Here is a 134,109-nt window from a genome sequence, read left to right as displayed (position 1 = left end):
TGATTGAACCCTATTGCTCTCCTATTACTAGGCTGTCAATGACAGGCTCAGGGTTTGTCTCCACTTCCTCTCTATGATGTGGAGCAGGGACCAAGGAGGTACAGAAGGTCTTTTTGTCCATCTTTTGTCCCTGTCTCTCATCCAAAGAGTAATGGCACTTCCCTGTCTCTGGGATCCCTGTACATTTTGCTTTCTGTTGCCTCTCAGTCCTCTGGCAGGTACATCATTGTCGTGAATGGAATAGGAAGGAGACCCAGAGTAGGACTGGGTTAGGCCTCATCCCACAGGAAGGTTGATAAAAGCAAGAAACCTGGGTTTCCAAGCTGGATATAGGCTATAGCTTCCTGGTGAAGCTTCCCAGCTGACCATGCTTATAATGTCTAATCTCCCCTTTGCTCTCTTCCTATTATTAATATTAATAACTAGCTAATTATAATGGAAGCTACAGCTTCATGCTCTCTGGGAAACCACTGGTCCATTCCCTGCAGATCACTGGGGGAAGGGATCGAACAAAGGGAGAGATGGGCACATGCCCAATGAAGTCAGGGTGACAAAGGGAAGGTGCTTGCCTGTCAGTCTAGCCTGGAAAAAAGATAACTGATGAGGAGGGTAGAGCCACTGCAAGCATGCAAAATCATGAAAAGATAAAATCCCCCAAGAGTTCCCGCTCCCTTGCTCCCTTTCCTCTCTTGCTCCATGATGTGCACTCACCCACCATGTGGCCTTAAAGCAGCTGCATGGCCCATGGCCATGCAGACCCCACATGCAATGGACTGCAGCTGGGAACACAAGCTAAGCTAGTCAGATGCTGGACTGGACTTTAATATGGAGCAGAAATTCTGGGCTGTGGCCTTAATTCTAGTCCTGCTGAGGACCAGATTGGACTTCTTTCATGGCACGATGGATGGAGATGGAACCTTGGAGGGGAACTCCCTTAATTTTACATCATCAATAAAGCTTTCCATGAAACCTCATCCTTCTGTGGGAGCTTCAGAAAATTCTTTTCCTTGCAGCACCCCAAGAACTCCACTTCCACCAATAACAATCTCAGGGGCTACAGAGAAAACTGCTGCTCACTTGCTCCCAAAGCCACAGGCCCAACTCCAAGGCTTTTCCAACAACCTGCCCAGTTTGGGAAGACAAGGAGTTAGCGTTGTCTGCTCTAGAAAGAGGAGCTTGAGCCCAGTTCAGAGAGGCCAGTCCCAGGGACAAGGTCCCATGATGGGAACCAATGTGCCCTCTGCCTTACCCCTCCTCCTCCTCAGTGGCTTGTGATTGCTGCGACACACCACATTTTACCACACTGTCACTATTCTAAAATTTCCCTTTGGGGTAGGTGAACTTAGGAGACTGAAAACTCAGTTCCAGAGGAATAAGTTTCCAGGTGGTATAATCTGCATTTTAGACAACAGATTCAAGTAGAGCAGAGTTCCTCAGCCTCAGTACTATTGACATTTTGCGCCACAAAATACGTTGTTGTAAGGAGCTATCTGTACATTCCAGGATGTTTAGTATATCCCTGGCCCTTAGATAGCAGTAGCACCCTCTCCCTCCCTGCTTTCTTCTCCAGACACTGTGAAATATCCCCTGGGGAGAAGGAGCCATCCCTGGTTGAGAATCTCTCTCTCTCTCTCTCAAGAATAGTTTATTGATATTTTTTTAGAGAGAGGAAGGACGAAAAGAGAAACTTTGATGTGAGAATGTAACTTGGATCCACTGCCTCCTGCATGCCCCCTACTGGGGATCAAGCCTGCAACTCAAGCATGTGCTCTGACAGGGAATAGAACCAGCAACCTTTTGGTGTATGGGAGGACACCCAACCAACTGAGCCACACCAGCCAGGGCAGTTGGGAATCTGTTAAGCAGAGAATGGGTTCAGCAACTTCAGGTTTTTCTGGCAAAGATGAGACGCAGGTTCCAGGAACAGAGAACTGTTGGTTTCCACATTGTAAGAGTGCCCTCTGGTGGCCAGAGTCAATACCAGCGATCGGAAGAGCTCAAGAAGCTCTGGACTAGCCTTGGTGGGTAGAGCCCATGGGAGGGCGCTGTTTGAGGTGAAGAGGTGATGAGCACCTTGGAGTCTTCTGAGAGGAGGAAGCAAGTTGCAGAATAAAAGCATTTTATAATAATCCTCCCATTTCAAACTCCTTTTGCAAATCATGGACTAGTCAACCAAGGCTCCGCAGGTCTAATGTGACAACAGATTGCAGGTTGTCAGTTCCTCTGGTACAATTGGCGCCACTATCAACCCTAGACCACACCTTCTGGTCATCTGTGGCCATCGACCTCCTCTGAGAACACTGAGTGGCTACTCAGTCTTTTAGGAGCAGTGAAAACTGTGGACCCTGAGAAAGAAAATACCTACTGAGAAGGGCTCTCAGTGGCTTAACTGGGCTCATATTTTAAAAACAGAGCCTAGCAGCCATTTCTACACAGGTAAACCTCTCCTGCAAGCCACACTTCAGGAAGCCTGGGCTAAACTGCCTGCCTCCTGCCCTGAACTGCCTGCCTGCACTGTGTTCCTGCCAGCTGAACCAGCCTTTATAAAGAAGTTCCTGGAATCCTATTTCAACCAATAGGACTGAGGCTTTTCCCACCCAATTGGAGCTGTGCAGCTATATCTCCATCGGCATTGTCACCTTCACCGACCAATCAGGACGGTGCCTTTGGCTAATCAAACTGCAGGGATTTGGAGTCCTTATTTGCATGAGTGTGGACCAATCAGGGACCAGGGGCAGGACTTCTGTCTATATAAGTCAACTCCCCTCTGGCTCTGGGACCACACTTACGGTTTCCACCAGGGACCAAAGACTGAAGACTGTATCCTCTGGCTGGAGCAGAAGCAGAAACACTAAAGATGAAACAGCGAAGATGTGTGACCAGAGCAGAGCTATCCAGCCAGAGATGGGCCTGGCCCCAGGGCCACCTTGCCTCAACATGCCTCGTAGCCATGCTGTTCCACAAGCTATACTGCTTCATAACTGAGCTGTAACACTATTAAATTGTTCCACATCTATCTTGTTTTCACAGCCATACTGTATCACAATTAAGCTGTTTGCACTGAATAGTTTCCTTCTCCACTGCACCCCAAATTGGGGATTCCTGTTGGTGTTGAATTGACACTAGCAACCATCAGTAACAGAACCAAGACAAGACTCAGCTTAGGCAGCTCACCGACTACCCCTGCTCCTGGGCCCTCAGCTCTATCACACCAAAGACAAAGACAGAAGCACTCACTCAAGTAGAGTTTTAAGGAGTCAGACTTCCAGGCTTCATGAATCTTAGACTGTTAGGAGCCAGAAGGGATCTTTGAGATCATCAAGTTCAACCCCCTAATTTTACAGGCCCAGAGAGAGGAATGGACTTGTTCAAAATCGTGCATGTAGAAGAGCCAATTTAGAATGTAAATTCCTAATTATCAGTTAACGTTCTTTCTGTTTCACATGATCACTTGGGTTGAGAGTTTAAAATTTGGCCCTTAAAATTCCTTAGAAATAGAAGTATATATTGAGAGAAATTTTAAGTCACTCCTGTGTGATTTTAATATGATCATAGTAGCAAACATTTCCCTTTTCGTGTGCATTTTGGCACTTGATTACTTATTGTCTGGTGCTTTTTTCTAATTGTTGGTATGCATTAATATTGTGTCCCCAGGAAGCCATATTGTCAGGTTAGTGCAGCACACCCTTGTTAAATGGAAGGTGGTGTCACCAGGGCACTTGGAGATTTAAAAGCAAAAACAAAAGCAAAGTATTTGCTGCCCTGAGTTGCTGGAGGCAATGAGGATAATCCCTACCCTCTCCCCGCTTTTTTCCCAGTGAGGACCAAGAAGGGAGAAAAAATTCAAGTGCTATATATGATTTACACACACACACACACACACCTCAACAAACATTTCTTAAATGCCTACTATGTGCTATGCCAAACACCGTGCTGCCAGGTAGTGAGATGCACGGATGCTTTCATCCGTGAAGTGTCACAGGGAGCATGACAGAAGTCAGTGCATTGCAAAAGAAGTAAGTGAGTTTGCATTCGAAATAGGAGCAGGGTGAGCAGCGCAGGGGGCTGAGTACAGAAGGTTGAGAGGCAAATTTTCTTATAAGTGTTTAACAACTAATTTAAATATAAATCTTGTTTATTTTTGTAGTCAATCAACCTACTTTAAACACCTACAAGTAAATCTTAAGAAGTCATTTCTAGCCCTGGCCGATGTGGCTCAGTTGGTTGCGCTTCGGCCTGTGAACCAAAAGATCGCCGGTTTGATTCCCGGTCAGGGCACATGCCCGGGTTGTGGGCTCGAGCAATGACTCTCTCATCATTGATGTTTCCATCTCTCTCTCTCCCTCTCCTTTCCTCCCTCTAAAGTCAATAAAGATATATTTAAAAAAAAAAAAAAGTATGGCATTTTAATGGCTTTAGATAGATGTTGCCCAGCTGTCCTCTGTTTAGTCTAGGGATGGCTTCCTGGATGGTTTCAGTTTCGTCTTCTCTCCCTGTCCTAACCACCACTGAATGCTGACTGCTCTCACGTCTACACAACCAGCCATGACCTCTGACTCAAGCTTCAGGCCCGTTGGTCTAATTGCCCACTGAGCATCTTTGCCTGGATGTACCACAGGCATCTCAAACCTATCATGTCCCCAATGGAATTGTTTGTCTCCTCATCCAGTGTTGCCATGCAGTCCCATTTACTTTTGGTTTCTTTAGTTAATGACACCACAATCTATCCAATCACACCCAAGGAGAAACTAGGGTAGAAAGCTATGCTTTCTTCTTGCTCACCTCCTACACTCTCAGTCAGTCACCTTATCCTGTTGGGAGCAGAGATGTTGATCATGCTCTGTTGACCATGATTGTTAGCTATACTTATAAGAAATATTAATCATGTTCTGTTAACTGTGATTGTTCTGTTTAGAGAAAGCACATTCTAACCTGGCTAACAGCTACACACCTGGGATGTTGGCTCAAGTGGTGACAGGCAGCCGGGATCCATTGTGTCTGGTTTCACTACTAGTTTTACCTCCTAAACATTTCTCAAATCTACCCTCTTCTGGACAACTTTATACTGACCTAAATTAGGTCCTCACCAGCCTCTTGGAGAGTCTAAGCTTGTCCCTTTTCAATTCATATGCTGTACTGCCAAGATGCTCGGTTTAAAATGCCAATTTGAGCATGTGACTTAAAACTCTTAGTGGCTTCTCTGGGAAAAAAAAAAAAATGTTCTCTGTACCCCCAGTGGTGGTAATTTATTTGGACTATAATGTGATTTAAACAGATACAGATATAAAACTAGATATAAATATATATTTATGGCATGTAAAACTATAAAAGCAATGGCAATTTACCAATTAAATAGAAACAAAACTATAAAACCAATACATTTTAAAAATAAAATGTTAATTTATTGCAACAGATGATGTTTGCTGAAACTAATTGCTGCACAAACTGTAGTCATAGAATGAATCCCTCCAGCGGGGGTGGGGGGGTGGTTGCTGGAGTTTGACAAAGTGTGTGATGACTCACTTCTCCCACCACTTTTCTCTATTAGAATTTCGGCTAACCCTTTGTTCACTCAGCCTGCTGGGAGGACATTTGGCCTCCTCAAGGCACAAACACATCATTTACATATTAAGACCTCCTTTGTTTTCTTCCCAGTAGTTGAGACAATTAAAGCGGCACTACTTGGTGCCAACTCATCGAAAACACTGAGGCAAATGCAGACACTGAAATCACTTGACAATATCAGTGTTAGCATAGGTAACTAAATATTAATCAAGGAAGGGAGCAAAGGAAGCCAGAAATTAAGAAGCCTAATCTACTAGGAAACTACAGCTTCACCGAGCCCCAGGGGATTGCGGCGTTGCCCGACTAAGGGGATCAATACCCCTCCCTCCCCTATGTTGGGAGAAAGAACCAGCGCCAGCCCAGAGCTTGGGAAGTTTGTCAAACGTATCAAAAGTTTTTAAAAAGTTGTTCAAATAAAGTCATAGGTCTTTGTGGAGTTGAAACCAGAAAAGTCAGCATTCATGCTGCCTGTCACTACAAGAACCAATAAGTAGAGTCTCGAACCCGAGATTCTGGGTCTTGCCATTCAAAAGCAAACAACAGTTGAGAGCCTTGACCAACTGGAATGCTAAAGAAGGCATTTTTCAAGTCGATACTGAATACCAGAGGCTGTCCCCGGGGATACGGTTCACCAAAGTATAAGATTTCAGGACAGTGGGGTGAATGTCCTGTACAATGTCATTTATGGTCCTTAAATCTTGTACAAATTGATATTCATTTGGGCAGGGTTTCTTGATGGGAAATATGGGTGTATTGTATGGGGAACCGCAGGGTCAAATAAGCCCATATTCCTGAAACTTCTGAATTCTTTGGCTTACACCTTCTCTTTCTGTAAGGGGCACTATACTGCCTCTTATTGGGAGTCCCCACCCCTGGTCTGAGGTCAACTTTAACAGGGGCGGCTCACTTAGCCCTCCCTAGCTTTCCAGCAGCGCACACAATGGGCTTCACCTCATTCTCAACTTCTTCTGGCCAGGGTCATTTTTCTTCCTCTCATGCTTTCAATGAGGAACCGCCAAGCATGCTCTGGAGGGACCTGCAGGTGGAGCTGTTGTTCTTCTGGAGAGAAAGTGATCTCAGCATGGAGTTTTGACAGCAAGTCCCATCCCAGAAGAGGAATTGGACACTCAGGAATATAAAAATTTATGAGTGAAAACTGTATCTCCCACACTACATTCTAACGGCTTCAAGAAAAATTGGCTTTCCGGGCTTCCAGAAATTCCAGTTACAGATACAGCCTGCCTCAGGGATTCAGTTAGAGGTCTACTGACCATGGAATATGTCACTCCGGTATCAAAGAGCCTACAATTTGTCCCCCCACTGTCAGTTTTACCCAAGGTTCCTAGGGGATGGCTTTAATAGGTTGTTGCAATAATGAAACCTCTGGGCCCTGTCACTCATCGTCAAAGCTATTGCCTTTTCCCAGCAAACTCTCCAGTTCTCAGGCTGACTTCCTCTTCCCTCACTCGGGCACTCATTTTTCCAGCGCCCCTTTACTTGGCAATACGTTCATTGATCAGTGGTAAGTGTTTTAGATGGGGGTGGGGCGCCTCTTGCCCATCGTTGGGATTGCCACAGGGCCTGGTCCAAGAAAACTGTGGCCACTTGGGCCTTTTTCTGTTCTCTGTTATTATAAATTTTGAAGGCAATGTCTACAAACTGGGAAGGATTCATATGATTCCTTCCTCTAACTTCTGAAGTTTCTTTCTGATGTCAGGTGCACTTTGAGAGATAAAGGTCATATTCACCATTCTAATATTTCTAGGGGCTTGTGGATCTAAATCAGTATATTTTCTATAGGCCTGGCAGATTCTTTCGAGAAACTCAGAGAGGTCCTCTGTGGACTTTTGTTGTACCACTTGTCCCATATTCAGACTTTTCTGCTTGGAGACTCCTTCCTTCAGACCCTCAAGGATGCGCCTCTTGTAACACTCTAGGAGAGGAAGGCCATTCTCGTTAGGGTCCCAGTTGGGCTCGGTTAAAGGTATTGCCTTCATGGGGTGGGAGCCCCATCTGGATTTCCTTGGTGCAGTCTCCAAGCCACTTCATTTGCCTTATCCAATACCAGCCTCCACTCATCCCCCGTAAGCAAAATATTCAGTAAGGCTTGTATGTCTGCCCATACATGGCAAAAATTTACATAACTCAGTCATTTTAGTAGGGTCATCCTTATAAGAAGGACTAGAGTTTTCCAAGTTTCACAGATCCAATGTAGAAAATGGAGTATGTGCCCAATCACATCCAGTGGGGCTGGCCCTCTGGCCCTACTCCCACTGGAAGTCTTTACAAAAGGTATTGCCTTGCCCCAGTAGGGGCTTGTCCTCCACTGCATTTGGTTCCCTGGTGGGCTTGGGATGGAGAGGCCAGTTCAGGCTCACCTCCTCTGGCTCCCTCAGCTGAGTAAGGAGGAAGATCCCCCAAGGCTGGGGGGGCCGTGGGAACCCTGACCATGCTTGCAGTAGACATAATATCCAGATCTTGCTGCTCCCTCTCTTCTGGGTTTCTGCTGTCAACCACAGGCAAATTCCCTTTTCTCTGGACCATTAATCTATTTCCTTTTAATCCTGAATCTTTATTACGTAAAGTCATAAAAGCTTGTACATAAGGTATTTCTTTCGTCCCATTTCCCTGATCTTTGACAAAACAACTCTGAGTATAGTATAGTAATTTAAAGACCCATTCAGTGCCAGCACTCCCCTGACTCTAGATTATACATAAACCAAGCAGTATGACAATAAAAGTCATCTTTTTAATCATAGGTTTATAAGTATAGGTCATTCAACCAGCCAAAACTCGCCCCAAACGGCTGTTTCTTGGGACGAAGCTGTCCCCCACATTCTACTAGACAAACCAAACCAAAAGGCACCTCAATTCCTGACGACCAATAGAAGTCCTAAATGGGACTGTATTCCTGAACCAGAAAGCGCAGGGATTCAATAGAAAGTGAAGGCGACGGGGGAGTACCAAGAGTCAGAGAGAGTCCCCAAGTGAAATCACTGGGCAGTTGCTAGGGAGTCTCCAAATATGCACCCCAGGGGCCCCAGTCAGGCAGCCGACAGGACTCCCCGCCAAATACCCAGCCCTACCAGAGAGTCCTGAAGCTGTCCCACCAGAGTCGCAGAATATGAAACCGGGAAAGTTGGCATTTGCGCTGCCTGTCACTATCAGAACCAATACGTACAGACAAAGACTGAATCTTTAGGAGCGCTTTGTTCAGATAGCTGGCAATCTGAGAAGATGGTGGGTTATATACCCTGAAGGCCATCTTACATCTCGTCTCAAGCTGACCTTTTTTATAAGGAGAAGAAAAGTGTAGGTAAAGGATTTGGAATTTCGGAAAAAGTAGGTAAGGGGTTTGGAATTCAGGGAAAAGTTTAATCAGATGAAAGCTGCAGTCCAGCTATTTTCCTAGCATCCCCTCCTCTGCTGACCCATGATTGTTTATCTGAGTCCTGGGCAGTGGACATTCTGCCCCTGGAGCACAGTGGCTCAGATACCATCTTGATCGCTTACAGTCCTTCTGGGGCACAAAAGTCGAATTGTTTGGGGGCTTCTTGGAGTCAGGGTAGGTCTGGTCATACATTTCAGTTCCTGGAACAATAGCTTTCTACATGCATTAATTACCAAGCCTATTAACTATATACCTAAAGCTAAATTTTTTTAACTTCTTGAGTTCCCCATCAGAACAATACTTAATAAAATAATAATTACCTATTTAACCAAATTGACAATAAAAGTTTTCAAAGACAAATACAGAAGGTTACATAGTTGTAAACAAAATTTAGCTCTCAGACAACATGATCATCTATATAAAAACTGATGAAATCTATAAAATACCTACTAAAACTAATAAGTGGGTATAGCAAAACTATAGGATACAGAATCAATATACAAAAATAATTGTATTTCTGTGTCTTAGCAGTAAGCAATTAGAAATTGAAATTTTAGAAATACCATTCAGCAATAAATTGATATACTCAACAATATAGATGAATCTGAGTAAAAGTTATACAAGAAGGAATACATACTTTATTTCATTTATATAAAATTCTAAAATAGGCAAACTAATCTATAGGAACGAAAAGCAGATCAGTGATTGCCCAGGGACTAGGAGGGAAGAGGGGGTCCAGTGGGAAGGAGTGGGAGGGAAGAATTAGAACAGAGTAAAAGTAAGTTTTGAGGTACTAAATAAATTCATTATCTTCATTGTGGTGACTGTTTCGTGTGTGTATAGGTGTCAAAACTTATCAAGTTGTACATATTAAGTATGCATAATTTATTTTATGTCAATATATATATTTTTAATTTTAAAGGACTTTTTTTCAGTTTTTAAAGCAGGCTTGCAGCGGTTTTGTTGTTTTTTGGCATTTCACCTTTTTGGTATAGCACATTTAATCCTGGGAACTTTTTCTTATTCATAAGGAAAAAAATAACGCACATATACACCCACCTTCCCAAAATGTTAGCCTTCAATCTAAAACCAGTTTTCTTTCGCACATTTTTCCTTATTTATCTTGGCACCTTCCCTGTTATTCAATTCGTGTCAGATAGTAAGGGTGCTGATGCGAGAGTTGGTTTCTAAGGTAACCACAGACAGGAAGGCATCTAACTTGGGAGGCTAAAGTGAGTTCTTGTGAGCTGACCCTCAGGCCCTGCAGACCTCTGAGTGGGAGTTCAGGTGGGAAGCCCCTTCCCCGGGAAGTGCCTTGAGATCTTCAAAAGAGATGAGGGGGCAAATTCCTGGGGAATATCTCAAGGGACACTGAGAGGGGAGACAGAGAACTGAGAGCAGTAAGGTCAGATTTGCTGGTGACTACATGGGAAAAATTTAACTCTCTGGAGGGCTGAAGAGTAAACCACTGACATCCACTTCCAGTTCCACTGGCCTCAGTTTCTCCTCAGTAAGCCCTGGCCCTCTTCATCTTTCCGAGAAGGTTCTGCCTATGTTTTGTTCTTTGGTTCTATCTTTTTCCCCTGTGCTTGACACGGTGCGTGTAACAGAGAGGTAGTACCATCGACAGTTAAGCACAGACCCTGGGGCCAGGCAGCCTGAGTTCCCGGCTCTGTGACCCTCGGCCAGTTGTTGTACCTCTCTGGGTCTCTGTTTCCCATCTGAAAATGGTGATAAAAATAACTACCTCAAAAGGTTGCTGAGATGACCTAGTGGTTAATACTTGCTGTTTGTTTAGAACAGTATTTACATAGAAAGCACTCTATGTATACCTCAGAGATATTGCAGGGTCAGTTCCAGATCACTGCACTAAAGTGAGTATCACAATAGAGTGAGTCATATTAATTTTTTGGTTTCCCGGTGCACATAAAAATTATGTTTATACTATACTGTAGTCTAAGTGCACAATAGCATTATATCTTAAAAAGCAATGCACATGCCTTAATTTAAAAACATTTTATGGCTTAAAAATGCTAACCATCACCTGAGCCTTTAGCAAGTCATAATCTTTTTTGCTGTTGGAGGATCTTGCCCTGAATTTATTTTTAAAAAACACAGTATCGAGAAGAATGGTGGCATGAGAGATCCCCTCAACCTCTCCCCCTGAAACATCAACAAGTTAATCCATTATAACTCAACAAAGGATCCCCTGCTCGATACAGAAACATGCCTGAGAGACCTGCACATTGAAGCATCTAAAGGTGGGCAACCAGAAATAAAATAGGAGGCGCGAAGGGAGGAGAGCCCAGATGGCCACAGATGCAGCCCTGCAGCGAGGAGCTGGCGACCAGCTTGGCTGGGAGAGGGGACGAAGCTGGTGGTAGCAGGTGCTTTGGTGGGCTGGGAGGAACAGGGAGTCTCAGTGGGCTCTCCTGGTGGGCAAGCGGTGCAAACAGTGGCTGAGCCAGCAGAGATGTCCAGGCATGGGCACAGCATAGGGGTTCTGCTGCAGCTGTCCACTGTTGGGTGGTGGGGTTTCAGACAAAGAAACAGAGCCACAGAGCCCTGCCATCCCTTGGATTCCCAAAACTTGCCCCCAGTTGCCCTTGGTGTCGAGTCAAGGAGCACATTAGCTGCAAACAGAGAGCTATTATAGTAGAATTGCTGTTTCCCTCTGTGATTGATCCCCAGGTGGGGTATGTTGTGGAGGGACCCCTCGGAGATACACAGGTATGGGGTTTGCCATTATGGTGAAGGCAAGACAAACCCCACGTGGCTATGGTGTCTGATGGAAGCTGAGGAGGGCAGCTCTGGAGGGCAGAGGTAAAAATCTTGTGATTCAGTGTGACCTACTGGAAAATAGTAGAAAGACCTCTTCACAGAAGCTGCTGGAGAAAGGTCAGTGATAAAATAGATGCCTAGACAAAGGAGACCAGCAAATGCCTTGAATAATCACTGTAATGATGAAGCTCAGAAAGAAAATGAAAAAATCTCCAGAAAGCAATCTAGAACACATGGAAATATGTGATATAAATGACAGAGAATTTAAGACTGCAGTACTGAAAATACTCAGTGAGATGTGAGAAAATACAGACAGGCAATTCAATGCACTCAGAAAACAAATTAATGAAAAAAAGGAGTACTTTACCAAATGCATTGAAATGTTTAAAAAGAACCAGTCAGAAATCCTGGAAATGAAGCATGCAATTAAGGAGATTAGGAGTGAACTACTGAGCATAGGAAACAGAGCCAACCAAATGAAGGAAAGGATTAGTGTCACCAAAGATAGGCATCTAGAAATAATGAAAAGGGAAGAAGAGAGAGACCAGAGCATTAAAAAAATGAAAGAGCTCCACAAGGACTATCTGACTCCATCAGAAAAAGCAACAGAAGAATTATGGGCATACTGGAAGAAAAAGAGAGGGAGATGGGATCATAGAGTCTATTCAAATAGTGGATGAGAACTTCCCAAACCTATGGAGAGAACTAGGTCCTCGAATCCAAGAAGCAAACAGAACACCTAGTTACCTCTATCCAAAGAGGCCCCTCTCCAAGGCACATTGTATTAAAACTGTCAAAAATTAATGACAAAGAAAAAGTTCTCAAAGCAACCAGGGAAAAGAAGGAAGTGACCTACAAAGGAAAACTCATGAGAATATCATCCAACTTCTCAGCAGAAACTCTACAAGCAGAAGAGAGTGGAATCAAATATTCAAACTACTGAAAAAGGGAAATTATCAGCCAAGAATAACGTATCCAGCAAAGTTATCATTTAAATACAAAGGAGAAATACTTTTCCAGACATACAGAAGTTGAGGGAGTTTATCACCGGAAAACCTCCATTGCAGGAAATACTCAAGGGAGTTATTCTACCCAAAACAAAGAGCAGAAGGTCACAACACTACAAGTAAGATCACCAAAACCTTACAGCAGAAAAAGGGATAATTTGTGATAACAAAAACATAAAAGGGGGGGAGGTAAAGGTCTGAACTGGTAAAGAAGGGCAGAGATCAGATGCACTCAAAAGAAAACACACTACTATATACATGAAACTTTATTTTTCAAAAACCTAAAAGTAACCACACACAAAAACTGGAAAACATGTATTCGCAGGCATATATTCACACCTATGTTTATCGTAGCATTATTCACGGTGGCCAAAGCATGGAGACAACCAAGGTGTCCTTCGATAGAGGACTGGGTGAAGAAGATGTGATACACAATGGACCCCTAATCAGCCATGAGAAAAGACAAAATATTGCCATTTGGAACAACACGGATGGACCCTGAGAATATTATGCTAAGTGAAATAAGTCAGGCAGAAAAAGCCAAGAGCCATATGACTTCACTCATATGTGGGATATAAAACTGAAACTCGTGGACACACACAGCAGTGTGGTGATTGCCAGAGGGAAGGGGGTGGAGGGATGGGAGGGCAAGGGGGCCTAATATATGGTGACAGAAAATGATTTGACTTTGGGTGGTGGGCACACAGTGCAATATACAGGTCTTGTCTCATAGAAATCCACACCTGAAACCTATATGATCCTATTAATCAATGTCACCCCCATAAATTTAATTTAAATAATAATAATATATTTTAAAAAACACAGTATCTGCGAAATGCAATGAAATGGGGTGCAATAAAACAAAGTATGCCTGTACTTCCTATTAAAATCTTATTGGGAACCCAACAGGTTGAATGAACAGAATACTCTGAGTGACAATAAAATAATGTCTGTAACACAGAAGCATTCTAGAGAAATCTAAATCAGCTAAAAAATAAACCACAAAGTGTTCTCAGCCTCAGGACTAAATACCACTTTAATTAAGCAAGCCTCTCCACATCATCTTTCCAACTATAAAGGTTAAAGAAGGTAAAGGATCTCCAAGAAATGGCATTATTCCTCCAGTGGTGGCTTTATTTTGGTAGGCCTGTCCCCTAACAGCATGCCAGAAAGAGAATGACTGAGTGACTGCAACCTGGAGCCCATCTTTCTAGAAAATACATGTGTTTGGGGCTGGGGATGTCTGCCCGTGAATGAGAGCTGCTTCTCTAGAACTCAGTGTGAACCATTCCAGTACAGCACTGCTGTCCCGCAGCTATTCAATTAAATATTCAGCTTCTAGAATCTGTCTCAGCAAATAAAAGCTGATCATACCTGTTTTTTCTTTTGCTTCTCACACCTAAAAATGAGGCAGTATGAATTCTATCAATTAATTGGGTTTCATGCAAATCACCTAAAATTCTTCTTTGCCTTTGTTTCCTTAAGTGTAAATGAACTGAGCATAACAACTAATGACTATAATGGCTAATGCCCTACCTATCCCACAGGATGCTGGGCAGAGAAAAGGACTCATTTATTAATGAGTTCTGTGGAAAAAAGTTAAAAGGACTATGTCAATTCAAAATATCACTTCTTAACATTTATCCTGATTTTCCTGCCCAGCACTCTATAGTTTACAGAGTCCATGCTTGATCTTATTTAATCCATAGGTAACAAAACTAGGAAGGGATACAGCCCAAAACAAACTCACTCAGTTCTTTGGACTCGTAGGCTAGCGCTCTTTCCATTAACCAGATTCCTATAACGTAGTCTGCGTTGGGCACAGTATAATCTTTTTTCCCCCCTAAATTGAGATTTGCAATTCATTTACATGGCCAGCTAGCTTCAGGGAACTCTATCCTGCTAAAGCCACTTCATCTCCAAAGTCCTCAAAGCACAGTGTATAAAGAAATGCACTCATGAAGGAAGTGTTTAAGAATGCATTCACAATAGTATTTAACTATAGCAAAAACAATTATTTAAGCTTTATTAATGCTAATCTTTAACATACAGACTGACCTAGCACTGTTGCTGCATCACTACTTCAGAAGTCATCTATCTCATGCAATATGTGAGATTTTTCCAGGAACCAGTGGAAATGCCATGCACAGTTCAGACATTCATTTTCTTTATAATGCATGCCATCCATTGGACAAAAATAAGCCTGTTAATTGCTATAAACTTTACAGTTCTTAGTAAAGACAGGGAGAATGACCATGAAAACCTTTGTTCTGCAGAAATTCATTGGTTATCTCCTGGGGAAAGGCCTAAAAAGAGATATTGAGCATAGAGGAGATACACATTTTTATTTTACAATGTTCTATGATTAGCAATGGCTGGCAAGAGTTTACTAACTAGAACTTATTATAAAAAACAAAATAAAACAACAAAAATCCATGTAATCTGTGCCTTAAAGGTGAAGATGGCAACCTAATAATATAGAGTGAGAAAGTCATTGCCTTTCTTTTTTTTAAAGAATAGTTTATTGATTTTGAGAGAGAGAGAGGGAGAAGAGAGAAACATCGTTATGAGAATGTGACTAAGGTAGGCTGCATCCTGCACAGCCCCTCACCAGGGATGAAGCCCAAAACCCAGCCAGGTGCCCTGACCAGCAACCTTTTGGTGTGTGCGACAGGATGACACCCAACTGAGTCACACCAGCCAGGGCAAGTCATTGCTTTTCTAAAGAAATTTTTGCTTACAATTATTTTGAAAATGCATGACTGGAAATGATTCCAACATTGTGATTTTATTATTACCAAAAACAATGTGTTTCACCTATAAAAATTTGTCTGTACATTTGAAAAACTAGGATTCAGAATTTTAAAATGTTTTAAAATTCTAAATAAAGCTTATTAGTGGATTTGGACCCACTTATTAAAAATATAAAATGCAACACCTTCCAATCACTCATGAAGGACTTGATTGGCTTAAGATGTAAATGTACTAGTTGCATTTAAATTAAAAACTTTGCATTATGATGATACTGGGAAATGAGTATCATAATTTAATAAATGCAATCAAGGATGCACTTCTTCCATTTGAATCTACCTCTTTGACAAGTATCTTTTCTTTATGACCATTAACTTTCACAAAATAAAATTTTTAAAATGTACTTCATCTTTTTTCCATTTTTAAATATTTCTACTCTTGGGCATGTTTTATACAGTACATAATAAAATATATGTAAATAGTTTTTAATATGACATATATTAATAAAGCATGGTATGAAAAACATTTGGCAACCAGTGGCAGGTCTATGGCCACAGAAGTGTCCACATTTGGGAGCATCATTTTGCAGGTAGTATGGGAAGGAAATAAACAATAGGTCAGTAGCAATTTGGACTGTGATGTTTCTGGCCTAGGGGTTGGCAGAGATAGGATGAAGGCAGCAAGGCTTTCTTTTAATTACCAGCCTGCGCTTGGTATAATTTAGGGGAGGCTCCTGATCATGCCAAGTCCTCAACTGATGCTTTAATGTTTCTTTTTCCTCTTGCTATTTGCAAACCCACCACTTCTAACACTGCTGGAGTCACTCAGCTCCCTCTCTGCTGCTCATGAATATGTGTTGGTAAATATACACACGCATTTCATCCAAGAACAATCAGGGTGGTGTGGAAGGGGGAAGACTCTCAAACACACCACTGCCCATAGGGCATTTTCCTAATGAAAGTTTCCTTTTTGCATTAATTATATTTAACCATTACTGCTTGGGACCTTCTGATAGTGTCATGTTTCTTGGAAAGATTTAGAAACTGATTTTACAAGACGGGGTTATGAAAATATAACTGTCCTTGAAAGGCCTTTCCCATAGAGTTCAAAACTCTTTACACAGTCCTGTATCAAGATGCCCAAACCAACCAAGCGAAGGTCTCTTTCCCCGGTGTCGGTGGGTGTTAGAGGCGCGGAGGGCCCCCTAAATGGGAGCAAACAGTCCAAAGGGCTCCTGACGCCTAGGAACGAGGCCGCGACGAATTTCTGAAAAATTTGAAAATAAAGGTGGAGACAGGGTGATGCTGGGGGGACGCCGAGGTAAAACCTGGAACGTGGGCAGGGCGCCTGGAACCCAGCGGGGATGGGACAAAGGTCGGGTCTTGAGCGCGGGGCAGTGAGAGGGGGACCAGCAGCCAAGGGAGGGCACCGAACGGCGGCAATGGTGGTGGCGGCCGCGGGCACGGCGCGCGCTGCGGCGCGGACTCGGAGCCGGGGTCGCGGCGGGGCGGGGCCGGGCGGGCCGGGCGGCGCAGCGCCGGATCCCAGTGAGCCCGGGACCAGCTAGGCCGCGCCGAGGGGCCGCGCGGCGACGGTGGGCGCGGAGGGGCGGGCGGCGGCGCGGGGTCGCCGCGGGGCAGAGCGTGCAGGGAGCCCCGCAGACGGGTCGGCCCACCGGCGGGCGAGCGGGCGGCGCGGCTGCGGGACAAGGGGGAGGGAAGGCGGTCGGCTCGCCGTGCCCGGTGCGGCCGCGGCGTGGGGGGAAAGGCCGGCGGCCTCGCCGTGAGGAGGAGGAGCCAGCGGCCCCGCCCCCGCCGGAGCGAGGGAAGGAGAAAGGCTCCGGGGGAAGGGGAAGGAGGAGGGCGGGGAGGGGGCGGCCGGCCGGGCCTGCGCCCGAGTGAGCGGCGAGCCCGAGGGGAAGGAGCCCGGAAGGAGGGAGCGCGGCCGCAGCGCCGGGAGCCCGCCGCCCGCCCCTGCCGGCCTGCCGCCGCCTTCCCGGCCTGCGCCCGAGCCCGGAGCCCCGCGGCCGCCCAGGCCAGAGCGCGACGGTCGGGCGCGGGGCGAGCGGGGCCGGAGCCGGAGGCCGCCGGCGGTCCTGCGCGGTTAGGCGGAGGGAGGAGCGGAGAGGCCGGGGGAGAAGCGGGCGATCGGATTTTCCCGGAGGCTGGTGTGGAGGAAAATCCAAATCCCACCCGGACTCAAATCCACAATAATCAGCCGAAGCCCTCAGGATAAGGGAGCAGTTGTTCAGGCCGGGAGAGTAGGAGCGAAGGGCGAACGGGAGGAAGCGAAATCTGTTTCATGGAGGCTGAGGCAACAGAAAAATTCGGAGCCTGGATGTGGACAAGCAAAACAGCAGAACTAACTCAGGGAATGTCTTTCAGAAGAAGGCCGAACCTAGGCTGGGTCTGAGAATCAGGCTGGGTAGGTGGAGAAACCTGCAAGTTTAAAGGAAAAAGAAAAGGAGAGAAGATTTTGTCTGGTTTGTGGTTATTGCTACCGTTTTAAAGGTAAAAAGCATTGCATTTCAGGTGTTTTTTAATTTTTGTTTTTTTCTGGTGCGAGTGGCTCGCTTAAGAATTTCAGAACCTTTAATGTAACAGCTTTTTTGTTTTTGTTTTTAAAGGAAATTCATAATTTTGGTTCCAGGGTTGTACTGGACTTGGAAGGAGTGCTTTTGTTTACATACTATTGTATGGTTTAATTTTTTCTTTTTGCTGTGCAAATCAGCTGGAAGATTTTTTTTTTTTCCAAGTGCCAATTCTGATTTATTCTTTTTTTTTTTTTTTTTAATCATTCCCTCAAATGTATCTGTTGTTTTAAGCATTGAAGACCTGAGGATTTTTCCACCTTTGAAGCTTGAGGCTCTTTTACCAACAGAAGGACAGCTGGAAAAACTGGATTAAAAGGATGGTTTTTATCTATATTTTGTAGTAAGACTGATATTTTGGGGGCATATTCTTTCTGTGTCTCATTTTTTAGCCCATAGCGCTAACCTTTTAGAGATTTGTGGTTGGGTTTTTGGTTTCTAAGGTCATAGTTTTTCCTCTTTTTCTTTCGTTTTGTTTTTTAAGGGGGGGAGGGGGAAGGACTAAGAAAGCAGACCATGTTAACTGGTAAAGTAGAATGGACCTTCAGTTACTAGGGTCCTGAGAGCTGGAGGAACAAGGATTCAGTCTTCAAGTTGGGAGGCCCTCCTCTCACCTTTCTTAAAAATTGCAAGGATTCAGTCCTGATCAAGACATCAATACTACAGGATTCTGAAACCGTGGAGACACCAAGAAACCATGAGTGTAAGGTTACCCCAGAGTATAGACAGGTAGGTTTGCCAATAATGGGGCTTTTCAACACTTAAGGAAAGACCGGGAGGGAGGGTGGTGCATTTTGATAAAAGGTTGCAAAAGAAGGGTCTGGGTGGACTGTGGGAATGGTGGGGTGGAAGCATGCACTGATCTCTGGGGACTGTCTGGACATGTGTGTTTATCCTCCCTGTGTGTATCCCTACTCAAAACATCTCCTGATTCAGTGTGTTTTTTAATTTTTATACAAGCAATAGACAGTGAAGCCAGGAGTGGGGAGGAGGGGCAAATGCCCCAGCCAACTTTAGCTTTTGCTAGGCTAGAGGCCGAATTTGAGTCCTTAACTTGCCAGCCTGGAGGGTAGGAAATGGAGGAAAGACTGGGTAAGGGTTACCTGTTTGCAAGGGTGGATTGGGACTGGCTTTAGGTGTTGGAGCTGCTGAGTGAAGGGCCCTGGCAGTGGTATGGGCCTCCATCGGACTGGTGGTTGTGGAATGGTGGGGTTTGGTGATGGGGTGGATCCCATTCTAGAATGAGAAAGATGTTCTTGGTTTGAATGATAGGATAGAAACACCCTTTGCATCCCAACAGGGCTGGATTTTTTTTTTTTTTTTAAACATGGCTAATAACGGCTTCCAAATGAATAGGTCACATTAGAATTTTTTCTTCTCCAAGGTTAGGGTTTAACTTGAGACCTGCCAACCGGCTAATGCTCTAGATTTAATCTTGCAAGGCATTTTTAATAAGCTTCACTCTGCAAAATCAGCCTTCTCTCTGCCTAGAGCCGGAAGGAGTTGTTTTGGGCCCATAGGCGTGATGGGCAGATATGCACTGGCCCTTAGAGTGGGAGCACAGGATGCCCCTCCCCCACCCCAGAGTCTCTCCAGCCTCCCCATTGCTGGTCACAACACAGTTTACAACTTTGTAAGGTGTCTGCCTTTGCCCTCTTTCCCCTCCTCCCTTCAACCTTTCTCCTTGGGAATCTTGAGAGTGGTTTTGTGGGTGCTGCACGCACATCCTAACAGGATAGAGGACTGAACTAGCAAGTGGAAGGACTGGGCCTGGAAAATATTGGAGAGCTGGGGAAGACTATTTGCAAGGAAGTAATTGCTTTCTTCATGTCCAGTTAACCTTTGATAATGCACACTAATAATAATTTCTTTTTGGCTATGGAATGTGTTCTTCGGTGCATATAATCTCTCTCCCCCAAACCCCTGTTGCCTTAGAGTCCTGTTTAGATTAGTTCAGCAGTCCTCAGACAGAGGGACCTGACTTGGCAGTGGAAAGGAAAAGGCAGACAGTCACAAAAAACAGAAAGTGTATGTGGCTGGTTCGAACCTTCATCTTGTACCCTTTCTTTAAAAATTATGTTTTTATTGATTTGAGAGAGAGAAAGGGAGAGGGAGAAAGAGAAATGTTGACCTCACATGCCCCCTGACGGGATGGAATCCACAACCTGGGTATGTGCTCTGACCAGGAATCAAACCGGCAACCTTTCAGTGTGCAGGACGGCGCTCAGCCAGCGGAGCCACACTCTATAGTTTGACTCTTGTAAAGGGAGCACAGAGGCATGTCAAGGCAAGGAGTTGAAATGTTTTACATGCTGCCCTTTTCATGCTCTTGGCGTTTGGGATTAGTGCACTTGCATTTTTGAGATTTGGATGGTGGACTATTTCTTTGAATTCAGGGACATGAGAAAATGGAAACTTAGATGTTGGGGGAGTGCAAGAAGGAGGCAATGTGGGTTCCTGGACTGATGAGAGATGCTCTTCTGGGAGTTTGTATATCTTCACTGTCTTCTCAGGATTTGTAAAGCACAGTACGTTTTCCTAAGTGCTCTCATAGGAACATATCTCCTTTGAGGCTCACGATATTTCTGAGGCAGACAAATCAGAAGTTGTTATTCCCATTTTATGGAAGGGATAATTGATGCTCAGCGAGGATACCTGGCATGCCCAGTGCCGTCTTGCCTGACTAGTAGCAGAATCTGGACTCAAACGCAGGTCTTCTGAATCTGAATCCCTGGCTCTGTTCATGGCCCCAGTCTGTCTAAATAGTTCTGTATACTGGTCCTGTGGAATACGGGGGACACTGATTCATTCTCTTGTTGGCAGCAGGGTGAGATGCTCTTCAGCATTTCTTTGCACTTTTTAACAGTTTTGGGACTCGCACCTGTAATTTCTGTGGTTAAAGCCTCATTTTCTCCTGTGGCATAATGCAGCTTTGCAGGGTGAGAGCGCTTCTCACTTCTACTCCTACCCCGATTCCCTTCCCCGTTAAAGGATCAGTTCTGGGGTCTGGGCCCCCTTCAAGTTATCTCCAGTTGCTTTGGGTCTTACCCCTTTCACTGTAGGCTCATTCTGTTGGACTTTTTGACATCTCAGGCTCAAGACCTTGGATTTTAAATAATTCACAATCTGTAGGAAAGCATGTACCTGTCTTTTCTTTCCTTGATCCCTTCCCCTCATTTTTGAACTGTAGGAGACTGAGCCCTCCTTGGGCTTTCATGACCCCCCCCATCACTGGGACTGTTTATTTGATGGTTGATTTTGCTATGCTGGGTACTTCTATTTTCTATCATTTTGTAACACACATGCTGACCCTTTCCCTTCCTCTCTTTTCCCTGGGAAAATAAAATGAATAAATGCTTATTTGTACTGGACAAATAAGTAATTCCCAGTCTTACGTCGTACTGGAGGGATTGAGTGGAAGGAAATGCCCCTGCTTATGGAGTTAAGGATTCTCTTTTAGTTTATCAGTTTGCTGTGTAGAGAGCCTAGTGTAAAGTGATATAAGAGTGATTTAGAAAATGAAAGTATGCAGTTCTTGCTCACAAAGAGCATGCAGTCTAATTGGGAAACTAGGAAAGGTGTAAAACTCCTGAAAACCACTTAAAAGCAACACTAGACTATAAGCTCCATAAAAGACTGTTTGGTTTGCTCAGATATACCCTGTGTGCCTACCTTAGCACCTTGTGTGGGCTAAGTGTTCAATAAATATTCACAGATGAATGTTAGAAAGAATGAACATGTCAGCAAGTATCAATTCTTCCATTTCAGATTTTTCCACTCATGTATTAATTTCAAATGTAATTAAAGTAAGGCCAATTAGAGAAGTCTCTCTAGGTGATGTGTATTTTCTAGGAGGTCAGCAACACGATAGAGGAGGATGTCTGTGGAGAAATACTGTGGCTCAAAGTAAAGAGGGCTTTGGAATATTTATTTGGCAGAGCCTTTAGCCCCCTCTAGGGAAGTGATTCCTGGTTCCAAAGAAACATGAAGTGTTTGTGACTTATCTTTTAATGTTAATCAGCTGTTACTGGAACATGAGTTATTACTAAAATATAAGCTGTTCATGTTCCTTTCAGTTTTTGTCCATGGACAGCTTATTGCCCATTAATATAATTCTCTAGAGTTTCTAAAAATGTGTTTGAGATTGCAAGCAGAGATAATGATACTGAATTATTTTTACAGGAATGGTAATGAATTTTACTAAGTAATCTATATCCATTTGCCTCATTCTCCATGGCAAATGTTTTGAGATGGACAGATGGGTTAAAATTTGCATCCCTAAAACAGTTTTTCTCTGTGCAGAGTTGTTTAGCTCATGTGAGGACCAAAACAGAGAAGTACTAGATCTAAGCCAGGAGTTCTGAATTTGAGCCTGGCATTCCCCTTAACTATGTGACCTTGGGCGAGTCACATGCCTCCTCTAGTTTCCTCATATGTAAAGCAATAGCTCATATATATGAAATGCTTTCCAGTTCACAAACATAGTCTGTCATTTGAGGATTATAACATTTATTGCATCTCTCTCACGAGGCTGTTGAAAGGAGCAAATAAAATAAGATAATATATTTCAAATTGCTTTCTAAATTGTAAAACTGTATATAAATTTTAGATGGTAAACACATGGATTTGATTTAGCTTCACAACTACTTTCTGAAGTAGCCCAAAACATATTAAGAGTAACTGAAAGATCTTTCCATTGTTTTGAAGATTTTAACCAGAGTGAACAGGGTTTTTTGTTGCAGAAGTTCATGAGGTTAGAAAAAAGGAATACTTTTCCACTGGTAAGGGTTGGGTGAGAATACTAGAAGAATATGAGGAGAGGAGGTTATTGAATCTCCTTCCCAGGAATTTCAGTGGAGGCTTCAGCTTCTTAGATCCCTTAGATGGGGATAGAAAGGATTTGTTTTGTGATCTCTGGACATTCCATGTTTGAAGCATATGACTTTTCCTAATTCAATAAATCCAGACCCAGCAACTGTTTCTTATCAGGAATTTGAGATTGAATGTAACCTTTCCCCAGTCTGTAGCCTCTTTTTCTAGAAGAAGCAAATCTCATATAAGGTGTATGGGGAGAGAGGAGGTAGAAGGCAGAAGAGAGAGGGGAATGGTAGGTAGGCCTTTCCTAAGACAGAACCTCAGGCTGAGGGGAAGGGAAGGTTTGTAGTTAAGGCTGAGGGCATGGCTTATCTGAGAAGGGGGTGGGGAGTGGTTCCTGGCATGCTTCCCATCTCAGCTTCAGGTTAGTGAGCCGTGGAACCAAGACTCACCAGACTTTCAGCTTAGTTTCTACCTAGTTTAGAAGGTTGGCCCCCCAGAACAGTGACAGGTATCCAGAGCTACAAATAGTAAGTCCCCTGAAATGCTGAGTCTTCTACAAAATGTGCTCTTGTCCTATCTGGGAGTGAGATAAGAGATGGCAGGGGATTTGCAGATGAAGCATTTGTCAACCTTTGGCAATTAATCACCATATGAGCAGGAGCAGGCCAAGCTTAACTTTAGATACTCAAAAGCCTTTCTGAAAGAGCACCCTTTGATTAACAAATTTATTTTTTTAATGGTCTAAGTACTATCAGACAGTCTCTGTCTTCTCATTTAGAATAGACAAAAACCATGAAAAGTTAAATGGCAGTAAGAGATCATCAAAAATAAAAAAGACTGCCTTGGCTGGTGTGGCTCAGTTGGTTGGAACGTCATCCTGGGCACCGAAAGGTTGCAGGTTCGATTCCCGGGAGACAGCCAGTCATTGTCTCTCTCCTCCCCTTCTCTCTCTCTCTCATCAATGAAAAACATATCCTCAGATGAGGATTACAAAAATAAATAAAATTATTTTTAAATAAATAAATACAAAATAAAAATAAAAAAGACTGTGAAGAGCACATAGCTAATCCCCAAATTAGTATAAAGACAAAGGTGTTTTGGAAACTCATATCCTCCATGGAATAGAGTTGGGAAACTTAGGTAGTGTCCATTGCTGCTTTAAAGGTCTGGGATTCTGATTGATGTATGTCAACTGTACAGTTCCATAAAACATAAGAGGAATTATTTTAATCTATATTAACTGGATCTACTTCACATCTTCATAGTGACATTGCCTTTAAAAATCCATTTCACGGGTTATTTTTAAAAAGTTATTAAAAATTTTTTTAATTTAGAGAAAGAGAGAGAAACATCGATTTGTTCCACTTACGCATTCATTGGTTGATTGGTACACGTGCCCTGACTAGGGATCGAACCCGCAACCTTTGAGTGTTGGGACGATGCTCTAACCAACTGAGCTACTCACCCAGGGCTCGCTATTTTTAAAACTTAATTCCAAGATTTATCATGTGGTTTGAAAACTCTTTTCTTCATGAACTGTGCGTTCTTCCTTTCTCAATCACTGTATTGGGAAAAAGTTCAAGCGTAGACCTGCTAGAGACATCCAGAGTCACTCTTTTGTGACATGGGGGTGAGCAGAACTAAAGAAGCTGCAGATTCTGATCTCAAAAGAAAAAAGTAGCATTACTTGGTTAGAAGTCACGTTAGATTTCCTGTGAAAGGAGATTGGGAGTTCTGAGGGACGAACACCACCAGCGTCTGAGTTATTAGATAAATGAATTAGGCCAGCCGGCCTCTAAGATTTGGTTCTTTCTAGCTCTTATATTCTTTGAGGCTTTGGAAACAAGGCCTGTGTCTTTTCTTTCAGTGAGCCAGGACCTTTTCCCCCTTATCTAGCCTTCCCAAACATCAGTGAAAATGAAAGTTTGAAAAGATCAGGGAACAGAGCTGTCTGATGAAGTGGGAGGAGAAAGTGGAAGTACAGTGATGTGGAGCCGTGAGGAAAGGCTGGGGAGTCTCTAGCCCCTAACAGAATTGGCTAGGACTTGGAAGGTGTTTTGTTCTCAAGGTCTGGAAGAACACCCGGATTTGTAGTCCTGAAACAAATGGACAGATCTGAGGGGGAAATCACAGAAGTCTTAGGGGATCACCTTGCCCTTTCCTCTTGACTCCAAATAGAGTGTCTCTTGAGCTACTTAGGACTGTTGAGGGCCTCTCCCATTTTCAGTGATGTTTTGTGAAAGGTGATTCTATGAGTTCAATAGTTATACACTCTTTTGGATATCAAACTTTGCTACAGTTTGAGTCTATTTTATATCTTCTTATTCTGATTTCAGTATAGGCCTAAAGTCACAAGTATCCCTCTATCTTTATTGACTTCTTCAAGATTTTCCTCCTCATTCTAAAGAACAACAAACTAAGAAATTCATGTCTTAGTGAGAAAGGGGCTTTGGAAAGTCATAGTGAAGTGATTTCAGCCTTGATTTCCAGCACTTTCTCCTCCAGTATTTTAAGCTACTGTAAACTGGTGTGATGGAATCTAGAGTCTTACCAGTCATGGCCTGGCATCAAATCTCGGAGGGAACCGAACCAGTCTAGTAGCCTTCCAACTGATGACCTATGGTCTGTGGCACTTGACAATCAATTGGTTAAACAGCAAATACTTATCAGATAGCTCCATGCTCAGCTCAGTTCTTGGTGTTCTATGAAATAATTTGCAAGAACGTGGAGCTTGCATTCTTGTTGGGAAATGTTATTAACAAAACAATAAAAAGATAAATATTACATAATTGCTGAATCTTGATATATAGCAAAAAGGTATGTTTAGAGAAGAGTAGAAAGTTGGTGTTCATGAGAATAGCCAGGGGAGGGGTAATTATTTAGGTGGAAGAAAGTGAGGAGGGCATTTCAGACAAGGGGAGCAAAAGCAAAGGGTCTGGGGCAGAACCAAACGTGGAGTGGTCTAAAATTGTTGGTCTTTGTAGAGCAGAAAGAAATTATATTGTTAAGGTATGGGAGGGGATAAATCTATTCAGACTGGATGTGGTAGGAAAAAGGGATCCAATGAGGTTTATGTAATATATGGTGATAAAAATCGTGTTTAAAGACAGAATTCAGATATTAATATGTAGATGGGAAGAGAGCTTGGGGCTAAGAGGACCAGCGAGGAATTTTTGTAGCAATCTTAGCAAAATACAATGTGGAGGAAAAAGAAGAGGGGCAGGATTTGGAAGGAAAATCAGCAAGGTATGTTAAGGCTGAATCAAATTTATCCCAAGTTGAGACTGACTGATAAGAGAAGAATAAGACCATCATTAGAAAGTCACTATTCCCCATGATACCCAGCAAATTCACTGAACAGCGTATCAGATGGTACTTAACTTGCCAAGACCCTTAGGTTAGGGCCACGCTTACCAGGTAGTTTTGGCGTTCTTCGCAGCCTTTTAGAGGGAGGGAGAGCAGGGGAATGAGTTCTGGGAGATCCCTTTAGGGATTTGAGTCATGATTTGAGGAGACTGGCGCATATTTGATGGATTCTGATTCATGAATCACTCCCCAATTTCACATAGCAGATCAAATCCCAGGTTGAAGGGGTATCTATGCAGAAACCTTTGTAGTGGCATAATTTTTTATTTATTGATTGATTTTAGAGAGAGAGAGAGAGGAAGGGAGAGAGAAGAACATTGATTTGTTGTTCCACTTGTTCATTCATTCATTCTTGGATGTGCCCTGAGTGGGGATCGAACCTGCAGCCTTGGTGTATCAGGATGATGCTTTAACCAACTGAGCTACCCAGTCAGGGCCCCAAGTGGCATAATTGTAAAGAATATAGGACATTACGTGAGATCTTTATGTGAGCCCCAGATCAGCCACTAAGTGTGCGGTCAGGATGATCTGTGTAAAGCGTTTGGTGAATTCTATAGTGCCAAACATATGGTGAGTGTTGCTAAGGCAATTAGTTTGACAAGGACTCCAAATTGGCCTGAACTCTCCTCAGCTACCAGTAGAAGAGCTGTGTTTGGGTGCTCAGGTCTATGCTGATTCTAAACTAAGGACTGAAAGGTGTGGCTCTGACAACATAGGCAACAAACACTGGACAGTAGTTAAAAATCAGGTGCATAAGATCTCATCCTAAAGTAATCCTTTGCTAGAAACCCGCAGCATCTTTCCTTCTCAACCCAGTCTCCCTGGCTTGGGATTTGTGACTTTTTCCTTCAGTTCAGCCCACATCTCGCTGATTATAAGTTTGATTACTGTACCTGCCACACTGCTTCAGGTAGACTAGCCTGCTTCCTGGGCCCACGTCATTCTTTTCACACCTTTAATGAGTGTTCTCCCCTCCCAACTCTTTTAGTCTTAGTTCCTTCAAGGAAATCTTTTCTGGTTAACACCATCAAACTCTCTATATTTTATTATTCAGCATTCCTTTGACACATACATACAGCAATTCAACTCTTTTATATGCTTGTATAAAATAATTCATGTAAAAGTTCTAATAGAATGTCTAGCATGTGGTAAACTGTTATAAATAAATGTTGGTGCTCCTCCATTCTTTGTATGTTTTTTGTTGGTTATTGTGGCTTATCCTGTTACTCAGGGTTCAAGAGCAATGTCTCTTCACTTTTCTGGATTGCCTTCTAGTGCCCTGTTTAAGTTCTCTTTATACAAGGTATGTTTCTACTGGCTGTTTCCTGACTTGAACTCTAGCTCATTTTTCACATTTCCAGTTCCCTCCATGTCTAGCCAAGGGATGGAAAGCAAGCAACGTTAAACATTGTTGCCAGGAACTGAGATCAAGAATGCCACTTGTTCTTCTGGGTGCTAGGTCTCTGGGCACTTGGTATTCCTTCAAGGGACAGAGCAGCCTTGTTGGGGTTGCTTCTCTTCAGCTTCTCAGAGCTGGGGGGATTTCCCCATTGATGCTTGGTTTCCTGACTGGTTTTCCCTGCAGGAGCCTGAGGGGCAGAGGGCCCACCCTACTATTATCCTGCCTGCCCCAGGCTGGCCCCATTTATTTCCCAGAGCTCAGCCCTCAGAAGCTTCCCTCTAAGAGACTGCTGCTGCAGAGAAAGGCCGCTGTTGTTCTGCGGGGAGGTGCTGGAGAGAGTGTAGTAAATAGCTTTGTGAATGGGACCTTTTATGAGGCTAGAACCACAGACCCTTTTCTCCTTAGAGCCCAGGGGAAAGGGGCAAAGAACTGCTAGGGTTTTCCATGTCTTCACAGGAGCAGGGTCTGAAGTTTAGGGATCTTCACGTTATCTGTCAGATAAGGTCAGTCCATTTAGCAAATCCTCACTGGGGTGTTGCCCCATAGGGCACTGGAGCCCTTGGGAATAAAGAGTAGGTTGCATTCCCTGCCCTCAAGAAGAGTGCGGTTTTGTGGGGGGAGACAAAGTAAGCAGGAGTTGTATGAACACACTCCGAACTCTCTTCTTTGAAGCCAGCTGAAGCATGTGAGAGAGACGTTAAAGGTTTCTTGGAGGAGCGGACCTTTTGGTTGAGGCCTAAAAATGATAGCCAGGCTTGAGAGAGGGAAAGTCCGGGCAGAGGGAACAGCATATCCAGAAGACTGAAGGCAAGAAAGGACATGGTGTGGGGGTAATTTAAAGTAGCCGTGATCAAATGGCAAGATCATAGAACAATTCATTAGATGAAACTGGAGCACAGGTAGGAGCTGGGGCCCTAGGACCATGTAATCCTCCATGTTAGGGTTTGGACTTTATCCTGAGGGCAGTGGAGGATCATTGCAAGACTTTAAGTAGGAGGTGACATGATTAGATATGCTCTTAAGAAAACAAGATCATCCTGGCTGAAGTGTGGATGGTTTGCTTGAGAGAATTAAAGAACAGAGAGAGGGAAAATGCATTAGGAGACCATTGTGGTCATCTGGGCAGGAGGTGAAGATGGCCTCTGCTAGAGAAGTGACATTGTAGACGGTGGAAAGTGAAGGATTAGAGACTGAGTAGTTGGTTACATCATGTGCAGGTAGGGGGTCGTGTGGAGAATGTGGGTCAGGGATGACATCCTTATTCTTGGCTTGGGCTTCTGGGTGCTACTGGTCAATGAAAAAGGGAACTCTGAAGGGAGAGTGTGATGGAGGGGAGGGGACAGGTCAGCATGCCTTTGGACAGGTGCCTGTGGGGGATCCAAGGGAAGATGGATGTTCAGCAGGCAGCTGCGTGCATAGGGCTGGAGGTGGGAGAGGGTTCTGGTATGGAGAATCACACTGGGTTATCACCACCTAGACAGGGTATTGGAAGCATAAGACTGTGCAGGGACAGCGTGGGGAGTGAGAAGGCGGCCTTGGACAGAACCCTGAGGGGCACTACATTTGAAGGTGAGGCAAAGGAAAAGGACCCCACAGAAGAGATGAGGGGGGAACAGGAGGATCCAGGGCAGTGTGGAATCTCAGAACTGAAGGGAGGAGAGTCAGCAGTGTCAGATGCTCCCAAGATGGGAAGAATGGAAAGGATAGAGAAATGCCCGGATTTAGTAACAAGGTGGATTTCATGGCCTCTAGGCAGTAGTAGGTGAAGGGGGGCAGGAGCCAGTTTGAAGTGGGTTGAAAAGAGGAGGTGAGGAAATGGTGATAGACATTCTAGTCAATTCTTTTATGGAGTTTGGTCAGAAGAGGAGAAAAAATGTAGCTCCTGGTCCCTGTCAATAGGACTTTGAGTTTAGTTTTTCAAGGTACAGCTAGGCTGCCTTAAGTCAGAGGTTTTGGTCTTTAGTACACATTAGAATCAGCTGGAGAGCTTGATAAACTAGATTGCTGGGCCCCACCCCCAGTGCAGCACTGGGACCCCTTGCTCCTTGGTGGTGATATCCCTCCCGATTCTTAACCATCATGTGGGTAAGGGACCAGCCTGCTTTGCGTCCCTGCCCCTCCTACAAGTCTTGATGTGGTTTCTTCTTTATATCCTTAGTTATAGGAGTTTTGTTCAGCTAATCTTCAGGTTGTCTCAAGGATGGTTCTGTAATTTAGTTATAATTTTGATGCTGTCCTGGGAGGAGGCGAGCACAGTGTTTACCTACTCCACCATCTTGACTGGAAGTCCCCAGTGGTTTTCAGTATATTCACAGAATTGTGCAACCATCCCCACTATCTAATTGGAGAAAATTTTCTTCACCCCAGAAAGAAACTTTGTACCCATCAGCAGTCATTCCCATTGTTCCCTAGTCCCTGGCTGCCACTAATCTATTTTCTGTCTTTATGGATTTCCCTATTCTGGACACTTCATATAGATGGAATCATACAGTATGTGGTCTTTTGTGACTGGCTTCCTTCACTTAGCATATTTTCAAGGTTCATTCATGTTGTAGAATGTGTCAATACTTTGTCCTTTTTTATGATTGAATACTATTCCGTTGTGTGGATATACCACCTTTTGCTATCCATTTGTCGGGTGCTGGGCATTAGGGTTGTTTTTACTTCTTGGCTGTTATGAATAATGCTGTGTGAACATTTGTGTATGAGTTTTGTGTAGACATGTTTTCAGTTCTCTTGGATGTATACCTAGGAGGGAAATCTGTGGATCATATGGGAGCTCTGTGTTTTAATATTTTGAGGAACTGCCAAACTGCTTTCCAAGGCAGCTATACCATTTTACATTCTCACAAGCAATCTATAAGGGCCCGTTTTTTCCACATCTTTGCCAACACTTGGTATTTTCTTTTTCATATAACCATTATAGATGTGAAGTGGTATCTTGTAATTTTGATTTTCAATCCCTAAATGACTAATGATGTTGAGCATCTTTTCATTTGCTTATTGGCCATTTGCATATCTTCTTTAGAGAAATGTCTTTTCAAATCCTTTGCCCATTTTTTTGTTTGGATTACTTGTCTTTTTATTGTTGAGGAGTGGGTACATACAGTTTTAAGCTAACTTAACCTCAGGAGGCCTCAGTTTTGTGAATTGTAAAGTGGAAAAGTTGGATTTGATCTCAGATCCATTGAACTCTAATATTATTTAATCTGTGGAACCTTGGTCACTTCTTTAAGGTTTTAGTCACCACCATGTTGCAGTACAATCTAGTTGTTAGGAGTATGACTTTTGTGTCAAATAGGCCTGGGTTTTCTGTTACTTAACCCCTCTAAGCCTCAGTTTCTCCCTTTGGAAAATGAGGGAAAAGATTATTTTTCTTACAGGATTCTTGCAAAGATTAAATACAAGTAGTCCATGTAAAGTGCTTAGCATAATACTTGACATAGTTAAGAGTTGAATAGCAATTAGCAATTATTATCTCATTACTACATCATGTACTGTAGTCTCAAGTTGGATGAGCCAGGTCCCCATCCCCTAGATGTGACTTGCCTATCGTGATCATTGAGGCTTTGCACAGATCAGTATTGTTCAGGTTACCTGTTGCTGCATATCTATCTATCTATCTATCTATCTATCTATCTATCTATCTATCTATCTATCTATCTATCTATCTCATCTATCTATCTATCATCTATCTATCTATCATCTATCTATCTATCTATCTATCTATCTATCTATCTATCTATCTATCTATCTATCATCTATCTATCTATCTATCTATCTATCATCTATCTATCATCTATCTATCTATCATCTATCTAATCTGTCATCTATCTCCTCCCTCCCTCTGAAGTCTCCAGATTGTGTTTCTTCATGTGTTTCCTCAGGATAGCTGGACTCCAGACTCCTTCCAAGGTGACTGAAGACTCCCAGAACAAACATCCCAAGACATTTGCAGAAGCTGCATCCTTTTTATGAGTGATCACCTGGTGTTACTTCTGTCGTACTCTTACTAGTTGAGGGAGCCACAAAGGCCTAAACAGAATTGGGGAGGGGAATAGACTCCTCTACCTCTTGATGGGAGGTGGCAGGGCTCTGAAAGAGCATGATGGGATGGCAAATATAGTATTGTTGTGGTTACTTTTGGAAAATTCAATTTGCCACAATTACTTAACTCCTTTCTCATTAATGTTTGTCCTTCCTCTCTTTCAAATATCAGTTTAAAATTTACTTAACTAGTGAAGTCTTCCTGGTGAACTCTCCTTGATTCAGGATTTTTTCTTTTTCCTATATCTCTCACCACATAGATCCCTGTTGATTTTTGTGTGGCATCTGCTTACCTTTTCTTGTGGTTCTTTCATCTATAAATACCCCCATAGTACCTACAACTGGACTCTGTACCCTTTAAGGAATGCCAGCTAGCACCCTAAGATAGTTTACGAAAATTTCCAGTGGGAGTTTTCCCAATAACTTTTATCAGCTAGTGTTCAAATATTGACTGGTTCTCTCTTGGTTAAAGGTTCTTGCAGTTTTTCAGACTGACTAACCCCTAACCCTAGTTCATCTGGCCTGTTAGGGAAACCCAAGTCCTACACCCTTTTTTTTCTCTCACATGGTATTGCATCTGGCCATAAAAGCATGTAGAGATGCCGACAGGGAAGAGTCATAATAACTAGCATTTGTCCAGCACTTGACTGTGTTTTGAGAAGTGCTCTAACAGCCATTCAGATGTACTTATTACAGTTATTATTCTCCTTTCTAGATGAGAAAACCGAGGCTCACAGGAGCGGAGACTTGGAATCACATTAGTAGTGAACCTAGGTCTCTGGCTCTAAGTACTGAGCTCCTCCCCTTGCTTGAGAGAGGCTCTGGTTTGGCCCTGGTTTGGCACTCTTAATCACACAGAACTCCCACAGTACTGATCTCCAAAATCATCTCCCTGGCTCTATTGAAGAAGGTGAACTTGGATGAAATCTCTTTTTTTTACCACTCTTAGCCCTACCTTCTCTGAACAGTCATCTTGGTGACCTGGGGCTCTGAACTTTGTTTTCCTCCCATGGTCTTACCCCCGCTGCTTTGATTATTTACACCAAAGGTTGAGGCTCTTCTGAGCCCTTTGGACTTGGTTACTTTGGAAAAGTGTACTCTCAGTAGAGGAGGGGTGTGTGCGTGTGTGTGTGTGTGTGTGCGTGTGCGTGCATGCACGTGCCTGCTGGTAGAGGGTCTGAGAAATAGTGCTTAATAGAATAGGAAGCACAGAATGAGTAAATGGGTGGGAAGGTAGCTAGAGACGGCAGAGAAAAGAATCTCCACAAATAGTCATTTTAAAGCCCTCTTTTCTTCAGTGGAGAAAAGTACAGGCAGATGCAAAACTGCTGCCCTCTCTACATCTACCCCTGCTGGTGATCTGCCACTGCCTCCAAATTGTCATCAGGGGCTCTTCACTGGGAGTCTGCTTCATTTCATTTTCTATCTCTGCGATCAAATACTTGGTGAGTTTTATAAGGGTGCTGTTGGAATAATCAAGAAACAAACCAGGCATAGGATAAGGGTCCATGTAATATAATAATGCTTGCTGTGCCAAGCATTTCTACAGTGCTTTTATTCTTCAAAGCACTCTCCATCTATTGTACTTTAACTCACCACATACTTGTGAGGAAGAGCCTGGGGGGTGATAAGGGAGGCATCTCTCTTCTCCCTCCCTGGACCTGTGTTCCCCTAGGACACACTGTTTTGACAGCTCTTTCCAGCTTTTGGAATTGCTGCCCTCCCCCCAGCCATCCCCCATTTCTGAATAGAACTTAGCTCCTTGTCTGTCTTCCAATGAATGGGTTGCCTTCCCTCCCTGGTGGTCACTAACAGGGGAGCCTGCTCATCTGTGTGGCTGCCCAGTCTGTCATCATCAATCTCCTGGAGAACCTTTTATATGAAAGCTACAAGATTAGAAAATAAATTGGCTAGGGCAGAAAGATTACCCACTCAGAGGCTAGGAACCCACAGAAAGCATGGAGGAGGGTGCCGAGGAGGGAAACATGAGATAACTAGCTGGCAGCATGAATTCTACTAGATTCTGAGGTTCTTTTTATCTCTCTTCCTGACTTATATACCCCATCTCATTTTGGTGACCATCATCTCTGACAGTATCTACTTCTGCCCTGTATTATATGCCCACCTCTCTTCTAAATGTCTTGGAGAAGATAATGGAGATGAGTGGTCTTTGACTTTAGGGAACCTAAAGGTTGTTGGGAAGGCACCTGCAAAGGACCTAAGAATCACCCTGGCTAGTGTGGCTCAGTTGGTTGAGCGTTGTCCCATACACCAAAAGGTTGCAGGTTTAATTCCCAATTAGTGCACATACCTAGGTTGTGGGTTCAGTCCTGGTTGGGGCATGTATGAGAGATAACAGATCTATGTCTCTCTCTCTCCCTCTCTCTTAAAAAAAAAAAAAATCAATAAACATACCCTTTGGTAAGGGTTAAATAAAAAAATAAGTAAGTATATTATTTAAAAAAAAAAGACCTAAGATTCCTTATGCAGCCTAATGCTTTACTGGAAGGGTGGAGTAAAGGCACTGCAGCCCACGTCCAGACAAGGAATCTCCTTTCTGACTTGGCCTTTCAAGTCTTATATGGCAATAAGTTGACTTCAAGAAATGTTTATTGATCCCAAGTTGATGGGCCCGCACTATGCTACAGATTGTGGAGATTTAATATTCATTAATACCTACTTAACCTGAGATATGTGTTCAGAAATATGAAAGCAATAGTCACTTAAGCTGCCAGAAAAGTGACATATCTGTCACACCTTTTAAAAGATTTTCTCTACTATTAAGAATATATTAGAGGTACAAGAGAAAAGCAGGAAGAACTGTTAAGCTATTGCAGTAATCTAAGCGAGAGTTGATGGGCAGAATTAGAGTTAAAAATCTCTGTTGTTTTTACTGTGACACAGATGCAGACTTCTTACACTTGGGAATAGGATGTGTTTCTCAGGGATTTTGTTCCCTTTCCACACATCTTTAATTCACCTTTTCTGGTCTGAAATGAAAGGGAATTACTACAAATGCACCCTAAAATCAAGGGATAAGTACATTAAAATGTAAAATACATAGGAAGCTGGGTACCTCCCATACCTGCAGACGAGATTTTTGAGGATTAGTGAATTGGCTGATTTAATTGCTACTTTGTCTAACCTTATGACTTCACAATCTATAGCCATTTGTTTCATAATAAGCCCTTGTGTTTGTGCATTACTTTGCAGTTTTATAGTTTGTGTGTTTTCATATATATTCTTTTTTATAGCAGCTTTGAGATATAATTTACATGCCATCAAATTCACCCTCAAGGTGTGCAACCATCACCACACTATCTAATTCCAGACATTTTCATCACCCCAAAAAGAAACTTCGAACCCATTAACAGTCACTTCCAGTTCTCCCCACACTCTCAGGTAACCACTAATCTATTTTCAGTCTCTATGGATTTGCCTATTCTGGACATTTCATATAAATGGAATCATACAATATCTTCCTTTTGTGTCCAGTTCATTTCACTTAGCATGTTTTCAGGTTTCATCTATGTTGTAGCATGTATCAGAATTTTATTCCTTTTTATGGCTGAATGTTATTCCATCGTGTGTATATACCATTTATCTGCCGATGGACACTTGGGTTGTTTCCAAATTTTTGAAATTTATGAAAAATGCTTCTGTTAACATTAATATACAAGTATATGTTTGCAGTTCTCTTGGGTATATACCTAGTAGTGGAATTGCTGGATCATAGGATAGCTTAGTTCCATTTAGAGGAACTGCCAAACTTTTCCAAAGTGGCTGCACCGTTTTACATACCCACCAGCAATTTGTGAGGGTCTTTCTAGTTTCTCTATATCCTCTCCAGCACTTGTTGATATTTGTCTTTTTTATTATAGCTAATAAAAAAGATACACTGTAAAGTGGTATCCCATTGCTTTGATTTTTGTTTCCTTGATGACTATTGGTGTTGAACATCTTTCCATGTGCTGTGGATCATTGTATGTCTTTTTTAGAGAAATGTCATATGTTAAATCAACCTTGCATTCCTGAGATAAATCCCACTTTGCCATGGTATATAATCCTTTTTACATATTAATGGTTTGATTCGCTTGTATTTTGAGGAGAATTTTTATGCATACAGTTTTATTTAATTTTTACAACCCTGTGAGATTAGAGTACTCATAAGGAAACAGGCATAAATTAAGCAGTTTGTGACTAATGAATGTCAAAACTGTAATAGGAATGCAGTACTTTTGAATTTAATCTAATTTTCTTTCCAGTGCTTCACTTTGTCTCTCTTTTTTAGCATAGATAACCGACAATTGATTTCATTTATCTGGGCTATTTTTCTTTTTAATTTTTAAAAATTCTCATCCAAGAGTATGTTTTTGTTTTATTGATTTGAGAGAGAGAGAGAGAGAGAGAGAGAAACATTTATGTGAAAGAGAAAAGGTCATCCGTTGCCTCTACGGACCCTGACTGAGGATTGAACCTGTAACCTTTTGGTGTACGGGGACAATGCTCCAACCAACTAACCAACTGAGCCAAACTGGCCAGGGCTGGGCTATTTTCCTTCTTTGAAACCTCATCATTATTGCTTATACTGAAAACTCCCAGAGGGTGGTCTCTCTAATGCTCTTATCACATGGATACACAATTAGGGCTTAATATTGGGTGCATTTTGGATGATAATTAAATATATATCCTTGATGGTTATTAATTTGATTTTAAATGTGCCCATGTCATTGCCTCTTTCTTTGACTCAGGAGCATTACAGAACAAGGACATGTGTGATTCTTTTTTTTCTTTTTTTTTAGTGCTCAGCGTTTGCTGTGCCCAAATAAATACTTAATAAAGGCTTTAGGATTGGAAAGAGGCATCTCTGTAGTGCCCACCTAAAAGCATCTAAGGAGAGTGAATTCTGCTGGCCAGCTGTTCATCTGGCCTGAAATCTCAGTGTCCTTCTCTTGAACAGCTCTCTTCTACCTGAACTGTATACCCCCATCACACTGTCTCTCCCTCCTTCCTACATAACAACTGGTTCATCTCAGACTGTAATTGCTGAGAATTTACTGACAGAATCTCAGCATTAAGTCTTTTGCTTTTTCCACCTTTTCTGATGTGTGCATAGGCAAACTATAACACATTTTACATTGAAGTACAAGTATTTAGAGGCCCAGAAAAGCTCTTTGGGACAACTCAGAAGAGTGAGTGGGAAGCATATAGGCAGACATTTAACTGTAAATATGTAACATTGGTGGATATGTATGAATGCTTTTGAATTCTCAGTGTCTACCTTTAACTCAGTTGCTTTGTTGATGTCAGCATTGTAATTTATCCTTGCCATCTGAACTCCTTGGCTCCTGCTCTAGTATAAAATAGAAAAAAGATGATTGTTCATTTAATGTTAGTCAAAGCCTAAGAATGTCTTCTGCAAAACAAAACCATGTATTAAATTACAAAAGCAAATGAAAATGCTTTTTGGATTTTCTGTTTTTGCTGATTATTTGTGCTGTCTCTCCATTAATGTGGGTATTTGGGACTTGCCGTGAATTAATTAATTAAATTATCATTTGTATGTACAAACAGAATCTAAGAGAATGTGTAAATATTGGGGCTTTTCCCTTTTTTAAATCCAAAGGCCATTGCCTCATTTTATGATCTGGCAGCACCATGACCTGGATAATAAACAGTGTCTTGGGACAGACTTGTATTACCAGTAAAAAGAGTCTGTGCCTACATCTCTGTAATTGAGAAGGGCAATGTTTAATTTCTAGTGTGGGCCTCAAATACTTTTTTTCCTTAATGCTGTTTTTTTCCCTCTTAATATTATGGAGATATATTTGATGTACAATCAATGTGTACATTTAAAGTATATAACTTGATGCATTTTTGCATATGTGTGCATCTGTGATGCTATCACCATCATCGAGATAAGCAACATACCCATCACCCCCAAAAGTTTTCCTCTGTCTTCTCTTCTCCCCCATCCCCAGGAAACTCTCCTTGGGATTTCCTTTCAGTCACTATAGATTAGTTCACATCTTCTATAATTCTTTATAAATGTAATGTCCTCTTTTGTTGTCTGACTTCTTTCACTCAACACAATTATTTGGGGTTAATCCATGTTGTATGTGTCAATAGTGTGTTCCTCTTATTGCTGAGTAGTATGATATTTGCTGGATAATTTGTGTATCTATTCTCCTGTTGATGGACATTTGAATTACTACAAATAAAGCTGCAAAGAGCATTCATGTACAAGTCTTTGTGTGGACATGTTTTCATTTTTCTTGTGTGAATCCTAGGAGAGGAATAGCTGGGTCATATGGTAGGTGTATGTTTAACATCATAAATTGCCAGATTGTTTTCCCAAGTGGTTTTACAATTTTACATTCCCCCTAGCAGTGTATGAGAGTTCCAGTTGCTCTACATGCTGGTCAGTATTCGGTATGGTCAGTCTTTTTTATTTTAACCATGTTAGTGTGCATGCAGTAATATCTTATTGTGGTTCTAATTTGCATATTCCTGATGACTAATGATGCTGAACATTTTTCATGTGCTTATTTGCCATGTATATGTTTTCTTTGATGAAGTGTTTGTTCAGGTCTTTTGTTCATTTTTTAATTGGGCATAATTGCATAGTATTAACTCAGTTATTAAATTGTAAGGGTTCTTTGTGTATTCTACCTACAGTTTCTTTGTCACATGTGTTTTTGCAGTGAATGTTTCTAGTCTGTTACTTTTTCATTTTCGTAACAATGTCTTTTAGAACTTGTTTTAAATTTGCACGTAGTGTCTTTTGAAGAGCAAAGGTTCTAAATTTTGATGAAATCTAATATGTTGATTTTTCCTTTTATAGTTTGTACTATCTTTGTATTTAATAAATTCTTGCCAAGTTCAAAGTCAGTAAGATTTTCTCCTAGAAGTTTTATTGCTTTAACTTTTACATTTAGATCTATGATTTATTTTTAGTTACTTTTTGGATAGGGTCTGAGATAAAGTTTAAGGTTATTTTTTTTATTTAGGCATATGGATGTCCAGTTGTCCTAGCACCATTTGTTGAAAAGAGTATTCTTTGCGCATTGAATTGCATTGTCACCATTGCTGAATATTGATCACGTATGTGTGGTATGGACTCTACTTTGTTCCATTGATCTGTGAGTAACACACTGGTTTAGTTATTATAATTGTATAGTAAGTCTTGAACTCAGATAATACAAGTTTTTCAACATTGTTCTTTTGTTTTCAAAACTGTTTTTGGTTATTCTAGGGCTTTTTCATAAAAATTTTAAAATCAATTTGTCCATGTCTACAAAAATGGCTTCTGGGCTTGTGATTGAGATTGCATTGAATCCATAGATCAGTTTGGAGAGAATTGGCATCTTAACAATATTCAGTCTTCCAGTTTATGAACATGGTATATTGCTCCATTTATTTCAGTCTTTAATTTCTCTCAGCAATGTTTTGTAGGTTTTAGTGTACCGGTCTTATATATCTTTTGTCAAATTTATCCCTAAATATTTCATTTTTGGATGCTATTTTAAATGGTAGCTTTTAAATATCAATTTTCAGTTACTTTTTGTTTACATATAAATACAATTGATTTTTGTTATATTGGCCTTGTATCCTGCAACCTTGTTAAACTCATTAGTTCTTGTAGCTTTTTTATTAATTCCCTAAGATTCTAGAATCAGTTTGTCTGACAGATAATGACAGTTTTATCTCCTCATTTCTAATCTGTATATTTTTTTAACTTTGGAGAAAATCTGGATTTTTAGAACTTTTTTCTGGGCCTGCTGGACCTGTGTAGCAGGTGTTGGATTCTCCCTCATTAGAAATTCTTGAAAAATAAAAAGGAGATTATTAAGTCTTTTGTATCCATTCCTTTATTCATTAAATGAACATTTAGTGTCTGCTGTATGTCAGACACTATCTAGTGACTAGTGGAAAAGACAGACATATAAATAAGTAATTGCAGCTTAACAAGTAAATATAGTAAGTGCCAGAGTAATTATGCATTGGGAACTTAGAGTCAGGACTGGTCAGAATCCAGGGAGAAAAGAGGCTCTTTGCAGGCCCTGCAGCCCTGGATGGGAGCGATTGACTCAGAGACTATTGATAGGAAAGGTTTCAACAACTCTGTGTGATAAATTCTACATCCTACCCATCCTGATTGTCTGTATTTACTTGATTATTATTGAGAGTATGAAAGAAACAGAACTTTATCGTTCTGTTTTCTTTTTTAAAGTTTTTTATTTTATCTTAGATGGTATGGCTCAGCCTTTGCTTCTAGCCTTAAATCTCACTTACCTAAGGCCAGGGGCAATGCGAGCAGGGCTATTTGACTTTGTGTTATTGTTAATACTCAAATTTATGCTGCTGTACTCATAAGAGCCCAATGAGTTGGGTACTATTGCCCCATTTCTGCAGTGTTTTATTTTAAATGCTTTTTTAAAAAGCATTTTAGCTTGTATCCTCTTATTTTTCCCCTCATGGCAACCTTTGAGATTTTACATTTCTCCTGCCATATACATTTAAAATTTTTTTAAATTAATTTTAGAGAGAGAGAAACATCAATTTGTTGTTCTCCTCATTTATGCATCATTGGTTGACTTTTGTATGTGTCCTGACGGGGAATCAAACATGCAACCTTGGCATATCAGGACAATGCTCTAACCAGCTGAGCAACCTGGCCAAGGTCCTGCCATATACATTCTGAGGGGGAAACATGCTTTTGACTTTGTAGCCCCAGCATATTTCCCAGAATCTGGTGAGTGGGAGGTGCAAAATAGACATTAAGGTATGTTGGTATAATTTCTTCTTAGCCCAGTTGTCATGCTTCAGGTTCCTCCAGATAATATAAGGTCATTCCAATTTTGCAGATAAGGAAATTTCTCCAGGCCACTAGAGAGTAAACAATAGTGGGTACTTCTTTTTATAGAGAATTCAGTATTTTATTGGTTTGTAAAATGGTGTAATTTAGGAAACACTAATCTAGACTAGCACTCTTCATCTTAGAGGTGAGGAATCTTGCTTGCTATCATAGAGGAAGATAGTTTAAAAGCAGTAATATTGGAAATCCAGGCCTGTAAGAGGTGCTCTGGATGCACGACTTCATTCAGTCTTCACGAGTACATGCAGTGTAGGTCTTATGGGTGGGTCATGGCTCCTAATAAATATATTTACTACTCACCCAACTCTAAGAACCTAATCAAAAGTTCTTCCTTTGTTGTTTTTCATCAGTGATTGAAAACTTAGAGATATCCACATTTCTTACTTGTTTCTAAAACCCTGACTCACTCTTCCCATCACTTTATTTTTTAAATATATCTTTATTGATTTCAGAGAGAGGAAGGGAGAGGAAGAGAGAGATAGAAACATCAATAATGAGGGTCATTGATCGGCTACCTCCTGCACACCACCTGCTGAGAATTGAGCCCACAACCCGGACATGTGCCCTGACCAGGAATCCAACTGTGATCTCCCTGGATCCTAGGTTGATGTTCAACCACTGAGCCATGCCCGGTGGGCTCCATCGCCTTATTTTGAAAAGATTCTCTCCTTCCTGAACAGAATTCCCAGAAGGCAGGGATCAGTATAGCAGAGCAACTGGCACGTGGTAGGGATTGAGTATATGTTCTTGACCTAGTGAACAAGTGTATCCAGCTCACCAAGGGAAACACGCCCAACAGGCTGGCACGCTAAGAGTATGGTGGTCAGTTTCTTATTTCAGTGCCTCTTTCTCCTTCAGTGGTAAGAAGAACTGACCTGCCCATAGCTGTGCTGCATGTGTTAAGGCTCTCAGTGATCTTACAACTGTTAACAGACACGCCCTACACATTCTGCATGCCTAGAATGCTGGTTTGGCTTTAGGCCTTCAGGCTGCAAGCAAGAGTAAGATAATCCCTGCCTCAGGTAGCTCACGAATTATTAAATAGATAACCGCAGTGCACAAAGGGTACAGTAATGGGGATTTTCAGTGTGCATTAGGGGCATGTGGTAAAGACAGCTAACCCAGTGAGGAGAAGGGAGATGTATTTCACATACTGTGGAAACTCACCCGCGTAAAGTATACAGTTAGGTGGTTTTTAGTATAGTCACAGAGTTGTGAGACCATAGCCACAGTCTAATTTTAGAGTGTTTCAGTACTCCTTCACAAGAAGCAGCTCCATACTTGTAGCTGTCATTCCCCTTTCCTGTTTCCTACCTCTTCCCCCAGCTCCAGGAGGCCACTAATCTATCTCATGTCTCTATGAATTTGCCTATTCTGAACATTTCACATAAATGGAATAAAAAACATGAGGTCTTTATGTCTGGCTTTTATCACTTAGTGTAATATTTTCAGGGTTTGTCCACGTTGTAGCATAAGTCAGTACTTCCTCCCTTTTATTTATTGCTGACTAATGTGCCATTGGATGGATGATTATCTGTTCGTCAGTTGATGAACATTTGGGTTTCCTGTTTTTTGGCTTTTATGAAAACTGCTGCTGTGAACAATCACTTGAAAGTCTGTTGTAAGGAAATGTTTTCGGTTCCCTTGGGTATATACTAGGAGAGGAATTGTGGGATCATACAGTATTTTTGTGTTTACCATTTTGAAGAACTGCCAGTTTTCCAAAGTGACTGCACTATTTTACATTCTCATCAGCAATGTATGAATGTTTCGATTCCTCCACATTCTCACCAACACTTGTACCATTATTTTGGTTCTAGCCACCCTAGTGGGTGTGAAGTGATATCACATTGTGGTTTTGATTTGCATTTCCCTAATGACTAATGATATTGAACATCTTTTCATGTGTGTATTGGCCATTTGTACATCTTTAGAGAATCATGCCTGCACCTTAATATGTGCCCCAAATGTCTAAATCACTCCTGTGTGCCAATATATACTGTAGTTATTAAATATTGATAAAGGTAAATGTGATCATAAATACAAAGATTTCTGAGCTATTTGGGAAACATTAAGTATAAATCCATTTTGTACTTGATAAGCAGACTCTTGGTAAAGGTAAAGAGGTCATATGAGAGTCATGATTTTAAGGTTTAATACAAACACACTTGGGTTTTTAAAGATATGTAGGAGTGTTCTAAACTGCCCCTAGAATTTAAGTTCATTCTTAATTATCTACAGATGACGTACCAGGCACATACAGGTGAATGTTCACTTCCTGTGGACTTGAGCTTTACTGACTCCCACTCCTGAGGCAATCTTGGGACCCAACAATAGCTGGGAAGAGAAGCCTTTGAAAGCAAGGACTTGCCTTACCTTTTGTTCCCTTCCCCACCTTTTGAAGGAATGAAGCAGGACTTAGGAGAGTGGCTCCCTTTGCATCTCTCCCAGAGGTGAAGCCATGGGCTCCAAACATAGAGTGAGAAGCTCTGAGAATAAAGGGTGAGATAGAAACACTAAATCCATTTTTCCAGCTTCTCCCAGTGTTGTTATTTCCAGAATGGCCGACACCCCTAATTGATTTGCAGACACATTCCAAGGCCTAGGTGTAATGGAAAGCTCACTGGCCTTGGAGAAGCGTTGAATTCTAGTTCTCACCCTGCCACTGAGGGATGCTGAAAAATTCACTTAAAAGGCAGTCTTAGTTTGCTCAGGCTGCCATAATAAATACCATAGACTGGATGGCTTAAACAACAAAAAATTATTTTCTTACAGTCTGGAAGCTGGAAATCCAAGATTAAGGTGCCACCATGGTTGGGTTTTGGTGAGGGCCCTCTTCCTGGCTTGCAAACAGCTGCCTTCTTGCTATCTCCTCATACGGCCTTTCCTCGGTATGTGCACAAGGAGAGAGAGCAAGCCAAGTCTTCTTATGAGGGCACTAATGCCATCTTTAGGACTGGAATAAGAAGTTCCACTTAACATCCCTGTTGCCGGTACACTGTCAGAGTCTGGGAGAGTCTGGCTGACTTAAAATCTGTACCAACTCCTGTGACAGCGCCCCATGTAAATAGTTTTACAACTTCCGTCTCCCCTGATGAATGTTTTTCTCTTTTGCCCTCCTTTTCTGTCTCCTTTCTCCACGTCTTCCCACGTAGCGCTCTATCCGCAGTCTTTATTCCATCATTCTCTTGCAGTTACTCTCCCTTTCCTTTTGGCTGCTCATCTCACATTGCATGTATTCCATCTCTAACTCTTCCCCTTCCCCCTGCATTGCTTTCCTTTTTCTCATCTCCCATGCCCTGTGATCTTTGTGGAGAAGGGGCTAACACAAGGTGAGGTGCTCTCGCCATAGCCTGCAGAGTAAGCCGCATCTTGGCATCTCTCCCGCCTTCCCCTGACTGCACTGCCTGAGCACGCAGAGCCTCTAGGGAGAGATTCTGACACAAGTCATTTGGGATTTCAAGAGCTGCAAACCACGGCCAGTCTGGCCCTGCAGGCACCTGTCTTTACTGGGCATGTGGCACAGGGCTCATGCTACTGTCTGGGTCCTTGGTTCTCTGGCTCAGGCCCTTGGCACATTTACAGTTAGTGTATTATGGGGATGTTATCACATACCAGTCAAATCAAAGGTTCAGCATGATCCAGAGAACAGGGTGCCAGCGGGTGGTGAAACTTTACATCGGTGACTACCATCTTCTCACTGCCTTCCTGACCTCACCCCTGTCCACGTGTTGGGAAGGTCAGAGCCCCCTTACTTCCCCTGGTGCAACCTTCCACTCCAGAGGGGAGAGGAGTCCTCTTCTTGCCTGCAGAACCCCTTTTTTCCCTAAGCTGTGGAAAGAGTGACAGAGAACCTAGATTCTGCCATTTCTGCCCTGTGATTACAGTGCTTTTGCTGGGATGCACACTTGCTCCCCACTTCCCTCCCTCAGCCCCACTCTGTTTTCAAATCAGAACTGGCCTCAGGATTGGGAGGAATCTTGGTCATCCTCTAATTAATCTGACCCTCTGATTCTTAGCCCATGTGGTTGTGGGGCTCCATCTTAAATAGCTCTAGCTTCCCTTTGGCTGTCTGGTCCCTTCAATTTGTGACTTGTTGCCAGTGGCCATTTGTCAGCTGGTTTGCCGAACAAGTGGATTAAATAGTGGTTTGTGTGTAGAATCCTGTATTTTGTAGTGAATGCTGTGTGTGTATACAGTGCCTGTGCAAAAAACAACACTTGTTTTCTCCAGCTGGCCAGCAGAGGAGAGAATTACAAAGATATTTCAAAAGTGGAAGACACATCCTTTCCACTCAGGGAGTTTACAGCTTAGTTTGGGGAACCCAGAGATGTGGAAGCGTGTTGATTTAAGAATCCTTAGAAAAAGAGTATCAAGCATGCATTTAATACCCAGGTCAGGCCTTTGCAGTATGAGCTCCAGCGAAGTGCTCCTCTTTTTGGTCATTCTGAATCTGCCAAATATAACTTGAAATAAATGGTTTGAATGGTTGTTTATGTTTTACACTGATTTTATTGTAAGAAACTACCAATAGTACAGAGTAAATTTATGAAGGCCGAGGTTATGCCTGCCTAGGGGGAAAGGTGGCCAAGAGAGGCTAACTCAAGGAAAGCTGCTTGGGATTAATATGTTTTAAGTCAGATTTTGATGGGTGGAATTGGGTCAGAACCAGGCTACTTTGGGGCTTTTCTCAGTCTGCTCTGTCAGCCACAATTCTGGGGTGTCTGGAATGGCCTCAAGAAATTGCCTTGACAACCTTCAGTTCTGATCTCTGAGCCGTACCTGTTCAAAAGCCCCATTAGGGTGTTAAAGTCTACTCCCTATTAGTGTGTCACCCCTCCTTATCCTCTGTACTGTCCAACATTAACTTCACCTCCAGAGAGTCCCTGGAGATGATTCTAGGGTGTTCGGACCCACTGAAGGCCTTCAACATTATGGGCATGAGGGTTGGGAACAGCCCTGAGACCACTGGGAGCAATAAGGGACGGCATTCTGTTTTGTAATCATGTGCCCAGGACAGTCATTTGAGCTAAACTGAGCAAATCCACCCTTCAAGTAATGGACAGTAACACTGCAATGAAGAAGGAAAGTACTGCGCCAAGTACCCTTGTGCTGGAGTGTGAAGTAATTTCAGGATAGAAAAGCAGCATATTTAGTAAAGAAGGCAAGGCGTGGCATTTCTTCCTGTTAGCCCAGATTAAGAGGAGCTGTGATGGGTAAATTTCCTACAGAACCCCTCCAGGATCTTGGAAATAAAGAGGTAGAATCCTAGATATCTTTGGACTTCTAGGTGTCACCTTTTTCCTCCCATGTCCAGCCAAGGTTGTTCCCTGTCTAGAGAGACTAAGGTTGCTGTTTCTGGTTGTACCAGATCCCTTCATTTTCATTTTTGGGGGTCTCACCTAGGGAACTCCCTCCTAATACCACTTTGTGGGAAGTAAGGAATGTAACAAAGTAAGGATTGTAATGAAGAATGCTTTTCTTTCTGTCAAAATTGTTTTCATCGCTTGCTGCCATTCAGTGTTAGTTATGTCCATGAGAGGACTTCTTTCCTCCCTCACCCCACCCTTCTTTAGTTTCCTGGAAATGGAGTAGGGGCTGGAAGAGAGAAAGGATGGAAATTCCCATTGCATCTCTCTCTTCTGTGCAGTGGTTGAGATGAGGTTTGGGTGAGGGGGTAGGGAGAGGTAGAGAGATGGAGTCAGCCCTGGAGGGAGAGGCCGAGAGACTGCTGAGCCAATGGTATGGGCCTAATTACTCCTCTGCCTTGAGCTTGCCTGTAATTGTGGTTTCTGGGAGCCAGCACATCCTGGAAATCTGCTGGGACAGCGGAGATTTGGGATGGAGTTGAATTTTCCACTTGGAACAGCTTGCCCAGCACCCATCTTTGGTTGGAAGATTGGGTGAGTTCCTAAAGCTCAAAAGGGGCAATTAGGATAGTCAGGACTAGCAGGCCTTCCTTTGGAACTGGATGAGAGGTCGTATACTCTGAAATTCTGGACACTGGGAAAGTTCAGAGAGGCAAGTAGCAGGACCTCGTGAAGAGTTATATGCTAGAAGTTAGGAGATCAGTTCTAACCTTGAGCAAGGGCCATAATGTTCCTACACCTTAGTTTTCCCATCTGTCATTTGATTTAAACATCTGTCTTTTTTTACAGGGATATTCCTAAATAATAGATGGGGAAATGCTAGACTAATATAAGGGAGCAACTTAAGTCCCCTTTTTCCCATGGTGGTGGTAATAAAATAGCTAATATACATAATGATTATTTATTGTGTACCCTGTGCTGAATGCTTTAATGAATGGCATTACTTAATTTTATAACAATCTAGTGGAGTAGTTACCTACCTCTGCTACAGACAAGGAAATCTGAGGTGGAGAGATTACATACCTTGCGTAAGATCACAGAGCCAGTGTCAGCATCAGGATTACCAACCCAGTGATTTGATTCCAAAACCTGTGCATTTGGCCTGCAGACATAAATGGTAATCTGCATTGTGTTTTACACTTGTGCCAAGAAACACCCAGAGCCAGACTGGCTTAGTGAGATTTGGCTGTTGGGCTTGGAGTCAGGGAATCTGAGTTTCAGTCCTGGTCCGAGCCCTCACTAACCCTGCGACCTCATGCAAGTCCTTTATCTTCTCTGAACTGCAGCTTCCTCATCTATAAAATGGGTATGTTTAGAGTTGTTCTGAGGATCAAATGAGATGCTGCCCAGCACAATACCTGTCACCCAGCAGATGCTTAATAACATTGCTCTCACTGTTGTACAGCCCTTTCAATATGAAAGATTTAATTTACTGGGAAGAAGTATGAGAGACAGCAGCACTTGCTGGAAGTGGCCAGGGCCACTGCTCTAAAAACCCTTGTCTTCCCACAAAATGTCCTGGCACTTCCCCTAGTGAAGGCTGCAGCTGGCTTACTCTCTTTATTTGTAGTAGCTAGATTGGCAGCCCCAGAAGTGTCTGGATAGGCGGGGCCAGTGGAGCATTCTTTTGGTTTGTGGCCACTCTACCTCCTCTCGGGGGAATGTGTCTGAGTTTGTTGCTTGGAGTTGTCTTAGGCGGGTTTATGTTTTAACAACCTTGGCTGTCCAGCAGTCTTAGTCCCATCAGTCAACTTGAAGGATGGAGGGAGGGTCGAGTGGTGATGAAACTGTAGTGACAGCTACAGGGGTCCCTGGCTGCTGGGTAAGTTGACTCAGATTTTCTCTGGCTGGACTTCTGTCAGCTTCCTAGCCAACTGTGTCTGTAAAAGTATACTTTGTAGAGCACAGGTTATTGGTGGGGGACCTAGGCCAGGTGGCTGGAGGTGTAGGTGCTGAAAAAACACAAAATAGAATACATAAGTCCCTACTTCAGAACAGGTATTTTATTAGACAGAACAGAGATAGAATACTTGATGTGCTTATAGCCCAAGTCAGATGCTTGAGGGTTAGAAGGATGCAAAGAATATGTTGATTATTCCTAAGTCATCAGTAGAGAGTTAATTGAGGAAAGCTTCCTGAAGGAGGGGAGTTTCCAGGCAATTTTTACAAGGATGGAACAAGGAATTTGTAGGGAGCCTGTTGCAAGCTGGGAAGGAACCTCCCCCATCCACCCGTCTTTCCTCTCTCTGCTTCTGGCGGGACTTCCTGAAATCACTAGCTAAGAATGCAGAGTAGAGACACTCAGCCTGTGACACTCTGGGCCCCCCCTCCCCCCTTACAGTTGGTAGCTTAGATGTTGTGACTAGATTTGCATCTCTCAGCTGGAGAAAGGGTGCTGCCTCCCTGAGGTAGAAAAGGGATTGCAAAGAAGAGCAGCCTTTCTACCAGCTGCTCAGGTTACCCCATGAGATACTTGCTTTATGGTTTAACCTCAGCAGTTTTAAAACTGACTAACTTCCCTCTGCCCCCAAGTACTTTCCTATCAATTTTGGTATGAAGTCAAGGAAGCAACTAATTTAAAGTCCACCTTAAATTAGAAGGGTGAATCTTCGGAGCCAAATGACAAAATTTTTAAAAGCAAAATGAAGGTCCGGCCGGCGTGGCTCAGCGGTTGAGCATCAACCTATGATCCAGGAGATTGAGGTTCGATTCCTGGTCAGGGCACATGCCCAGGTTGCAGGCTCCATCCCCAGTTGGGGGTGTGCAGGAAGCAGCCGATCAATGATGACTGTCTCATCATTGATGTTTCTCTCTCTCCCTCTCTCTAAAATCAATAAAGTTTTGTGTTTTTTTTTAAAGAAGGAAAATGAAGACTTCTTAGATTGGCCATTAATTCTGGGTTAATTTTTTATGGTTCTTTATTTGTGCCAATAATAAAAATTCACTCAAATAACAATTCTATTTATATAAAGTATAAAGCAAAGTATGCCAAGCCAACTCATTCTTTATTTTCTCTTGATGATAAGTGTGTGTTTATGATATTCTGATGTCTACAAAGTTTATATGCATATGTAATCTGATTTCATCTTCAACACATATGTATTGATTATCTACTGTGTACTAGGTTCTGGAGCTGTTGTGTGCTCTAGAGAACAAGAGACAATGAAGCTTATCATTAAACAGGGAAAGCAGACATTAAACAATCAACAAAAAAAGTACCCAAATAATTAGTTGCTATTGAGTTAGGCACTGCAAAGGGAAATTGCAGGGGTGATCCAGCCTGGTGGGATGTTAGAATGTTTAGCACAGGGCCTTCCCTGAAGAAGAGGTGGTTATGCTGTATAGTAAAGAATGCGTATGAGTTGGCTTGGCCAAGGCAGGAGAGAAGGTTCCTGGGGTTGACTGTATATATAGTGAGCAAGGAGGGGAGTGGCAAGAGATTATGTGGCTTGAGAGTAAGCATGAGGATGTCACAGAGGACCTGTTAGGACGTGTTAAGGATTTGGAATTTTACACAAGGACAGTGGAAAACCACTAAAGTGTGATATATGTTCTAGTTTATTTTTAAAAGATCACTCTGTGTGTAGAGAATGAACAGGCTCTGGAGGAGTGGAAGCTGGAGTAGATGTGAGGAGATCAGTTAGTTGTTCTAGGTGAGAGATGATGGTGTCTTACACCAGCCTGTGACGGGGAGGAGCAAAAGTAAGTGGATTCCAGAAATATTAATGGGTATAATCAGCAGGACTTGGCAGTTGATTAGAGGGGGGAATGTCAGGGATAACTCAGATTTCTGGCGTGAGTGACTGCACGGTACTATTTCCTGAGAAGGAAATGTTTGCTCTGGAGCAGAGCTAGGCTTGGGTTGGGGAGGTTGATTTCAGTTGGAACATTTTTGCTTTGAGGTATATTGGTGAAGGTGATTTGGTCCTCCCAGTCCCACTTTGAGGAAAATGGGATGATCCACATTTGTGAGGAAAATGGGATGATCCACATTTGTGAGGAAAATGGGATAATCCATATTTGTGATTAAGAAACTTAGGTTTGGAGAGGTTGGGCGACTTGCCTGAGATGACGTATCCAGGAGAATGCTGGGACTAAGCTTGAGCCTGTACAGCAGGTTCTCGAATAAAGTCATTTAACTCATTGTTTGGTTATAATGTTAAGATCCTATAAGATCTTAGCTCTTACTTAGATCAGTCTGTGGCAAAATTGGTTTAGTTGTACATCGTTTCGCTGCAGTTCCAAGAACCCATCAATAACTTTAAGTGAGGACTTACTGTATTTTATTCCTAAGGCCCTATTTCCCAAACCATACCATGTGGGCTGTGTGCTAAGTATTAAATGTTGAATCGAGCTAGTCAGCCCTCTCAACTCCTGTGCACACACCTGTCTGCCAAGTTGTCTGCCCTGACAAACAGTCCTAAAATCTCTTGTTCTTAAAGAGACCTTCATGGAAGTAAGAAGGAGAGTATTCCTGGCTTTGCCCTCCCTAGATTTAGAACACACCAGGAGTTGTCCTCTCTTTCCATTTTTTGTTCAGTCACTCATTCTTGTCCTGCTCACCTCACCTCTGACACATGTTGAGCATTGGTCACCCCATGGAGTGACCATTTGCATGCGACTTTACTCTGTCAACCTATGGTTGTTGGTGCCAGTTGAGTGCCAACATGAATTCTCAGTTTGGGGAACAGTGAATAAGGAAACTATTCAGTGCAAATAGCTCAGTTGTGATACAGCACAGCTGTGGAACAGCTCAGTAGTGTTACAGATCACAGGGCAGCAGCACAGCTGTGAAATGGCCCTGAGGCAAGGTGGCCCTGCTCTGCTCCAGTCTGCCCCACCTCCAGCCTGGTGTGCAGACAGACCACTGCTCTGCTCTGCTTGGGAAACACAGTCTTTGGTGGAAAGGGAAAGTATGCTCTATGGGACACAGGGGAGCTGACTTGCAGTTTTATTGGTCCAAAAAGCACAGTCCTGATTGGTCAGCGTGGAGTAGTTCTGATTGGTCAGTGAAAATTCTGTGGGGGATATAGCTGCATAGCTCTGATTTGACAGGGAAAGTCTCAGTCCTATTGGTTGAAATACAATTCCAAGAACTCCTTTATAAGGGTTGACTCAACCAGCAGGAAAGCAGTGCAGGCTTTTCCCTGAAGTGTGGCTTGTGTGAGGGACCCCTATTTAGAAATGGCTGCTAGGCTCTGTTTTTTGTTGTTGTTTTTTAAGTTTGAGCCAGTTAGCCACCAGGAGTCCTTCTTTCTCAGGACCCATAATACTTTCAAAGAACTTAACAAACATTGCCTCTTTGATCCTCACATCAGCTCTGAAAGAAAGGGCATGTATATTCCTTCAGCAAACGTTTCCCGAGCAGGCACCCACCACACACCAGTCACTATGCTGGAACTTGGCTGGTGATACAAGGATGACTAAGCCCCTGTCCTTGTTCTCAAGGGGTTTTAGGTCTCATAAGGAAAACCTATGATAGACTCAGAAGTTAAGGGACTTGGTTTTTTGTTTTTGTTTTTAAAAAGTATATCTTTATTGATTTCAAAGAGAGGAAGGGAGGGGGGGGGAGAGATAGAAACATCAATGATGAGAGAGTCATTGATCGGCTGCCTCCTGCACGCCCCCTATTGGGGATCGAGCCCACAACTCAGGCATGTGCCCTGACTGGGAATCTAACCACTATCCCCTGGATCCTAGGTTGATGCTCAACCGCTGAGACATGCCCAGCCAGGCAAGGGACTTGTTTTGAAAGTTCTTTAAAGTTATGGCCCTCAGAATAAGGAATCACTTGGGCTGCTTGTTAAAATAAAAATAGATTCCAAACCTGCTGAATTGGATCCCCAAGGTTGGAGTTTCCAGTGACTCATAACACTGCTCTTCAGCTAGTAGATGATCTAGTTGAGATTTGAGCCTTTTCTGGCCATATTGCCAGAGACTTTTTCCCTCCATTTGTCATCCCCTAGTTTTACAGATGAGAGAACTGACGCAAGTGGGAGTCAACTGCCCACAGTGAATTAGAGACAGAACTGGGATTAGCACCTGAATTTCCTGGATTCCTACATCTAACCTATTTCTACAACAACATCTAGAGTGTTAAATTAACTTTGCACTCTGGTTCTGATTGAAACTGCTTTCCATGTCCTTTTATTTCTAAATTTATTCAACTGTATAAGCTCTCAGGGAGCATTTGTGTCACATTCTGTCAGCAGGGATTGTCTGCAAACAGGTCTCTGCCTTTACTGTAGGGATACACAGACCTGAGAGGCTGTGTTTGTCAGCCTCAGACCACAGGGAAAATTCTACCCGGAGGCAGAATCCTTGGAGAGTTAGGGTGCCAGGAGGCTGCTTAAAGCTCCTCCTTGGTAGATAAGGGAAACCAGACCAGTAAGGCCTGGTCAGGGTTCACTGAGTGTGGATTTTATCTAGAACTAAGGTCCTGGCAGGGTAGCTCCTTCCTGGCTTTGGGGAGGGACTCAGGAATATTACTTCACTCCAGATTCAAGAGACCTAGGCGAACCTATGTATAGTGTGCTTTTTATCTCTATCTGTCATATGTGTCTGTATATATACATATACCATATGTATTCTGTATATCTCATGTGTATGTCATATATGTGTGTGCACATGTGAGGTGTACATATTATACATGTGTGTATATATTGTGTGCATGTATGTGTATGTATGTATATAAAAAAGAATGTAGGAGAGAAGTTCTAATGAAAACCAGTTAGATCTACATATGGCCACAGGTCATATAACATTTTGTCTAGGGGCACAGACCTTGAAGTCAGACCAACTTTATGCACATCTTAACTCCATTTATTTAACCTCCATCTTCACTTGTCTGAAAATGGATGTACTACCTACGTCACCAGGCTGTTGTGATGATTAAATGAGATAACGTCTGTTGAATGTTCAGCTCAGGGCCTGGTAGGTAGTAAGAACTTAATCGTTATCATCACAGAACAGGGATATTCTAGGCCTTTTCCTCATTTACGTATTTGTGGTGGGATGAGGGTAAGGACCAAAGGACCAGGAACTTCCCACTGAGGGGCTTGATACCACCCAGCTTCATCCAATTGTCACCATGGGAAACTGTGAGCCCAAAGGTGCCAGAGCTTATGCCTTTTCAAGAGAAAACAGAAGCCTGTATTTTTAAATGTGAAATTGCCTGCTTTTCACATTTTAACAACTAATTATTTTTAAATACACACAACGCAAACCTACCACACCATAGACCAACAGAAGGGATATATAGGCTGGTTCCCAGTTTTCAGCTCTGCAGTCTGAAAGGTCACCAGACACTTCCTTGCTGTGTCACACCTTCTGGGCTAGGGTGCAGAGTGCGTTTTTTGACACATGTTAACAGAGTCTGCCTGTTCTGTGCCTGGTGCTGCTGGAGAGCATATGGGAAGTACTCGTAACCTTTGCCCTCTAGCAGAGAGGCAGGACTAACACACCAGATGACAAGGATCAGGTAGGAGGTAGGAGGTAGGAGCTACTTGAGCGTGGTCCACATCATAAAGAACAAGGAAATGGAAGCTTTCCATGAACCAATAGGGAGCTACTTGGAGAATATATTAAATGAAGAAAAGCAAAGTATAAAAGGTACAGGATACTACCTGTTATGTAAGAAGAAAGAAACTAAGAATATTTATATGTATTTGCTTAGTTTTGCAGAAACAAACAGAAAGGAAACCAAAAACAACTGAAAATGGTTACTTGGGGAAGAGTGGGATGAAGGGATAGGGACACTTCTGATTATGCTTTTAAATTTTCAGTTTTAGTGAGATATAGTTTACGTACAGCACTGTATAAGTTTAAAGTACACAGCATGACATGTATATTGTGAAATGATTACCGCATTAAGTTTAGTTATCATATATAGATTCTAGAACATTTATTAAATGATGAACTAAGCTGAATCTTTACCTTGGGTGAAGAGGAGGGGGTTGTGGTCAGAAAATGATGGATAGACTAATTTGAAGAAAGCCAGAAGTTGTAGCTTCTGGAAGCTTACCTTCTTGTCTAGCTTATAGATACAGTAATGAGGAGTAGCATAGGAAGAACATCTAGAAGAAGGAACAGTGTGGGCAAAGACAAAAGCCAGAAGCCATAGCAAGTGAAAGGAGAACAACTAAGAGCAGGGACCAAGAATAGGATGGAGCCCTCACTATGTCAGACCCCCGGGGCCTGATCAGAACCACTCTGCCTTCATGGCTCCTGCAACCCCATCTGTATAGTCCAACAGACAAGCAAACAAGCAGTTCCTTTGGGTGTTCGTTCTGCCAGAAGATCAGGTTCTGGGAGCTGTGGCAGGCATCGGAGGCTGACCAGCATCAGGCAGCCAGTTCGATGCCGATGCCGTGGCTTAATGGCCTAGCTTGAAGACAGGATGACCTTTCTCTGGAATACAATAGGGAAGCTCTAAAAGGTTTTAAGCAGCAGAATGACTGGGCATTTTAGTAGCCTCACTCTCCTCCATTGTGGCCAATTTCCATACCTGGGGCCATGATAGCTTGATTGTGGTTTCTTCCAAGCCAACCATTTCCAGTGTCTTGTCTAGTTTATGTCTTGTTTTGTTTTATCTTTCTCTTCTTTCCTGTGTTGTGCTCTCCTGGGCCCCACGCTCTCCTCTTGATGTGCTTCTCTCTCTGATCCAAAGATCAGCCAGTAAAAAGCAGTCTCACCTGTCCAGGTAAGAGGGGTGCCAGGGTGAGGGAGGGGAGACCCTCCTCTTTTAAATTTAAAAGTTATTTATTTGAATTGTATTGTGTTTATTATTTGGATAGATAAAACCTTCACATGGTTCAGAATTTAAAAGTTGCAAATGAAAATATAATGAAAAATTTCCAGCTCCATCCCTGTGCCCTGGGCACTGTTTTCCTTCCTCAGAAGCTACTGATGCTGTTTCTTTTATACCCTTTCAGAGATATTTTAGATACTTTATGCATGTGTAAGCAAATATTTTAACATATAAACAAATAATTGCCTTTTTATCTCTTTTAGCCACTTTTTTTCTGTCCACAGTTCTGCATCTTACTTTTTTCACTCAGCAACACGTCTTAGAGACCGTTCCTCGTGGTTTATAAAGAGCTCCTCCTTTTGTAGGCTGAATACTGTGTCAGTCCATTAATATACTGCAATTTATTTAACCAGCAATCACCCATCGTGAACATTTAGATTCTTTCCAATGTTTTGTCACTGCAAGCAGTGTTTCATGAATAGCCTTATACATGGTCATTTACTGTAGATGTGAATAGGAGACTCTTTGGAAGGGCATCAACTATTGACTAGGAACCGGCAATTTGGACACTTCTCTAAAAAGGGGAGGCATAGCAATGATTTGTGCTGCTGTCCCTGCTGGGGTGTCCTATTAAAGGAGATCGAGCAAAAAAATGTTCTGGTTTAGTGATCTCATAGATACCTTCAGGTTTTAGGATCTTAATAGTTTCTAAGCAAGGTGCCTCAGGTTGGTGGTAGGAATGGGCCTGAATGTGGGGTTAGAATGCTACCACCAACTAGACCAGATTCCCGTTCTCCCATGGTACCCACAAGATAATGGAATTTTCCAAGGTTTGAGTCATTGCTATATCCTGCTTTCTAGAAAAGTGTACAAGTTGCCAGTTACCCAACATGTTAGTACCAAATGCCCAGATACCCTCCTAGAGACGCTGCTGGGGGAGGGATGAAGAAATGAAGCTGAAGTGGGGAAGGGCATTTCTTGCCACCACCGCGGCTCTCTGCTGTGCTCATGCAGGCTTCTGTATGTTTTTTACTCACCCCATTCTTGCCCTCCAGTCTCCCTTTCCTTTACCTAAAACTAATTGGCTGTTTATTTTTTCCTGTCTTTTTCTCGCATTCATTTTCTCTGGTGCTCTGTTCTGTTCCATCAGCCCCATTGCAGCCTGGTAAGACCCAACAAGCATGTGTCTTTGGGCACAGCCTGTTCTTGCTATTGTCTCTTTGTCTTCTGACTCCAGGAAGGGCTATTTCCCTTCACACTTTGGTGGGTATTAAAGAGATCATGTTAATCCTGCCAGCCTAGGAGTCCAGACAGGTGGTATTACTAGTGGTGTAGACATGGCTAATCTTCCACCAGGTTGAGTAGGTCCGAGGGTAGAGGGTTGGTCTCTCAGTGTCCAAAACATGGGGCCACTTTTGACAGGGCTTTTTTCCACTACAACATGGGTCCCTCCCTGCCCTCCTCACTGATACGGTTTTATTACTCCTTCAGGTTAAGTAGCCTGTCTTTGGGAGATTCAGCACCTGAGCGCAAGTCCCCTTCCCACCACGGCCAACCCTCTGACACCTCTGAGACAACAGGTAACCTTCTTCTTGGGGCCTTAACACAATGATACAGGCATACACTCATACAGACTAATCCTGTACCCTAGATATAAAGCTGCTTAGCCTTTATATGAGCTCATAATGCGTACTAGGCATTGTTACATGTTGTATATAAATTTCCTCATTTAGTCCCTATATCAACTATAGAAAGTAGATTTTATTACCCCTGCTTTGTAGATGAGGAAGCTGGGGCTCAGAGAAATTAAGAAACTTGCCCAAGTGCACAAGCATGTAGGGAACAGAGTCAGAACCTGAAACCAATGGGTTTTAAATCTGGAACTCATGCTTTGTCAATTACAAGAAGCAGTCACACGTACCTGCACACACATGATGCCTGATACGCATCCACAGGGGCAGAGATAGCCTTTCTTGTTGTCTGTGTTTGCGTATGGAGGTACATGTGAAAAAACGGTTTTCTCTTGTCATTTATCCTTTCCTGGATTTGGCAAGGGACCAGCCCTGGGTCACCTTGTATAAGTTGTCCAGCTCTGCGAAGAGTCAACAAGCACTAGTGTCCCGTCTGCTGCATTCACTGTATGTAATTAGACAGAAAACTTGAAGTCTCACTGGGCTTCAGTCCCGGGACTGCTTCTCTGTAACGTTAGTCTTCAGCCTGCGTTGGCCCTGCCCCTTCTTCTGCCAGTTTCACCCAGACAGACAGGGAGAGACGGACATGTACAAGAGAAACAAGCATCTCAGAGAGGGTGCTTTCTTGTATGGAATACAGGATTAATCACTGAGGGAGGCAAGTCATTGCCATAGCATTTGGAAAAGGTAAGTCTGGGAATCTGGTTATCTGGAAAGGTTTTTCTAGAGGAAGAAACATGGGGCTTTCCTGGGTTGGTCTCGGCTTGTGTGCACTAACCTTCTCTCTCCCTCTCACCACTCACCAGGTCTTGTTCAACGCTGTGTCATCATCCAGAGGGACCAGCATGGCTTCGGCTTCACAGTCAGTGGGGATCGCATTGTTCTGGTACAGTCTGTGCGGCCTGGTAAGTGTTGCATCCCTTCTGCAGTGGACAGTTCCCACAAAGCCACCTTCTATGTGACAGTGCTGCATAACGTGGAGAACTTACATGTCATTTCTGTCTGAGGGCCTGAGAAGTCCTGGAGGGTACAGTTGAATTACTCTAGAACTGGTTCCCCAGAGGCATCTGGGAAAGTCTCCACAATTCTAAGCCACTAGGGCAGAATTTCTAGGGATGACACTTTATGCTCACTTCCCCTGTCCAGAAGTATAAAAACAACAGAATTGCCTTCAGGTCAGGTAGATGCCTGGTTGCCCTCCAAGAGAGCTCTTCACCCTGGGTCAGAGGATGCCAAGGAGGAGTCAAAGACCTGCTCTCTTCCTACCCACCTTCACATAGCCTCACTTGGCGCACAGGTCATCACCCTTCTGCAGCTGTTTAAACTGAGACAGGTCCAAATGTATTTGCAAATACAATTAACATTAAATAATAAACTACCAAAAGATAAATGATGCATGTTGGACAGTATGGGGAGGAAATGGTGTTTGGAAATTTGTGTTTGGGTAGTTGTGGTATAATCATTTTTCTTCTGATCAGTTCAGGAAGCCTTCTTATAAGAAATAGGATTTCAGGAGTAGTTTGAGAGATGGGAGTGAAAAACACATTGGCAGGGTAGGAATTTGGTGGGAAAGGAGTAAAGAGTGGGAGGACATCGTAAGCAAGTCAGTCAAGTGACCAATTAGGTATGAAAGAGTTTCAAATATTTCAAAGCATAGTTATATGTCAGGTGAGAGAATCATTGTTGATAGTAATCCAGGCTGAAGAAGATAGGAAATGAGCGTGGGGAAGAATGTAAAGCAAGTGTCCCAAAGAGGGGTGGACAGTAGTGTAGCAAATGGGGTTGGGCCTGGTGACACAGAGTATCGTGGGCTTGGTTTATAGAAGATACAAGGAAAGGGGTAGGAGCAGGCTAGTGTTTCACACTAAGTACAGTGCAAAATGGGAAGGAAAATATACTTTAAGTAATTTTGGAAAGATTTGGGATTTGTTTATGGAAAAGACAAAAAGAGAATGTTAAATTTATGACCAAAATGAGGTAAATGGATCATGCAGGAATATAAACAATTACAACTACTTAACTTTTATCAGTGGGGAGTTTGTTTTTCATATCCTAGGGTAGAGCTCTGAAAAAATACTTTTATTCTTTGCTTCCCTTGTTCTCTCAAGGTTCCTGGACTAGGTGAGACAGCTAATGGGACTGCCAGTGACTTGTACTTTGCCTTTATGGTCTCTTTGATATAGGAAGTTTGGGGATCCCCTCCAGTGAAGTATGAGTTCAGCACTCCTTCAGTTTTTCCTCCCCTTAGGCCAGAGCAGAGTCAGACCCAAAAAGGAAAGAACAAAAGAATGGGTTGTGGCAAAATACGAGTTTTGAGAAATACGCGCATGTGTGTGTATTTTGGGAAGGAGAGAGGAAGAGACTTAATTTGGATTGGCATTGAAATCACAGAATAACACAGCAGTTATTTTCTTTTCAGATATTAGGTTCCTCTGGTTCACTCTTTCTCAAAGCGTAGTCTTTGTTCTGCCTGTATCAGAATCGCCTAGATGCTACAATGGTTGAAAGCCATAGTCCTGGGCCCTGCTTCAGAAGTACTCTATCGCTTTCTAGCAAGGGGGCCAAGGAATGTGCTCTGTAATTAATTCCCCCAGTGATTCTTGTGCTTACTGAAGTCTGAGAACTTCTGCTCTAATTCCTTAACTCTGAAGAGTTCTTTTTTTAAAATCACTAAGTTATTAGAAGGCATGTGTATTTCATACGTTCTGGCAAAATGGCTCTTTCTTCTGCACCTTTAGTTTCTAGATGACAGCGTAAGAGAGAGTTTTCAGCTCTTTGCAAGTGGGAATAAGTAGCACTTTACATGAGGGCAGTCTCAAGTCCCAATGTTGAAAAGCCAAATTAGAATGTAGTCATCACTGTAATTTCTCTTTTTAAGACTACAAACATCTAGATGTGCCTTGTGGGAGTTTTATTTTGATCAGATGAATGCAACTTACAGATGTAATGATCATTTTGAGAGTGACTGACAAAAAAATCCTGATTTTTATGCTTCTCATTAACTTGTCTCAGTGTTTCTTGTGCTTCCTGGATATAAATTAAACCAGGACTCTAAATCATTTAAAACTACATAGTGGTCACAACCACTGCAGCCTTCAGTCGAATAATAACCTGAAAAAGTGGAGAGTACATTCTGAACTCTACTCATTCAGTCACAATCAGAAGCTCTTAATCTGGTCTGTTAGAAAGGAAGAAACTGTTGCCTTGGTTGAGCGTAGTCCCATGCACCAAAAGGTCACTGATTTAATTCCTGGTCAGAGCACATACCTGGGTTGCTGGTTCGTTCCCCCGGTCAGAGCACGTATAGAAGGCAACCAATGGATCTTTCTCACATTGATGTTTCTCTCTCTCTCTCCATTCCTCTCTCTAAGTGTGTCCTCAGGTGAGGATTTTTTAAAAATGAGATAGGACCTGCCATAGTCTACTTTAGATTAAAAGTAGTTTTGTCACTGGAGCAGAGTAGACATTTGAGGTACTTAACACAGAAAGATGGGAAGAAATTTTGGAGGGAGGTGGTCTGACAGGGACTTTGGTATGCATTTAGTGACCTCTGGGGAAGCTTGTTGGGCTCTGCTGACCAGGCCTTCTTCTTATAGGAGGTGCAGCCATGAAAGCCGGTGTGAAAGAGGGCGACCGGATCATCAAGGTGAGTGGCCTTCCCTTTGCATGCTTCATTTCCATTCCAGCTGTTAGCCACTGAGTTGAGGTGGTACCATGAGAGTGGGCACAGCAGTATATTGTGAGAGGGTGGGGACTAAGATATTCTAGATCTTTCTTGACCCTAATGTAACCAGGTTTCTGGAACAGGTTTTATTATTCCCATTTCACAGATGACAAAAGCAAGATTAAGAGGGTGATGCTGAGACTAGTACAGTACTCAGTGCCTTCTGATTCTTGGGTTGATACTCTCTCCTCCATACAGTGCTGACTTTAGGTCCTTGCCAGTTTTAAACTACTGTCATCTCCCCTGTTGATTCAGCACTTCTGGAATACAGAGTCCTAGAGCCATTAAGGAAATCCTAGATGAGGAAATCCTTTCTTCTAGGAGGAGAAAACACACTGGGTCAGTTGACATTTGAACAAGGCTAATGGTTGAAAAAGTATATACCAAAAATGAATGAATGAATGAACGAATGAATGAAGCTGCAGCTCTTATCCCTGCAAATTTACAGACTAGCTGGGTAGGCAAAACACATGGCAGATGTGAACAGGAAGAAATTCATAATGTGAATTTGAGTAAATAAGTGACCAGAGGTGGTTAAAGAACACTGGAAAATAGCCTCCTAAAGGAGTGGCATTTTGAACTTGTACATAGATCCCCTAGGTTTCCATGACCATTACTCAATGCCATATGTTCCCCCAACAGGTGAACGGCACCATGGTGACCAATAGCTCACACCTGGAGGTGGTGAAGCTTATCAAATGTGAGTTGGAAAGAGCTGAGCGCTAAAGAATGGAGGGGAGATGAACTAGGAGGGAACAGCGGAAAGAGCAGGCTTGTTGACCCCAGAGGCTTCCTTTGTAGATGCGGGCAGCAGCTGAAGTCACATCTTTAATCTCAGTGGGGACCAGTCCACTGAGACTGCCACAATTTTCTATTACCATTTCAGGTGGAGACACTGTTAGTCTCTCATCAACATCTCTATTTTTACACCCATCTTTGCACTCACATCTAGACCATATTTTACTAAGACTAGGTCTCACTCAGATACCATTTTCTCCCCTCTCCCATTCATGGGTATTCTTCCTCATTTGTTTCCTATTTTGGGAGGAAAAGCAAAAATATTCTGTTTGCAGCTGGGAAGACTCAACAATTAAGTCTGCCCAGGTAATCAAACAGAAACAGCAGATGATGAAGAAACAGTTAAAGGCTGTGGGAAGTTTGGGAAGAGTGGAAGGCTAGAATTTGAGTGTCTTCCATGTGCCAAGCAGGCAGTATATTTGGGGCTTTATACTGGCTACTTAATTTAGTGAGACAAAAGAGGAAGCCAGGGACTGATCAGAGACCCTTGGGAGTGTTCCCAGATATTTATGGGTGGAATTTTGGTTGAGGTCTCTACATGAAGAAAGGGAAAGAAGGGGTACTTGTGTTGGTGCAGGGTAGATAAGCAGGCATTAGGGAATGGGGTGGGGGAACATGACAAGTGAGGAGACTTTATCTACAGAATTATAAATTTAATGAGAGGAAAAAGGGAAAGAACCCCCTCCTTTTAGTTTGAATGTCTGCTGTCCAGGACAGTACCATTAGCAAGCCTTCTTTTGTCTGTCCCTCTAGCTGGTGCCTATGTTGCACTGACCCTCCTGGGCTCTTCACCCTCCGTTGGTGTCTCTGGGCTCCAGCAAGACCCAGACCCAGCAGGAGCTCCCCAGGTCACCCCTGTGATCCCACCACCACCACCTCCTCCACCTCTGCCACCACCACAGCGCATCACAGGACCCAAACCTCTGCAGGTAATGGTCCTCCTGCTCCTCTTCTCGCTCTGTTGTCCCTTTGAATAACTCCCATTGGGGGGAAAGCAGGTTAAATTGAATGATATGCTGGTAAGCAGAGACAAACCGAAGAGATATTCTTCCATGTAAATGCATGTGCAGTTTTATCAGACAGCAACATAAAGTGTGGAAGACTCTAAGAAGGCCCTTTGAGAGTGCTCCTCCCCACCTGCAGGTGTAGACAGAGGCATCTTTTAAACACTGCTGCCCGTCATTTTCAGGAGGGTGTGGACCAGGAGCAGGAGAAAGGCTTCCTGAAGAAAAAGGCTGCTTGGAGGAATGAAGTATGGAGCCCAGTCTGTAGGGGTGAGGGTCGGGGAAGGAAACACACAAGTAGGGAGAGAACCTGAGGACCAGGGAAAGCTGCATGAGGGGTTAAAAGAGATCAAGATGCAGATAGAATGGGAAATGGGATTTTCTGGCTGGAAAGAAAACTGAGCCAGTGAGTCCTGGGAGACTTTAGAGAGCAGTTTGATACCAGAGGTGATTATGATTGCAACAAGGTTTCTGGGAAGGTCAGGTAAAACCAAGATAACACTACGCTTACTGAATTCTAGACAAAACACATTTATGACAGGCACAACTCTCATAGCTCTCCTTGCCCAAGAATCAGCTGGTAGAAGAGAATTGAACTGATCCCCAACTCACACTGTCATATTTTCCATTCTTAGGATCCCGAATTTCAAAAACATGCCACCCAGATCCTTAGGAACATGCTGAGGCAGGAGGAAAGAGACTTACAGGTAAGGCCACTGATGACTGGCCGTTGCCTTACTGAAATAACCCTTTTTCAGAGCAATCTGCCAATGTGTACAACTGAATTTATAGGCCATATCCTATTACCATAAAGCCTTAAAAATTAAAACCCAGGACCATGAAGGAATTGTGATAAGCCAATAGAATTTATTAAAGCTGAGTTTGACCGATAGAGTGAAAAGGGTAATAGCTCCTAGATAATAAATTAGAATAGTCAGTACATAGACAAAACACAAACAAGTGATGAGACAAGTAGAGTAAAATGAGGGAACATTAGAACTGAGGGCCCAGCCAGGCGTGGCTCAGCGGTTGAGCATCAACCTAGGATCCAGGAGATTGAGGTTCAATTCCCAGTCAGGGCACATGTCCTGGCTGTGGGCTCGATCCCCAGTAGGGGGTATGCAGGAGGCAGCCGATCAATGATGATTATTCCATCATTGATGTATCTCTCTCTCTCTCCCTGTTCCTTCCTCTCTCTCTGAAATCAATAAAGATATTAAAAAAAAAAAAGAACTGAGGAAAATGCGAGTCAGTTGGAATCGACCTTGTGGTTTCTAGGGAAGGGAAGGGTGATGGGAGGAGGAAGGTAGGGGTGGGGAGGTGAGTGCCATGCAAGCTGATGGAGAAGGGGGCGCTGTTGGTGAATGGGATACAGAGAGATTTCCAGGCCTGGGAATGGTGCACATAGAGAACAGTAAGATTACTTTAGCTGGAGTGGGATCGCCAGATGACTATAGTAGCTGTGGCTTGCAGCAAGCCCCTCACTCCATTTCAACTCAGCAAATTTCTGTAAGTACCCACTGTATGTAAGCATTGTTTTAGTTCCTATGGTATACAGAGATGAGAAAAGATCAGACAGTTTTTACCCTTAAAATATATAAAATCTAATGGGGAAAATTCATATTACAGTAGAGGAGAGAGTGGCAGGAACAAAGAGCTTCCAATAAGAGAACAAAGAGAGCATTAATTAATAATGGGAAATGTGGGGGGAAACTTCACAGACAGGATTCTGTTTCTGCTGGGCCTTGAAGAGTACAACTTCTGTATGCAAAAGAGATGGGACAGGGAATGCTACTCAGCATAGGTCAAAGGAACAAAGATATAAAAATACACTCATTTATTTAACAAGCCCTGAGTTCCTGCTGTGTGTGTTGCATTGCTAGGGGGAGGAGGGGTGCGAGGGCAAAAGTTGGAATGGTTACAAAGATAAATGAGAGATAAACCTTTCCTTTAAGGAGTTTGTAATCCAGCAGGATATAAGTGGATGAATGAAGATATAGTTATACAACAGTGTAGTAAGTGGTGATACATATTGACAAACGTCATAGAATAATCATGACAGCATGGCATTGGTATAAGGAGAGACCTATAGATCAATACAATAGAATTCAGAGTCCAGAAATCAACCCATACATCTATGATCAATTGATTTTTGACAAAGGTGTCAAGATAATTCATTGGAGAAAGTGTAGTCTTTTCAACAAATGGTGCTGGGACAGCTGAATGTCTATATACAAAGAATGAGTTTGGACCCTTACCTCACACAATAAAAAGAATTTAACTCAAAATGAATCAAAGACTTAAATGTAAGAACTGAAAACATTTTTAAAAACTATAAAACTTCTTCGAAGAAAGCCTGGGTGTAAATCTTTATGACCTTTTAGATATGACACCAAAAGCACGAACAACAACAATGAAAAGATAAAATGGACTTAATCAAAATTAAAAACTTCTGTGCATTAAAGATACGATCAGAGTCCAAAGACAACCCATAGAATGGGAGAAAATATTTGCCAATCATATATCTGATAAGGGTCTAGTACCAAGATGTATAAAGGACTCTTAAAACTCAGAATAAAAAGACAAGCCAATTTCAAAGCTAGCAAAGGATTTGAATAGACAGTCCAGTAGAGAAGACAAGCATGACCAGTAGCGCAGGAAAGGATGCTCAGTATCATTTGTCATTAGGGAGACACAAATCAGAACTACAGTGAGATACCACTCCACACCCACCAGGGCGGGTAGAGCCAAAATAACAGTTGTTGGTGAGAATGTTGAGAAATTGGAGAAACACTTGTTTATATTTTGTTTAACTATTTATAGCCTTCATCTGTTCCCACCATTGATGGTGAAAATGTAAATATAGTACAGCCACTATGGAAAAGTTTGGCAGTTCCTCAAAATATTAAACAGAGTAACATGGAGACATGATGATCAATTCCACTCCTAAGTATATACCAAAGAGTATTGAAAACATGTTCAAATAAAAACCTGTACATGAACCTTTGTAATAGCCAAAAAGTGGAAACACCTCAAATATTCATCAGTTGATGAATAAACAAGTGTGGTCTACCCATATAATGGTATATTATTTAGCCATAGAAAGGAATGAAGTGCTCATTCATGCCGTAACATGGGAGAACCCTGGAAACAGTATACTGAGTGAAAGAAGCAGATCTGTGAATGTACTAAAACCACTGAATTGTACACTTTAAAATGGTGCCATTTATGTTAGTGAATTAAATGTTAATGATAATTTGTAAAATGCCATGGAAGCCCAAAAGAAGGAATAATTAATTATGCAATGATCAGAGAAGTCTTCATGAGGTGACACTTGAGTTGGGATCAGTCTGTTTCCCTCTAGAAAGTGCTTTGGGCCTTGATGGGCTTGGAGTTTATTCTGAAGACAGTAGGAATTGATCAAAGGATTTTTGAGTAAGGGAGTGAACATATCTTCAAATCAGTGTTCTTTAGAAAAGTATGTTAAGTGGATTGATACATAAGGAAATCATCTAGGAAGCTGTTGAAATAGGTAAGAAATGATGACAGATTTAACAAAAACAGCAGAAATAACAGAAAGTTGGGGATGGTAATGGGAGACATGTCAGATGTCAGATCAGTAGAACTTATCAATTGGAAAGGGGAAGTAAAGGAGAAGAGAGAGTAAAAGCCTGAATTGGGTACCTGGGTAGATGGCGATGCCATTTATGGAGTGAGGCAGGGAGAGGAGCAGGGCTTAGGGAAAAGAAATGAAGGTCAGTTTTGGGTGTACTGAGTTTAAGATGTCCCTGGGACATTCAGATAAAAAGACCATCGCAGAGCATATGGAGGTAACAGGGCTGAACCTCAGGAGAAAAGGCTGGGTTGAAATAGACATTTGGGCATCCTCGGCACAAAGGTGGTAGTTGACATTGGAAACTAGATGATACCACCCAGGGCACCAATGCAGAGAAAGAGAAGATAGCTGAAGATGGAATTTTGGAACTTATGTGCTTCTGTAGCACAGTGCACCAGCCTCTAACATCACATCAATTGCTGTTAAATTTCTTTGTTTGTTTGTTAATCGTCACCCAAGCATATTTTTTCTGTTGCTTTTCAGAGAGAGTGGAAGGGAAGGAGGGAGAGGGAAAGAGATAGCAAAGAGAGAGAGAGAGAGGAGAGAAATATCGATGTGAGAGCGACACATTGATTGGTTTCCTCCTACACACATCCCAAACCAGGCCGGGGATCGAACCTTCAACCCAGACACGTGCCCTTGATCAGAAATCAAACCCACTTTGGTGCTTGGGCTGGCGCTCTAACCACTGGGCATACTGGCCAGGGCTTGGACTAGGTTTGTCTCTACATTTGAATATTCTTCCTGCACGGCTGGCAGAGGATTTGGCATATACCAGTTCTCTAAATGTTTGTGGGACTGAAGGCTCACCCAGATTTAAGAGATGAGGCAGGGATAAAGATGCAGCTGGGGGAGGGGTAGGAAGAGACCCAGGATAATGTAGAGTTAGGAAGTCAAAAGAGGGCAGCATTTTGAGGAGGACCTAGAAGAAACCATTGGATTTGGCAATTCGTCATTTTGTTCTCATTTAGCTGTTTGAGATAATAGGGAGGAACTAGGCTGAGGAGTGACTGGAAGGCAAAGCAGTCTGGGGCTAAATGTAGACTCTTGTTTTGAAATATGTGGCTATGAAAGGAAGGAGAAAAACCTGAGGCAGCGGCTTGAAGAATAATCAGAGTTGAGCCCTGGCTCAGCAGGTTGAGCGTCCCATTGAAAGGTGTCCAGTTCAATTCCCGGTCAGGGCACACACCCAGGTTGCAGGTTTGTTCCCAGGTTGTCGTGGTGCATGCCGGAAGCAACCGATCAATATCTCACCCTCTCCCTTCCTCTCTCTCTAAAAATCAATAAAAACATTAAAAATAATAATAATAATTCAAGTTGATGGAAAAGGTTTTGTTGTAGTGGTTTAAGACTGAAAACTTGAGGAGAAGGAGCCAATGGGAAGAGAAGACTTTGAAGATATGTGACTAGTGCCCAAGAAGAGCATGAGGCAGTTGGAGGCATTAACTTTGTAAATATTAGACATAGTTTCTCTTCTGGGAGAGGGAGGAATGGCTGCAAATGTTCTGAAGTGAAATAAAGTTGAGAAGGGTCTTACCAGATGATACTGTCTGCTGAGACTGAGGGAAGGATTGGAGGCCTGAGAAGATGGAAAAAATAAGTAAGGAATTTTTAAAAAAGGTTGGCTGGTAGCAGTGAGGCCCCAGATGAGCTGAGAGAATATGTGCACTCAGAGTCTTTGTTTAATTATTTAAGCAAAGCTATACTGAGTATTTTCTTTTGTAGTGAAATAATAATAGCCAACCGTATTTAGTAATGTGACTAAGCACCAGACATCCTGCTAAGCACTTTACATAGATAATCTTATTCAGATCTTACGGCTCAGCCCTCCCGGGAGGCAGGTACTGTCATCTGCAGGTACTTTAAAGGACCTGTTTCTGAGGACCTATTAAAGCTTGCCCAGGTCTACACAGCTAGTAAGTGGAGGTAGCAGAATTCAAAGCCAGGACTCCCTGAGTGCATAGGCCCAGCTCCACAAGCATATGCTGCGCTCCCTTGTGTGCTGTGAGGGGTGCTAGTTAAGTGTCAGACCACTTCCCAACTGCTGGGCTGGGGAGGGTGATGGTGGCTCCCCTAGTCCACGCTTCTCCCTCTCAGTCTCAGGTGCTACTCACTGTGTGTGAGTTTCCCCTTGGGTACCTTTTCCTGTGCTGATCTGGACAGTCACATATCTCACACTTGAGGAATAGTGAGAGAACACCTCATTTAGGGTGTGGTACTTAAGCCAACCTTTGAGGGATGGGTCAGGTTAGGATGGGCCTTTGTGTTGTCTGCTTTCTCCAGTTGCCTCATGTGTTCTTTTTCTCCCCATTTATACTTTTTTCTGTTCCCAACTGATAGTGAAATAACTTACATCTACTAGAACACAAAGCTCTCTTCTCTCTCCCCTTTGTTTTGGGATAACTGCCTATTCCCCTCACTGGTGAGTTGTCCATTCTCTACTAACCACCTCATCTGCCTTCCCCCTTCTCCCTGTCCCCCTCACCCCTCCCTAGCATATCTGTGAGGTGTATAGCCGGAACCCCGCCAGCCTGCTAGAAGAGCAGATCGAAGGTGCCCGGCGGCGAGTCACTCAGTTACAGCTGAAGATCCAGCAGGAGACTGGTGGCTTAGTGGTGAGTGATAGCAGGCATAGCTCTAGGACGGGCACCCTGCAGGCGGACTGGGTGGAATTAGTGAGAAAGCTAGGGCAGGAGGCTTCCTGAGTCATGCCAGGACCCCAAGGCTGAGCTAGGAAGTGTTTAGTATCTAACAAAGAAACAAAGGTCTGTATTTCTTTTTAGAGCCAGAGAGACTGAGCACTGTCCTGACACTTGGGACTTAAAAGGAAAGGCCTTCTAAGAGCTTATAGTTGCAATGGAAAGCAATAAATATGAAATAAATGACTGTTGGCTTTAGTCTCCTAATTATCCATCTCCTCCTGAGTAATTTCCTCATAGCTGATATATATATTCCTATACTGACTTCACTCAGTGTTCATCTGGTAACTTTTTCCACTACTTACTTCTCAGGTCTTCTCAAATACAAGTACTTTAAAAAGTCCGCCTAAGTAAAGTATTCCCAGTTAGTTATGAGGCTTCTATAGCAGCAGCTAACCACACTTTGTGGAAAGTCCCAGAGGAGCCTCTTGGTCCTTATCTGTTCTGGTCAGGGAGTTTGCTATTAGTAGTGTCTTTTATCTCTAGCAGGCCTTAATTCTTTGGGTATATAAGAAGTAATTTTCCAGAAATGTTAAGATCTCCAAGAATAATATTTGCCAAAGTCAATAGAAATTATTTGAGGATTAGCCACTTTCTCCCTTAGAACATCCAGATCAAAAAAGCCTGGGAAACATAGGCTAATCAGATTTAAGCTGTTTTATTTTCTGAAGGAATTCTCAGTGTCACATGGTTGATAGGAGCTCAGATTCTGGACTTAGACCATCTGGATTCACATCCCAGTTCCAGTGCTCACCAGCTTTAAGACTCTTGGGCAAGTTACTTGATCCCTGGGAGCCTTTGTGGAGATCACAACAGGATCTACCTGACAGGATTATTGTCGGAATAATGCGTGCCCTCAGCACAGGGCTTGTGCATGTTGCTGCTGCCTGCTTGTGTGCTCTGTGAGTTGGAGTCTGAAATACTCCAGCTGGATCTGGAGGTCTGAATTCAACCCCAGCTTTATAGTTTACCTGCTGTGTAGCTTGGGCAAGTTACTTAAGATCTCTGGGCTTCTGTTTCTCATTTATAACATGAGAGTTCTATACCTGCCTCAGAATTGTTGAAAGACTAAATGGGAGATAGAAAAGAGGGCTTTATAAACAGTGAAGCACTATCAATATAATTCTTTCTACATTGGCTGGTCAGCCAACCCGAGGCCAGCACCTCAAAGACCTTTAGAGATGACCTTCCACACATTCCCTCAGTCATCTGCCTGAGCTTTGTGTGCCGCTTGATGGGAAGTTCTTTCTGTGTCTAGCCCTACCAAGGCAATAGGTGTTGTGAGGTCCTGTTACAAATCAAGCGAATTTTTACAAATTTTCTGATGGTAAAGCTCTCTTTCTACCATTAGGGGTCACCATCCTCCTAAAACTGTACAAATGAAGCAATAGCTCTTGTAGCTGGGCATTTTTAAGGCAATAAAGCAAAAGAGGCCACTAACTGTACGCAGATACTATCTTCTGAGACTAAGGGAAGGGTTGATTGGAGGAAGGAAACAGTAGGGGGAGAGGTTAATAGGATTTGCCTACCCTCTGGACCTTTCTTTTTTAGGATGTACTTCCACTATATGGTAACATCAGCCAGAGATCATCAGAAGGTAAGTCCCTCCACCACACTTTTTCCTCTGGCATGTCTGTAGTCCAGGTTTCTTATCTGTTGTACCCTCTCCTTGAGGCAGATTCAGGGAAAGAAAATATATAGTACCTGCCTCTGGGAAATAGGGTAATGAAAGAAAGCAGTACCAAGCACAGGGAAATTGGATACAACTCATTCAGTAGAAATGAGTGTGTAGCCGGTAGCACTAGGTAGATAAGTGCCATGGAGAGACTAGAATGGTGATGGTAGGATGCCAACTTGCCTACCAGCACCTGGCACTTAGGAGCTCAAGAAATACTGTTGCACCCTGGCCAGTGTGGCTCAGTGGTTAGAGTGCCACCCCGTGCACAGAAGGGTTGAGGGTTTGATTCCCAGTCAAGAGCATGTACCTGGGTTGCAGGTTCAATCTCCGGCCCCGGTCAGGATGTGTGCCCCCCCCCATCCTCCCTCCTTCCTTTCCACGCTCTCTAAAAATCAATTAAAAAAATAACCTCAGGTAAGAATTACCAAAAAAGAAAAGAAAAAAGAGAGAAATACTGTTGCAAGAGGAAATGAATGGGAACCAGGGAGAGTTGTGGATGAAGCAAGGGGTAAGACTTGTAGATAGAGCTATAGAGTGTTATTTTAGGAGGTGACATGGCCTGGGCACAGGTGTAGGGGTAGGTGAAAGCAAAGCGGCTGACACACGGGGTCATGAGATAAGAGAGGCAAAGGGAAACTGGGAAGGAAAGAAAGGTAGCAGTACTTTTCGGCCCTGTGCACAGGCTCCAGATTAAGGTTCTTCCTTTCCCCAGACCACAGCTCCTCACTGTTTTCTTGTCAGGCCGACTTTCTCTGGATTCACAGGACGGGGACAGTGGCTTGGACTCTGGGACAGAACGCTTCCCTTCCCTCAGTGAGGTGAGTGCCAGCAGAGGTGAACCCGTTTAAAGCTGTAGGTTTAGTGTTCCTTCTCCAGCACCTGATGGTTCTGCTGCTCACCAGTTGCCAAGGCCTGTGGCCTGTCGTCTGTGGACCTCTCCGATAGTTCCCATTCCAAGGATTTTAGTCACTCTGCCCTGGGTTCCAAAAAAAGGGTTTCAGATGCATCCTGCATGAAAGGTCATCAAATCTGGCTTCTGTTTCATCATAACTCCATGACGTAAGGAGTAGGGTGGAGAGAGAGGCTGTGCCATTAACTGTTGCCAGCCTTTGAGTGTAAGGGAGCAGGGACATAAATCATCTAAAACAGTGGTGGCTTGACTTAAACAAAGCACTTTTCTGCTTGGCTGCAGGTAGCTCGTCTTTGATTAATACAGTGAACCCTGCCTAGTCAGAAGCAGCACCATCTTTTTCTTTGCTACAGATCCTTCTGTGCTTCACCAGTCATCTTTTCTAGAGTGGTCAAAGGATTTCAAGTTTGGGCCTCAAAGGCTCTCTTTTCCAGGTGTTCTCAGTTTGCATATGTAAACTGCAAGTATAAACTTGCAGTATAAAAATACAAGTGAATGAAAGAAGTAACAATGATGTTAGCAAAGTATATATTTAGCCAGGTTAATTAAATATGTGAATCAGTCATTTAAAATATGTTTAAAACCTAATTTTAAGTAATAGTTGGGATTTTATTTTCTTACTGCTCCTGTCGATTCGGGGGAAAATGATGCATCTATGTGAAAGGATCAGTATGTGGGAAAGACATCAAGAAGGGGCCAGAGGATCCTAAATGATCTACAGTTGATGTCACCTTGAGGGTTTCACATTGGGAGGCATCATGGCTTAGTGATGAGGGCTATGGATGAGACTACCCGGGTTGAATCCAGGGAACACTACATTAGCAGTTATTTGACCTTTAGCAAGTCCTGTATCTGCTCCAAGTGTTAGTGTCCTTGTGTGAAAAGCAGAAGGAATAATAGTATCTCCCTCAACAGACTGTTGTGTGAATTAAATGAGATACCATATAATCAAGGTTAATATCATGCCAGGCACAGAGTAAGTACTGAATTTATATTAGCTGATGAGTGTGGCTGTTACCACCAAGTGAGCTGAGCTCTGAGGGTCTTCTGGATGAATTTCCTTCTCACAGAATTCTCTGTTCCTTTAGCCACTGATAAATCGGAACTCAGTTCTGTCAGACCCTGGATTAGACAGTCCTCGAACCTCCCCTGTGATCATGGCCAGGGTGGCCCAGCACCAGAGGTGGCAGGGTTCGGATGCCCCAGGCCCCCCCACCAGCGACCAGGTGAGTGGTGCAAAGCCACCCTGTAATCTTCCTTTCCCTTTTTTCAGAACTGGGTCACCAGTACATAGTCTTGAGTAATCAAACTAAACCCCTGCTTTGAGATATAGACTTATCTAGAGAATAAATAGTAAAGAAAGAACGTGGTTTCAATAGACATATGAAAGTTAGACTATCTCAGTTCTGTGCAAAGGGTCAGGGAATACATCTGTAGAGAAGTGATGTCTGTGGAGCACGTAGGTGATCTGTCAATGTCTGTATAAAACAGGAAGTAGGTTTCTTTAGTGTTTCTCCAGAATACTAATTTTCAATTTTCTCTTTCTTTAGCAAGTCCTTTTTGTAAACACAATCTTACTATTTGGCACCCTAATATAGAGAACAAATAAAAGCTTAGGTACCCTGGGACCTTTCCCAGTCAACCCCCCCTTACCCTCAGGGGCACTTCCTGGCACCCTAAGATTCTGTAAAACCTGACCTAAAAGCCACTGCTTTGAAGGGTAGAACTGGGTTCCAGGGAGATATCAGGAAGACAGGTTTTGGCTCATTGCAGAAGGCTTACAGGGAGTCTGGGCTGTCTGACAATGAGATGGGCTGACTTGAGAGCCAGGGAATTGCTTGTGTTCAGGCAGACAGTAGGTGACTACCTGTTAGAGACACTGGAAAAAGAACTACGAGTTTCGTAAAACAGTATCTCTTAAAATCCACCTGCTGCCACCATAATGATTTTTTCCAAATTCTCATGCCAATTGTTAATGTTATGTAATATTTTTCTTTATGCTAGCTCACGTTTTTAAACTTCAACCTATCTTAAAGCAATTCTGTCATTCTCTTAAAACCAGTATCACACAATTTAATGTTCTAGTTTTACACGAAGGGTAGAGTTGGTTACTTTAGCTCGTGGAAGGAGAACGGTGGGAACACGGGCCTACTGTGTATTCAGATGCCTGGTACACCAGCTGCTGTGCTAGCTCCTTTAGGAAAAAAAATCTCATTTCATTGTCCCCATCAGGAAAGGAAGTAGGTGTTACTGTCTTCATCAGTAAGCGAGACAAGTGAGGCAGACAAAGGCTAAGGGTCTGTTCAAGGAGGTAACTTGTTAATCGCAACGTCAGACTAGCAGTTCTCCTGAGCCCCGGCGCAGGGCTGCTCCTCTCCTGGCCACTCTCTGAGTGCCACTCCCCACTCTCTTGATAGCACTACAAGACCAAATTTGGGTCCCAATGGAGGTCAGGTGCACCTCTGTTCATAAGGAGGTTTTCTGGTAGGTAGGTGGCTAATAGAAGCAGGTGTAGAGTACTCAGCCGTGGAGTCCATTTTTTCCTCCTCTGAACCTGTTCATCTTCTGAAAACTATTTAAATTGCTATTTTTGAGTGATAAGAGCAAATATAGTATAGTTCCAGTTCCTTAACAATAATCTATGTTGATAAGAGCATGGGAGAAGCCTGTACCATCCATGGAACTGTCAGCAGCAGGGGCATGGGATCGAGGGGAGCTCTCACTTTCTGTTATGTAATTCTGAAATTTTTAAAAAATAATAAGCATTCTGCTTTTGTAATCAGAAAAACTATGTATCTGTAAAGATTAAAGAAAAAAAGTCCTCTCCCAAACAAGCAAAAACCTAGTGCTTTCAGGTTTTACCAGAGAGCCAAGTAGAAGCATCCAACACCCCCTGGGGATCCTAGACCCCCAGGGAGAGAGGGGGGTGCTTGGGATATGTCTAAGATACATAGGTATAGCACATCAGGCTTGACTCTGCCACTTTGCACGCATCATTCAGCCTCTCTGGGCCTCACTTTCTTGTTTATAAATGAGCACTAAACTCTGATCTCTGAGGCATCTTCTGGGTCCTTCACATTCTGTGATTGCGATTCTGGGCATAAAGTCTATATATATCCGGAAGAACAAAAATGCACGAGGAATAACAAGGAGGAACTGTCAGGAAAAGCCCCTGGAGAAAGTGAATTAGGAAGTATCTTAGGTCTGGAAAGAGGTAGGCGTGAGGAGTCTAGGTGGGTTCCAGAAGCAGAGCCCTTGCTGGGGAGTTGCTGGAAATGAGGTAGATTTAACTGAGAGAAAAATATAATTGGTGGGAAAGCTTTGAAAGCGCAAGGAACCTGTAGGAGAAAGGCTTGTTCATTGAAGCATCTGAAAAGCTCATGCAGTCTGACATCTCTCACCATACCTGATATCGATGGCGTACCGTTTCAGTTCTGTTATTAAAACTGGCATAAGGGGGAGAGAAAGAAAAGCCAATCTAAGAAGTTTGGATTCTAGACAAGTAATGGATGTCTGCCATAGATCTTGAACAGGCAGGGAAATGATGAAAATCATGTTGGAGAAAGCTCCCCTTTTGCTTAAGGAGGGAGAGGAGGACCGCTGGGCCCTGGCCGAGGTGAAGCTTTGCCTGCTGACTGGGCACACAGCAGCTGTAGAGCAGCACTGTGGTAGCTGCTCTCTTGGAGGGGTGTGTTCTGTGCAGGGGGTGACTGTTTAGCAGAACAACAAAGCCACACCCAGTGGGAGCTCTAAGTTCTTATTTTGTTGGCTGACACTCCCTCCCCAGTTCTTTCGCAAACAGGAAGAGAGCACTTTCTTTCACTTCCCATCTTCCTGTGTCCGTCCTGTGACCAGGCTACTCTGAGTCTGCTCTGCCCCACCCAGATGTAATTGACTTCTGCAAGTGGAAATCTTATTTTGTGTTTTCTGAGATTTGGGGGTGGGAGTGAGTTTGCCAGACCCATGCGGCTCTCCCTGTCAGTGCTGTGCTGTCACTAAATGGGCTTCATCAAGGGAGGGTGGGTCCTCTGTCCTCTAACCTCTCATCTCTACAACTTGACTCTCTCCCCCAGGGTGTAGATCAAAACCCAAAGCCTTTAATTATTGGCCCAGAGGAAGATTATGACCCGGGTTATTTCAACAACGAGGTAACGGTTTCCTGGTTTTCTCCTTTCATCATTCTTCTGTCATACCGGTTGCTCTTGACTAAAAGCAGTTTAATTACACCATCTGGGAGGGAATGTGGAGGAGGGAGCCTCAGCCTAGAAGCCCTGGGAGGCCGAGAACATGCGCACTAAGCTGGAACAGGCCCCGCGGCTGTTCCCTACCACTGTGCCCCCCGGCCAGTCTCATCCTTCTGTCTTCCAGAGTGACATCATATTCCAGGATCTTGAGAAACTTAAGTCACGGCCAGCTCACCTGGGGGTTTTTCTACGTTACATCTTCTCTCAGGCGGACCCCAGCCCACTGGTAAGTCAGGAGTGTTGGTCTTGATTGAGTGCCTGCGTGAGCCTCACAGATCTCTGACAGGCGTCTCCAGGCCATGGACAAAACAGAAAAGGAGGGGAAACTTAAGTGGAAGAGAGTCTTCACTACTAAATAAATAGCATAGGGAGGAGCAGGATAGCAAGGCCAAGAAAAATCATTCTTGGCCAGCTTGAAGGAGATGATCCTCTAGAGGTTTTTGAATGAAAGTGGATACAGACTGACTGGGGAGCTGAGAGTCACCCTTGGAAATATACAGAGCTACTACAAGATAGTTTGACAGAGAGGCAAGACAATAAAGGGCCTTGGGTATGAAGCTGATGACAAGAAGGACCGTAAGGTGATGGAATCTGGAGTGCCCTGGGATAGTGCTCAGAGCCAGCAGCCTAACCAGTTGCTCTCATTCTGCTCAACTGCTTGAAAAGGAAGTGGAATAAAAGAGAGAGGCTGATGTTGTGCTCTTCAGAATAAACTTCTCACCCAAGGCATGGACTACTGGTGTTTTCTTTCTGGGGTCACCACTATTAGAAGCCAGAGTCAGCATCCATTTGCGCAACAGATTATCATTGAACACCTGTGTGTAAGTCCCAAGTGCTGCTGGTGTCTCAGCAGCATTCCTGAATGAAGACTGGCAGGCATATCAGTCACAGAAATAAAGCAAGACCGTTAGGAAACCATCCATCAACAAGTACAAGATACTAAGTATCCCGTGTGGAGAGGATACAGAATTGAGGCAGTTGTGTTGACTGGTGCATGCAAAGGCAGAGGGGTTTACCATAGGCTCCCGAAACACCCTAAGCTGGGGTTTCTCAGCCTCAGTACTGACGTTCTGAGCTGTAGAATTATTGGCTATGGGGGGCTGTTGTGTACATTACAGGATATTTGCCACATCACCAGAGTTTACCCATTAGACAGCAGTAGCGCCTCTCCAGGTGTCTCCAGACATTGCTGATTGTCTCCTGGGGAGGCAAAGTCCCTCCTGGTTGAGGACTACTTACTTCTCTAATCCATTTTTTTCTTTCCTCCTAGCTTTTCTACTTGTGTGCAGAAGTTTATCAGCAGACAAACTCCAAGGATTCCCGAAGCTTAGGAAAAGACATCTGGAATATTTTCTTAGAGAAAAATGCGGTACGGCAGTCACGGGTTGGATGACAATTTCATTACACTCTTTGGACCACGGAGACAGGAAAAACTAAGCAAAACATTCAGGCCGAATGCAGGCAGGTTCTTGAAGAGAAGTATGGGCTGCGAGACTGGGACTCCGGTTCTGTTCTAGCTCTGCACTCAGGGTCGATCTGCTCTCTAACTTGCTTTTGTTCCACGTGCACCAGGGTGGAGTACACATTGCTTCTCTCTGAGTGACTCTCCCCTGGGTTAGTGCCCTGGCTCCCCCCAGCCCTTCCTGCCTCACCCATCCCTGGGACCAAGAAACAAGCCCAGAGCCCTCAGATGAGCCAGTCTGACTTGCTCTGACTGCCCTGAGGCAGAGTCCAGAGGTAGGACAGCCAGCCCAGAGGACAGGGGACAGATGAGCACCACATGTGGACATAGGTCCCAAGGATGCGGCAGGAATCCCCCTGGCAGCAGCACCTCTGCCTGCAAAGGGCAGTTCCCGTCTTAGGCTTTCTAATCTGATCAACTAAACCAATTCCAAAATGATTTTATTCATCTGGCAGTGAGCTACCAAGACTAATGAGTGTGAAATGAACTGGTTTTCCTCAATATTTTCATTTTTGCCTCTTAAATGGATCTTAAATAAGGAGATTAGAGCTGCCAGTTTTTCCCTGTTGGTTGTGGTGGAACCAGCCCTGTCCCCAGCTGTCAGGTACTCAGAGCAGAAGCCAATACACCATGCTTACTGGGAGACTTGGTGATATAAGACCGGTTTCCCTTGGCAGTGCAGGGAGGGGAAGTCCATCCAGTAGCCTAATAAAGATTTCCCCCTTGCTCCTGTATTAGCACTGGTCCACTTTTTTGGAACATCCATATCATGCACCCTGATGTCCTTGAAATAAGAGTGGAGAAACTGCATGTCCCACCCTCAGAATATAGTCCCTGCTGGCTCTGTATCCTCAGATTCCATTTCCAAAAACCGTAGCCTAGAATTTAGGTTTACAAGTTGGGGAATGGTGAGAGGAGGGTAGATGTAGGGGAAAGGGAGAGAAGGCAGTGTTGTCTCCCGTGTCCCCTGGGGTGTGCGACCTCACCACTTCTGCCCCACTCTTCTGTTTTTTAGCCACTGAGAGTGAAGGTCCCAGAGACGGTACAGGCTGAAATCGGTAAGTTGGCTCATTGGTCAGTTAGTGCCTGTCTTGTCCCGGGCGTTCAGGAGGCTGCAGAGCAGAGGGGCATAATCCCTGTCCTCCAGCAGCTGTCCTCTAATAGGGGAAAACAGAAATAGTTCCCCCAGAATGCCTCACACAAACAGGACAGGCCCTGCCTGGGAGCTCACTGCCTGGTGGAGCTTCTCATAGGAAGACACAACTTGGTTAGGAGAACTGGGCTCATTTCTGCCAACCTTCCATGTGACCTTCCTGGGCCTCAGCTGGGTCATCTGTACAGAGAAAATTGGAAGTAATGAGGGATTCCTAAGCCTGACCGGGTATCAGAATTGCTTGGGGAATTCTTTAAAAGCATAGAAACCAGGGCCTCACTCCACCCCACTCACAGAGTCAGTATCTCTGGGGTCTTTTTATAAATTTCTCAACTAATGCTGACCACAGCTGACCCAGAGTGGACTAGGTGAGCACTTCGCTCCCTTCCTACTCTCCAGTCACCAGTCGAATAGCTAAGGGAGGCAGTGGAAAGGGCTGTCAGCCTGAGAGGTGGATCCCAGCCAACGTTCTAGGAGATAGAAGTCCGAAGCTGCCTTTGGAGAGAGGGTGACAGGAAGGAAAGCTCATGGGCACAGGCGAGAGGGTGAACAGAGGTTGCTGAAAAGCAGAGAGACAGCTGCCACTGCCAGGAACTTGGCCTTGGCTGCGTATAGCTAGATGCAGGAGCAGGAGAGCCGGTGTCTGGTGGGGACAGGTTTCATGGGAAGTGCTTGTGAGCTGTCCCTGGGGCACAGGAGGAGCATGAGCCTCTCAGACATGTGCACTTTGGTGTCTGAGGGCAGCATCTAGACACAGCGATGAGAGGGGCTTTAATATTTCTCCACTTAATAGAGGGCAGAACATCCAGAACGTTTTCTTGACCTTGCCTTAGGACGTGAGCATCAGGATTTTAGTCCTGACTTCAGGAATGCCTACTGGGTCCACCTCCACTTTCTTTGCCTAACAGGAGGGCAGAAAGCTAACCTCCCCTCCCTGTGCCGCAAGAGGCTTTGACACCCTCTGCTAAGGCGACCTCCTCCTCCCCAGCGTCCCTCCCCATTTCTTCTTTGGCTCCCCCCACAGATTCGCGCTTGCGGAGCGGTGAGGACTTACGCGGCGTTCTCTCTGAGGCGCAGGAGGCAACCATGCCCGAGATCCAGGAGCAGATCCAGGACTACAGGTGACCTGGCCGCTGTCCTCCTCTCCCCTCTGCTCCTCACCCCTCTTCTTTCCCCTGTGATGCGTGTATCTCATTATGTGTGTGTGTTTGCCTCACATTTCTGGGTATGTGTGTCAAACGTTTGTGTACATTTATGTCTCTCTGGCTCAGAACGAAGCGCACCTTGGGACTGGGCAGCCTGTATGGTGAAAACGACTTGCTGGACCTGGATGGGGACCCTCTCCGAGAGCGCCAAGTGGCTGAGAAGCAGCTGGCAGCCCTGGGAGATATTCTGTGAGTCTCCAGTTCCTCTGCTACCCCCTGAACAGGTTGACACTTTGTGGGGCTGTTCACCGACATCTCTTCCCCTTCTACTTCTTGTCTGATTCTCTTTCCTCTGAAAGATGGATCTGCATTTCTCAGGCTGAGGACTGACGGTATTTCAAGGGAGGTGCAGAACCTGGGGCTCCTGACAGTCATGGGGTGGTTCTAACAAACCATGGGCTCCAGGCGTGCAGTGAGCTTCTTCTTTTTTTTTTTAATTGATTTTAGAAAGAGAGGAAGGGAGGAGGGGGAGAAAGAGAAACATATTGATTGGCTGCCTCCTGCATGCCCCCTAATGGGGATCAAGCCCTCAACTCAGGCATGTGCCCTGACTTCGGTAATCAAACCTCAATCTCCTGGATCATAGGTCGATGCTCAACCGCTGAACAACACCAGCCAGGCTATTTCTGGAATCTTGACTGTCTGCCTAGCACTGTTCTAGGCTCCTGGGATACATTAGTAAACCAAACAACACTTCTTGTGGAGCTAGTGTTATAGTTGGAAGAGAACGCAATGGAAAATAATAAATAAATTATATACTATAGTATATTGGAAAGTAATAAGTGTGGGGGGAGATAGAGCAGGCTGTGGGGATCAGGAGCTCCAGAGCTGGAGTTTTAATTAAGAAAGTGGGGGGTTATCCTTGAAGACATTGAGGGGAAGAGCATCATAGACAGATACAACAGTCAGGACAAAGTAGGAATGCGCTTGACGTATTTGAAGAATGGCAGGAGATCAGTGCGGCCGGAGCAGATTCAGAAAGATGCTGCTCAAGTGAGAGAGGTGATAGGAGGGTCAGCCACCTGGAGCCTGTGATTGGGGAGCCATTGGAGCTGTAAGAAGTTCGAGTGTGGGTGGAGGGAGGTGGGAGATCAAGGGAGGGTTCCCAGCAGGGAGGTCAGTTCCCAAAGCCATGCAGTGGGGGCTTGGACCACAGTGGGGGTGACCATGGAAGGTGTGGAAAGATGTCAGTTCTCACTGCTTTGATGGTGAAGTAGAGGGTTTCCTTTAAAAGGTCAAAGAAGATTCCATGGTTTTTTCACTGAAGCTACTAACAGAACGAAGGAAGGTGCAGTAGACCATTGGAGGCTCAGATTGGACATGAGATGTTTTTTAGACATCAAACTGGAAATTAGAGTGGGCAGCTGTATGTATGAAGCTGGTATTTGATCAGAGGTCTGCGCCGGATGGAGTTGAGACTAGATGAGATCACACAGGGAAGGCCCTCTGACCATCAGCCAAGCCCTAAATCCTTCTGGGCCTTAGTTTCCCTCCATCAGATGGCAGTAATTGCCCAGCCAGTCCAGGGATGGAGGCAAAATGTGTCTGAGCCCATTCTGAGATTGGAGCACCACAGAATTTTTCGGGATTATTACTGACAGCGTAAGCACCCACTTACAATGGTTTCTGTTTAAAGCAACGGCGCTTTCATCTCGTTATGCAGAGGTAGAATACCTACTCCTGGGTTATTTTGAGAATCAGATGAGTTAATACTTGGCAGTAGATTAGGAAAGTGCCGGGCCCATAATTAACACTCAAGTGGAAGTTTCAGTTACTATTCATTCATCTTTTTAAAATAGGTTTCTTTGAATCAGGTCTCAACATATTATCTCTGCTCCTCACCTTCTTTCGTCTGACCTCTGTGTCAGCCCAACCCCTCATTTAGCTCTGGGTGGACACAGGGAGGCTCCTCTTCCTCCATAATAACTCCAGAAGCTGAAACAGATACCACGCAGGAGGCAGGATTTGCCACATTCCCCTCCTTTTAGCTAGAAGGACGTGATCATTATAACTCTGTGCTGATGGAGTCCCTCGAGAGAACGAGAACCCTCCCCTCCTGAGCCCCACGCTGGCTCTAGAGCTGAGACCCAGAGTCCAGTCTGTCCTTTTATTATACTCTTCCCTTCTCCCCACCACACTCCCTCCTCCCAGTCTCTGCACAAGCCGATGAGCCTCTGCCTCTGCAGCCTGAGTCATCTGTTGTTTCTTTTGTTCCAGGTTCAAATATGAGGAAGACAGGAGGTGAGTGAGTCTGTGGTGTGTTTCAAGGTTGGAGGGAATGGGGTTGAGCTGCTGTGCTTTTCCACCCCTGCCAATCGCAGGAGAGTCCCTAGCATTGTAGGATCGCTGTCCAAGGTTAGTTCCCAGGAGTCTGTTTCGCCACCACACAACCAGTTTACCAGGTCCAGGCCCCTGATGCTCAGGATCACTGCCTGGGACGGGCATCTGCTCCTCAGTGTGAACACGCTGAACTGCCGTCACTCCCAGTGTTCCCATCCCCACACCCTCTTCTCCACCCAAGTTAGCCGTGGGTCTCCCTCCCTGCTTTTTTCTCTTAACCCACCTGAAGAAGTAAGGGTGACAGAAACAGCCTACAGAGGGGAGCTGAGGTACCGCATGTTTTCTCTCTTGGCACATATTTTGTAGTCTGTATACAGATCTCTTTGTTTCTCAGCAGCCAGGGTTAAAATGAGCATGCATTCCCTGAGCATCCACACACTTTAATAAGAGAGAGAAGATGGGATTAGAAGGACCCCATCTGTTTAAAAGGAGAGGAAAACCAGGGCTGAAGTATTTGCTGCACTGAATCCACAAAGTGGATGATCTGTCTACCAAATTGAGAGCCAAATCCATTTTTAAGCACAGGGCTCTGGACAGTTTCATCTGCAGCAACTGCAAGCTACTTGACAGCTCCTTTCCGTCTTTTTCTCTGTACTTGGCGGTGGGAGGCTGGCTGAGGCAGTCTGCCATAGAAGGGGCAGGTTGGCATTTCTCCCCTTCTCTTTGCCATTTCACCCCCACATGAATGCCTAAGGACATTAACTGTGGGCCTCACCTGGCCCTCTAGGCCTGCTCACGGCAGGTTTGCTTCCATTGCAGGGAACTGGCATGTCCTTCCACTGACCACTATCCCCGTGTTAGGAAGGATTCTGCTCAGGGAAAGAATACAATTTCTTCCGGGAGTCATGGCAGCCAAGACTTCCAGCCAGCTTCTGCCTGCTGCCCTGTTTGAGTATTCCAGGCCTCCCTCTGAGTGCCCTGGCCCACACCTACCCCTCTGCCACCCTACTGGGTGGTGGGGAGGAGACTGAAGCAGCGTTCCTGCCCTTCCCCCTGCAAGGAGGACGTGACTGGGCTCTCTGAGTCCACACCTTGCTCCTGTCTTCCAGCGCCCCCATGGACTTTGCCCTCAACACCTACATGAGCCATGCTGGGATCCGGCTTCGAGAGGCACGGTCTTCAAGCGCGGCTGAAAAGGCCCCGTCGTCTGCTCCTGACAAAGACAAGTGGCTTCCCTTCTTCCCAAAGACCAAGAAGGTAACTGAGCTACCCCAGAAAGTATCTTCCCTTGACACAGTTCTCTGCACTGAAGCAGGCTGGGAAAGCCCTTTTGGGGTTCTCTAGCCCATCCCACCACCTTTGGCCATGGAGTCTGCAGAAACCCTCACACTAGAGCAGCTCTCTCCCTTCCTTCAAACCTACTTAGGGTACAAGCATGACTCTGCTTTTCAGTTACTTGTTTAGGGCCAGTCTTCGGAGCAGTGGCAATGTGAGTCTGGATATTGGGACCTTCTCCAACTCCTTGTCTCTTTTCTCAGCAGAGCAGCAATGCCAAGAAGGAAAAGGATGCCTTGGAGGACAAGAAGCGAAACCCCATTCTCAAATACATCGGGAAGCCCAAAAGCTCATCCCAGAGTAGTGAGTATTTGGGGACCAGCAGCCTTGGGCAGGGACCTCAGCCCTCTCACAGACCAGTATGATGGCAGGTCTTCCAGTGTTTCTGAGCCACAGGCTCAGACTCTGAGATGGCAGCTTCCTCTTGGTGCTACTGCATTCTCATCTGGCCACACTACTGCAGGCTCTTTGAAGGACAGGTAACTGCGTCAGAGCCAAGGAGGCCATGCCAATCCCTTGGTCTTAGTCTGCAAACTCAGAACCAGTTGTAGCTACTGAACAGCCATTCAGAGGAATATTTCCCCCTTGGCCGTATTGCTGTTGGCACTTCACCTTCATCTGTGGGGTTCATCTGTACCCCTGAGGGCCTGTGTGTTGGAAGCAATTTGGGCCCTTGATGACGATTTGAGTTACTATTAAGCAGAGCTAGGTGGAAAGAGGGCAGGTTTGGGGCCCAGGGATTCCCCTAATGCCATCAGTAACCCAGCTCAACTGATCCTGTCATTGATCTCTTCCCCATTGTGTCATTTGTCTGGAAATTGCTGCTGGCCCTCGCAGTCATTTCCTAAGACCACCGGTGCTAGTCTTGGGAATCTGAGACTGGCCATGGGATGGGACTGCTACCTTTTCTGAAATTGCTGCTTTGGGGGAAAGGGGAGGGGACTCCTAGATCAGCCCTGATTTTTGCCACTACTTTCATTTTCCAGCTTGATGTAATTTTTATTTTAATTTGACTTTTCATGGTTTACTTTTGTTTTTGTTTGTTTGTTTTTTAGCATTTCATATCCCCTTGTCCCCTGTGGAAGGTAAAAGGACCATTTTTTGGATTTTTCTTTGCATTAGCGTTGAGTTTCCGTTTCCCAAATCCCACCTTTCCTTCTCCATCCTCTCCTCCTATCCTGCCCCTCTCCTCCCTCCCTTTCCTCATCCCACTTCTCTTATATTCCTCCGTGTTGCTAAAGCTGCTCTGTGCCACGAGACTTTGCTCAGGGGACTCCTGTCCTCATGCCTGCCTGTTGCAGGGTTGGGAGGGGCCGGGAGACTCCTCCCCAGGTGCAGGTAGAGCTCTTCCTGGCCTTGCTCAGAGGCCAGACTTCTAGGCCCTCCCACAACTGTCCCACGGTCTGAGGCCTTCCTCTTTCATTCTGTCATCTCCACTGATGAGTGCCAAACATCCAGGATTTTATAGAAATGAGGGAAACCCTCGCACGCTGAAATGTCCTGCACAGATTCCTCAGATTTTTATTTTCCATTGAAATAACAAAAATCCTCATTTTTGAAGGTTATATAGGGTTATTTATTTATTTATTTTTAGTAAATAATGGGTCTTCAGCAGTTTTTCTTTGGGGTACTTTTAATTTATATCACCTACTTTGCTTAACCCCTTCAGTGTAGTACCTCCATCTCTTTGACTCTTAATTTTGCCAGCACTGTATAACTACAGCAGTTAAAAAATAATGACCCTAATATCTACCCTAGTATGTGTAGTGCCTATTATCTATCTTAGAACCTATATATTAAAACATATATACACAATACACATTAACCAAAGAAGCTTAGAACCTAGAATTGGACAAGTTCATTGCCCATCAGTGAGGTCCATATTGCATACAATTAAGTGATTAATATGTTTAGGTTCTGCAGTAAGTCTACAGAGGAAGATAGCAGTGGGATGCAATCAGGAATTTATTCTTTTGCTAGAATTCATTTTTTGTAAAAGTGGCAATTAAAAATAATGATCTATAATTTTTTTAAATTATTAAATTCCTAAACTCATTATGTAGTTTTAAACAACAAAAATTATTATTGAAAAGTGATTATAAGAATGACCTTGAAACCCAGGCCCTTAGTTTTTAACACATACTTTATCCCATCTGCCCTGCCCAGGGAAGGCATGAGGCTTTAAGAGACTGAGTATCCATGCCCAGGCTGCTCACTTTGTGTCAGCCTGAGAGCAGACAGGAAGGCCCAGGATGGAGTTGCTGATCCTAAGGTTAGGATCAGGGTGCTGTATATCCACCATCTCTTTGAGTCTGATCTTTCCATTATAATTTTATGATTTGGTTTGTGTTCTTAAATTCCCAGGACACCAGACATATCTGTCTTCATATCTAAAGATCACACACCCACCAAAGCCAGAAAGCCTTCATATTGAGTTTTGCCATTTAGGATCATCAACTATTGCCCCTGTTTATTAGTGAAAATATCTTATTGTTAGTAACATAGTATACTTTTATTTAGATTTATCATTATTTAGATAATAGAGGAAGGAGAACAGAGGGTTCTAGTGAAACTTTGCTCTTTTCAAAAGTGTGCTACTTCCCACCAGCTTTTCCCCTGTACTGTGGGTTTTTCAGTTATACCATTTCTCAGGGCCACACCTGTTTCTTGTCACAGCTAGGACATAACTATATCTCAAGGACAGAGGGGCGTTTTCCAAGTGACCCATGGGAGGGGGAACAGTGGACTCAGCCAAGCTCCATCATCACCCAGTCAGGGCAGCTCAGGGCTGTGGCTACACAACTGACTCTGGCTCCTGCCATTGCCCCAAGGCCCAGACTCACCTTCCATTTGGAACAAGCCAGTCTGGCGCTAAGCTCCTAAATGGGAGTGATGGTGATACCCCTACTCCTGTCACATACACACAGCCACCTATTAGGCAGTTTTAGAAAAATATTACCCTAGCTACCTGCCTAAAAGATATGAAGTTGTGAGCTTTGAGGAGACCAGCTAAATGTTTTATCTGTTTCCTCTGGCTTGGAAATTTTCTTACGAAACTGGAGTTTTGATACACAGGAAGATTTGTAAGTTGTACATGTAGATATCAGAATCTGAAGCATGGGTGGGACACCAGTCAATGTGGTTAGGATCAGGGCTGAGCCCACTGGGGTATCTGCCTTGCCTTCCTGGTCCCTGGACCCTTCTTGTTGGTCTCAGGCAGAGCAGCATTTCCAGCCCAATTCCTATTCTGATATCACTGAACTTGGAACTGAGCTAGTTGACTTTGAAGATGAGAGCCACTGAGCCCCTGGGCCAGAGATGTCTTCTCCAGGTCTCTGCACGGAATCACACGTGCTTTTTTTACTCTCTTATGTGCCCTGTCTGCTTCTTTGAACAAGAAGAGCTGTCTCTTGCCTTAGTTTTGAAAAGGGGCTAGAATGTTAAACCAGAGAACATCTCTTCTTTGTTCCTCTTAAGACACCTCCTCCCCACTGATAATAAAGTGTTTGATTCTTTAATGATGGACCAGGGGTGAGGGCTTGGGAAGCAGAAAGAATAGGAAGGAGAGTTAAGGAAGAACAGAAATCATGAACTCTAATTAAAAGTAATATAAATTTGAAAAATGCTTGATGTAATTTGGTACCATGGCCAGATTACACGTAGATATGTTTTTGGTCCTCCTAGCTATTTTTTTTAACCTGTATGTGGCTCTTGGGAAAAACCTACTCACAATTTTCAAGCAGAAGAATCATTGTAATAAAGAATATGAGAGTCAGAAGAAATATCCATAGAATATATACTTCTAAACCTCTCATTTTGCAGATAAGAAAGAGCAGACCCAGAAAGGTAGAGGGGCTTCCCATGCCATGCTGCATGTCAGTAGAAGAGCCAGGACTAGACTGTGCCTCCTATTCTTAGCCCCACACTGTTTTCACCCATGCTTGCTCATTGCTCTGTCTCCTGGGTTAGAGGGGAGCGAGAGTCCTGAGACGTTATCCTTGAACAGAAAGCAGAATGTCCTTCATTGTTTTTCTGCTTCTAGTTAAACCAGGCAATGTGAGGAACATCATTCTGCACTTTGAGAACAACCAGCAGTATGATGCCCCAGAACCTGGGACACAGCGACTCTCGACAGGAAGCTTTCCCGAGGACCTCCTGGAGAACGACAGGTAGCAGTGGCTGGATGGGGCTTGCCACTGCCCAAGGAGGGGCACATGGGCAGGGTTTGGAGCTAGGGTTTGATTCCAGCTACTTTAGCCCCTCCACTAGACTATGAGAGTCCCACTGTGGAACTCTCTCCCTCCCCCCACCTTCCCATCCGGATATCTTCAGAAGACATAATATGTGTTGGCAGAGAGAGAGCAGGGTCCCCACCTTCCAGCCCAGGAACCACATGCCTTTAAAATTTCCTTTGGATTCACCCCCGGCTTCTTAGCAGCCTTTATCCCAAGAATGAGCTAGATTATATTATGAAGCAGCTAATCAGGAAATCCTAAGTGACAAGGCTAGAGGAGACTATGAAGGGAGAAGGGAAGTCCTTGGAAGTCAGGTAAAAGTCTTTGATGCCCATGAGGAAGAAAGCTGGAGATGAGGCTCTGCTGGGAGCTTCAAAGGCAGATGTTAGAATTGTGAGCATCAGATGTCCTTATCCACAAAGAGGCACAAAGTTCACCAATTCAAAACGAATTGCTCTTTTCAAGAATAAAAAGAAATTGTGGCATCTCTCATAGTCTCCATCTTTGGCCAGATTCTACCTAGAACCCTTCTCTGGTATTGAACACACTCTTGGACTTGTTCTTGACTGCGGCGTAACAACAGTCAAGTCATGTCTGAAACTCTACAGCCAACACTTAAGTGAAATTTGCCTGTAGTTGGAAATATCCTTGCAAAGTTCTTAAGTCACCCTTGAGGTATAGTAGTGTGATCTTCTGTATACAAAAATAATGCTCGTGTGCACTCAAGCCTGAGCCACTGGGCTGGACTAAATAAAGACAGGTGCAAAGGCAAGCCAGTAAGTAGCAGCCTTCACAGTCAGACCATTTACCTCTGACATACCTAATTATCAAACTACATGTGGGACATTCCTGCTTGTATGCAAGGTTACTCCTTTCTGGTAAGTTTAATACATGTTAAATGATTTTGCCAAATGAGAATTAACAAAGATTTAGGGAAGATAAAAGTTAGATTTGTACTGATAGGCGCTTGAGTTTTAGTATTACTGAGTACATTAAATATACAAATCATGTAATTGCTGGGTAGGCATAGTCTTGTAGACTATCAAATACACAACTGTAAGTTATATCAATGTTTTGAGAAAATACTTGAGGCCTTTTGCAATCCTGTATTCTTGAAGTTGCTGGGTGTATTTGCCCCAAGACAGTCACCAGGGTCCTAAATTTACCCTCAGCAGAAGCCTTTGGATTTGGTGACTAAGCTCAGAGGATATCATAGATACTTAGAAGGTATCAGAAGCCCCTGATTCTAGAAGGCAGTACTCTAGGAATTTCTGGCCAGAGTTGGGTTACATGCCTCACTTCTTGATGGGAGTGCTGTTCCCTTATGGGCACTTAAAGGAAGTTGCTTAGCTCTGCAGCCCCAGTAACCTCACTGGATGAGGTTTGTTGTGCTAAAGTGACCCATTGGGGGGCACTGATGAAAGTGTTTTGTGGTAGTCTGGGTTGGAATTGTTCTAACAGATTTCAGGGGTGAGTTCAGTAGGGGATCAGCGGGCAGTGTGGTTTCTAACCCTGCAGACAAACCCTCAGGATGCTGGGGGAGGCTTCATGTAGATCCTTTGGCAGTTTGGAGACACATGATGAATGGAGAGCAAGCCATTTGGCTCCTTCTGTTTAGCGTCTTGCTGTGCTCTTAAGAGCTCTCCAGACTCTACAGGCCTCCTGTGGTCCTAGACACATGGCAGGATGTGGATTAGTAATAGTGTCAACAAAGAAGCAGCCCAGCAGGGTTGAGTGGGGAGGCAGCATCCTGGGCAGCAAGGGTTCAGAGATGCTGGCTATCTCAGGGTAGATGTGCTGCAAGACTTGGAAAAGAGCAACACCCACTTGTCAGCATCTCATCAAGCCCCAGAGATACTCAGTGGCCAAGCCCGGCAGGCCAGGGAGCAGGGTCCTGACAGTCAGTAAGCAGGCTCCTATAAGTGCGCTCCCAAGCTGGTCTGCTCCCAAGAGAGGAAATGGAAGCTTAGGAAGGATCTATCAAGTTAAGAATGGAAGAAATCCACATTACAGCTGGAGGGGTAGGGATCTATCAGCAGATAGAATTTTCTGGCAGGCAGTGTAGAGAATGCTAGAGTGAGTGTGTAAGACAGTGCCTGTACTTCCCTCATAAAAGATACTGTCAAAGAAAGGATCTGCCTCAAGCAGAGTCCACAGTGGGAGCTGACCTATTCCATAGGAGGGGGCAAGATGAACTGACCACGAGATGCTGAGAGGTGGTCAGGGTGGAACCTGGTCCCTGATGAGAGACTTGAGTGTCCACAGCTTTCCTGACTGGGGCCTGGTTTCTTTGGCATTAGAACACACTGCAAGTTTGATTCTGTTAGTCCCAGATTTCACCTTCTTGTTAGAATCCCTTTCTGATTGGTCATGAGCAAGGTGAGAGGCTCTGTCCATCCTAGGGTGGGGAGAGGGAGAACTTTGTAGGATAGCAGTAGTAGTTTATCATTAGGAAGCGTCTTCCATCTAGGAAGTTTTGGTGAATCTCGGTGTTTGGGCCTTTTGTGCGGGTGGGGTGGAGAATCTGCACCATTGAGGCATCCTTGAAATGGGGCAGCAGATGAAGCTGGCCAGGACACTGGAGCCTAAGGTCTCTCACCCTTTTCCCCAGCTCACGCTCAGAGATTCGTTTGGGCCGCTCTGAGAGCCTGAAGGGTCGGGAGGAGCTGAAGCGCTCTCGGAAGACAGAGAATGTGCCCCGCTCTCGCAGTGATGTTGACATGGATGCTGCTGCGGAGGCTGCTCGCCTCCACCAGTCAGCCTCATCATCTGCCTCCAGCCTCTCCACCAGGTGGGCAGGGCTTGGGTAGCTCGGCCCACTGATACTGCAAGGGCAGGAGCAGAGGGTTTCTGATAGCTGACATTCTCTCCACAGGTCTCTTGAGAACCCAACCCCTCCCTTCACCCCCAAAATGGGCCGCAGGTGAGTGATGGGTGCAGTAGTACCTCTCTTTGGTGTCCGAGTTCCAGCCATGTTCAGCTGTTCCTCTCACTGGAGTGGTTGGTTAGGTGTGCTTCTCCTCTCCGTGGCCTGCTCCTTTCCAGTGGGCATGTGGCAAGCAGGTTGGGCAGGAGAGGAAAGGACAAACCCAAGTGTGAGTTTTTCCTTCGAGTAAAGCTACGCTGCCCGTTTTCTCCCAGGAGCATTGAGTCCCCCAGCTTGGGGTTCTGCACAGATGCCCTCCTCCCTCACCTCCTAGAGGATGATCTGGGCCAGCTGTCTGACCTGGAGCCAGAGCCAGACACCCAAAACTGGCAGCACACCGTGGGCAAGGACGTGGTGGCTGGGCTAAGCCAGAGAGAGATTGATCGGCAGGAGGTCATCAATGGTAAGAATGTGTTCCACCTTGCCCGTTTCCACTAACTTGTGTGGGAATAGGTGCAGAGCACCCAAGATGCAAAGGGTGGTAAGGAGCAAGTGGGTGGGGCCCTGGGGACAGGCCCAGGCCCTTGTTGATTCTGTAAGGAATGCCTCAGTTCTGACCCTTGGGTGAGGGAAAAGTTCATGTACAATTTGAAAACAATGCTCAATTCCCCCCAAAATAAAGTGGTTTGAGGGGGTCGCTGTAGTGACTCTGGATACTTGCTGATATGTTTTCGCCCTGTCTTTCTGCTCCTGTCTCAATCCCTGCTCAGAGCTGTTTGTGACAGAGGCTTCTCATCTACGTACACTCCGGGTCCTGGACCTGATCTTCTATCAGCGAATGAAGAAGGAGAACCTGATGCCCCGGGAGGAGCTAGCCCGTCTCTTCCCCAACCTGCCCGAACTTATAGAGATCCACAGTGAGGAGACGTCCTCCCCGCCCGACTCCCTCCCCCTCCACACCCCTCTCTGGCTAGCCTTCAGGCTTCTGTTCCACTTATACCTGCATGCCGGGACTTCCCTGTGTAGATAACCCTCACCAAATCCTCTTTGGTGAGAGAGCTTGTACAGCCTGAAGCCAGCATTCCAGTTCCCCCCACAGTGTACTGGTTTCCAGACCCTTTCCCACAACACTGCTGTCAGAGATCCCCTGCAGTTCAACCCCAGGCCTTTCTGTTTCTTTTCCCTTTGCCCCAGATTCCTGGTGTGAAGCCATGAAGAAGCTCCGGGAGGAGGGTCCCATCATCAGAGAAATCAGTGACCTCATGCTGGCTCGGGTATAGCTACAAACTTCCCCTCCTTGGAGGAAAGGGGGAGGTCATTACCCAAGGCATGAAAATGTGACAAAGGAGGAGATGGGGAAGGACCAGTACCAGGTAGGGATGTGATGATGCCTGCCCATGTCCATTCTGCCTCTCAGTTTGATGGCCCCGCCCGAGAGGAACTCCAGCAAGTGGCCGCCCAGTTCTGCTCGTACCAATCCATAGCCCTGGAGCTGATCAAGACTAAGCAGCGGAAGGAGAGCCGATTCCAGCTCTTCATGCAGGTGTGTTCTTGGCCATCCTTCCACCTTCTCTCATTGCCACTAAAAGCCAAGTCAGTCATCTCTTAATAAAGTTGGGGCAGGGTTAGATCTCTTGAACTTCCTTCCTGGCCTCCAGCTCCAAGCACCCCTGCCCCTTCTCTCTGCCGGGGAGGATAATCTGAACTCCTTGCACCCATCTGCACCCTCCCTCACGCCACCTCTCCAGAAACACTGACATTTTCCCACTCTCAAGACAGAGACTGCTGTTTGCTGAAAGGAATACTAGATAAGCAGTCATCAGGTCCTGCTCACCTGTTTACTGTCTATAAAGTGGGAATAAGACCTGCTCTATGCGGCTCGTTTGACCATATCCCTTCCGTGCGCTTTTGTCTCCCTGCCCCCACATACCTTTCCGTAAATATTCAAGGAAGAAGCTGCCATCGCTGTGCTCAGTCACCCTCTGGAATTAGAACCTATTTGGCATTTTCACACCAACCCAGGTCCTGAGCCCATAAACCAGCTCATGATCCCAAGTTGACAACTTCCTCTGTGCCTCCTTTCATCTAGGAGGCCGAGAGCCACCCTCAGTGCCGACGGCTGCAGCTGCGGGACCTCATCATCTCTGAAATGCAGCGGCTGACCAAGTACCCACTGCTGCTGGAGAGCATCATCAAGCACACGGAGGGTAGGGCTGGGTGAGGGGCTAGCGTGTGAGGCAGCAGCCCTCATGTCAGACCCTAGTCCCAGCACTGACTTACGTTGTGACCTTAGAAAGTCACTTGACCTCTCTGGTCTTGAGGGTCTTCATCCCTGCCTGGTTATGGTCAGTCTCAGAAAGCAGATAATGATTGTAAATGTGCTTTGGGAAAAACAAGGTGCACAGCAGTGGCAGGAGGTGAGGGCTGCCTCTGGCCCGTGCGGTGCCTTTGGGGACAGCATCTGAGTGGACACAGGTTGGCCCACGTAGGACACCTTGGATCCCCTGATGATCATGGTTTCACACCGGGGCCGTGACTGATTTTAGTCCCTGTTTTCCCCACACACACTGGATACCTCTGTGCAATGCACAAAACACACAACCATATGTGGTAACTAGAGGAGTAGGGACCGTGCTGAGTAAGGGGGTCTGACCCGTTTTTCACTGTTCCTGGGACCTCAGGCATCTTTCACCACTCTTGAATTTGGATATTGGAGTCAGGGTATACAAGTGTGAGGATCCTCAGCTTAATTGAATAGTTATTTCCAAAGGCACAATCACCGCAGTCACCCCCATTCTCTGTTCCTGTCCCCCCACATCTGTAGAGCTGGTTGTGGGCTAGGCAAGGATTCCCAAGAGCTATCGGTGTCTTCAGAGCAGTAGTCTGAACTCCAATGACCCTCAGTAAAATAAAACGTTACAGGAGGTCCTCAGATTAGGCAAGGGTGGCGTATCTATACCCACATCTACAGTGGGCCAGTAACCATGGCTGTAAGTAGCCAGGTGACAGCTGACTCGTACAGACTTCTCAGGAGGAGACCCCGACTACCTCCTCTATGCTGATTGGTAGGTGGCACTTCTGAGCACGAGAAGCTCTGCCGGGCCCGGGATCAGTGCCGGGAAATTCTCAAGTATGTGAATGAAGCAGTAAAGCAGACAGAGAACCAGCACCGTTTAGAGGGCTACCAGAAGCGCCTGGACACCACCTCCCTGGAGAGGGCCAGCAATCCCTTGGCAGCAGAATTCAAGGTAGGCTGCAGAGGTAGGAGGCATGGTTAGCTCCCCACCCCCCCGCCACACACACTCATACTTCCTGGGCGCCCTAAAGAGAACAACTCTGGTCAGTGCCTAGAGAGTGGGATGCAGGAGACGTGGGCCTGTCTGGTAGGATGGCGTAGTGGGGCCCTAGAATACACATGCCTCCTATTACCATTGTCAGTCCATCCCCAGACAGAAATGGGCAGACAGCCCCACCAATGAAGACTAGATGTTAGACTCAGCCCGGAAGAGCAGGGGGTGGGAGTTCAAGCTTGAGGTAAAGGTAAAGATCCTTTGGGAGGGAATAAAGCTGAAGGGATGGGCAAGTAAAGCAGAGAGTGATCTTAGGAAGGTGGATGACATGGGATACGGGGTGGATGAGAGACCCAAGCCAGAGCTATTGGCATATCCCCCAGTACAGCACAAGGCACATGACTTTGTAGTGGCCTCTTTACTTGTCTGTGTCCCTCACAAGAGGGTAAGGGCAAGGACTCTTTCCTGCCACCACTGATCCCAAACACCTTAGCATGGTGTCTGGCACATAGTAGGTTCTTGAATACTTGGTCGAATGAATGAACAAATGAACAAATGGTTTCTCTTTAACAGAGCCTGGATCTTACAACCAGAAAGATGATCCATGAGGGGCCTTTGACCTGGAGGATCAGCAAGGATAAGACCCTGGGTACATGCTGGGGCGGGGTGGGGGGACAGTGCTGGGGCCCAGGGGCAATCTGTGGTAGGCTGGGCTGCCCCAGCACTTCCCTCCCCAGAGCATGAGTTCTGGAACCTGGTGCTCTCTAAAGGGGTAGTGAGGGAGCCAGGAAGCAGCTTAAAACATAAGTGGGCACGAGAGCCCAGACTCCTTAAGCACAGCGTGGGGAGTACCGAAAAGAAGGGGGCCAGGCGTTCCAGAGTCTTTGGTGACCCATGTGTTGATGATGGAGGCATGGCAACTGGAAATGCCTCACAAGCACCACCCACTCCCAGACCTCCATGTGCTGCTGCTGGAGGACCTCCTTGTGCTGCTGCAGAAACAGGACGAGAAGCTGCTGCTCAAGTGCCACAGCAAGACAGCTGTGGGCTCCTCAGACAGCAAGCAGACCTTCAGCCCCGTGCTCAAGCTCAATGCCGTTCTCATCCGCTCCGTGGCCACAGGTACTGTGCGGAGACAGTCCCAGCTGGCCTGGGCCCTGGGGCCATGATCACTGTTACTCATGCCCAGTGAGCAACGAGTGATGCAGGGTCAATCTGGGGCCTTACAGAATATATAGGTCTTGATCCATCTAAGCAAGAGGGTGTGATCCAAGATTGGGTAGGATGGTAGGTTGGGTGGGGACCAAGATGAAGATAACCTGGTGCAGACAGGAGGGGATGTGAGCACCCAGGACGGGCTAAGGAGATGTAGGCAGGATTGGGAAGGATAGGGCTGGGTAGAGAGGAGTGATGAGCAGAAGACTGCAGCCTCGCAGTACAGAGCTGAGTCCAGCGGACAGACGTTTCAGTGAGCAGTGGAGGGTGCACGGGAAAGGGCTTTGGAGCAGGAGGCCGGCAGCCACATTCTCCGGCTCACTCTCCTCATCTATAATGTGGGGGTGACACCTACCCTACCTCTGGGGGGATCAAAGCACTGATGGGCATGAAAAATTTACCCCACACGTCAGCCTTTGCTGTTAGGAAAGCAGGGGGGTAATGGGTGGCCCTGAAAGATGCCATTAGGGGCTCCAGAATTGCCTCTGTCCCTTGTGAGTAGGTCCCGAGTGGTTCTGATGACCCATGTCCGTTTTACGCTACATTTTTCATTCGTATTGAGGGTCAATGCTTTGAGTCCTCACTCTGTCACCCTGGCCCAGGCCGGAGTCAGGCCTCTGCCACCTCCAATGGAGTGCCTTCTACCTTCATTTCCTCACAGATAAACGGGCCTTCTTCATCATCTGCACCTCCGAGTTGGGCCCACCCCAGATCTATGAGCTGGTGGCATTGACATCATCAGACAAGAACACGTGAGAGTCAATTCAAGGGGCACACGTAACTGCCGTCTCTTAGGGACCAGGGTGGTGTGTATGAGGACAGAGGACAGTGAGGCCAGGGATGGGCCCCAGAGCAGTCAGAGGACAGGGCATTGGGCAGGGCAGTTGGAGATAAGCTTGTAGGGTCACCATCCCTGCCCTGTAAGCAGTGATGGTGAGGAGTGCCCAGCAATCTCCCATCCATTTTGCTCTTCTTTCCTTGCTCTGGCCCCATCCCCTTCTGCTTGGGTTCGCTTCCCTTTCCCCATCACGTGTTTTAAATCCACACATTCTTCTCAGATGTTCGCCTCTGGGCCCCTCATCCCTACCCTGGTCATTCATGGACCCCACGTCCCCTGACAGTAGCCAGCTGGAGGAGGCCTGGTGCAGTAGGACACAGATTAAGTCAGGCAGTTTCTCAGCTTCAGGGTTTTCATCTGTAAAGCGTGGGGGTATTGACTTTTTGTTGAGAGAACAGATAGAGAGTGCTCAGCACAGAGTGTAACAGGGTTGGTGTTCAGTCATTGGTAGCTGCAAGTAATAGAGCCACACAGGAGCAGTCAGCCAGGACTGTGGGAAGGTGGGGACCTGCCGGGCCAAGTGTCCCTGGGGCAGAGTGTGGAAAAGGCTTCAAGGCTCTGGGCAGTGGGGTCAGCAGGGGAGCTACTGTGTGCCTGGCTCTTGTCCCATCACCGTCCTCTCTTCCTGACAGGTGGATGGAACTCTTAGAAGAAGCTGTGCAGAACGCCACCAGGCACCCAGGAGCTGCCCCGACGCCTGTCCATCCCCCACCCCCAGGTCCCCGGGAGTCAACCCACCGGAGCCCCAGGTCCAGCAGGTGCTTAGCCCTACAGGCCCCCCTGCTTCCCCAGTCCAAGCTCCTTGTTTTCTGCTGTTCCTGTGCCTTCACCTCTGGGGAAGGACAGCCTCAGCAAACAGGTGTTAGCTGGCATATAGAGAGACATACCCACACCTCTGCCTTCCCTCCCTGTCTGCTGTCCCCAACAGCCCCACATGGCTCTCGTGGAGGCTACACCTAAAGTGTGTGTTGGGGGGGGGGGGGTAAAAGCGGAGACAAGGAGAGGCTTGGCCGGCACCCACCCTCCTCTCCAGGCTGCCATTCAGACAGCAGGTGCTGAAACCGAGCACCTTCCTGGACCCTGCACCTTCATTGCCCATTCCCATTCGGGAGGCCAGTGTGGAATTTCATGACCTCTGGCTGGCAGAGAGCCAGCATTCCCAGCAGGTGATCTCTGCCTGCTCTTTCTCCCTGCAGGGTAGGACTGGATGACTCAGAAGTATTTCAAAGTGAACCAGAACCAGAGGAGCTCCCTGGAGGTAAGTGTCTTTGTGGGAGACAACCCCAGTCCTTTTTTTTTTTTCTTTTTTTTTTAACCCCAGTCCATTTTTTGCAGGCACAGGTAGGAAGGTGGTCAGAGGTGGGGTGGGGGTGATGGGAGGGATCCATCAGGGCCAGAAATGTGAGGTTTTGATAAGAACAGATTAAAAATGGAGGAAGAAAGCACCTGGGCCAGGAAGGAAAACAGACTTAAGCAAGTGTAGACTAGCTCACTTGAGCAGAGGTTGCAAACCTGGCTCACTGGGTGACAGGAGGAAGAGAGGGACATTTGGGAGCCTGGGACATTTGCTTCCACCAGGCAGGTAACTAGTGGAGATGAGACGCAGGCAGAAACTGTGTTGGGGAGCACATTGTGCAGGAATCATCAGGGCTGGGGAGGGGGAGCTCAGAGGGCTCACGACAGTTACTGGAATGAAACTGGCAGAGGCAAGAGGGCCCCAACCAATTCTCACTGATAGTTTGTATGTGAAATAGCTTGCTTAGGGTCTTGGGTTTAGGGAGAGATCTCCCTGGGTAAACAACCTGGCTGTGTCCCTTTCTGTTTCTTGTGCTTAGAATGCTTTTCTTCGTAACTTCCGCACCTCCTTCAAGTCTTACCTTGTAATGTAGGCCTTCTTTGACCCCTCCGTTTAGTACTGTAACCAGCACTCCTGATCCTCCAGACCCTGCTCTTGTTTTTCTTTTTTCCTATAGCTTTTCTCACCTCATTTATTTAGGTGATTTACTTATTTTATTTCTCTGTGTCCCTGCACCTGAATTGAAGCTCCATAGGCCAGATATCTTTATTTACTGATGTATGCCAAGAGCCTGGGACAGTACTGGGCCATAGTAGGTGCTCAGTAAACATTGTAGAATGAATCAGCCAATGTTCCCAGCCCCTTAAATCCAAAGCTAGGCATGGGATCAACCCCCACATGCCCTCCCTCCTTCCCTGCCTTACACTGTCCTTCCATCCAAAACAGGTACTGAGCCCCAGCAGAGTGTCACAGGGAAGCACTCGGTCCTGCTCGAGGGCCCCAAGCGTGAGGGCAGCATAGAAGAAAAGGAACTGAGTGCCCTGCCTCACTCTTCCACATCCCTTAATGGAGAGAACAGGGGTGGCAGGACAAGGGACCCCATCGTCCTGCCCCTCCCAGACCCTCTCTTCATGGAAGGACTTGCCGATGCAGCCCTAGAAGATGGTGAGTGCCTCGTTGACCCTGCCATCAGCCCCAGTCCCCCAGTAGCATGACCAGTATGAACTGGCAGGTGTCTGCACCCTCCACATGCCTGAAGATTCTCCCTGGTTGTGCTGGAGGAGAGATGATGCAGAGACACAGTTGTCACCCCCGTGCCCCAGCCTTAGCTAGCTTGCCAGCTCCATCCTGTGATTTCGGAGGCAGGTTCACCAAGTTGGGGGTTGCGAGGGGAGTTAGCAACCCTCCTGCCACCTCTTCCTACCACTGGCTGGGTCCTGTACTAGGGAAGCCACCTCCCTCTTTCCCTTCAGTGGAGAACCTGCGGCACCTGATCCTCTGTGGCCGGCTGCCAGGTCACCCCAGGGAACCACAGGCTGCTGGGGAGCCTGAAGACGACCTGACACCTACACCTTCTGTCGTCAGCATCACCTCTCACCCCTGGGACCCAGGCTCCCCTGGACGAGCTCCCACTGGGGGTGAAGGGGAGAGCACCCAGCTCCCAGGGCCAGAGGGGGGCCAGCCAGAGCAGGAGGACATGGCTCTCTGCTCTCTGGACCACCTACCCCCAAGGACCAGAAATTCTGGGATCTGGGAACCTCCTGAGCTGGATAGGAATCCAGAGGAAGAAGCTCCAAGCACAGAGGCAGCAGGAAGTTACAAAGTTGTGAGAAAAGGTAAAATAAATCGGGGCCTACTGGGGAGACAAATGCCCGGTTTTGCTAGGGTAGAGGCGAGTCTTCCAAAGGCTACTTCCTTCCCCGCCTTATCCTGGAAATCCCATGTGCAGGGGCTCACACTGTGTCATGGGAAGGAGACGTGTTGATGGCGTGCAGAGGCTTTGGGGTTGGGCAGCCAAGGGTCAGAGCCCTATCTCCTAGCTTCATAGCTGTACGACTTTAGAGCAAACTCTCAACCATTTGAACTTCATTCTGGAATATGAGGGTATTACCTATTACCTGGCACTACTCAGCCGTCAGTCAAAGTCTCCACTAATGTCCCACTGGTCTGCCAGTCCTCTTCTCAGAGCCTCAGACAAGTCTGGGAAGATGCTTCTCAGGACAAGTCTGGGAAGATGCTTGGAGAGTTGGGTGTGGCAAGTGAAGGAGGTGGAAGGGAGGGCATCCCAGCTGTGGACATGGTAGATGGCTCTAAGACAAGAAAATCCGAGACTGGCCAGGATGAGCTCTCAGGACAGGTTTGTCTGGCCAGAGCAGTGAGCCCAGGGGAGGGGGCTCCCGGCGCCAGGAGGGGTCCGCTGAAGAAGGAAGGCTTGTTGAGGAGAGCAGCGGGAAAGGGTGCCTGAGGGGTAGGGTGGGATTCAGGTTAGTGCCAGGGGTTTCCGATCCTCCCCTAGTGCGCAGCTTTGTCTCCCTGTCCAGGAGCATTTTTTTATTCCATCTGCTAAAGGTCTGCCCTCTCTCCTGGGTTTCTGGGAACTGACCTTCCTTCTCTCTCCTTTGGTGAATTGGTGGGAAAGTTCTCTGCAGCTCCCTGGGGTACAGTCACGTGAGCTTGTGTTCACTGTGTTCTTCCCTTTTTCTTTTTCTCCACCCCCACTCCTCTCCTTCCTACTCTCCTTCCCTTCCCTTCCCTCTTGGTTTCTGCTCTCCCTGGTGGTGGTGGTGTCGGTGCAGCTGAGGTGGCAGGCAGTAAGGCTGTCCCTGCACTACCAGAGAGTGGCCAGTCAGAGCCTGAGCCACCTGAAGTGGAAGGCGGAGCAAAGGCTACGGGTAATGAACCCCTCCTGGGAGCCAGAGACAGGCCACGGCTGAGTGTGGGCCCAGAGGGTAGAGCCAGGCCCTGGGCATTGGAGCCCTGCCTGTGGGCCAAAGACAGGGACAGACCTTGTGCCATCCCCTTGTCCAGAGCTTCCCAGGCCTCTTGCAGAGCAGTAGGGTAAGCAGCTTGTGCTCAGTCAGGATGTGGGCGGGAAGCCTGGCCTAGCGCCCAGGCCCAGTGTCTTTAGCCTGATACATGAGCCACTTCTTCTCTTCACCAGCCACCTCCAGTGTCACTATGGAAATAGGCTTACGTGCCCTCCACAGTTCCTCGGTGTTCACCTATGCTTATTGCCCTGTCAGGGACCCTCTGCGTCCTTCCTCCAGCAGCCTGACCCCTCTATGATGAGTTGAGGTATCCCCAGGATTGTGAAATATATGGCATCTAGGGCGGTGCTGAAGTTCAGCAGAGCTTGAGGTGGGGCAGAGTAAAGGAGGCTACTGCCCACGGCTTTCAAAAGTTCCTAAAGTCAGCCACCACCTCTGTACCCTTCCTTTAAGGAATGGGAGCCCCTCCCCCATTTCCCAAATGTAACACTTCTCCCTTAGCTTCCACCACTGGGCATCTTCCCCTGGTATGGGACACACTAAGCAAAACTGCCATCAGGAAGGCTCTCTGGAGGAGAGGGGGAGGGCTTTAGGAGCCCAGTAGGCAGCATGAGGCCAGCATGCTCTGAGCTCATCTGCAGGATGGCTTCCTCTGCCCAATCGGCCAGCACGGGGAACACCAGGGGAGCAGAAGATGGCTTACACTTCCTCTGCATTTGCCTCCTAATCTTCTTCTCTTGCCACGGGGACAGGGAACTGTTTTTATGTGAGCATGCCAGCAGGACCCCTGGACTCAAGCACCGACTCCTCAGGGGTACCCACAGACCTCTCGCAGCCTGACAGCCTCCCTGCCTGGCAGACAGAGCCTCAGCCTCAGCTGCAGGGAGGCAGTGGAGACCAAAGGCGCCCCAGCTGCTCTCCCCCCAGCCTGGCTTTCAGGGACATGGGCATAATCTTCCGAACCATTGAGCAACTCACCCTCAAGCTCAACAGACTCAAGGTGAGGGAAATGGGGCTCAGGTTCTCAAGGCAGTGGGTAAGCAGCCTGTGCTCAGTCATGGGGGGGCGGGCAGCCTGGCAGCAAAGTTCCTGAAGGGTTATGGACCAGTAATGTGTATCCCTGGGAGCCCTAGATCCTGGCCTGGCCCAGGGCTCTCCCCTCAGTCCACCCAGCCACCCTCGGGCACAGCCCCTTCCCCAGGGACCTTATGAGCGGGACATTCCCCTGCACTCTTCTAGGACATGGAGCTGGCCTACAGAGAGCTGCTCAGGTCCCTCGGGGGAGAGTCCTCTGGTGGCACCACGCCTGTGGGCAGTTTCCACACAGAAGCGGCTAGATGGATAGACAGCTCCCTGTCACCTCCAGTGAAGGAGCCCTCATCCTCTGACTCCAGGGACAGCCACGAACTGGAGCCCTGCCCTGAGGACAGTGAGTGAAGCTGACTTTCTCTTTGTACCAGCCCCGGGGGAGAAAGCCTCCGTGCAGGCAGTATGAGGAGAAAGGGGGTTCTGAGGGGGGTCTCGTTTCCCCGGGTACAGGTAATTCCCCCAATTCTGATGAGCTCGAGGACTTTCCAGGCAAAGCATAAGGGGGAGGGTCATCTCAGAGGCCAGTTCCTCAGTCATCACTGCATCTTCCACAGGAGCCAGCAATCCCCTGGAAGACAGGGCAGCAGACGCAGCCACATCCCCATTCCCAGGACTGTAACTGTCCACACCACCGGATCCTCTGCATCCCCACTCCTTGCTAGGGACTGGCCTGAGGCAGGGCACACGGTGGGGCACCCCAGACCTCCTCCCGTGGTAGAGGCAGTTAGGAAACGGATCTGCCGAGGGACCCGCATGTTGCTTGGGAGTCCAGTTTCAGTGTCTCTTGTTAATCCTCACCCAAGGATATTTTTTTCCATTGATTTTAGAGAGTGAAAGGGGAGGAGAGGGGGAGAGGGAGAGAGAGAGACAGTGACGTGGGGCTGGGGAATCAAACCTGTGACCCAGGTACATGCCCTTAACTGGGAACCCACAACCCTTCTGTGCATGGGCCAGTGCTCTAACCACTGAGCCATGCAGGCCAGGGCCAGTTTTGGTGTCTTTTCCCCCTCCCTTCAGCCCACCACTCCAAGGCCTCAAGTCCCCTGGGTCTCCCATGCATGCCGACTGCATCTGAAAGACCCCCCGTCCCACGTACGCAGGTCCACTGGTACGCGTGGGTACCTCAGATATGTGAGCGGAAGGGGAAGGCTTCTGTGTAAATGCACTTTCTTCTTCCCTCCCTTTCTCCACAGGACCCCAAGGCTAAGGGGGGTGCCTCTACCTCTCCTCTGTCCTTGGTTTCCTATAAATATGTATGTATTGTATGTGCATCTTTGCTGTTGTAAATAACTTTGGCCTTTTTCGTTCCTGTCCCTGGAGTGCTGGAGGCAGCTATGGAAGCCACTGGCAAGGGAAGAGGGGGTTCACTTACATCTCCTCATTGTCACCCAGCTCCAGGAACAGGGCCTGAAGGTTGAGCCAGCCCTGGGTGTCCCTGTTCCGGATAAACCCAACTAGCGCAGGAGCCGTTCTCTGTGGCTCAGGGCCAAGCTACTCCCTCCCCACCAGACTTCTCATCTTCAGGGGAACTTCTTATCCCACCAGTGTCCACCCTTCCCCACCCTCCCCCACCCTTTCCCTACAGAAAACCAGTGTATCAGGTACGGAGCTAAAAACTGGGTGGGCCCAGGAGGTAGGAGTAGGGTTTTAATGCTGGAGTCCTTAAATTCACCCAGGACCACTCCAGGAGCAACTGCAACATTGGCCCCTGTTACCATGTCCACTGCTCTCCCCACTGACTCATAGAATATACACACTGTGCTAGGTGTATATATACATATATATAAATATATATATAATATATAAAATATAGATATGGAAATGACTGTTTTGCTGTTAAAATAATGTATACTCTTTTATTTTCTTCCTTTCATGGTTAAGATTTTTTTTTTTAAAGAAAAGTTAAATATTCTTCAACTGTAGTGGTGTGTGTGTGATTCTTGGAACTACTGTGATAAAAGATACTGTGGCCGTTCCCCATGAGACTGGTTACAATTGGATAGAGGGACAGAAGGGTGCCCCCCACCCCACCCCTGACATCCACTCCTCAGACCCAGGTCTTGCCATAGTCCCTCCCAAAACTCCAGATGTGTGCTCACTGAACTTCATTTGGGCAAACTAAATAATATAGCCCCATGGCCAAAACACAAAAAGATGCTTAAACCACTTAAAAACACACACACATACACAAGTATATACATAGGAGCAGTAGACCCTGAATCACGATACCCCATTCAGGGAAGGGTCATTTCAGTTGTCTAATCCTGCCTACACCCTCCTGCAGGCTCCAGCAGCCCCACACTAGCAACGACAGACCCAACCACCGCCTCAGGGCTGTAACTATCCAAATCTCCACTATCTCTTTGCCTTCACTGTTGGACTTAGAGACAAATCCTCTTGCCTTCACATTCTCCCTCCTAATCCTGGCATAATGCTCAATGCAACCTTGTGAGCTGTGATCCAGCTGGGTGTGAGAATTAATACTCAAGTCATTGGTGGTAAAGTGTAGAGAGAAGAATGGAGGCAGAAAGGCTCACAGAAGCTTTACTTTAGAGGGACTTGGGCAGGACTAGCTGGAGAAGCGGAGGCGAAATCCTTACCAAGCACCTGTCCTGGGCGCAGTGTTGGGAATCTAAAGAGCTGATCAAGTTTTCCTCCAGAAGCTCAGCCGGCTGGCCCCAGAGGATGAGCAGGTGGTCAGAGGTGGGGAGAAGCCTGGGAGGGCCACCGAGCCTCACCAAGAGTTCTCGGCAGGGAGACCAGGTCTCTGTCGAGGCAACAGGATGAAGGGATATGGACCAGGTTAAATGTGCCCAGAGATGAAGAAGGGATACTTCTCTGGAAGCTCCCTGTAAAGTAGATCTTGGCTCCAGCCCTATGTGCTCTGGGCCTTGTTAGTAGGCCCTCTCAGGGGAGGCCACAAATGATGGGCCCCCGGTGCTCCTGACTCCTCTGGCCCCCACACCATCTGGTGTCCCTGGTTTAAGATTGCTAGAGGACATCTGTAGGCACATGTCCTCTAGGAAACACAGGAGACAGTGACTCTGGCCTGAGCAAGGGCCCCTGCAGAGCTGTGCAGTGATTCAGCCATTTCTGGCCATGTTACATGAACAGACTGAGTCCAAATGTTCCAAGTAGTTCCAGAGCAAAGTTTTTCAGACAATCTCAAGGAGAAAAAGGTACAGCAATGGACTTTGTTAAAGATCCGAGGTCTCCCCCAGGGAGGTCAGCCCACACATGGACAGGAGGTGCTTCTGTGGCCCAGAGTCTGGGGGGAGAAGGTGGGAGGGGCTAGTTGGAGGAGGCCTCCTCCTCTCTGGACTTGGTCTTACTGATGGGGTCCCTTGACTGCATCAGTTCCTGGATCATGATGTACACAGGACATTGCAGGGAGAAGCAGTTTTTCTGAAGGAGGGAAAAGAAGGCTGGCAGCTGACAAAGGGATGGAAATAAGTTCTCTGGGAGAAAAAGTTTCCTGGGACGGGCTGGGTTAGGGGCGGGGGAACATGAACAAAAGGCAGAGTGAGTGTGACGACGGCTAATCTTGCACTAAGACAGATGGAGGGTATGTTGTGATTAAAAAGAAGTTGGGAAACTACAGAAGCTGCGCAGGACAGTAAGGGGGACTCACCGCCAGAGACAGCCACAGCAGCCCTACAGGGCCCTTGGACGCGCTCTTGGACCTGGATAACTGTACCTGGTACCGCACAGCAGTGAGGAAGCCCTCCAGCCCCACCTCGGTGATGCGGTTTCCTGGTGCGAAGAGCCGACAAAGTGCCTCTTACACGACCATCCTCACAGGACACCGTCGACGGCCTCTCCACAACCAGCTTCCAGCTCACCAGCCCAAAACTAACTTGACCTGGCCCTTCACCCCAACTCTCCTTCACTTCTCTGACTCCTCCTCTGTCTGACTTCCCTGCGCCTTTTTATCCCCTCCCCCCCATTTATCTCTCTCACTCCCCTCATTACTCTTGAATTGCCCCACCCAGGACCTGACTTCCTCTCACTCAAAAGGGCCTCTGACATCATGGGAGAACCAGGTTCTGCTCTGTGGAGTCAGGGTGGGGGCACCGTTGGGGCAGTATGGGGCCCAAGTAGCCTTGTGGCAGGAGGGCAGGGGTGGTTGGCACACATACGGAGAAGGTTGAGGTGCAATAGGACCTTGTTCCCAGGCATGAACACTTTCCCTCCTCGGTGTTCCACAGGCTCCAAGAGAGGGTTGACCATCTCAGTAGCTTCAGCAACCAGCTGCCAAAGCAAAATACTAATTGCAGCAGAGGAGAGGCTGGTCAACAGGCTGCTCAAACATTCATTTATTCAACATAAGTGCTTTCAGGGCTGGCTATAGTCCAGGCTTTGTCCTAGGTGCTAGGGATACAAAAATAAATAGGCCTATACCCTCAATAAGCAACTGGGGGCGGGGAAGGTAGAAAGTGAACTGGTAATACAGTATGAGTGATGAGTGTCAGAGGTAGGCTTAGGGTACTATAGGAGCATAGAGGAGGGACACCTAGCCCAGTCTCCCAGAGGAGGTGGCCTGTGAGCTGAAGTTTAAATGGCACGTGGTAGGTACCAGGTAAAGATGAGAGGAAAGGTGATCCAGGCAAAGAAACCAGGTGGTCAAAGGAAGGCCTGAAACAGTATGTTTTACTGCTTCCTAGGGCTAGAGCACCGAGGGCAATGATTGGAGGGATGGATGAAGGGAGTGCCACAGTTGTGAGAAGCAGCCTGGATCAAGACAGGACAATGTCTGTAGCTTTCTCTAGCTGGCTGTCCTCTTTTGTAAGATCTTGTCGTGGGTGCCAGAGAGGACTCCTAAAAAGGGAGCAAGGGAGGCCTCCTGATTGACAGAGAGAGCAATAGCTGGCAGGGGTGGGAGCTATGGTTGGCAGTCCAGGAAGCAAGGAACAAACCGGCCCAAGTTGAAAGGGAAAGAGAGGCTCCGAGGCAAAGGAGAGAAGGTCTGAAGGAGCCTCACACAGGGCGGGGAAGCATCATGACTATGAAATTCCCTGCCTTCCTGGGAGCTGCTGAGCGGCACTGTTCCCAGGGCAGCTATATCAGCAAATGGTGGAGGTGGTGATGCTAAGTCACAGGCCTTTGGGGAAGCAAGCTGAGTTGAGACAAGATCAAAAGTGTGAGCTCCTGTCCAGCGGGCATGGCTCAGTGGTTGAGCATCGACCCAGGGGATTGAAGTTCAATTCCCAGTCAGGGCACATGCCCGAGTTTACAGGTCGATCCCCAGCAGGGAGCGTGCAGGAGGCAGCTGATCAATGACTCTCATCATTGATGTTTCAACTCTCTCTCCCTCTCCCTTCCTCTCTCTGAAATCAATATATATATATATATATATATTTTTTTTTAAAAGTATGACTAAGCAAGGAAAAAGGGGCCTCCGCAAGCCCGAGGGGGAGAGTGGCGTGCTGTTATCTCCTGGCAAGCCCAGGCTGGGATGGGGGGGCATCAGATGTGGCTGGAGCAGGAGTGGAGGGCAAAACATGAACTGAAGTGGCTGCTGCCACAGTACAGGTCCGGAAATGACATTCCAAGAGGGGCTATCCCAGGAACATGCTTCCCACACTCCCTCCCCTGCAGCCTACCTCTGACTCCAGGAGGATGCTGCGCTTCTCTTTGCTCCCAACCTTGAGCCCTTTTCCCTTGGTTGGTTTCTGCTCAGGGATGGTTACCTCTGGAGCAGGAAGAGGAGTCAGAATGCACAGACCTCTGATACCATCCAGGTTCCCCAGAGAGAAGGGCTGGGCAAAGAAGGCTACTCCTCAAACTAGGTTTGGGTGCAACAGAAACAGAGCTGGAGGGAACCCCAGCTGGAGGGGGGTGGCTCTTCTGAAGGCAGGGCTGCGGGGTCTGGCCCAGGGAAACACGTGTGGAGTGCAGTGGTGAGGATATGGGGCCAGGTAGGGCTTTCCATATCATCTCCAGAAAGAAAACAGACTCAGAAAGGGACATGCCCAGAAGACTAGCTCACCCCTCCTGCATCCTGCCCTGTGCTCCTTCCTCCGAACCAAGAAGGCACCGCAGAGGGTACAAGCACTTACTCCCCTTGCCTGCCTTTGTGGAATCTTCCTTCTTTGGGGTTCCTTGTGTGGGTGACTGCCCAGACCCCGACTTCTCCTCTCTCTTCATAATTTCCTGTGGGGGATTAAGAAGACAAATTAAAGTCCAACCTCCCCGGGGGATGGGGAGTAGGTTGGAAAGGGGACTCTGGGCCTGAAGTGGGCCTTTAAAGGCTTTCTTCCCTCCCCCCCACTGTGCACCACAGAGATTTCCTGGCTGCTCCCAAGGCTCTCTCTCCCAAAGCACACCTACCACCGACTTCTCCTTCTTCTTGCTCAGGCCCTTAGCGGTCTTCACCAGCTGCACCTTGTCCACCAGTGCAATACTGCTCACTCCTATCAGCTGATTCTTCTCGCGCTCTGTTTTGGAGTCCCCATGCCGAGAGGAGGAAGGCTGTGCTCACAAATGGGATGGAATGGAGGCAAAAGCCAGTGTGCCTTCCCCAGTGAGGGGTAAGGAGACGCCTTGTGCCTGGGGGGCTGTCAGACAGGCAACACCCCTGCCCCCATCTACCTGCCTAAATGCTAAAGGATTCCGACTGGGACTTCTGGGGGGGTGGGGGTGGGGGTGGGGAATGCTGCTGGGAAGAAATGGCAGAGGGACCTGAGAATGAGCTGGGAGGGTGGATGGGAGAAGGGGCTCAGACTCTCATATTGTTCCCAGTGCTTTACATGCATTAACTCATTTCATCCTCAACAATCCTGTGCGTGACATGCCAAGATCACAAGCTGTTATTGTCCCAAGGGATTTCAGGGCCCAGCAGTCTAAATCTACTTCTTTCTCTTAACCAATACATTCTACTGCCCGTGGAAGGGTTCTGCAGTGAGAGCCCAAACGTTTGCTAGGCCTGTGCAGTTGGACAGCAGGACAGTCAGGACAAAAGACAGATTGGGACATAGCTTGCTGACAAACAGCTGGCCTAGGAAGAGGCTGGGGTGCTGCTCACCGACCGCGAGCGCTCCTGGCTCCCCTTCTCCAGCAGGAGGCGCCGGCGCTCCACCACCTCCGTGTGCGTCAGCTCGAAGGGCCGCAGGACCTGGGCCGGGCGGCACGGAGCCGTCGGACGCCGGGGGCCTGGCCCACTCACCCAGCCCGCCCCGTCGGCCCACCCACCTCGGCCAGCTTCAGGGCGCCCTTATCCTGGATGCGGTTGTGGGCCAGGGACAGCCAGAGCAGGGAGCGGTTCAGCCGGAGGCCCTGAGGGGCGGAGAGGGGGCGTGAGCCCGGGACCCGGGCGCCCAGGCTCCGAGGGGCCCCCCGCCGCGCACGCACGTCGGCTATGTAGCCCGCGCCCTCGTCCCCGATGTGGTTGAAGCCCAGGTTGAGCGAGACCAGGGACCGGTTGCAGGTGTGCAGCGTGGACAGAGCCTGGCCCAGGAGCTGTGCCCCGTGGTCATCGATGTTGTTGTTCCGCAGAGACAAGTGCATGATCCTGGGCAGCGGAAGGGGAAGGACGGTCACTGGAAACACTGTGTCCGGGCGGGCACCTCAGGAACTTGGGGGCTTGAAATGAGGAGGGCCATGGGGGGGGGGGGGGGGCTGAGGTTGGTGGGGCAGGAATTGAGGGTGCCTGGGGCGGCGCTAGATGGGCAAGGAAGGGCGGGGCTAGGGATGACTTGGAATGGGGGCACGCCCAGAGAAACTGCGTAGCCGAAAGGAGTCTCACGTGTCCAGTGACATGAGCTTGTGATATGACTGCTCCGGCAGTGGGTTCCCCTCCAGAGACACCTTCCTGAGGGTGGGGTTGGTCTGAGAACCAGGGAGCACTACTGAGGCCACATGAAGCAAGGGGACAGAGAGGAGGTGTGGGGCTCTAAGGAGCTGCTTGAAAACAGGGTCAAAGGATGGACCCCAATATAGGAAATTATGAGAATTTTTAATTATATGAGAACTAAATATTTAGTTCTCCAGACTAAATGTCCAGAAATGTGGCCATGTAAAGGGATCACTCCCCAGAATTAGCAACCTGTGGTAAGGTGGCCACTGGAATGACCCAAAGGATCCCCGCTTCCTAGTGTCTATGCCCTTGTGTAATCCCCTCCCCTCGAGTGTGGCTGGACCTAGTGACTCACACCTGATGAATAAAATATGGCAAAAGCGATGGGATGTCACTTCCAAGTTCAGCTTACAAAGAGACTGTGGCTTGGGTCTTGGGTGCTCTCTGGCACTCTCTGGGTCACCGTGAGCTGCCATGTGGTGAGAGCACTCAGACTCTATGGAGGGGCTCACCTGTGGACTCACTGCGACCTATCAACAGCCATGTAAGTGAGCTTGGAAGCAGATGCTCCAAACCCAGTTGAGATAACTGCAACCTCAGCCAACAGCTTTACTGCAACCTCACCAGCACCCTGAACTGGAAGCACCCCCTAACCTACATCCAGATTTGTTTCACAGAAACTGTGAGATAATGTTCGTTGTTTTAAGCCACTATGTTCAGAGGTGATTTATTCCACAGCATAAGTAACTAATACATGACCTATCCACAAGGCAGTGGCTTCTCCAACAGTGCTGAGAGAACAGAGGACTTTTTCCAAGTCACACAAAAAAATTTTTTTAATTGAACTAATGGCTAGAAATTTCCTATTTAAAACTTTTCTCCCATGATTTATTATCAGTGCTCAACCTTTCAGCTTGGCTCATCTTTCATCTAAACTTGATTACATTTTTTTTTAAATTCTCACCCGAGGATATTTTTTCCATTGCTTTGGGGGGAGGGGGGGAGAAAGAAAGAGGGATAGAGAAACATCAATGTGAGAAAGACACATCAACTGGTGCCCCAACAGGGGCCGGGGATAGAGCCTACAACTGAGGTACGTCCCCTTGGCCAGAATCAAACCTGGGACACATCAGTCCACGGGCCAATGCTCTAACCACTGAGCCAAACAGGCTAGGGCAATTACATTCATTTAAAATTATTTTTATAATGTTGATCTAACTTATTTTTACATATATTAAAATAAATTCTATAGTTACTTTTCTGCTGGCTAACTTGTGTCTAATTCCCATGTAAATAAAATAATGTGATTCATGGTAGTCTATACAAAGAGCGCTGAGGACCTCCAGCTGAAGAAGGCACAATCCCTGCCCACAAGAAGAGTCCCTCCTGTCCATGGGAGGATGGGCAAGTCAGCATGTAGAACTGAGCATGCATTCTGTGAAGCAAGGGGTGCTGCAGGAGCGTGGAGAAGGAGGAGCAGCAAATCAGCTTTGTCCTTTATTCAGCAAACCACACCTGCAGTTACACTGCGTCACACCTTGCTCCTGCTCCCTCCTTCCCAATTCCCTGCCTGACCCCCTCCTATTCTTCCTTTAAGGTTCAGCTCCATACCACCTCCTCCGGGCAGCCTTCCATGTCACCCTGCCCCATGCCCATGACGTAGCACTACTTCTCTGCGCCCACTCCCTCCCCCCATGAACCACCACTGATCTCCACACTGCCCTGCAGTACCTGTTCCCAAGTCCTCCCTCACTCGCTGGACTGCCAGGTCCTGGAGGCTAAGAGCCAGCCCCTAGTTTAGTGTCAGGCCCCAGGCATCCAGGAACAAGAGAAAAACCTCCAGGGAGAGCGTGGTGGTAGGACTGATGGAGAGGAGAGGGGACCAGGCCTCACAGGTCAGGCTCTTCAGGCCCTGGTGCAGGCAGGAAAAGCGACTCTGCTTCTTGTCAGATGAGAGCTTCAAATCCCAACAGATACCAGCTGCACACCGTTCCCACTGGGAGCCAGCCCAGGCCCACAGGAGTTGGGACTTGCCACTCCCCTCCCCAAACTGCTCCCTCTGACCACCAGCCCAGCCTGGCCACCAGGCACTGGGGGCCTCCCCACTTGCCTGTCGCCCTCTGCTGACCTGAGTGTGGATGAGCAGAGAGGTAGGAGGGCGATGAAAATGGCCAGGGTCTTATCAGTCAGCCCCACTTTCCACAAGCTGTTGGTGGAAGGACAGGAACACAGCTGGAGCACCCCCTCCTTCCCCAAACCCTCCTCCCAGCCGCACCCCACCTCATCCCCCACCTCTCCACCACCCCAGGACCTTCCCTGCCCCTTCAGCTCTTTCTCCCACATTGCCCCCCCCCATCGCCCCTCACTTGATAGCCTGCAGCTGGCTAAGGGGGGGCAGACATTTATAGAAGATGCCCAGGATCCTCTCCTCAACCTTCCAGCCTACGGAAAGGAGAGAAAGACGGTGCCCCAGGCCTGCGGGCGGGGGCGGGGGGGGGAGGGGGAGCGGAGGGGGCGGGGGCGGGGGACCCACCGCGGATGTAGATTTCCTTCACCGCCGACTTGTCTTCCAGCTCCAGCTCCACCTGGATTGTGGGCCGGAAGAACACGTATTTGCTCTCCAGGCTGTTGAGGCTGCAGGAACCCGACAGCCGCTGGTCGTCTAGCAGGCAGGGGTGCAAGGAGACGGTGAGGAGGGCGGGGCCGGCCGACGGGGGCAGCGGGGCCGCAGGGCTCCGACGGGTGGGAGACGCTGGCCGGGCCGCCGCCGCTGCTGGAGCCAGGCCGGGGTCTGCCGGGTTTGGAGGGGAGAGAGGAGACTCTCCTACCTTCCCACCCGCCCCCTGAAGCCACCCCTCCCTTACACCCGCCCTGCCCTGCGCCCCGGCCGTTCGGGCCTCCGCGCGACGGGGAGGCTGGGGCTGGACGAGGCGGCCCTGGGGGGCGCCCCGGGACTCCACGGTCGCTCACCTAGGGTGGGCTTCTCCGACATGGAGGAGGAAGGGACGAAGCTCGGGTGCGGGCGGGGCCGGGGGACCACTTTGGGGAAGTCGGTGTAGCCCGACCGGGTGCAGAGCTCGGCGAAGTCGGTCTCCAGGACCCCGGTGCACTGGTACTCCTCTGCGCGCGGGGGGGAGACAGGGGCGCCGGCGCGGCCTCAGCGTGGGCGGGCCCCGCTCGGAGGCGCAGCGTCTCACCGACGTTTTAAAAGGTAAGATGCGTTGTAAAGACCCCACGCTGAAAACTGGGAAATCAAGTCCCGGGAGAAAGGACTACAGGGAGTGGACACGGGCTGGCTCCTCCACCGCCCAACCGGTCAAGGCACTGCCACGGGCTCTCCGCTCCCTAGGGGCCTCCGCCTTCCCCAGAGTGTCCCTAGCCCAGCCTTCTCCCTTGTCCCTTCCTCGCTGGGGCTACCCAGGGTCACAGGGAGAAAGAAGCCCCAGGCCTGATGTGAGCAAAACCAGGAACCACCCAGGAGCACCCCTTCACTCCCACTCCCAGTCCACATACCCTGAAGTCCAGAGCAGCTGGCTTTTATTTATTTAGCAAACATTTATACAGCATTTACTCCTGTCCGGCACTGTTCAAATTCTTTAGAAATATCAACTCATTCAAGCACTGTATGAGTTCAGACAGATGCCCACCACCGCATCCCACTACTCAAACCTGAGGTGTTGAGTCCCCAGAGACCCTGCTTTTTCCTGCTCCTCCCTGGGCATCCAGGAAGAAGTGGTTTCTGAAGATGGGAAGGGTGCCCCTGGCGAATGGGAGAACCTGGAGGCAGAGGGCTGGCTTGGTGCCAGCCTACTCTTCCAAGTGCCCAGCGGCCTGGAGCCCCCACAGCAGCAAGACCCCCGATGCAGGCAGCTGCTGCAGGGATTGTGCCCAGAGAGAACTGCAGCTAACAGCAGGAGCCTGCCTGAGGGTGTGGAGGGACTAGGAGGACATGTGCTCAGCAAGTGCAGGATGCAAAAAGGTTTGGGGTTCCTGCAGAACAGGGGTAAGGCACATAAATGTTCCTCATGTACCCAGCCATGGGGGGACAAAAACACACAAGAAACATTGGCTGATCGACAAGGCAGGTGAGAGGAGGTACAGGTACCCTTTGTCCAGCTGACTCCTGCACACCACCTGCTTTCCTGGTGTTCCCTCTGCTGGGAGAGCCCTCAACCCTTCCTTGCTTCACTCACTCCACCTTTCTCTACAACAGGGATTCTCAAACTCTAAGAATCACCAGGAGAGCCTGTTAAAACAGTTTCTTGGGCCCCATCTGCAGAGATCCTGATCCCATAGGCTGGGTGGAGTCCATTACTTTGCATTTCTAACAGTCTCACGGATGTTGACCAAGCTGCTGGTCCACCTACAGTACCTTGAGAACTGCTGCTCTAGAACAGAGCTGCCCAAAAGAACTTAGTGTGACATTGGAAATGTTCTATGTCTGCGACCCGGAGGAAAGTGCAGCACTTGGGGCTGGCTCCCACTCTCCTCCACTCCCACATTCCTTCCCCAGGCTCACCAATGACCTGGTCTCATAGTTTCTGGAGACACAGAAGCTACCAGATGGGATTTCCTCTACATCTATAAACCTTCCTACATCTGCCCCCACTCTCCCGCATACCCTATTCCAGCTACCACTGTCCTTCACCTGGACTGCTGAAATATCTCATACCCCACCTCTCTGCCTCCATGCTTGTTGAATGAACAAATGAATTTGCAATCTACAAAACACCACTTTGCCATCAGCCCCATTGTTCCTCACCTCAATAGGCAGGGCACTTCCATACTACAGAGAAGAAACGTGCCCAAGGCCACACACCTAATGATGGTTACCACTTTTAACACTTACCATGTGCCAGGAGCTAGCTACATTCACACACTGAACTTCAGCAGGTGGAGCTCTTTCCATACAGCACTTTTTTGCACCTGAAATTCTATTATTATTTCCTGGCTCGTCTGTCTCGCCCACCAGAGCATCTTTCTGCACCTCCAGTTCAGTGCCTGGCACAACAGCGCACCATCCAGCCTGGCTAACCCCGGCCACAAGAGGCTGGTGGCAGCACACAGAGCCTCGAGGCCTCGAGTCCTGATCCCCCAACCCCGCCGCCAGCGTACCAGGGTTTTTGGGCTCCTCCTCGCCCACCGGCGGCAGCACAATCGCTGGCTTCTCCTTGGCCGCGCGATCCCCCTTCTTGGCCACTGTGCCAGACGATTTTTGGGTCCCCGGCCGCTGGGCCCTCGGTGAGACTCCCTGCGCGCTGGGCTCACTGGACATGTTGGTGCCGTCCGCAGAGACGCTGGGACCCTCACGGGGGCGAGGAAGCAGGACGAGCGGCGATTCTGCAGGCGGTGACCAATTCAGGGGTCTCTATTCCGCGTCCACCAGCCTGGCGTGTCCGCAGTGGCGTCGCCTGCGTGTCCCTCTCCATGACAACGACGCCAGCTGGGCGGGCCCGCGGAAAGGGGCAACCGCAGAGCGCACGCGAACCAACAGGGGGCGCCGCAGACTCATGGCAGGGGTGGGGCCGAACCCGCGGGGCGAGGTGTGGGGGGAGGGGGAACAGCGGGGCCGGGGGGAGGCTGGACGTGGGCGGCCCAAGGTCAAGGGGGCAGGTGAGCCCTGGAGGGCTCCCCCCAGTGAACCCCTTGGGAAGGGAACGTGCCAAGGCTCCCCCCAAGACTCAGGCGTAGCGGGGCGGAGCGGACAGGGCTAGATGAGACCAAGGCCAGGACGAGGGGAGGGGAGGGCAGGGGAGGGGGCTAAGGCCTGATCCAGACTTCCAAAGTCCCCCAGGAAACTGAGCCCAAGAAAGCGGGGAGCTGGTTCGGCCTATCAGGGATGGTGAGTCTGGGGAATCTAGAGTCAGGTGGGGGCAGATCCTCTCTGGGTCCCCCCTCTTAGCTGTAGGTAGAGGGCTCCTGGTGGAAAAGGCCCAGAGGGACCCACAATGAGTTGGTGTGGCTCTAGGTTCCTATTCTTCACCCTAGCCATTTGGCTTTCTCAGGTGTGGGGAATTAGTAATCTGCTAATGAGTTAATGAATCTGGTAATGCTTTTTGGAAATCTTGAATTCGAAGTCCTCAGGCAGTACAGACCCTGCTGGGCCTCAATTTGAGTATACCCTCTCCAGTCTGCCTTCCTGCCTCCAGCCTCCACACCCCACTCAGTTCCACTGACCCAATGCCACTCCCAGCCCTTCCCACCTTTCAGCCTTGGTGCTGTTTCCTGTAGAACTGCCAGTCTTCGGGGAAGGCTCCCACCTGTTCAGTCTATTAACTCTCAGAGTACGCATTTTCCCCATCTATCTGAGCACTTACCATAGTGTCACTGGTACTTTTAGTTCACTCAGCCACTCAGTCTTTTAGGGAACATTTATTGAGTGCCTACTATGTGCCAAAGGGAACCAGTGTTGAGCATAAACACAGGACTCATGCCTTCGGGGAACTTACAGTCTGGTGGGGAAAGCAGAAATTAACCAAAGGATCAAGTAAAGAAACAACACATTATAGAGGTGCCTGGTACCCAGCAGGCCTCTGCAGGCATCTGGTGAATGAATTTAGCTGTGATCCATGCTGTTAAACAGAGGTGCTTCCCAGAGGAGGGAATGTGAAAGACAAATAGAAGTTAACAGATTAGTGGGGGAGGAAGAGCATTCCAGACATGTGAAGTCCCTGTGGCTGTAAGAAATATGGCTGATATGAGGACCTAGAAGCCAGTGTTACTGAAGCAGAGTGATAGCAAACACAGTTCAAGGTGAGGCTGAAGACACAGATAGACCAGCCAACAGAGCTTTTAATTAAGACCTTTGACATTTTGACTCTAGCCCAGGAGCAATGGGGCACCCATGAAGACTCTTAGGCACGGGCAACCTAAGCAGCTTGTATCTGGAGCAGTTGGTTGGAAGGGGTACCAAATGAATGCAGGGAGCCAGTTAGGAGGCTATGGCTAGAGTTAACTGGTTTGGGGCTGCCTCTCTACTAAATGGCGAGGGCTATAGGACAGGGCCTGTGCCTGGTACCCCTCTGAAACCACACACACACACGCACACATGCACACACACAAATACACAGAGATCCACCTGGGAGTGCACAAAAAAAGGTACCCAATATACATTTTTTACATCGATATGAAATCAGAATTATCCAGCAACATTCAACCCACCAGTATGTACACAGGCTCTGGCAACCTTGGGGAGCAGTGGGTTGGGGAAAGGGAATGCAGGCTTCTTGCCAACCAGTGTCCCAATGTGGAACCAGGAGCCAGGCTCCCATCTCTCCATTCATTTCCTCTATTAAACTTGTTCATAAACATGTTCATGTTCATGGCCTGCCAGACCTCTCCCTGCTCCTGGCAGGGTACAGCTGGCTCTGTCCCCAACCTTCGGCATCAAGAACAGGTGTGCAGGCCTCTGCACACCATTGTGGCCCCTCAGTGGTCCTGGTGCTGAAGTGGGGGGGATGGGGGATGCCGTACAGGAGGCAGGTCATAGTGTCCAGGGATGTGGCTGTTCTTGGGTGAGTCGTAGTGGCCGGGGGTCAGGCCCAGAGACTGTGGGTGCTGGGACCCTATGGAGTCTCTGTCTGGAAACAGAGAAGGGACAGAATGAGGGGGAGGTGGCTCCTCCCCTTCTTACCACTCCCCTCTCCAGCCTCTTCGGTCCAAAGAGAGGGCTAGCGCCTGGTTATAGGGCAGTTGGTGCAGTTGGCAGCTCCGCAGCTGCCAGTAGGGGAGGCTACCTTGATGTGCTTACCTCACAGGATATGAGGACACTATGTCACCTGCCTTGTTCCCCATTTTTCTGGGTACCAACTCTGCAAGTCAGGTGCTATACAACCAACCACCCTTTCAAATCCTCAGCCCTGTGAGGTATGTACTGCCACTCAGGCGCTAAGAAGCGATGTGATTCCCAAACACCACGCCTGCTCTGAGCCCAAGTCTGACGCCAAGGCCTTGCTCTTGCTCCCACATCATGTCGCCTCTATATTCTCTTTCTCGGTCCCTTTCTCCCTTTCTCCTCCCCTTGTCCCTTGTCCCTTTCTCCCTCTCTAGCCCCTGCCTCAGCGGAGAGGAGGGCTCACCGTGGGTCAGAGCGCTAGGCTGCTCGTAGGTACCGCTGTCTCTCTGTGGCTGGGGGTGCCGCCGCCTCTGGCTGTCCAGGCCCTGAGGAGGCTGCCTCGGGGGACATCCTGAGGGAGGGCCTTTCATTTCCACATAGCTGCTCTCCCGGGGGCCCCCTAGCAGGCTGGGCAGGTCCCGGATGGTGGCGTAGGGGTTCTCGCTGCTCAGGGAAGCCACACTGGCCCCCAGCCCCTCTTCAGAGATGGGCCCTGAGGATAGGGAAAAGAATTCAGGCTTGGGGGAGGCACTGGCTCCTAAACAAACCCCAGTGCAGCCCCCTCGCTCACCCCCACCCCTGTGCCCATACCTTTACCATAGAATGGGCCTGGGCCATTACTGCTGTCATAGCTACAGCTGTAGCTTCGGTCCAAGCGGCTGCTGCCTGAGGAGGAGGCAACACACAATCAGACCCCAGGTCCCCTCCCCAGGCTCAAGTCCCCTCTCAGAAGCCCTTCTGCAGATGCACACACTCGGGTGGAGCAGGACGCTGGGCTGCACACACCCACCCTCACCAGAGGCCTGGCCTCCAGGCTCCTACCCCTGTCCAGAGGCCCTGGAGGGGCCTCCCATCGGCGCTTCCAGTCGGCGGGCAGGGTGGAGTGGTTATCAGGTCCATGGGCTCCACTTGGCCGCTCGGGGGCCTGGAGGCTGGCAAAGTGCTGACTGCCTGGAACCTGCTGGGGAAGGAGCAAGGATGGAGCTTTCCAGAGAAGCAGGCCTTTCCCCATTTCTCCACAGTGCACTCCTCCCCCAGCACTGACCTTGTTAGGGGGTGGGGGGATAGGTGAGCACTGTGATAGGGTGTGGTAGCTGGGGTTGGAGTAGTAGTGACTGTAGCTCAGAGGGATATCTGCAAGAACAGACACAGGTGCAGGTGACCCATCAGTCAGAGACAGGCCTGGGCCCAGGAATGTTCCTCTGTTCCAGGAGGTCAGTAATCAGCCCCTCTGACTTCCCTTCCTCCAACTCCCCATTTCCCATCTTCTGGGTCCAGGGAAAGATGCAGGAGCCCCATGCCTATGAGCCAGCTACTTGTATGTGTCCCCTGCCCCCAGGCCAGCTCACCTGGCATGACATACTCAGAGCCATCCAGTCGCCCACTGCTGTATGCCACTGCCAGGTGTTGGTGCTGCTTGCCTTTTTGCCAATGGCGGTATCCAATGAACAATGCAACCAGGGCCACCACCAGGGACCCCAGCACTGCGATGCCAATCACGGCCCCCAGTGAGTTATAGGCCACTGGAAAGGTAGGCGTCATGGTGAAGGGCTCCTGGCTTCCTAGTGGGTAGGGCAGTCATTCAGAACAACGTCTTGGCTCTGCTGGTGAGCTTGGGGGACATTCATGGGAGAGACTTCTAGCTGAGGGGCTAGATCTTGGCAGAGACCCAGGCAGGTACCCGCGTCCTAGTTCCCTGGGAATATTAAAGGCCTAGAGAACTCACCAATCCTGCAGGGGGCACCACTATACCCTGGGGGACACACACAGGCCCCAGTCTCTGGGTGGCACCTCTCTCCAAAACCACACTGGCATGGTTGGGAGCAATTGGTACCAAACATCCCTGGAGAACAGCCTGAGAGAGAGCCAAGGAGGTAGGCAGGGGTCAGAGGTTGCCAGGACACTGCAGTCTCCTTCTTGGGCTAGGGCTGATTTGGGGATAGGGGCATGGAGCTCCGCTTCTGTTGGTACCTTCCAGGCAGAGGTGTCCAGTCCAGCCTGGGGGGCATAAACAGCTCCCATCCTGGGGGTGGCAGGTCCCACCATGGTGACACTGGCAGGGCTGGGCACAGTTGTCTCCCCAGTGTCCTGGAGGGCATGCTGCAGGAGACAAGGTGCACCCACCTCGTGTGCCAGCCCAGCCTCCCCGCCACACACCAGATGAATTCATGGCCCCCAGCATCACTGAAATCTTCCCCTCAGCTTTGTTCTCCCCAGGGACACCAAGGCTTTGAACAGTATCTACACTCAGATGACTCATATAAATAAATAAATTGAAAAATGCAAAAGGAGAAGTTGTTCAAAACTGAACCTGCAGTTTCCCTTGCCCCCTGCCCTGCACTGCTCTTCCCAGGTGTCCCATGGAGAAGGGCAGGGAGTTGTTTTCCCCAACCTGTTCATGGCCACATCCTCAGAACCCAGAATGGAGGTGATGCCCAATAGGTATTTGTTTATATTGTTTATATAACTGACTGAATCAAGGTAGGTCCAGAGGCTTTTATACCCAAGGGCAGGGGAACAGAAGCCTCTGGTTCCCAGCCCACCCACTGGGCACACACATGCACTTAGACACGCAAGCCACCACTAGGCTACCACGTACGCTGGGAACAGTCCGAGCCAGTCCAGCCAGCCAGGCAGTAGCAGGTTCCATCCGAGGGGTGGCAGGAGGAGTGGTTAGCACACTTGCAGGGCACACAGCGTTTGCCATAGCGGCCAGGCTGACAGGCTGGGAGAAAGGGGCTCCTGGTGACTGGGGGCAGGGACCAACCCTCCATCAGCCCTTGATTCCACTATCTCCCTCCCTCCTTCCCACTGGCCCAAAGATTAGAATCAGTGGAAGAAAACAAGATGGGTAGAGTGGAAGGCTTCTGGCATCTGACACTATTCTGCACCACACTGCTGGCAGGTGGAAGGAGAGGAGGGAGCCTCACGTCTCTGGCAGGAGGGACCTCGGAATCCAGGTACACACACACAATTGCCATTCTCAGGGATGCAGGTGCCCCCATTCTTGCAAGTGCAGGTGTTGCTGCAGTTGGCTCCCCAGAAGCCCTCAGGGCAGGGCAGGTGGCATCGAGTACCTGTGGGAGAGAGGAATAGGGTGAGCCTGGCCTGCCCCACCCCTTCCATAAGGGTTCTTCTGGACACATTTCCTGAGAGATGCACCCCAACTCCACAGTGGGCCTGGGGTCTGGACACCCAGAATGCTCACCTGTCCAGCCAGCCTGGCACTGGCAGTGTCCATGAATAGGGTCACAGCCATCAGAGTGGTCACAGTCACAGCGACTGGCACAACCTTCACCAAACTTCCCCTTCTTGGAGAGGGCATGGAGAGTAGGGCAGACTAGTCAGCTGAGGGATTCCATGCCCTCTCCTCCCCCACGCAGGCAGGCTGTTGGGCACTTACTGGACAGGGGAGCTCGCAGTGGGCCCCGTGCCACCCAGGGGTGCAGGTACAGGCTCCAGTTTGGGGGCTGCAGGCTGCCTCGTGGGCACACTGGCAGCTGGCATTGCAACCAAATCCCCAGGTTCCAGGTGGACAGGGCACAGAGCAGTTACCACGCTGCCAACCTGGAAAAGGGGTTTGCAGGTAGGCACGGGGACCCAGCTCCCCTCCTGAGCAAGCACACGCCGGACATTGGCTGTGTCAGGCTCTGTGCTATGAGTTGGGGGGTGGAGTGGGGGTGCTCATGGTCCCATACAAGAGACAAGCATATAAATTGTCAGATGTGGAACAGAAGGCTAAATGACTGCCAGCCATGCACCACCCCATTCTGGGTCTTGGATGCCTCTTCTACAGAATGAAAGGGGTTGGCAGCAAACCAAAGGCCTACAGAGGCCCCAACAGGTAACTAAATGAGTTGTCCAAATCATGTGTAAGACAATAGGGAGGAGTGGGGACTGGAAACTGGAGGATTGTTAGACATAATATAGAGCTAGCCAAACAAGACATCTGTGTCAGAATCCAGCCTACAGATTGCCACCGTGCCACCCCTGGTAGATCTCAGAGGCCCTGCCTGGTGCTGCTTTTTTGTGGTTCTGTATCACTGAGGGTGAACAGTGTTCACCAAAAAGGGCCTTCTGGCCGGGGCCTTTAAGGACGAGTGGGGTTTTTGCAATTGAAGAAAAAGCAAAGTGGAGATTCTAGGAAGGAAGTAGGCTGGCTACTTTCCCACGGCCCAGCTGCTGCCCAGCGGCTCCTCCCTTGCCCTGCAGCCTCCCCCCTGCCCTTGGACCCTCCCTTCTCCCCGTGGCCCCGCCCCCCTAATCGCCCCTCCCGGGGGTGCATCCCGTTACCTTCCTTGCAGACGCAAGTGCCGTCAATAGGCGAGCAGGCGATGGCGTTCTCGCAGGAGCAGCGGGAGGAGCAGTTGAGGCCGTAAGTGTCGGGCGGACAGAGGCTAGCGCAGTGCGGGCCCTGGAGCGGCGGGCGGAGTGGTGAGGCGCGGCCCCTCCGCCCCGCCCGCCCCGGCCCGGCTCCCCGCGCGCCTCACCGTGTAGCCGGGCGCGCACCGGCAGAGGCCGCTGTCGGGCTGGCAGACGCCGCCGTGCAGGCAGAGGCAGTGCTCCCGGCAGCCCAGCCCGTGCGTGTCCTGAGGGCAGCTCTCGTTGCAGTGAAGACCGGCCCAGCCAGGCTGGCACGAGCACTCCCCGCTCATCGGGTGGCAGCTGCGGGCAGGGGCGGGCGATGCGCTCTGAGCTGCGGGCCAACCTCCAGACCCCTTTGCAGGGGACAGCCCGCCTTGCCGAGTGAAAGGGCCCTAACGAAGGGCTGGGTGCTGTTCCGAGAGCGCCCCATTTCCCCGTCCCCAAGGCCCCTCTTTTCCCTTCTGTGACATCCGTCCCACCCTTGGATATGCCCATGGTGCTTTTCAGGACTCCGACGGCTTCAGCACCAAAGGCCTCTCCCACTGACCCCCTGAGTCCTTGACCAGAGTCCCGCAGCCCACCTGAGACTGTGCTCTGGGTCGCAGGTGCAGGGCACCTGGCAGCTGAGGCCGAAGAGGCCGTCGGGGCAGAGGCGCTCCGTGCAGCGGTCCCCGGTGAAGCCGTGTTCGCACAGACACGCCCCGTTGGCTGGGAAGCAGCGGGCCCCGGGCGCGCAGTCGCACGTCTCAGCACAGTCCTGTCCAAAGTGGCCCACGGGGCACTCCTCCCGGCACCTGGGTGCCCAGCTGAGTGAGACTGGCCACGTTTACCCCTCTTGGCTTGCCCTCACCGGTCCTGCCCTCAGCCACTGCTACTCACCCATGCCCGGTGTAGCCAGGAGCACAGCGACACTGCCCAGTGAACCGATCGCAGAGGCCACCGTTGTGGCAGTGACATTCCTGGGAGCAGTTGGGTCCATGGAAGCCCTCCGGACAGGGCAGAGAACAGATGGTGCCCTGTGGGGTGAGAGGTCAATAGAGTCCCAGGCACCTGCCCCCTCCCCATGGTTACACGACCCTTTGATACTCCCATACCAAGAGCCCTCAAACCTCTCCAGGGCCCACAGAGCCCACCCACCCCAAATATACCCTACTCAGAGCCCTATTGAGAACCACCCACAGAACTGTCCCCAGACTCCCACCCTACCTCAACAGGCCCCACCCTTCATACCATCCAGCCAGGTGGGCAGCTGCAGGAGCCCTGGGAGGCCTGGAAGATACCCCCATTGTGGCAAGGAGAGGTGCTGGGGCAGGAGAAGCTAACAGTGTCCCGGGGACAGGTCACCTCACAACTGCCGGGCAGAGCAGGTGAGGTCAGTGTGTGAACAAGCAGTACCTGCCTCCCTTTGCCTCTAAGGCCTGACTTCAGGGCTCAGTGAGCCCCACTCCCACCCCTTCTTGTTGGGGACTGCAAGCATCAGAAAGCAAAAATTTCCAGGACTGGAAATGGCAGGTACACAGCACCACCAGGTGGGGTGGAGTGGACAGCCTCACGCACCCTACTCCACCTCCACCTTTGCTCACGCTGTTTCTTCTGGGGGAATGCCTCTGTCTGTGTGGAGGTCTCAACTGCGAGCTCCTCCATGAAGCTGGATTGTTGGTCTTCACTTAGATGAGCCCTCTCCTTCCTGTGACTCCCCAGCTCTCCCTGTACCCTGCTTTGCAACAGGGTTCTCTGGGTCCCTGTATCAGCCCCACTTTATGACATGCTTTCACACACATGCTCTCTCTGTTATCTTCACAGTAACCTTTCCACATGGAAAACATTGTTGACATTGCACAGACAGGAAGCAAGCTCACAAAGTCAATGATTCACTCAAGGTCACTCGACCAGTGAGGGGCAGAGCTGTGACTAGGATCTTTGCCTCTTGACTCCATCCCCACATTTGGAACCCTGTCTGAGTTCCCTCATATGCCCATGTATGCCTGTGTGGTCCTGTGTCTGATCCCATTAGTATGCTTGTCCCCTGTTACACACCTGGGCCCAGTTCTCCCTGGGGGGCAGAAGCAGGCTCCAGTCTGGGGGTCACAGGGTGCCCCATGGCACTGGCAGCTCAACTGGCAGGCAGGGCCATAACGGCCAGGGGAGCAGGGCTGAAGGCAGTGCGGGGGCTGAAAACCAGAGGGGCAGGAACATGCCCCACTCTTTGGGTCACAGGAGCTGTTGTTGCCACAGCTGCAGGGCTTGTCACACTGTGGCCCCCACACTCCTGGGGCACACGCTGTGAGATGAGAAGGGTGGAAGGAGGTCACCAGGAGTCTCAACACTCCCCAGCCTCCAGTTAATCCCTGTCTCTGCCTCCCAGCCCCGATATACGCCCATGTCTGGCTTGTCCCAAATTCTGTACCACATCTCTGGAAAAGGCAACATAGAGCACATCCCAAAGGGGCGCTGGTAGATAATTACCCTGGGGTCCTAATAAGCACCTGTGCCCTGGTAAGGAGGGTGTGCCCGGAGGCCTTGCCACCACCAGCCACTCACCACTGGAGCAGTCGTCACCTCGCCAGTCTTGCACACACTGGCATTGATTGGGTGCCACACAGCGGCCATGGACACACTCCTGGGCACAAAGTGCTGGGGCAGAGATAGGGGTGAGAAGAGGCTTGCAACCCTGCCCTCACCCACCTTCATCCTCTGAAGCCCAACCCCTTCTTCCTCCCACACCGGGACCCGTGGTTCTCTAAGCAGCAATTCTGCCTCTAACATGCAGAAAGACCGGGGCAGCAACTCAGGTCAGAGCTTGACAAGAGCTGATTCCGGGCTCCCCAGTCCCTTCCTGTGAAATTCTCGAGGCACCTTGAGAAAACAGGGAGAGGGTTTCTCAGGTAGCAACTAGACATGGGTACTATCCAGAGAGAGAGTGGGGGTCCAGGGTAGATCAGGCTTGGCAGAGGCTAATGACAGGCCAGAGGTGAGGAAAGGGAAGAAAGGCAGAGCAGGCCTCAGTCTGGGGGTTTCAGGGTGTTAGGGGGCAGGAGGGGCAGGAGAGACTGAACAGCAACAAGTCAGAGCAGACAGCAACAGGGAGACAGGGACAGGAAGAGACAGAGACAGATGCAGATACCAAGCCCCCATACACAGCGACAGAGGCACAGGCAGACGGGAGACGGGGAGAGCTCTGGAAAGAGAGATGCAGAGACAGAGGCTGCTGAGGGACTTGAAGAGGGGATGGGGAAACATGGGGTCAGGGAGGCAGAGGCAGAAATTGGCAGCTGTGTCCCTAGGGAAAAAGCCAGGTGAGTGGGAGGAGGGGGAAAGCCCAAAGGGCAGAGGAGTAGCCCTGCCCTGGAAGATGCAGGGAAGGACTGACTACAAAGGGTGGACCAAGCCCTCCCATTCCACGCCCCACCCAGGACTCACGGACACAGGCCCCACGGCTCTCGTAGAAGCCCTGGCAGCACTGAAGGCGCTTTCTGTGGTCCGTCTTCACCACCTGGCGGTAGACAGTCCTGTAGACAACCCTGGGGGGACCCAGAAGGGCCCTCAGTCTCCCTGCTGCAGGGCTCCCTCACCCAGTGCAGCGCTGTGGGAGGCCTGGGGCACTGTCCAGCACTCTGGGCAGGGAGAGCGGAGAACACCCCACCCCTTGAGTGCCTGGTGGCCAGCTGCTTCCTCTAAACTCTAAAGGTCCTGAGGAGACAATGAGGGTGTGTAGGAGCAGAGGCAGCCCACTGCCCACAGAGGGGGTCAGGGCACTCACATGGGCTTAGGGCAGGTGTGAGGGCTCTCCCAGGGCTGATCGCAGGTCTCCGAGGGGAGCAGACTGAAAGGGCGAGAGTGGGACTCCTTGGTGGTGGTGGTGAAGCTGCAAGACAGGAAAGGGTCAGGGGCCCAGGGCGGGGAGAGGCCTGAGCTGGCACAGGCGCCATGGGAAGCAGGTGTATGAAGCTTGGCCACAGTGGGGAATCACCACCCCAACATTTGGGTTTGCTCCCTCAAGCCTAGGATGGATCCCCATCCTGCCCCCCAATCTGAAGGGATGCTCCCAGAATTAGGATATTCCTGGGACACCCCCATCAGAGCCCCCTTCTCACCATATAAGGACCAGAACTGCCAATTTTTCCTTCCTCCTCTTTCCATGCAGGGAGATTGAGCTATAGCTGACTCTGGGCCCAGCTGATGGATGTGGGCTGAAGCATTTCTGGCCAAATCCCAACCCTGTCCTTCTTGCTCCCCCTAGGCCTGCCCCTCTGCTTGCCCCACACACAGAAAATGACTCCCACCCTGTGGCCTGTCCTGCAGCCAGACTCCCATCGAAACCAAGGCACTGGGATAAAGAAAGGACAGACAGGGTCAGAGCTGGGATGGAGATTGAGACAAGGTCTGAGATGGGGAGAAGCCAGAGGCAGCCCATGGAGGGGAGTAGAGAGAGCAGAAGCAGAAACTGGGGGGAGGTGAAGGCTGGAGAGAGGAAGGGAGGTAAGGGGAGCCCTAGTAGGGAGAATGGGGAGCTGGGGGCTTGGAGCCCTCAAGGCACAGCAGGGGCCCCTCTCACCTTTCCCAGAAGCTGCAGGTATTGGGGTCATTGGGGTTGAGAGTTCCAGCCAGCCTCAGGCCCAGGGCCAGAAGGAGGGAGCACAGAGGTGACGACATCGCAGAGGCCTGTGACATGACATGGCCGGTGAGGGGCACTGCAGCCACAAGCCTAGAGGACCAGGTCTCTGCAGAGACCTGAGCAAGGGAGGCAGAAGAGAAGAGGCTGCTGCCTCTTGTCTCCGGCCCCATGCTCCCTGGCCCCAGCTCCTCAGGCCTCGCTCCTGACTGGGTCGTGTGCCTGTCTCTGAGCCTTTCACACTCTGCTTCCTCTGCCTAGCTTGCCTCCCTCCATCCTTCACCGTGAGTACTCACCTTTCAAGGTCTAGCCCCAAATGCCACCCCTCCTCTGCTCTGCTCCTCGACCCCCACTAGCAGACTGCCCTATCCTCTGGTCACCCCATCAGCCATCTGGAAATGGACTCCTCTCCATCTCCCCCACCCCTGGCCTCACCCAGTGGGTGGGAAGCGGGTCAGGACTCAGATGAGTTTGTTCTGCTCGGAGCTCAGTCAGGGAGGCTGAGCTGCTGAGTGGCCACCCCCACTGCTGGTTTCAGATTCCATGTTTAACGTTCCCAAAACGCCCTGGTTCCTGCTCTGCTCCTCCCTGAGGCACCCACATCTGCTTGTGATTTGGGAGCAGAAAGGTCGGTTACTGGCCCCTTATACCCCTGAGTATCTCTGGAATGCATAATGCCTGGTCCCACCCTGTGCCCCCCACCCACACACTCCCAGGGGCCCCCCAGCTGCTCTCAGCTCCAGTCTGGGCAGCATTCCTTCCCCCCAGGTCTTAGAGCAAGAGATGTGCTCCCTGACTCACCCAGTCTCCTCCGATGGGAGTATCCCTACAGGAAGCCCACTTCTCCTCCCAGGTGGCCTCCCTGCCACTGAAAATCTTTACCCAGCGCCCTCCAGTCTTGCAGCACAGTACCGCCGCCCCATACTCTGGCTAGTCGTCCCATCACAGCCGCCTGGAGGCAAATCTCCGCCTCTGGCCCCATGTAACTCACTGCCAGTAACTCACCAGGTCCTTACAGCAGCATCCAGACCTGAGAAATTCAGGTGAACCCGATAACGTGTCCTCAAGGCCTGAGGGGACAGAGGGCGTCCTGGGGGATCCTGGTGCTCAGGATATGGAGCCTGAAAACAGGAAATGGAGACCAGCTAGAATGTGTGAATTTGGGGGAGGGCAGCAGGGAGTGGGGTGGCTCCATCCTCCCACTGCCCTCAACTCAGAAGGTGGCATGTGGGGGGTCAAGGCCAGAAGCCTCTTTCCAGTGACTTGTCTCTTGAGCTGAGCACTGGGGCTCACTCTGAGTGGGCGAGCGAGCGGCGACTCAGCCTGTCCTCAGAGACCAGTAGTGTCCTTCAGATCCCATAGCCTGTCCTGGTGCACCACCCCACAGCCTGCCCCATACATGCTGCCATCCCCCTCCCAAACAGCTGGCTCCTTCTCCCAACGTCCCCAAACTACTCCTTCTGCCCCTGCCCTGCTCTAGCCTCCTTCCCAGGTCCAGTGCCTACCTCCAGGGCTTGCCCTGTCTGCTCCCAGCTCACGTTCTCCCACTTCTCCCTTGAGTGCTCAGCAGCCAGGGCCACGGACAGGACCCTGAGCCCTCCACACATCTCCCCCTTCCACATTCCACTCTTACTGGACCCCCACTGTGGCCCTGGCATGGGGCCCTTGTCCTCAGGTTGGAACTTAATCTGTCGGGATCCAGGACCATCCCTGGGTAAGCCTTGTCTCCAGCCATACCGGGACCCCAGGCTTCCCCTGGCCAGGATCTGTCCCCAGTCTAAGACCCCTGTAAGGTGGAAAAAACCTGCAACAGGAACCATCTGAGCAGAGGCACAGGAGGAGGGGCCGTGAAGATTGGACTCTTGGCCCACTGAACGTCCTTCCTACATTCATATCAGCAGCCCCCCCATCACCTCCTCTAACCAACTTCTAGAGGAAATGGTTCTCCAGGGGGCTCTGAGAGAGACCTGGAGGCAGGCAGGGGAGCATAAGGATAGCTGGGCTCTCATGGCCAAAAGGTGGCTGGTTGGAGGGTGAAGAGATTCTGTTTTCCCAAAGGGCCTCGTGGTAGGACTGGAGTGCAGGGGAAGCTTCAGCTGCTTGGTATTGGGGCTGGAAGCCAGAGTGGGGTCTGGGAGACCAGTGGGTAGTCAGCAGGAAGGGGGATGGGGGATGGGGAGCCTGGCAGGGAGGGGAAGAGTTTGGCCTGACCAGGAGCCCAGAGCACCAGCCTGGCTTCCCAGGCTTATTCCCTTTGGAGCTTTTCTGTTCCTGAGGCTCAAGGGCACCTGAGGCCCTGGACCACTCTCTCCCAGCCCCCTCCAGTCCCAGCAGCATTGGGCCCATGTGGTTACATGAGCCCCTCAAGGGGTTTAAATCAGACAACTACTGGTACCGCAAACCCACCCCAGGGGCCCTCAATTCATTCACCAAGACCTACCCCCAATATTCCCCACTGCTTCGTCCCATACTGATGGCCCCCCACACTTATCCCCCTTCCTCCACTGTATCTCTGGTTTGAGCGACCCAGACACCTCCCCTCCCAACAAGAATGACAGTATGACTTCACACATCGGCTACTGTGCTGAGCGACTTACATGGATCATCTTATTTAAAGCTTATGTCTGTCCACTGTGGTAGGTGCTATTACTCATTTTACAGATAAAGAAACAGGCACAAAGAGGGTAAGTCACTTGCTCAAAGCTACACAGCCAGTAGTATCAGAGCTGGCAGAAGTTTCCCAATGGTTCCAGTCTATTCAGAGTCCAGGCGGGAATCCCAGGGGCTTTGTATCTCTTTTTAATAGCCTCAGTTATGGGGAGGGGAGAAGCCTGGCAGGAGAAGGGGATGGGGGTGGGGGCTGCAGCAAGAACATGATCAGAGGCGTGGGAACCGGGATGTGTTTACAGTCAAGAATGAGCTGACACTTCTCTCTCCTCCACCTCGAGATGCAAAGCAGCTGGGCTCCCGGCCAGCCCCCAGCCCCCAGTCCCCAGTCTTGTCTGCACAGCCCCCAGCATCCCTGCCCTCTCCACCCCCAAGCCCACACAGGGCCCAACCCAGCTCATCCTCTCCTGCTCTTCTCCAAGCTCAGCCTGATTTCCTCCAGTGGGGGGTCCCTTACCCTCATTTTGCCACAGCCCCTGGTAGGAGGAGAGGAATGAGTCTGAGGCCTCTGGGAGGGGGCAGAGTTCCTAGTGGACAGATGATCCATTTCTTTAGAAAGCAAACAGCAAGAGTGGGGCTGCTGGAAGTAAGACAGCAAGGGGAACTTCTGCACCGGTCCCTCCCACCTCCTCGTCTCTGGGAGGTGATGCAGCAAAGGATACCCTCTGAGTTCTGCACACACACACACCCCCGCTCAAGCCTGGGTGACAAGGACAAGAGTACTTCCCTTGGTAGGGTTGTTGTGCAGAACAAAGCATAAGTTAGTACAGATAAAGCGCTTAGAGCCCACGTATAATATGCTCAGTTAACATTAGCGGTCTCAGTCCTGCACCCATCCCCATATCCCTTGGCACTGTCATGCCTTTTGAGTATTAATTCCAGGAAAAGCTGTTCCTTGTTTTTTCTGAAGAATCCCCAAGATAATCCAGGAATAGGAATGCAGCCTTAGATGCTGACAGAGAGAAAAGAAGTGGGGGTCAGGGCCTGCCCTGATTGCCCCAGACCTGATCCCCCAGAACAATAGGCTGACCGCCAAAGGTGGATGACAAGCAGGTTGCCTGGATTCTGCTTGTCCAGCCCTCAGCCTGAGAACCACCTCCAACTCCTTGCTTGGTTCTGCTGGCCCGTCTTCTCTGCATGTGTGTCCTCTCTCTCTCTCCTTTCCCATCTTGGAGTCCAAAGGTTCTAGTACTTACAAGCTGTCACAAGCTGTGTGACCTCAGGCACAGCAGTTGAGCCCCGTGAGACTCTACTTCCTCATCTGTAAAATGGGAGAATAGCCCCCACATCTCGCAGGGTTCAGTGAGGGTTGGAGCTGCTGGTTCCAGTGGCCACCTGGACCAGAGCCTCAGGCCAGGGGCTGCTCAGTGTGCGTGTGTTCGTGCAGAATCAGAACCCCAAGCCCCAGACCTCCGCCTCTTTCCATTTCCTTTCATCTAGTTCTTCATCAGAAACTCTGCTTTCTCCCTTTTTGTCTTCCTCCGCCAGCCTCGTGGGCTCTGTCTCGTTGCCGCTCTCCTTCCCCTCTGCTCTCTTTCCCTCCTCCAAGAGGCTGCCAGGTACCATGGTGCAGCACAGTCACGTCCTGTAGCAGGGTCACCGCACTGGGGAATCTGCCCTCAAGTGTGAGGCGGACGCTGAACCTGTCACTAAGCCATCTCAGCCTGGTGCCAAGGCTGCCTTCCTTGTATCTCTCTCGTCTTTCTGTCTCTCTCCCCGTCTCTTTGTTGGTTTCTCTGCACCCCTTCCTAACTTATCTTTACCATAGAGACAGGATCCTTTAGTCTTCCCCACTCAGTGAGATCTCAATCCGAAGGCTCCCCCTCCCTCCCCACATTGGGATGCGCTCTGACCCAGCTCTACATGCCACTCAGTGCACACACATACCCGCTTGCACACGCAAGCACGGAGCCCCTCCTACATCCAGCCAGGCCAGGCCTGTCTGCCGGATGGAGGGACAGGAAGCCTGCTCGTGTGCGTGCCAGAGGCCAGGCGGGAAGGGAGCAGGGGTGAGGGGCTGGCCTTGTGTTCTCTGTGGCTCAGGAAACAGAAGCTAGAGGGTCCTCTGTCTGACCTGTTTACTCATCAGGAAATAGGGAAACTGCAGGGATTCTGATTCATCAAATATCTCCACGCCTACTGGAGGTTGGCGCCAGTGCCAGTCCCAACCCTTGCCACCAGCCACCACCCATAGGTGCTAGTGACTGTTATGCCCACTTCACAGGTGAGACGATGGGGTCTCAGATAAAATGACTTGCCCAAGGACTGATGGATTGTCAGAGGCAACTGCAGGACTAACATCTTCAAAAAACAAAGTGGTGGCTGGAGAGTAAACCATGGGCTGACACAGTCCAGGGAGCAACTCTTTCCAGTGGAAAGCTCCCCTCTGGCCCACCACCAATGGGTGCTCATTGCCACCCTCAGAAAGTACAGCTCTGCTCTGGCCACCGCCCCTCTCTAACACCCTCTGTGGCTCCCCACACCACAGGAAAGGGCACCCAGGGGCAAACCCACCAGATGTCCAGCCTCATGGCCTCTGCCCCTGTGTTCCCATCACACTGGACAGTACGCTGCCCCCACATGCCTCTCACTTCACAGCCTCCTCTGCCCAGGCCACCCTGAAATGCCCAGGTCCTACCCATCCTTTCCGGTGGCCTTTTCCAGGAAGCCCCTTCAGTGACTCCAGACCTCACCTATTCCTCCCTGCCCTCATCACCACAGGGGCCCCCAGTCCCCCTGCCTGAAGGAGACCTGGGATGTCCTCTCTTAATTCTTCCCTAAGGCCAGCTCCAAACTGTATATGGGCCAATACTTCTGGAGACCCCAGCCAAAGGCTTGGCACTGGTATCCTTCCTCTGGGGGCACATGGGACTAACCCAGGCCAATCCAGAAATTCACAGCCTCTGGAACACCTGAAATCTGATGGACTGATAAGTTGATGAGACCCCACTTGTGACTGCCAGTTTGTGAGTCTGGTTTCCCACAGGCTGGGACCCCCCTCCAATCTAATTGCTCTCCTAGAATCCATTAGTGGGTCGACTGCCCCCCGGATGTTCACTCCCATCCCATAGTCATTATGTTTTTGTTAAGGTCTGTCTTCCCCACTGGAGCTATATGGGGTCAGGGTCCTTCTCTGCCTCCCTCTCCACCACATCACCAGCACCACCAGCACTACATGCATGCACCAGGATGCCTGGCACCCGGCCACTGTAATTAAACATTTGTGTGCAGTGGATGGGCTGATAAACCCTGAAAACCTTCCTTCCCCAGTATGACTTGATCTTACTTTGTGGGAAATAGGGGGGAGAGGGGAGACAGAGAGAGAGAGAGAGAGAGAGAGAGAGAGATGTGTTTGGAGGCTGTGGCTTCTCCCTGACTCAGTAGACAGCAGAACTAGGCCCTCCTTTCAGAGCCCTCAAGACACAGCATTGGCACAATGATGGAAGGTGGAATTCCAGAAAGAACTTCCATTGTTACAAAGTGAAAGGCACCTCTAGATCTGACCCCCTGACCTCCAGCAGGAATTCCTCAGGGCCGGCCTCCAAGTTCCTATGGGATGAGTGCACCACAGTAGAACGGCACTGAGTCACCTGAAGAGGAGGGGGTGTGCACCTCCAGTGCCAGGACAACGCCCCTCACTGTCCATCCACACCTCCTCCTAAATAGAGGGACTAGGCTCCAGATGCCATTACTTTGGAGGGGGAGGGACAGAGGCAGGAGAGGGGACCCAGGAGTCCCCAGGGACCACCCACATGCTGTTCCTGTCTGGAGACCTCTCTTTTGCCATATGCGGGGGCCGAAATACCAGTCACTTACCCCTTGTTAAATGTGTACTGTGGGTAGATCCTTGCTTTTCGTGCTCTCAGCAATCCTAGAAAGCAGGTGCTATCATGCTCCCATTTTGTAGGTGAAGAAATATTCCAGGAAGGCTAAGGAATTTGTCCCAGGCCTATAACCGGGTTTGGACCAGCCTGTGCAGTCCCTTTTAGGCCCTTTCCCAGTGGTTTCTTTTCAGTCTTCTGACTCTCCGTCTTTCCGCTGTCTCCCCCTCCTTCCTGTTCTTCGTCTAGGTCTCCGCTCTGTTTTTCTAAGTTGGCCTCCCCCACCCCCCTGCCCCGGGCCTTGTTGGTTCCAGAGTCTCTAAGTCTCTTTCTCCGCTTCCATATTTATGTCTCTATATCTCTGTCTTTCTCCTTCCCTGCCTTCTCTTCCTCCTCCTGCTGGCTTCTCCCCAAAGTTCATGTGCCAGGAATGGAGCCAGTTAGAATGGGCCCCAGAGCCCCTCAGTGTCGCAGGAGTCCTCTTTCTCGAGGCTTCCAAGGCTCCTGAGAGGAGAGGCTGGGGAGCACCTTGGTGGAGGCCTGGCCTGGCCTCAGCCCCTCCCAGCAGCACACGTTGTTGTGGGAGGCAGACAGAGCCCAGTGACCTGTATCTCTATCCAGGTTTCCGATTGGTGCAGGGGCTGCCTGGAGTTTCCCCTTCTGGGAAAGTCTGATAGGGATTGGTGGGGGGTGGCGGCAGTGCAGAAACTGATGCCAACCGCAGGCTGCACCTCCCAGTGGAGGGGAAGCCAGAGAGGTGAGCCTGGCCACCAAGCCAGCTCCTAGGTGGCAGAAAGGCAGCCCCAACTGTAGCAGCAAGTACAATGGGTAGGCTCTGGGAGACCTCAGAAGTGGGAGAGGTAGCAGCAGGGGACAGAGGACAGGAGACGGGAGAGCTGAGCCCACACCCTGTCTCACATGTGCACACACAGGTCCTATATTGTGGACTGGGGTAGGATGGGGTTCAGAGAACAGCTCCCTGCCCCCCAGGCCCACCTTAGGCCAGGGTTCCGAGCTGACCCCTTGCCCAATCTTGCCTGGAGCTGAGGTCTGGCTGATCCTGGGAACCTCAGGCCGGCACAAGCTGTTCCCATCCCCAGGGACTGGGATCCCAGCCCAGCCCCGGGAGAGGCCACTCATAAAAGGCCAGGAGAGCAGAGAGTCTACTACTGGAGGCTGGAGATGGGGGGTGAGGCATGGCCTTGCTGGGGACTGGGCTCCTGAAGCTGGACCTGTCCCCGCCCAACCTCAACCCCACACATACACCAGTCTTGCTATTAGCACTACCTGAGACTATCCCAAGCCCATGGAGCACTTGGAGGACCCAGGTGCCTGAGACCTTAGGTCAACTTACTAAGTGCTCAAAACTGGCAAAGCTCTGAGCACCCAAAATCTGCAAACCTAGGTCCCTTCTCTAGGCCTCCTCAAACACTAAAAATAAACACTGACCAGGAGACAAGCTTTTGCTCATCTAAGCCTACAACTCCCCCATGAGGTAGGCACTATGTATTTAGAAATGAGAAACTGAGGCACAGAGTTTAAGTGTCTTGATGAAGAACCTACAGCTAGTAAGGAGCAGAGTAGAGATTCCAACTCGGCGGCCTTGACTCCACTGTGGGTGCTCTTAAAGCTCCCCTCGGCCAAGTAGAGGATGGGACTCTTTGTCCCGCCAGCCCTGGGAGGGGACAGCAGGTGGAGGCTGCCCTGGACTCGCCAGTGGCAGCAGGGGCTCTGGAAGCAGCCTCCTTCGCTGGTCCTGTACCTGCTGCTTCATTATACCTGGCAGCCCAACCCCTTGGGCCCCTCTACTACACCCACCCCGTTGGCACCTCTCTTTCAGTCTCTCTGGGTCCCCACTCCCCGTTCAGTGGGCTCAGGCTCCAGTCCAGAGGGGACTTCAGAGTTCGCACGCCCTTCCCCTGGGACGGGGGCGCAGTCACTCACCTGCCTGGGCTCCTACCTCTCCGTCGGCTGGGGGTGGGGACCGCCGGGGTGGCCCAGAGGAGGATGGGAGGAGGGTCCCGGCGTGGAGCCCCAGCCGGAGCCGAAGGCTGTGGCCGGCAGGGCGGGGAGACGCGGAGGGGCGGGGGGCAGGAAGGAGGTGGGACTCGGGCAGCGCTGCGGCAGGAAGTTTTGACAAGGAAGCCGGGAGCCTGGGGGGAGATCCAGAGAACCCGGGAGGGAAACGGGGTTGGGGTGGGACTGCAGAGGCCGAGCGGCACTGACCCCAGGCAGCCGGCACCTGAGCAGACAGGGATGAGCCGGGAGAAGGGCGGATCTCTGCCAGCCGTGAGGCGGGGCTACTGCGCCTCTCGTGCCTCAGCCTTCCAGTCTGCAAAGTGGGCTTGCAGAGGAGAGTCAATGAGATCGCACCTTGCCAGCGCGGCCCACGACAGTGATCTCGTTCAAGACAAGACGGGGACCGACCGGCCGCATCCCAGTTCGGGAAAGGTAGCAGGGGAAAGGCCTCTCCTCCTCTCTGGTCGCCCCCAAACACCTCGTGGGCCGGTGTGACTCTGGAAAACAGCCTCCCGCGGAGTCTCCGCCTCCGCCTGAGCTCCTAGTCTGTCTGCCGGGCGCTACCTGGCGGCCGGCGGCCACCTCGCACAGCCCGCAGAGCGGACCTGGACCACTGCGCTCACTCCGGAGGTGGGCAACCTCTCCCACTCCTTCTTAGGGCACCTT

At 47.9% G+C, this 134,109-nt stretch overlaps 3 protein-coding genes across 18 annotated transcripts; 1 reads left to right on the top strand and 2 right to left on the bottom strand.

Moving 5' to 3' along the window:
* The first annotated feature begins 17,624 nt into the window (after positions 1-17,624).
* On the top strand, positions 17,625-106,982 carry ARHGEF11 (Rho guanine nucleotide exchange factor 11). Of its 11 annotated transcripts, XM_016221416.2 has the most exons (42): positions 17,625-18,005; positions 18,122-18,814; positions 56,206-56,294; positions 57,212-57,310; positions 60,002-60,051; positions 60,772-60,829; positions 61,681-61,856; positions 62,567-62,638; positions 68,043-68,162; positions 69,798-69,843; positions 70,666-70,742; positions 71,923-72,060; positions 74,908-74,982; positions 75,203-75,304; positions 76,349-76,447; positions 77,556-77,598; positions 78,718-78,814; positions 78,965-79,087; positions 81,116-81,139; positions 82,288-82,435; positions 82,717-82,816; positions 83,569-83,598; positions 86,556-86,682; positions 89,360-89,539; positions 89,624-89,671; positions 89,890-90,077; positions 90,385-90,531; positions 90,809-90,888; positions 91,032-91,157; positions 91,704-91,821; positions 92,684-92,862; positions 93,478-93,553; positions 93,859-94,026; positions 94,781-94,871; positions 95,590-95,715; positions 96,154-96,215; positions 97,200-97,418; positions 97,727-98,089; positions 99,050-99,145; positions 99,994-100,241; positions 100,481-100,670; positions 100,885-102,252. In XM_016221416.2, the coding sequence occupies exons 2-42, from the start codon at positions 18,783-18,785 to the stop codon at positions 100,947-100,949; spliced, it is 4,695 nt and encodes a 1,564-aa protein (XP_016076902.2). In that variant the 5' UTR covers positions 17,625-18,005; positions 18,122-18,782; the 3' UTR covers positions 100,950-102,252. The 11 variants fall into 11 exon arrangements, with proteins under 11 accessions (XP_016076902.2, XP_087684122.1, XP_087684124.1 ...); XM_087827996.1 differs by lacking the exon at positions 100,885-102,252 and adding an exon at positions 100,781-100,871 and having other exon boundaries at positions 17,625-18,814; XM_016221419.2 differs by lacking the exon at positions 100,885-102,252 and adding an exon at positions 106,688-106,982 and having other exon boundaries at positions 17,626-18,814.
* On the bottom strand, positions 102,569-113,400 carry LRRC71 (leucine rich repeat containing 71). Its single transcript, XM_087827999.1, has 15 exons — positions 113,241-113,400; positions 111,096-111,245; positions 110,659-110,787; positions 110,492-110,567; positions 110,254-110,331; positions 108,075-108,140; positions 107,681-107,840; positions 107,522-107,605; positions 107,355-107,444; positions 106,661-106,801; positions 106,390-106,483; positions 105,934-106,022; positions 104,470-104,581; positions 103,962-104,083; positions 102,569-103,735 (listed from the first exon to the last, which is right to left on the bottom strand). The coding sequence occupies exons 1-15, from the start codon at positions 113,398-113,400 to the stop codon at positions 103,622-103,624; spliced, it is 1,665 nt and encodes a 554-aa protein (XP_087684125.1). The 3' UTR covers positions 102,569-103,621.
* A 1,800-nt stretch (positions 113,401-115,200) lies between these two features.
* PEAR1 (platelet endothelial aggregation receptor 1) lies at positions 115,201-133,462 on the bottom strand. 6 transcript variants are annotated; one of them, XM_016221606.2, is made up of 24 exons: positions 133,369-133,462; positions 125,942-126,057; positions 124,880-125,055; positions 124,085-124,189; positions 123,745-123,845; positions 122,866-122,958; positions 122,362-122,605; positions 121,555-121,675; positions 121,204-121,340; positions 120,906-121,118; positions 120,450-120,624; positions 120,253-120,373; positions 119,363-119,526; positions 119,168-119,270; positions 118,890-119,036; positions 118,559-118,684; positions 117,931-118,059; positions 117,686-117,814; positions 117,309-117,521; positions 117,005-117,093; positions 116,782-116,917; positions 116,551-116,625; positions 116,204-116,452; positions 115,201-115,705 (listed from the first exon to the last, which is right to left on the bottom strand). In XM_016221606.2, exons 3-24 carry the CDS (start codon positions 124,993-124,995, stop codon positions 115,554-115,556), a joined length of 3,138 nt encoding a protein of 1,045 aa, XP_016077092.2. In that variant the 5' UTR covers positions 124,996-125,055; positions 125,942-126,057; positions 133,369-133,462; the 3' UTR covers positions 115,201-115,553. The 6 variants fall into 6 exon arrangements, with proteins under 6 accessions (XP_016077092.2, XP_016077089.2, XP_016077090.2 ...); XM_016221603.2 differs by having other exon boundaries at positions 116,782-117,093; XM_016221604.2 differs by having other exon boundaries at positions 116,557-116,625; positions 116,782-117,093.
* Positions 133,463-134,109: the final 647 nt, after the last annotated feature.

Source organism: Miniopterus natalensis, chromosome 19, assembly GCF_054644295.1.
Source record: "Miniopterus natalensis isolate mMinNat1 chromosome 19, mMinNat1.hap1, whole genome shotgun sequence".
NCBI lineage: Eukaryota > Metazoa > Chordata > Mammalia > Chiroptera > Miniopteridae > Miniopterus > Miniopterus natalensis.
The sequence above is the reverse complement of the archived record's forward strand: the minus strand, read 5'-3'. Positions and strand labels throughout refer to the sequence as shown.

What these genes read in the sequence shown, in the direction of transcription:
- ARHGEF11 (XM_016221416.2), top strand. Translation starts at nt 18,783, where the DNA reads ATGAGTGTAAGGTTACCCCAGAGTATAGACAG. An exon ending in CCCCTTGTCCCCTGTGGAAG is followed by an intron (nt 83,599 to 86,555) that starts GTAAAAGGACCA and finishes TTCTGCTTCTAG; the next exon opens with TTAAACCAGGCAATGTGAGG. An exon ending in TCAAGCTCAACAGACTCAAG is followed by an intron (nt 100,242 to 100,480) that starts GTGAGGGAAATG and finishes GCACTCTTCTAG; the next exon opens with GACATGGAGCTGGCCTACAG.
- LRRC71 (XM_087827999.1), bottom strand. Translation starts at nt 113,400, where the DNA reads ATGTCCAGTGAGCCCAGCGCGCAGGGAGTCTCACCGAGGGCCCAGCGG. An exon ending in CACAAAGGCAGGCAAGGGGA is followed by an intron (nt 106,023 to 106,389) that starts GTAAGTGCTTGT and finishes TTCCTGCTCCAG; the next exon opens with AGGTAACCATCCCTGAGCAG. An exon ending in GCATCCTCCTGGAGTCAGAG is followed by an intron (nt 104,582 to 105,933) that starts GTAGGCTGCAGG and finishes TTGCTTTGGCAG; the next exon opens with CTGGTTGCTGAAGCTACTGA.
- PEAR1 (XM_016221603.2), bottom strand. Translation starts at nt 124,995, where the DNA reads ATGTCACAGGCCTCTGCGATGTCGTCACCTCTGTGCTCCCTCCTTCTG. An exon ending in TGGCTCGGACTGTTCCCAGC is followed by an intron (nt 118,060 to 118,558) that starts GTACGTGGTAGC and finishes TGTCTCCTGCAG; the next exon opens with CATGCCCTCCAGGACACTGG. An exon ending in AGGCCCATTCTATGGTAAAG is followed by an intron (nt 116,453 to 116,550) that starts GTATGGGCACAG and finishes CCCTATCCTCAG; the next exon opens with GGCCCATCTCTGAAGAGGGG.